The sequence below is a fragment of the Suncus etruscus genome, chromosome 4 (genome assembly GCF_024139225.1).
Source record: "Suncus etruscus isolate mSunEtr1 chromosome 4, mSunEtr1.pri.cur, whole genome shotgun sequence".
NCBI lineage: Eukaryota > Metazoa > Chordata > Mammalia > Eulipotyphla > Soricidae > Suncus > Suncus etruscus.
Genome location: NC_064851.1, coordinates 116,276,831 through 116,421,009, shown reverse-complemented (window position 1 = coordinate 116,421,009; position 144,179 = coordinate 116,276,831). Strand labels below are relative to the sequence as shown.

Here is a 144,179-nt window from a genome sequence, read left to right as displayed (position 1 = left end):
TTGTGTTCCTAGGGTATATTCCTAGGAGTGGTATAGTTGGATCATATAGGAGCTCGATTTCCAGTTTTGGGAGGAATCTCCATATTGCTTTCCATAAAGGTTGAACTACACGGCATTCCCACCAGCAGTGGATAAGAGTTGCTTTCTCTCCACATCCCCGCCAACACTGTTTATTCTCATTCTTTGTGATGTGTGCCATTCTCAGTGGTGTGAAGTGGTACCTCATAGTTGTTTTGATTTGTATCTCCCTGATGATTAGTGATGTGGAGCATTTTTACATGTGTCTTTTGGCCATTTGTATTTCTTCTTTGTCAAAGTGTCTGTCCATTTCTTCTCCTCATTTTTTTTGATGGGATTAGATTATTTTTTCTTGTAAATTTCTGTCAGTGCCTTGTATATTTTGGAGATTGGCCCCTTATCTGATGGGTATTGGGTAAATAGTTTCTCCCACTCAGTGGGTGGCTCTTGTATCCTGGGCGCTATTTCCTTTGAGGTGCAGAAGCTTCTCAGCTTAATATATTCCCATCTGTTAATCTCTGCTTTCACTTGCTTGGAGAGTGCAGTTTCCTCCTTGAAGATGCCTGTAGTCTCAATGTCCTGGAGTGTTTTGCCTATGTGTTGTTCTATATATCTTATGGTTTCAGGTCTGATATCGAGGTCTTTAATCCATTTGGATTTTACCTTCATACATGATGTTAGCTGGGAGTCTAAGTTCAATGTTTTGCAAGTGGCTACCCAGTTGTGCCAACACCACTTGTTGAAGAGGCTTTCTTTGTTCCATTTAGGATTTCTTGCTCCTTTATCAAAAATTAGGTGATTGTATGTCTGGGGAACATTCTCTGAGTATTCAAGCCTATTCCACTGATCTGAGGGCCTGTCCTTATTCCAATACCATGCTGTTTTTATAACTATTGCTTTGTAGTACAGTTTAAAGTTGGGGAAAGTAATTCCTCCCATATTCTTTTTCCCAATGATTGCTTTAGCTATTTGAGGGTGTTTACTGTTCCAAATAAATTTCAAAAATGCTTGATCCACTTCTTTGAAGAATGTCATGGGCATCTTTAGAGGGATCACATTAAATCTGTAAAATGCCTTGGGGAATATTGCCATTTTGATGATGTTAATCCTGCCAATCCATGAGCAGGGTATGTGTTTCCATTTCCGCGTGTCCTCTCTTATTTCTTGGAGCAGAGTTTTATAGTTTTCTTTGTATAGGTCCTTCACATTTTTAGTCAAGTTGATTCCAAGATACTTGAGTTTGTGTGGTACTATTGTGAATGGGGTTGTTTTCTTAATGTCCATTTCTTCCTTATTACTATTGGTGTATAGAAAGACCATTGATTTTTGTGTGTTACTTTTTTAGCCTGCTACCTTGCTATATGAGTCTATTGTTTCTAGAAGCTATTTGGTAGTCTTTAGGATTTTCTAAGTAGAGTATAATATCATCTGCAAACAGTGAGAGCTTGACTTCTTCCTTTCCTATCTGGATGTGAACTTTATTCATAAAAACTTTAGATCAGTTTTAAACAAGTAAAAAGTAACCTCAGCTACCTCTATACATGTAATAGCATGAGAGAACACATAAAGGTATTTCATATATTGTCACATATTTTTATTCCAATATATAATAGCATCTGACAATTGCAACACCAATAAAGTCATACACACTTATATAAACACACAGTTCATAGAGATGATGCAACAAATTGTGATTACTTTTGTTTTGTTTATGTGTTTTGTTTTGGAGTAGTCATTTTGCTTTGCACAAAACTTGCTCTTGGTTCTTCTCTCAAAGATCACACCTGGAAGGGACTGGGGGACTATATATAGGTCCAGCTTCCAGATGTCAGATACATTCAAGGAAATTGTCCCAATGTGAGTACTATTGCTTTGGCCTGAAGCTAAATGTCTCTAACTAAAGTTCAGGTTTCTTCAAATGATAGAGAAGAATTAAGCTAACATATGAATTTACTTCCCTACATTGGATTCATAACATGTAAATGTCTATGTCCTTATCTATATATAATTTGTTCTTGACTCAAGTTCCAATATGCTATCAAATTTTAATTTTTCAATTAATGTATACAGTATAAAACTAAGGGCTCCATTATCATAGATATTATTTTCACAGCAGATTATACCTTCCCTGAAATAGGTAATCTATATATCCTCAATTTATACAATAGCCAGCCCTAGATTTTTTTTATTCTGCCTTTCTCTTCAAACTACCTGAAATCACAATTTATATCCTGGCCAACCCTGCTGGCATCTATAAATATATTGACAGTCTTTATCCCATAGTGTGGACAAAGAGATGATAGGAAATAGAGTGATCGTAGAAACAACCAATTAAAATGCCTATTGAGAGAAATCTCCTGTCGTGGTGGAAGCAATTTTAATTGCATTGGGCCTCCCTCTGATGAAAGTTCTTGATGGAGGCCAACCTAGCTATTAATTTTCCAGGGTCTCCTCGGAAAGGCTCTTCAGCTACTCATAGCAGAGTGGGTCTTGCCACTGCAGTCCGCAAGCCTTCCTCTCTCCATGAGCACAGCAGTGAGCACAGCAATGCAATCCTGAGGCCAATGCGTGTGCCAGAGATAATGACTTTTGAAGTGGTGACATGCTTTATAATGCCTTTGAGTGGCTCATTTCCAACCTGTGTTAGTCAGAATAATTTTGACTATAAAGCAGAACACAAAAAGCACTACATGTTTTTTAAAGCAAGAGGCAAAATGGACAAAGACTGAAAGAGAATAAGAAAAAATGCTTAGTCCCTTCAGTAGGATGCGATGCGTTTGAAATTCTAACTCAGATATTCTAACTCACTCATCTCTTGTGAAAAAAAAAATCCCAAATCACACAGGTAAACTGTCAGTGCTGTCAAATATCAATGAACAATTCATCATCAATCATCAACATTTTATCTCTCTGAAAGACTCTGAAAGCTGTCCAAAATATCACTGAAAGACCCCAAGGCTACCACAAATTCTTAATGAGATCTTCGCGAGTCTTTTGAAATTTTGCTTTTAATGTTTAACGTCTTCGTTGTTTCACTCTCATCAAACTCCTTTTCAGATGCATGAGTCTCTACTTTAATAATCTGCTTTATTATTTCGGGGCACAGTGGAAATGAAGACAGCCTTTGTACTTGACTTATAAAATGTGTATTGCCATAGCAACCATACTGTAATTTTGAAAACAGGCACTGATGGAAGAAAGCGTAATATAATAAAAAATGATTTAAAAAATGGAAGCACCATCTATTACCATTACTTCTTTAGCATATACTCTGCTGCCTGTGGTTTTAATACCTTATTGACATTATCTAATAGTCTGTTAATCTGTGTACTTCCACTGATAGCAGACCTGGTCTGGTTCTGCTCATTGGCAATGCATTCACTGGGAGAAATTATTTTGTTTTTCTGAGACCTTAACAAAACTCAGAGGAAAGGAATTAAATTTTTAGTTTCTGTTTCAGACAATTCCCAAATATTAATAAGGGAAAGATGTGTGAAATGATAAAAACAAAAGAGCATAATTATTGATCAAACCGTTTCACAGAAACAGGAATGTCACTGTCTCTGTGAATGAAGTTGGCAGAACTCCCTTAAGCAATTCAGTGGCCTATAGGAATCCAGTAACAAATTAAGCTCAATAGGGGCTATGAGTGGAGAGAGAACAGGACCTCAGAACTGCCTGTTATTACATATTTCAAAGTAGATATAATCAGGATGTAAGTTCCCTTATTCAGTTAATAATGATGACACAATCTATTCCAATGACACAAAAACAAAAAAAGACAAAGGATCTCCATGCTCCACAGAGAGCTTTAAGTATAGTGGAAATAAAATTATGATACGATAAAATAAATCCTACCTAAATTAGGAGGGAAAGAAAGAAAAACTGAAGTATATAATAATGGTCTTTTATCTGTGTTGGTTCTTAAACAAATTAACTTCTGTCAGCATTAATATACAGCAAAGTAGAGCAATTTGTTTTATTTTGGCTATTGTTTTCTTATTTATGATAAAATATATGTGGAGAAGGCAATGGTTTGACTTTAGGCAGAATTATATGCTTTTAATTTACAGTTAGCTATTATCATAAAAAGCCAATTCATTTTTCAAAAAGCAGATAAACTTTTAGTGACTCATATGACAGCCTCTAGTTTCTTTTTTGGATAATGTAAAATGTCTAATCAAAGGTAAATATCTATCTAGACTTACTTGTGTTCCCTCTATTTTGCATTCAATTTCTCAAGATTTACTATCTACACACAGAACTTTATTGTCTACTTTTTATATTTAAATTGTATATATTTATATTCATTATTAATTTGAAAATACTAGAGTCCCTTTTTATAATACCATCAGATCTTATTAAAAACTCATTAAAGTCTATCAATACTACACTAATGTATGTTGATGATATAAAATATGAAGATGAAACAAGAGTTATAAAAAGGTATGTAATAAAAGTATGAGTGTGAATGTGACATGAGACAATCTGAATAAATTAAAACTCTTCTTGAGGCTAAAGTGATAGTATAAGCAGGTAGGATGCTTGCCTAGTACCTGAACCAGAATTGATTTCTGGTTGATTCCTATATCGTCTCCTGATCACACCAGAAGATATCCCTAAGGACAGAAGAAGAAGTAAGCCCTGAGTACCGCCAAGGAACAAAGTACCTCAAAACAATGTATGTATATATACATATAGATATTTCTGTAATTATTATTATTATTATTATTATTATTATTTGGTTTTTGGGTCACACCCGGCGCCGCTCAGGGGTTACTCCTGACTCTACACTCAGAAATCGCTCCTGGCTGGCTGAGGAGATCATATGGGATGCCGGGATTCGAACCACTGACCTTCTGCATGAGAAGCAAACACCTTACCTCCATGCTATCTCTCCAGTCCTGATTATTTTTATTTTTATGGTACATCTACATATTTAACAATGTCAGTATTGTCTTCTGTCTTAAGTGAGAAAAGATAGGTTTCATAAACAATGTTCATCATGCTCATTCTTGGCCCTGCTAGAACCTGCAAACATCACTCAGCTTCTCATTCTCAAATTCTGGCTCTATACAAGCCTTTTCTATGATTTTGGATCATTCTGATAATTGTTTAAGATTAAGTTAGAGATTATCCAGGTAGGATCTTAGTAGCAGTTCAGGAAAAAAAATAATATATGTTTGGTTCTATCTATGAGATGGAACAATTGAATATTAGACCTATTTCTTTTGTTTGTTTTTATATTTTTGGGCCACACTCAGTGATGCTCAGGGGTTACTCTTGGCTATGCACTCAGAAATTGTTCCTGGCTTGGGGAACCATATGGGACCCCAGGGCTTGAACCACATCCCTCCTAGGCTAGCACTCACCGCTCAACACCACACTTAGCCCCTATTAGACCTATTTTTGAGGACCCTTAGTTATTTTGTCTTTAATTTTTATTCAGTGAAATTAAAAGATCATAGAATGCAATTTCTCAGAGATAAGTGAGGTCCTGAATATAGCCTGCATTTATGTATGATAAGATGAAAATATCAATAATCATTTTGAAAATATAAGGATGTGTATGAAGATACGTAAGTGGTTTTCAAGTCCAGTTCTCTATTTTTCTAAAGTTCCATATTTGTGATGTATTTGATACTTAGTCTAAAATAATCAGTAGAATACTAACTTGGGATTTTTCATAATTAGCTTCCAAATCTTGTGAAGTCAAATCATTTCTCTTTATTAGTAAGTTACAAGTAAAATTGACTTGACTTCTGTTTGGCTTAGTTTGCTCCAATTAAATTAGAAGACAAAATTGAGACATGATCTTCTAAGATAAATTAATGAGTACAGAAAACAATCTATATGAGATTGGAACAATAACTTAGTGGGCCAGAGTGCATCTTTTCTAGTAGAAACTCTAAGCACTGCATGATTCTTAAGCATGTCCAGGAATGACCCCTGAATGCTAAGGATAGAAGTAGACTCTAAGTACTGATGGAATTGAACACAGACAAAAAATAAATTTTGAATGGCCATTAATACTCTGTTTCTGAGTTATCTTGTGGAATAAATTAAATATTCTGTTGTTTTATGTTGGAAAAATCTGATATTTAAAATATATATATATATAACTATATAAAATAAAAAGCCCCATATTTAGTTTCCAAGATCACAATGTCCCAAGTAAAATCCTACCACAAAGGCAAGTTTGACCCCAATTTCACCATGTATATCTTTTGGTGCCCCTGAATGACCTAAATGACCAATTATTTGAAATAAATAATATTTCACTATTAGTGGTTTGCTTATGGCAATCTAAAATTACTTATATTGTTATTTCTAACTAAAAATAGTACCTGCTATATTTGGGTTTATATGATCTCATTACTCTTAGACACATTGTTATTAAAAAGAATTCTGTTATTTATCCTAAGTTCTCTAGTTCAAGTAGTATGCATGACTAAAATATACTATCTCTTTTATGTGAGGCAATTAAAATTATTTTTTGCTCTAAATATAAAAAGATTATTCAATATTGATAAATATTTTACATATTTTAATGACTCAATTACTAGCCAGTTTTTATTAGCATTCTAGTTTTATTCCTTTTTTATTTCATGAGATGTATATGTAAGCATTCAAATAATGTTATATTATAATTTCTACCAATCTTAATTGCTTTATCATAGATAATGATCAGTTTAGTTGTCCTAAAAATATAACATTTAACTAAATAATATAAAATCAATAACAAAGACTAGAAACAGAAGCTGATTGATAAAACAATATTTTAGGTATCAGTTTTGTCTTAATGTGACCATGGAGCTCAAATCTGTTCAGAGGAACAGGGACATGCTTCCACTAGAGTCACATGACCTTGAGTTTAAGCTTTGGTACCACCATCACCACCACCAAAAATCTATAGGGACTTATAAGGTGTAATCTTTTGTGAAAATATATTAGAAACGTTTCCACCTGACTAAAAATTTTGAGGTCATTATTAAAAATAATTCTCCAAGCAAATGAATGTTTTATAGTTTGTCAAATGCTTTATCCCCAGTAAATGTTAAAAATATTTAAAGATTATTATTTCAATAAATAGATGTTACATTAATAACAATTGTTTTTTAATTACAAAGTAAATTTATGCCCCTAGGTAGTATATTTGTTAGGATGCAAAGATGACTCAGGAATCCTTCCTTAAAGTAGCTTTTAGGGGATAAAGAGATGGTAATGCAGATGCAGTGCTTTGCTTGCACTTTGTCAACTTGTGTTCAATTTCTGGTACGCCATTAGGATTGAGCCCTGAGAACTGATGGGTGCAGTCCAGGAACTATAATAGAAAAAAGTTAAAAATATAAGCTTTTCCAATGTGGAACAACTAAATTTGAAGAAATGTTAGTTATTCAGGAAAGGAGTAATTGTATGATGCTCTGATTGTGATGCTAGGAATTTGTGCAGAAGAGATATTTTGTTATCTATAAATTATGTTATTTATTGCTTTAGGAGATGATGATAAATTTTCTGTTTCTTAAACACTTGCATGAATTTCTGGTGAATTGGTTTCTATGTATATGCCTCTATGGGAACTTTGACTTTGCACATGAATAACTGTTCATACAGTGATTGCTTAGGTAATATGAAGTGAGTTGCAAAGTTGATTCCTTCGTTTGTAGAAAAGTTAATTCATTAATTTGTAGAAGTTTCAAAAAAATATTAGGTCCATTGTTTTTATAGATCCTTCTTTACTCATTCAATGGACAGAAAATTATACTTCAAAGAGAAACTAAAAATAAGCAAACTGGATACATCCATGAAACTTCTGTTTCAAACCATAAGGTACATGAAAAAGACTTGCAGGGGAGAAGAGATAATAGACTAGATTAGTGTTTTGGTGCTTGCCTTGCAATTAAGGTTAAATCTTCGACACCACACACAGTCCCCAATGCCCTGCCTGCCAGGAGTGATCTCTTAACACAACCCTAAATGTAAGCATTAAACTCTAGAGGGGCTCTTGATCCAAAACGAAGCTAATATAAACTACTCTGTATCCATATAGGTAATTTCTTGGTATTTGTGGTGATTGCTTCCCCATTCCCCAAACCCTCAATTGTTCTCAGGGTTCAATACCACTCACTCCTGGCAATACTGAGGCTCGAATGTTCAAATCTGCACATTCAATGATCCAACTCCATGATGCAGCGCTTGGCCCAGCAGTGTTGGCACCATCAGAATCACACCCGCACTTTATGTGGGCTTGCCTTGCTCACACCCTTATGCAAAAAACATGCACTCTGCTTCTTTGCGTTCTAAACTTGTGCTTAAACTGGAGTTTTATAGACCTATTTTTAATTTCTTCCCTTTATATAAAAATATGAGCATATTGAATATGTGCAGAATATATACAGTATACATTATGTTAAATATATAAAATGAGACTTTAAAGCAACACTTCAAAGCATTTCCAAAAACTTTGATGAAATCACTTTTCACTACATATGTTCAAGAATGAACATGGAAGATTCTATAATATATCTGAAAAGGAATTTTTCGGTATACACTGAATTAATAGTTTAACACAAACTCAACTTGGAACAGTCAAATTGCTTTCTTTTTAGCATTTAATCATAGGATTCTTTTTAATCACAAGAAATTTACCTTATTTCTTATGACTAAAATAAATGTGAACATAATTAAGACCAGGAAAGCAAATAAAAGAGTACATAGCTTAATAAAACATTGGGTGAAATGTGTCATTATTCATTGGAAATTTTTAAAAAGTAGCTGACATTAGCCATAGACTTATAGAAATATTAAATATTTCAGTCTGCATGAGTTAAAGCAAATACTTCAATATATTTTTGCATAGTTGTGAAAAATGATCAATAACTTCTGCAAGCTTACTGCATTGCAAAAGCCAAATGATTATATTGGAGGAGCGGTCTCTTAAGAAAAAACATTGAGAAATGATTGCTAACAGAACTTTGAAATAAAATTAATCTCTCTGTACCTGTTTTATTGTTCATACTGCCAAGATAAATTGTTTCTGGTATTTGTCACTATGGCCACAGAAAAATTACTGATAGTTTACTATAAATATCTTTCTTGGATCTATATTTTGTGACTGTGTTATCTCTAAGCACAAAGTTGCAGCCAAGCAATAATTGAACAATATCTTTGTGATGCCAAATAGGAATAGTTTATATATGATGGAACCCAGTACTGCCATGCCTTAAGTTCAATTTGCTGTATGTTCTGATACATACATGAAGATGGAAATTGTATTTTCAATGTCACCTGGACTTATTTTATTTTTATTTTACAATTTTAAATATTAAAGAATAGACACCTTAACATATATTAACAGCTAATAATTAACATAAGACACAATAAAAACCAAGCAAACAAATTTAATTATTAATTAAAACTTGCAGAAAAAATGTTGAAGAAAAGAAATACATGTTAATATAAAGCATTTCAAGTAAATAGAAGTAAGCTGATATGTGTTTCAAAAAATTATTTTCTTATAGTTGAAGGTCAGAGTGAATGTGAGTAAGAGGTTAAGATAAAGCTAAAAAAATGTGGAAGGTAACACAGTTTTGGGTTGTATATGTGAAGGGGGTGATGTGGGGCATCTCATTAATTCTAGGATATTTTTTATTTTACTGTGGCTGTGTGAATATTTAATTGGTAGAGGATACTTAAAAGAAAGTGATTTGGTAGGAACATTTGTGATGTTGCAGATAAAATTAAGAGTGCCAGGGATTACATGGATAGTACAAGTTCATAGTGTTTGTAAGATTCCACCTTGTATCCCTGTATGCACAACCTGGCAAAGCCCTGGCCCCTCACTTCCACCACTGCACTGAGAAAAAGACATCTTCATTTTGGTGGCTACATTTTCATTTTAAAATCACAGTTCATCTAAATAAATTAACATATAGTGACCTAAAAATGGCTGTAGTTTTGGGGACCCACAATACTGGTGAGTGCAGATGCCTTGTAAGATAATGACCATATCTGGTTGAAATAACACTCTTGAAGGATTCTGCATGAAATAAGGAAGAGTTGGTGAGTAGGTCTACAATAAGAAATTCCTTGATCATTTCTTCTTTTAATATATCACTGCAACTGAACTTGGAAATGTGCAAAGAAAAATTATGATGAAAACACAGGTACAGGTGGAGAAGATAAAGAAAATGATGTGTAGAAAATAAAAACAAATGTGTTTATCGATCATGAGTTGGTTTTCTTTGTCATCAGTTATTCTGCACTTGACAATACCATAATCCTTTCTCTTGATAACCTCTGTATGATTATTCTCTCCCTAATCGTCCAGGATAATCACCGCTCTGTTAAATTCCCTTGAATTCAACCCTATGAATCCTTTATTGTTGTTGTTGTTGTTTTGTATGTTTTTTTGTTTTTAGTCCAAAATCTGAAGTACTCAGCAGTTACTCCTGTTCTGCACTCAGGAATTTCTTCTGATAATATACAGGGGAGGGATCCTATGGGATTTCAGGGATCAAACCTTGATTGGCTCCATCTCACCAGCTGTAGGACTGTTGCACCAGTCCCATTATGATCATGATTACCCATGTTCATGATCTTTTGAATTTCAACTATCATTTAATTTTATCTTAAATAAATCATTGGATAAAATTATCTCTAAGTATGAAAGAAAGAGGGCTCATGGCCTTCATTGCTCTGATCCCATTATCTTTCCTCCCTCACTGACTAACATTTTCTGATAGTTTCTCCCCCACTTTCCTTTTTTCTATAGGTTTCACTGCCCCCTTTATTCATTCTGAGAAATGCCAATATATTTGTCATTGCTTATATTTAGTGATTGTCTTTTGGTGTTTCCTCTATACTGTCTCATCTCTGCAAAATTTTAGTTATTAAACTCTTCCATTAAACCTTCAAAAACAGGTTCATTTGTGTTCTGGAAAGTACAAATCATAAAATAGGTGGGTTGTCCTAAAATTTGGTCCCTCAGACAGAGATTTTTGGTTTGTGCTTCAAAAATATAGTTAAAAATATATTACTTTCTTGAAAGGAAGAAAGAAGTAAGGTCCTTATATTTCATTCCATAAACTGCCATCATAATTACTTAAGGCATACCTCTAGTTTTGTGGTAAGGCATGATCACTGATGAGAAATAATTTTTTTACTGTTACTACAAGAGTCTAACTCTAAAATAAAAATTATATCAAAGTCTTTGTAGTATCCTACATAGTCTACATCTCAATTCACTTTACTTTGACATGATAAGATAGCTAAAAATAGTTTTAATCAGCTAGCAATAATTCACTATTATAGGTGATATTGTGCATACTCCAATTTAAGTCTTCATTCTTTAACTGTTTCATTACCTTCTTTTTATGCATAATATAAAATACACAGACAAAAGCATGTGCCCTACTCAATGTACTATTGCTAAGCCCCAGCACTAGAATTATGGAATGCTAGCTTCTTTATTATTGCTGAGATTGCTAAATATTTAGGTAAACCAGTCTCCAAGGGGAGAGAATGACATAATTAGCATATTTTTTTCAACAGTTTAAAGTGATACTTCCAAGAATTAAGTGGCATTTCTTTGGAACTAGTAATTTGCATTTCAGATAACTTGATTACACTTCAGTTACATTGCATTGTTCTTTCCCCTGATTTACATCATCTGGGCAATGGTGTAATTAAGGTAAAGATTAACAGCCTAGACAATGGAGTCTTCTAATTCAAAAATCATACTTAACCCATTCAAGGAAATACAGGCTGACTATCAGAACAACTTCACAATGAAATAAATAGAAGCCTTTGAAATTCTTTAGAAGGGATAGTAACTGTGTTTGCTTTCTGTGGTGTTCATTTTTGAACTTCTACTACTCATAAATCTTATTAGTTACTCAGAAGAACCAAGCCACAGGCTACAGTGTTAGATCTGGTTTTGAGTTTAGGTATTTAATATAGATTAAATGTTAAATGTTATTTTTAACAACAATGAGTAACAGTAGGGTAGGGGGGGATAGTGTCCTAGGCTGTATCTTCTCTATATGAATAGAATTATTTTTTCCAAATAGTCTGAACTTTTATTGTGTTGAATACCATAAAATATACAGGAGTTATATTTTGAATCCTGAAATCTCTTTTGCTGCTGAACTGAAAGTTAGAAGATAATAAAGGTACCGATGATGTTTCGAATCTGCTAAATTCACGTAGATACTTACACTGCTCTGATGATCATATTCATGTACCACAAAGACCAACTTGACTACTGACAATGCCATAGTGTCCCATACTAGATGTCAGTTGCCTGGGTCACAGCCCAGTTTAGAACACTGGCCAGTGCTGTCTCACCATCTCCCATGATAGCAGGCCATCTTCAGGCTTAGGAAGTAGTAGAAATTCCATTCAAAATGTGACTGTCAAGTACATATTTAGAGAGAGTGGATTTTATATGAGCCAAATAAATTTAAACAGGGAAAAGGGAAAGAAGCCAGCCCTCTTTTCTCCCACCTGTCCTGCCCATCGATACTGTGGAAGTCTGTTTTTGTTCTTTAAAAGTCCTTGCACCCAAGGGAGAATATCCATGCACATTTTTCCCCTTTAGTTTTATAGGTTAGAGCACTCCAAGGGATGGCTCTAGTGAAGGGGTAGAAGGTACTTTAATCAGTTGCACTCTTCAGATGATTCAATTATTGAATTGGGTTTGGTAGGAATGAGGGAAGAGGCATACTCAGGAGTGTCCTGGGGGGGTTCAGTTTATGTAGGGATTGCCAGACAAGTATGTCAGTCCTTCTATCTACCTCCCCAAAACCTCTCTCTCTCTCTCTCTCTTTTGTTCTAACACAGAGAAATATAGATTTTAGAGAGGCCATGTGCTTTTAGTTTTCAGTATCTATTTTCTGTTTTTGAATGAGATCTAAATTTTTCTTTTGCTTTGTATCTTAACATATTTAGTCAACATTTTGTCCAATTTTTACAAATCTAATAATAAATAGCTTTCTATGTTACTAAACATGGAGTCAGTGGATCTTATGAACATAATCCTATAATAAAACAGGTAAATTTTACAGATGCACTTTTCTTTCTCATAGGAATATAGGTGTTGAGAAAAGTAATTGTAATATGAAAGAGAGAAAATATTAAAATGGCCTTCTCTAACTACTACTGTAAATGTTCAAATAGAGACCACCAATGAACAAAAAGCAAATATCTGAAACCCATTGTATCATTAATTCCAGGATGAGGTGATGCCATTGAAAATCTATCATCAGAGCAACTAGAGTCATAATATTTATGACAAAATCTTATATGACTAAATCAAAGAGAAACAATTTATATATCTAGAAGATCATTTCTTAGTGTGTGAAGTTTATATTTGTCAATAGACCCATGTAACATATTAAGTGAAACTAAGAATAAACCCTGATTTCAATTGCTCTACCTACCTTTTCTCCCACCTCACATCTCTGATATGTGTTCCAAAAAGACCCTCTAATTGTGCTAAATTGTTTTTGGTTAATTTTACTTTTTAGCTTTATTTAAGCACTGTTGTTATTAACTGTTGTTAATTGTTCATTATTGAGCTTCCATCATACAATGTACACCATCTTTCACCAGTGCACCCTCCCTGTCACCTATGTCTTCCATTCCCTTACTATCCCCATCCCAACTATTGCTGCCTTGCTCTAGGGCAGGTGAATTGCTTCTCTCTCTCTCAACCCCTTCTTCTCTCTCTCTCTCTCTCTCTCTCTCTCTCTCTCTCTCTCTCTCTCTCTCTCATTTCTTCCATCTTCCCTCTTTCTCTCTCTCACTCTTTCCTTTTTACTACGTGGTTTGCACTATTGCTAATGGAGATGTGCCTTGTCTGTTAGTTTCTCCACTTTCAGTGCTGAGTTTTTGTGCCAGACAATCAGTTTCAACTATCATTCTTCTTGTAGACCAATCTCTACTCTGAACTACACTACACTCACTGCTCTTTGTTGAGAGCTTTCTACCTTAGGCTGGAGCTCTTGACCTTTGTCTCATTGTCTCTGCTGAATTTTTACACAGAAGCAAGACCCACAAACAAGAGAGAACACCTGGAAAACAAACACACACACATTAGTCACCTCATCTAGCACTCTATTAAATAAAGAGGTGTAACGTTTTGCTATGGAATAACAATTTTAATTATATTGCATGTTTTAAAACCCCAGCTGAATATAATATAATTTTAGTAGCTCAATTTCTCCTGAGGCATCAGCATCATTTATCACTCCCGCTGCCATCTGGCATGTTTGAACCATCATGATCAGCAGTTTATGTGGAAATTAAAGCATTCAATTGGTCTCTCTTCAATAATGCTCGGAGGTCAGGGACAATATTGCTAGCAGCAGTGAAGATGCATTTTTATCGCACACTTGAGAGGCATCCGCTCGACATATTTTATAGCTTTCTAGGTTAAGACTAGCCAAGCTTTTCCTTATTTGCACTGACCCGACATGGGGGTCATTGCGTATTATAACTATCTAAGAATCATTCAGAGTCGTTCCCATTCTGTGATAGAGCTTATAAAGCCACATTCAGCTAAAAGCTTAGTTGAAGCAATTAAGCTTCTTTCTTCCTTTCATTCTTGCTCTCCTTTTCCTGCATTTGCATATATGGAAAAGCATAAGACATATAAAAATCCAGCTATAATATTTTACATTTTATATATTATATTTCTCTGTTATCTTCTAGTGCATTTATCTACAGTTTGCTTCTATTACTGTTAAATAATGCAGAAATAAGACCATGCCAACTATAGGATGACTTGGTGTATTAGTCCTCTCTGTGGTAATAATTATTATTTTTAGTATATAAATTATAAGATTTTTCCTTTTTGGGTTTTGAGACATACCTGGTGTCACTCATGTGCAAGTCAGATGCTTTTCTCACTGTGTTATCACTCTGACTCCAAATTTTTATTTTTATAAAACATAGTTACTAAGGCAGGAGCAGTGGAGCAGCGGCAGGACCTTTGTCTTTCACATGGTTGACCCAGGACAGACCTCGGTTCGATCCCCCGGCGTCCCATATGACCCCCAAGCCAGGACAATTTCTGACCGCATATCCAAGAGTAACCCCAAGCATCACCAGAGTGTGGCCCCAAAAAACAAACAAACAAAACATATTCACCATTGCTCAAGTATCATATTTAGTAAAATATGGTCCCACATTCCTGAGTACTGCTTGGGATATTAAAAAAAAAAAAAAACCGAAGACACAAGAAAAGAAAAAAATAAAGAAAAAGTGTCAGCAAATGCTTATCCTTACAATATTTTTGGTGAAATTTTCAAGTAAGTATGTGTTTGAGTTTTAAAATTAAAATTCTTAGATCATTCAAAGGAATATTTATTATTCCATGACTCTAGTTCTACAAAACATGGGTTTTTGTCATAATACAGTTATTCAGTTGCATTTTTTTCATACAGTTACATCATTTACAAGTAGAGACAATACTTTTTTTTTGGGGGGGGGGTTCTTTTTCTTTCCTCTCCTTGTCATTTTGAGCTGGATAAAGGCAATGTATCCAACAAAATAAAACAAGTTATGATAAATATATTTCTTTTATTTCCAGTCTAGGAATAATCCATTGAGTCTCCACCATTTATATAACAGACTCTCTTTACTAATGTTTAGAATAGGATTGAAGTTACCTTTCTAATTTACTGAGGGATGGGTTACCAAACTTCGTCAATTCATTATTTATGTTTATTAGGATCATTATTTTTCTGCATTTGATAGTTTTATTTTGGTTTTAAAATTAGTTTTATGCTATGTAATAAAGTCAGCTGCATTCTGATGTTATTTCTTAATACTTTATTTATTTCTTTAATTATCAGGAAATTCAAATCAAAATTATGAGCTATATGTTATAGACCTTAGAGAAAGAACAAATGTTAAACAAATGTTTCCCTTCAACACAACTAATCCTGTTTTGTTCACCAACTCTATCTATAATTCCTGAGCAATGCCAGAAATTTTCTGAGCTCAGAAATATCTTCTGAGAACCCCTCCCCAAAAATATTAACTGCACACTTTGAGATTGAATGAGTATATCAAGATAGTCATAAAAAATGTTGAAGTATAGAGAAAAATAATCATTAGAGTCTCTTGATAGAAATATAAACTGATCCTATGCCATGTTTTAAAATATAGATTTTTCAATATTGAAATATGTATTTACATTATTTAATTATATTTTAAATGTATTTAAAAATAAACTATATTTAAACATAATATAAAATTAAATCAGCGAATCTACTCTTAGGCACTTTCCATATATTTCCTAATTCTTTAAAATTTTAAAAATTATAATCTTGAATTACTTAAGTAGTTTTCTTAAGTCTTTTTTAAGGGGAGTGTAGGGAGCATACCTGGAAGTGCTCAGGACTATCTCCTGGCTCTGAATTTAGGGATCACTCATAATAAGATATGGGGGAACCATAGGAATGCCAGGGATTAATCTCAGATTGGCTACACATTTCACATTGTACTATGTCTCCATCAGTCTTATTTATTTTTATTGTGTATAAATTTTGATATCAAGGTAATACTGGTTTCATAAATTGAACTAAGAATTTTACTTTAATTTTGTGAAAGAAATTTTGCAAAACCAATGATAATTTTCTGAATATATTTGATGCAATTTATAAATTAAAACATGTACTAGAGATTTTTTTTTCACAAAGATTTTATTAATTCAGGGGCCGGAGTGGTGATGCGGAGTGACAAAGTGTCTGCCTTGCCTAGGACAGACGGTGATTCAATTTTCCCCATGTCCCATATGATTCCCTAAGCCAGGAACAATTTCTGAGCGCATAGCCAGGAGTAACTACTGAGTGTCACTGGGTGTAGCTCCAAAAGACAAACAAAAAATTTATTAATAATTACAGTAATGAATTTAGGAGTTTTTAATTGTTTTGCTCTTGAAATAGTTGTAGATAGTTTACAAATTAGATAAGTTAATTTAGTGGGTATTCTTTACAATAATTTTATATTAATTATTCTGCCAGTCTCTCTTTAAAGTTGATATTATAATCAATTTGATACTCCCTCTTTCATCAGAATCCAATTCTTGCTCTTCAGAGAACCAGATTTTAGTTTAATAGACTTTTCCAATATTATTTGCTTTGATTTTTTTGATTTTGGTTTGTTTTTGGGGGGTAACATCCAGTGATGCTCAGGAGTTACTCCTGGCTATTCACTCAGAAATTGGTCAGGCTTAGGGGAACAGATGGGACACCCGAGGACCTGATGGGACACCAGGGGATCAAACCAGTCTGTCCTAGACTAGCATTGGAAAGGCAGATGCCTTACTCTTTGCACCACTACTTTGGCCCTTTTTCATAATTTTTATTTCTATTACTTTTAATAATTTATTTTTGTTTTTGATAAGCCACATTTTTTATTTAATGGGTAGGAATCTTAAATTATTGACTTTTCATTGGCTACAGTAAGGACATTTATGACATAAATTTCCTTCTAATTCATATTCCTACTGATGTTGATAAAACATTAATATATCCATTTCATTTATATTGATATTAAATAACTTTCAGTTGAATATATATATACTTTGTTACCCTTTATACTTCTGTTGTGATTAATGATTACTTATACAGTTTAATAACAAAGGGTTTGAATATTTTTCCATTATCTTCTTAATAGTTTACTTTCAGCTTGAATGCTTTTTTGGCCATAGAATTTACTCTTTTGTTACCAGTAATTTTAAAGTAGTTGCAGTTTATTCCGTGATTGTTTGCATAATTTTTATTTTGATTAATCTTGGTAAACTTCCTTTGAAGTCTTAAAGAAAATATATATTAATTTGATGTTTAACGGAGTATTTCAGACATGCTCTTTAGAATCAAGTTAATCACATATTTCATTTTTCTACAGCATTTTTGTTGTTATTTGATTAAGCATGTTTAGCTATTTCACTGTCACAAAGTCTTTAAGGTTTTTTCTCCTTTCTAGTCAATTTATTCATGTGTTTCAAAAGCAGTATAGTGTGTTTTAAAGGAGTGTGTTTTAAAGTGTTTTAAACAATCTTTTTTTTTCTTTTTTCATTCCTTTTTGTTTTGTTTTGTTTGGGGGCCACTCCTGGTGATGCTCAGGGTTTACTCCTGGCTATACACTCAGAAATCACTTCTAGCCGGGGAACCATATGGGACACCAGGAGATAGATCCATCTTTAGTCAGCCGCTTGCAAGGCAAACTCCCTACCACTGAGCCAAGGCTCTGGCCCCAACAATTCATAATTTTATGTCTCATTTAGAACTTTATTTTCTCCAATATATATGCATAATGTCTCCTTGGTTTTCTAACTTACTTTGCCCTGGGTATGCATTAACTGATAGTACTCTTAATATTTGCATATTATATCTTTTAATTATCATTTACCAAACAAATCACAGTTTCTTATAACTGTTGAGTTAAATCATAGTTTCAAAGAATTATATCTATCTTTGTATTTTATTGTGCTTAGACAAAACAAATGCAATTATTCAGTTTATAATTTAAGTTTAATTTTTATTATTCTCTTCTGTTATTCTATTATTTATTTTATATTACTTAGTGATTGCATAAATATGTATGGTTTCTCTCTTTTATCTATATGGTATGAGATAAGACACTTTTTTGTTTTGTTTAGTTTTGGGCCCTCAGATAGTGAGGTTCAGGAGTTACTCTTGCCTCTGGACTCAGGAATTACTCCTGTCCATGCTCAAGGTTCTATATGGGATATCATGAATGAAATTCAGAGTCAGTCTCATGCAAAGTCTCATGCAAAAGAAATGCCCTAAGCGCTACTATTGCCCCTAAAGCCACTTTTTTAAAAATAAATATTTAATTATTTAAGCACTTGGTTATGAAAATGTCCCTAGGTTGGGTTTCAGTCATCAAATATATGCTACTCTTTAGGACTTCTCCCACACACATTCAATAAATGAGCAGTGTTTATTGCAGTATTATAAAATGTTTCCCATTTTGTTAATGTTTTTCTTTGAGATTTCAATATACATACATAGTTTGTGTCCATCTAGCACAAATTATTATTTTTTGTAGAATATAAATACTTTAATATCATAGAATTTCTCCTATGATCATCTAGCTTAGGAGAACCATTCCCACCTGATTAAAAGTCAAGTAGGAAGAAAAGATTTGGCTGTCTTGCATTTAAGAGAAGTTTATGAAATGGAGTTCAAACCTTTGCAAATGGAATAGACTTCCTATTGTAGCATATGTTGGGGTGAAGAAAATTCATGCTTTTTTATGTGGTTGCCTACAGAAAGAGAGATTAAAATGTATCTGTCCTGCTTGGGCACCAATTCATATAGCCTTTAAAAAATAAAAGATCTCAAACTAGCTTTGTTTTTGCTTTTTCCTTATGCCTCAGTCTTTTTTCCTTCTTTTCTTCCTTTCTTTTGATATGTCCATTGTCATTTATAACTATGTTAAATCCTTTCCTTTGATATATCCATTGTCATTTATAACTATGTTAAATCTCTAGAATTCAAGTCATTGAGCATATAAAACAAGCAACAATGAATTTACTATTAGATGGCTCCTGAGCATCAAGATACCTTGGCTGGTTATTTATTTTCTTCATTTTTCTTTCTTCAGTAAATTTCTTATCTATTTTCTTCCATTTCTTTGTTGAGATTAGTAAAAGGAATGAATATTTTATACTTCATTTTATCTAGAATTTATTATTTAGACTTTAAACTTAATTTATGAATCTTATATCAATATGGTAGGGAAATTAGTATAGCTATTTAAAGTTGGTACACAGATGACATTACATCAGATGAAGGAAATATTTGAATTAGGACATTGCTATTGCCCTTCTTGGATCAAACCTAAAGATGCTCATTTACTGTACATGTCTCTAAACAAGACTATGTTCTGTGAGACTCAGGGAAGCACATGTGGTACCTGAAGTGGATCTGGGATTTGCCACATACAAAATATGCATCTCACCACTTGTATTATCTCACTGACATCTTCAATTAAAAATTTGTAAAGCAAAATTTTGTATGACAAATTTATCAAAATGAAAAAATATATATTTTAAGTTAGGTAATGGTTTTCTTAAAAGTGATTCATGTCTGATGGAATTCATACATAAGAGAAAATATATCAGCAGATGGAAAGAAATTGGGAGTTTGGTACCCTGCACAATGCCAATAAAGAAACAAAGAGCAGCCCAACATAAATTAAACATAATCAACTTAGAAAGCTCTGGTCATCTTGTAAGGGAACAAACATACTGACACAAGTTCAATGGGATTTAATGCTAGGCACCATTTTTATGTGCCCCAGTATGACCAGGCATCTACTGGAGATTCCCAAAGCATTGATAGTGTCTCCCTATACTTGCCAGAACTGCAGAGTAGCCACAAGTATTTACTGTGTGATTGAAATTTCATCCTGATTGGTTGAGAATAAGTCATAGGCCGAGGTCTCCTCCTGGAATAATTGCATACCAAACAACAAAAACAAAACAAAACAAAAAAAAAATCAGGGAATTCCACTACAGTTTTCCTGAAGACTTTGTTCCCCTTCTCTCCATATTTAGAATCGTTTATGGCATTGAAAATCAAACAAAAACTAAAGTAGTTTATCTCTTTGTCAAAATATGTAACAGTGACATATTAACTAGATGAGTAGTGAATTCCCAATTTAGCTGCTATGTATGGTACATTAAAAGCTTGTTTAAATAAAACACAACCTTAAATGAAGTAAAAAAATATGCTATATAAAATAACCTTTTGAAGTACTTCTGTGATTATTATACGTTTGCCCTTTAAGGGCATGTTTAAAACATAATAAAAGGGAAGATTATAATAATTGCATCATACACTGCTTAAAAAGAAATGTATATCCACTTACAATTTACTAAAATTTTTCCAAAAACTACCTAAGTATAGAGCTCTTGTGTGGGACCCCAGTGAGCCTGATGCAAGGGTGAGTAAGGGTCTCTTCCAGCCCATAGTCCTTGAGGCCAGACTGGATGGGGGAAGACTGAGAGCCACAGACCACTCAAAGGGAAGTATTGTCAAACAAATGGGCTTTGTTTATTGAAGGTAGGTACAAGGCTTTTAAGGGTAAACTTTAGGCTGAAAATAGAATGTGGATAATACAGCTTAGGCATTACAGCAACAAGATGATATGTGAAGACAATAGTCACAAGGAACATAGCATTATGGATTTGGATTTGGATGATATGAAAAGAAAGAGGTTACAATTCCCATAGCACCATTAAATTAGTAAGTATGTAAAGATAGAGGTTGCAATGCTTATGGCACTAGTAGCCTAGACAGATTGTCCTGGATGACTTGCTTCTTAGCTCATCCTGCACTTATAACAGAGACTTTCTTTTTCTTTCTTTTTCTTTGACATCTTCAAAAATTAATTTATTTAAAGAAAATGTATCATATAGTTGACATATGATTATAATACATTTGTTTCAGAATGACAGAAAGTGAAGTTATTTAAAAATTAGAAAGAAAGTAGAACTAAAAAAGATAATAAAAATGAAATAGTAATATGGAAAAAAAGAAAGAAAAGTTCATTAGCAAGTATATTCGTGAAAGTTATTGTATCTCCAATAAAGCCATTTTTACAATCATAGCAGAGGGTTTAGTAAGCTCCTTTTTATGTAAGAGTTAAAAAAATACACTAAAAATGATGTGTGTGTGTGTGTGTGTGTGTGTGTGTGTGTGTGTGGCAGTTGCTGTTTGTATAGGCACAACAAATATGGGAGAAAAGGAAGGGAAAAATCTTTGGCCTATAAACAGGGAAAACTTACCCATGAACGGAGACTTTCTTTTTTTTATTTATTTTTTAATATCTTTATTTAAACATCTTGATTAGAAATATGATTGTATTTGGGATTCAGTCATGTAAAGAACACCCCCCTTCACCAATGCAACATTCCCACTACCAATGTCCCAAATCTCCCTCCTCCCCACCCCATCCCCACCTGTACTCTAGACAGGCTTTCCACTTCCCTCATTTATTTACATTGTTATGATAGTTGTCAGTGTAGTTGTTTCTCTAACAGCACTCACCACTCTTTGTGGTGAGCTTCATGTCCTGGGCTGGACCTTCCAGCCCTCCTCTCTTTGTCTCTAAAGATTATTGCAAAAATGTCTTTTATTTTTCTTAAAACCCATAGATGAGGGAGACTATTCTGAGTCTATCTCTCTCCCTCTTATTTATTTCACTCAGCATAATATATTCCATGTACATCATGTATAGGAAAATGTCATGACTTCATCTGTCCTGACAGCTGCATAATATTCCATTGTGTATTTGTACCACAGTTTCTAGCCATTCATCTGTTGAAGAGCATCTTGGTTGTTTCCAGAGTCTGGCTATTGTAAATAGCTGCAGTGAATATAGGTGTGAGAAAGGGATTTTGGTATTGTATTTTTGTGTTCCTAGGATATATCCCTAGGAGTGGTATAGCTGGATAGTATGGGAGCTTCCTTTCCAGGTTTTGGAATCTCCATATCGCTTTCCATAAAGGTTGAACTAGATGGCATTCCCACCAGCAGTGAAAGAGAGTTCCTTTCTCACCACATCCCCACCAGCACTGCTTGATTTCCTTCTTTGTGATATGTGCCAATCTCTGTGGCTTGAGATGGTACCTGATAGTTTTTTGATTTGCATCTCCCTGATGATTAGTGATGTGAAACATTTTTTCATGTGCCTTTTGGCCATTTGTATTTCTTCTTTTTCAAAGTGTCTGTTCATTTCTTCTCCCTAAGTTTTGATGGGATTAGACGTTTTTTCTTTTATATTCAAGGCTAGCTTGCAGAAATCCCCTTATTTCCCAGCTTCTCTCTCCACATCTAAGAATCTTCCATTGCTGACAAGGCATCAGTATATCACAATATTAGAACTTGTAATAAATTAATTATGCCTAAGAATATGCCCTGGCAGGTATGCCTCATTCTGCACTCACATTACTCCTTTATGGCAAATTGACTTCCTATTGGTTGGATCATTATGGATTAGCAGGTAATTCTGAGATTGGCAAACAAGCCTAATTTTAGCCAAGGATTAACATCCAACTTGATTTTACTAGAAATACCTACTTTAGCTATTTGAAGAATGAATTCACAAATGAAAATACAAAATAACAAGGTGTTTTAAATTAAGCAAATATCTACCTTGTATATGGATAACCATACCAATATAATATATTGTATGGGAAATATGTACTTTAACACATTGTGAATATACAAATATTAACTAGGAACATTAGAAGGATGAAAAACTAGAAAGATAGTTTATAGTGAGTAATGGAATCACTGTCTCACAAAGGCAAAGATTGATTAATGACAAAGTGAAGAAAAACATCATTTTCATATTTTATTTGTGAATTAGATTACATAGTTATATACATTATATACATTAGTTATAATTAATGGATATTTCACACACTTCCCATAGAAGTATAATATATATTGTATGAATATATATGTGTATATATACATATATATAAATATATATATATATATTGTATTTGAACATAAGTTAAAAAATTAATTCTGGAAATATAGATAAATAGATTTAAAGGATATTATGTGTACTGGCAATGTAACACTAATATTTCTGAAAAATATATTTATTACTGGTGAATATTACTTCACTTCACAAGATCTAGCATTGTATTTCTTGCTAATAATTTATTTTGACAATGTGTGACTATAATTAACATGCCACTGATATTGTAATTCTCTACAATGAGCAGTATTTATAGACTAACCATTACGTCATTGAGAACTATTATCAATCTACCCTTCAGTTACAAACTTACTTTTAATTGATATTATCATTTTCTTTAAACATATTTAGAGAATGTGTGAAAGTGAGTTTTGAAAACTAAAATTTAAAAGTAAGCTTGTATGAAATAATTCAGGGATGATAAAGAATAATTTAACTTTAGGCTTCTCTCTGTTAAGGCTTATGTAATTCTATCATACTATTGAACCCTGTATTATTTGAATCAGCTCACTAGGCTTGAATTTATACTTAAAATTTTGATAACCAGGATGAAGTTTCATAAAAAATAAGAATCTCTGTATTTATATCCTGAATGTAGTAAAAATCTAAACTAAAGAAGTAAAATATTCAAGGACTGAAGATTGAACCAGAAAATACCAATAGAAGTGAATTCACAACAGGGCAGCAAGAGGAATAAGAAGTGTAAGAAACAAAACAGGATTGAAGAGAAAAGAAAACAAAAGAGAAAAAAATTGTAACATCAGTCTTTCTGGTTATCTAATCATTGTTGTAGATTTTTTAGTATATGACTGAATTGACCTTGTTCAAAAGTTTGAAGTCATGATGTCCTTTTAATAAAAACTGATTTAGAACAAGAATCACTGGCTTCCTAAGAAGACCCTCATTTATTTCTTTTAATATGGGAAAATCAGATAAATCTATACCTAAAGTTAAATAGGCATATACATAGATACAACTGAAAACAAAATTACCACTTTAAAAAAAATCAATAGAGTGCATTTTCTTTTTCTAAGTAAGTGTTCATTTCCTCAAAACACTATAAAGAGGTAAGTAAAAACATCTATACAGTTGATAAAAGTTCTGAAAACTAATTCTGTAAAATAATAGTTATATTATTGTTGCTAAATTACAAATATTACTTGTTATTACCTTATTACACCATAGCAATGCTTTATAAACTTTAATTGTATGATAAAAATACTATTTATAATTATGAATAAGTTACTTTGTATTATTTGAATTCTGTTAGGCTTTAACATTTCAAGATTTTTAGAATATTTAAAAACTTTGTTATAGTTTTTTATAGCTGTTAACTGCATACAAATATTCAAAACTGGAATTCCTTGTTTTTTAAAGAGATTCCATGTTAGTCTTTTTATTTATTAGCTTCCCAAATGCCCTATATAGAAAGAGTTGGTTTTATGTTTAAAGCATATTTACATGCTTTATCTTTTCTGATTATTTTGTTTTGTTTTGTTTTGTTTGTTTTTGGGCCACACCCGGCTCCTGGCAGGCACGGGGGACCATATGGGACACCGGGATTCGAACCAACCACCTTTGGTCCTGGATCGGCTGCTTGCCCACTGTGCTATCTCTCCGGGCCCTTTTCTGATTATTTTTATATTTTACTGAATGAGTGGTGGCAATTTATATATTAAACAACTTTCATTCAAGATAAATCCACTAAAATTCGAAGAGGGAAAATATTAAATATTAGGTCTTATTCTCATCTATTGTTAACAAATTCTATTCCCAAACTATATAATTGAAATGGACTCTATCATAAGATACATGCATATCTTATGAAAGAGATGTTGAAAATATGGACATGATGGGGCCGGGAAGGTGGCGCTAGAGGTAAGGTGTCTACCTTGCAAGCGCTAGCGTAGGACCGAGGTTCGATCCCCCGGCGTCCCATATGGTCCCCCCAAGCCAGGGGCAATTTCTGAGCGCATAGCCAGGAGTAACCCCTGAGCTTCAAACGGGTGTGGCCCAAAAACCAAAAAAAAAAAAAAAAAAAAAAAAGAAAATATGGACATGCAAATATCCATCAGGACATAGATAATGTATATGTGAACCAGAGTAGTGCCATTACACAGATTGGGCTTGAACCTAGGACAACAGTTTTGCCCAGCACCAGGAATGATATAAGGGAAACTTCTCTCCTTGGCTCTAGGAGGGCATGTACTAGATAAAACAGGGCTCTTAAGTTGCATGACATAATCTAACATCTGCTTTGCTTAGATAAGTGTTAGAAATGCAGGTGTGTGCCTTGAATACATGAGCTGACCATGTATAAATTGTGTGCCTACCTGACTCTCACAGCTCCAAGTCGCTTTGACTTGCAGGCCTTCAGTTCTGAGTTTTAATAAACCTATAACTGTTCTACTCTCTCTGTGTCCTCTGTTCTGTGCTGTGACCAGCCACCGAACAGTACATAAACAAATGCTTACAGTCATATATTTATTTACATGCTATATAAACATGATTTTAGGAATCACTTTTTATGACCATTTGGAAGGAACAATTCTATATGATCCTATTAATGTGAAGCCATGGGTTGGGGATGTTCAGGTATTTCAATATTTTCAGGGATGAAAATACAGAGTAGTTTAATTGCTTCAGAATTAGTTTGAAACAAATGGAAAAGTTTATTCAAAAGCACAAGAGAAAGAAACTGTCCTACCAGGAAGGATTTAGCAAAACAGGAAATTTGAAAACAGAATTCTTGTGTGGTTTTTCGTTTGTTTTATCACTTTGATTGAGGTACTTGGATTTACAATACTGCTAATTATGCTTTTCAAATCTACCTAATTCCAATGCCACACACTTCACCAGAAAACTTCTTGTTCCAGGGTTCCTCTAAGCACTCATCACTTCTAGCAAACTCAGTTCCTAGGTTAAAATTGTGATGACTTGAACCATTTCTTAGGCTTTTAAAAAGGAAATTGAGATATTCATGTTTGCTATCATTGGGATTTCCATGTTTTTCTAAGGAGAAAAACAGTAACTAAGTATCAGTGGACCTTTCTTTGTTGCTTAGGAATGACATGTTTATATAGGTCCTTTTCAGTTGTAAAAATAAGATTAACATTCTGTATTCTGATTTAGAGTAGTGGTGCAGTTTTAAGACCATTGGGTTACTTATTTGGCCCTTTTTCTTAGTACAGCCTGTTGTCTAGCCAAGAAGCCTGAGATTTAGTTTATGGACATTATGTGCTGCGGAGTTCATAATTTTAGAACCATGGGGAATTGCAGCAGTGTTTTAAAGTATATATAGTTATGAAAAAGAGGCCACTCTGCAACTAGTTATTATGCCTTTTATTCTTTATTTTATTTTATTTTATTTTAATTTTTTGTCCAAACCTAGAAGTGCCCAGAGTTTACTCTACTGCATTTCCTTTCATCAATCACTCCTGGCAGGCTATGGCACCCATATGGGTGATGGGGAGTAAACCTGGATCTCTTTGTGTCTGGCAAACACACTATCCTTTATATTATATCGTCTCTTAGGCTCAATGTTTATTTCTACCACCACCATCTACTGTAGGTTGTCCGCTTCCAATTTACTTAAAAAAAAAAAAACATTGTTTCATTTTGTCTCAGAGTAATACTGGCTGTAATAACTCAAACAATGTAGGTATTATGTCAGTTAGGTTAAATTACTTAGATATTAAACTTGAAAATGTTAATTGGCTTATTACTAAGCCAAACTAATTTTTGATAAAAGCACTGATAAAGTGATGTGTTCTTTTAGATACAATGGAAATGAATTTGGAGTTGACATTCTGGCATAATAAATCAATATGTTGATATATTCTTGGATTTAAAATTCTTAGTTAAAAATATGTAAAAGTGGAGAGGCAGGCTGCACCCAAAAAATTCCACATGCCAGTTCTTCTGTTTCTCTTCAGCTGGTATGTTGGGGGCTCTGGGCAGATCAGCTAGCCATAGGCCCCCTGGGCTGACCACTTAGCCCAGGGAACTGAGATCCCCCCACGTGAGAGTGGTCTTCAGGGCCATGCCTGGTAAATTGGGACCTGGGGGGGTAGAGAAATTCCTCCCCTATGCATCCACAAAGTATAGAGGCAGGCTGAACCCAGAAGATTCCACATGCCAGTTCTTCTGTTTCTCTTCAGCTGGTATGTTGGGGGCTCTGGGCAAGACAGCTAGCCATAGGCCCCAGGGCTGACCACTTAGTCCAGGGGACAGAGAACCCCCATGCCAGAGTGGTCTTCAGGGCCAAGCCTGGTAAATCGGGCCCTGGGGGGAAGGGGAGGGAGAGAAATTCCTCCCCTATGCATCCACAAACTACAGAGGCCAGCTGTACCCAGAAGATTTCACATGTCATTTCTTCTGTTTTCATCTGGTATGTTGGGGGCTCTGGGAAGGATAGCTAGCCATAGGCCCCTTGGGCTGACCACTTAGTCCAGGGGATTGAGATTCCCCCATGCCAATGTGGTCGTCAGGGCCACGCCTGATAAATTGGGCCCTGGGGGAAGGGTTGGGGAGAGAAATTCCTCCCCTATGTATCCACAAACTACAGAGGCAGGCTGCACTCAGAAGATTTCACATGCCAGTTCTCTGTTTCTCTTCAGCTGGCATGTTGGGGGCTCTGGGCCAGACAATTAGTCATAGGCCCCCTGGGCTTATCACTTAGTCCAGGGAACTGAGATCCCTCAAGCCAGAGTGGTCTTCAGGGCCACTCCTGGTAAATTGGACCTGAGGGGAGGGTGGGGGAGAAAAATTCCTTCCCTATGCATTCACAAACTACAGAGGCAGGCTGCACTAGAAGATTTCACATGCCAGTTCTTCTGTTTCTCTTAGCTGATATGTTGGGGGCTCTGGGCAGGACAGCTAGCCATAGGCCCCCTGGGCTGACCACTTAGTCCAGGGGACTGAGATCCCCCCACACCAGAGTGGTCTTCAGGGCCATGCCTGGTAAATCGGGCCCTGGGGGGAGGGTGGGGTAGAGAAATTTTTTCCCTATGCATCCACAAACTACAGAGGCAAGCTGCACACAGAAGATTCCACATGTCAGTTCTTCTGTTTCTCTTCAGCTGGTTTGTTGGGGGCTCTGGTCAGGACAGCTAGCCATAGTCCTCCTGTGCTGTCCACTTAGTCCAGGGGACTGAGATCCCCCTAAGCCAGAGTGGTCTTCAGGGCCACACCTGGTAAATGAGGCCCTGGGGGGAGAATGGGGGAGATAAGTTCCTCCCCTATGTATACACAAACAACAGAGGCAGGGGCTGGGCTCAGAGACTCCACATGCCAGGACTTCAGGGTGTCTTTGACCGGTATGTTGGGGCCTCTGGGCAGGACAGCTTGTCATAGGACCCTGAGCTGACCACTTAGTCCAGGGGACTGAGATCCCCCACACCAGAGTGGTCTTCAGGGCCATGCCTGGTAAATTGGGCCCTGGCGGAAGGGTGTGGGAGAGAAATTCCTCCCTTATGCATCCACAAACTACAGAGACAGGCTGCACCCAGAAGATTCCACATGCCACTTCTTCTGTTTCTCTTCAGCTTGTATGTTGGGGGCTCTGGGCAGGATAGCTAGCCATAGGCCCACTGGCCTGATCACTTAGTCCAGGGGACTGAGATCCCCCCAAGCCAGAGTGGTCTTCAGGGCCAAGCCTGGTAAATTGGGCCCTGGGGGGAGGGGGAGGGAAAGAAATTCCTCCCTATGCATCCACAAACTACAGAGGCTGGCTGCACCCAGAAGATTTCACATGTCAGTTCTTCTATTTTCAGCTGGTATGTTGGGGGCTCTGGGCAGGACAGCTAGCCATAGGCCCCCTGGGCTGACCACTTAGTCCAGGGGACTGAGATCCCCCAATGCCAGAGTGGTCTTCAGGGCCACGCCTGGTAAATCGCACCCTGGGGAGAGTGTGTGTGTGTGGGGAGAAATTACTCCCCTATGCATACTGGACCCCATTCAGGAGTTCTTTTCTTCCTAGTATTCATTTTCAAATGCACCCACATGACATATATACTCCTCTTCAACACACAAAACTATTCTTAATTCTCGACTGTTTCTAGGAAAAAATGGAATTCCCTAGATTTTGAGGATAATATTCAAATAGGTCTCTAAAATCAGTGTATATGTAGACTATACAGTGGTCCTCTCTGACTGCCAAGCCTAAACCATAAACAATTCATCTATACAATGTTTATAGCCCCTCTGATATATTTCCCCTCCTCCACACCAGAGCCCCTTCTACCCCCTCATCTCCCAATCTGAATTCGTTTTCTTCCCCTTAATTAACCCTCTTTACTCACAGTTCTTTAATTTGTTAGGCACCATGACTGACCACTTGCCCCAACAGATTCTGCCCTTTCTCACACCCCTACAAAGCTCATTATTACTATTTAACTCTCTCACCGCCAACCATCAGTACCCCAAATTTACCCTTTTTTACTTCAGTACTACACAGTTCTAATCACAGACCAAAAGCGTGCATTGGATTTAACAACCCCCAACTGTTTCAAAAGACATAAAAATGGACACATAATGTCTTTTGAATATTTTATGTGTATTTTCTTTAACAGCTATAACTCTTTCTAAATATTCTTTTACCGTGATGATTCTACCCATTTTTTATCTTGTCTTCTCTTTGTGAGCTATTCAGTAAGGAATTTTGGTGGAAAAGTTCCTCAGTTTAATGCTTATGATTGAACCATGTCATGGGGATTGTTGGACTTGTTCTTATGTCCCCCATATGCGCCGATAATGCCACGTGGCATTGTTCCTTGTTTGCATAGACACATTAAAATGGGAAAATACTATACATACAAATAAGTTCTTATATAATAGAGATAGGAACACACATATCTCGTAGTGCAATGGGACCTTACACCCTGAACATTGATATAATGACCTGGCACAGGCCTCAGAAGAATGGGTATTCTCCATTTACCCCTGAACCAGGGAAGCTATCTGTGAAACATCCAAGGTTTTTTATAACAACACCTGGAAGTAATCCTCTACCAGGGAAGAAGCTACCATGGCTCTGACATTGATCTGCTCAAAATAGACTTCCCTTAGCACTAAGAAGACTTGACAACAACAATGACCTGCTTACAGGACAGGGTTCTCTGCATTGCCCTTTAATTGTGAGGTGAAATGAGAGGACGCTCTGCACCATCCTGATGGCAATATGGGTTATGCAAATTCCAGGATCTTTAATATGATACCATGATAACATGATACCAACAACAGAGACTGTGTAAAAAATAAAAGTTATTGGCACTACAGACAATGACCTGGATTGGACAAACTAGTCTGCCTGGAGCCTGCCTAGAGTTGGTCTTATGCCAGGAAACTTCAGGGGTAGGGTCTCCATGTATTTAGGCCAAGGCTTTTCCTTTATTTGTCCCTCATATTTTGGTAGGACTATGCAAACAATAATTGCACTCTAACACCGTTTTTACTGTGCTCCTTTGACTCTAATCCTTAAGAAAAACAACCCACTTAAACTTTTGAGGTTAACTTAAATGAATATGCATGTGCATGGAAATGTAAAAAAGTACTTTGCCTTCAATGTTTAAGGAGTTAAATAAGTTTTATGGCTTTAGATTGCTTTGTGTGCTGCTAAGAAATATTATGTATTACAATCTGGGGACTTGAGGGACAAAGTAATTGTACATGGGTTCTGTTTTATTTTTCTTAATGTTCTTTGGCTGAAAGTTCAAAGTTAAGATATCAGCAAGGGGACTTCTGAGAATTCGGTTTATGGGTGATTGTCCTTCCACTGTAACTTTACCATGTACTCTTTCTTTGCATCTTTGTTCTCATAATTAAAAATAAAAAATTGAAAAAAAAGTATGTAAAAGTGGAGATCCCATTAGGATCCCATTAGGAAAATAAGCAATAATTTAAAAAATTACAACTGGAATATAGCATTGTATTAGTTTTAGGTACAAAGTACAAAGATAGATATAGTCATAAACATGATTACAGACAGATACAATTTTTAGTAATGTGATCTATAAACGTTTACCTAAGTTTATTGTGATAATAATTTTACTATCATGACAAGTTTATTTTAGATAGTTTTATTCAACATCAATTATTTCAGTAGCTACCAAAATTTTTTTCTTGAAATGAAAACTAATAAAATCTGTTCTCTTAGTAAATACAGTAAAGTTACTGTATTTAGTATTTATAGTCCTTGTGATTTATTTTAACTTCCCAATATTTTGTTACCTTATATAGAAGTTCCTACTATTTTTATTTTTTATACCATTTATCAAAAAAAGAATCCCAGATTACTTATACAAGCACCATACAGATGGTATAGAGCTACCTGACTTCATTTCTCTTATAAATAATCTGAGAGTACTAATTTTGTTAGGGGGTCACATCTGGCAGTGCTCAGTTCTTACTAATAGTTATCTGCTTACAAGTTAATCCTAGCAGACATAGGGTTGGGAATTGAACCCAGGTCTGCTGCCTGCAAGACATGACGCTAAATCTGGTACTACCTTCTAGGGCCTCTGTTACAAGAACTTGTAAAGTGGTAAAACAATAATAAGTAAAGATGGTAAATGTAAAATGAAGGAGGGGGCCAGAGAGATAGCATGGATGTAGGGTGTTTGCCTTTCATGCATAAGGTCATTGGTTTGAATCCCGACATCTCATATGGTCCCCAAGCCTGCCAGGAGCGATTTCTGAGCATGGAGCCAGGAGTAACCTCTGAGAGCTGCTGGGTGTGACCCCAAAAAATGTAGAATGAAGGAAAATGACTTGTAAGAGTAGATTGTTAAAAACTAGAAGTGTTGATTCTTAAATAAAAAAAAAAGATGAAAGTGCTCTGACTGTTAAAAATGGAATAATATGCAGCCATCAGGAGAGATGAAGTTATGAAAATTTTCTATACTGAATAGACATTATGCTGAGTGATATAAATTAGAGGGAGAGAAATAGACACAGAATAATCTCACTCATTTATAGGTTTTAAGAAAGAAAAAAAACATTATTTTAATAATATCCAGTGACAATAGAGATGAGGGCTGGAAGGACTTGCCTATGATATGAAACTCACCACAAAGAATGGAGAGTACAGTTAGAAAAATAACTACACTAACAAATATCATGACAATGGTAATGAGTAAGCGAAGTAGAATGCCTGCCTAGAATATAGTCAGGAGTTGGGGGAGGAGAGAGATAATATGTTACACTGGTGAATTGGGGTGTTCTTTTTTATTACTAAAACCAACTACAAAGATGTTTGTAGTAATGGTGCTTAAATAAGGATATTAATTAAAAAAGAATTCTCTTCTATTTCTTTTTCAAAATTGTTTTCCTCCTTATTTTGAATTATTCAAAATATCTGCAGATATTCTTTTAAGATTAAAAGCATGATCCTTTGTTACTTAAAACTTGGGCAGGAGCAATAGCCAGCAGCAGTAGGGCATTTGCCCTACAAGCAGTATAGACCTCGGTTAGATTCCTGGAGTCCGATATCATCCCCCAAGTCAGGAGTGATTTCTGAGCGCATAGCCAGGAGTAACCCCTAAGTGTCACCATATGTGGCCCCAACCCCCCCCCTTCAAAAAAAAAAAAAAAGACTTTTCTCTGCATACTCTAATAGTGGTCTCAAATGCATGGAGTAGCCAGTATCTAAATACTACTTGATCTATGAGCCAATATAACCTTGCTGTCTGACTGGAGAAGCAAGTTTGAAAATAGTATGTAGTTCTGCTTGCCAGGAAAGATGCTTTTGTGTATTTTGTAACTGGAATCGGATGATTGACCATATGATTAGGAAATTTCAACATGCTTTGCATAAAATATAAGGTCTAAATTGCACTAGATTAGGATGAGTAGGTTTCCTTAGCCCCAAGCAATTTTCACTCTGTGGTTAACACTGCCAAAAGGGAGTCAGAATAAATCATTTGATAAATCCCAATAGTTGGGAAAAGCATGAAAAAAGAGAAACAAAAACTAACAACTATATAATTGAATATATGATTCTGTGTTTATATACATATAGATGTGTGTTTGACCAGTGTAATAGAAAAATTAGTTATTCAAAAGGTAGAAGTAATTCATCATTTTGACATGACTTTCAACTTAGACAAGTATTCTGTACAAACTACTCATTAATTAATTGTCCTCTGGAGAAACTGATAATGAAGAACAGAAAAAATAATAGAGCCTCCAAGAATATGATTTTAAGTGAAGTCACACTTCTGGTCCAATCCCACAGGAATCACTGGAACACATGTTGCAAAAGAGATTGTTTTATTGAATTCATGAAGTAGGAATTTTTCATACTATACCAGTTAGTCTTGGCAGTAGAGTAACATATATCTTTTCAAGCACTTCTCTTTATGTGGAGCTGCTATAATAAGGCCAAAATATATGTTTTGTTAACTCGTAAAATTTGAGAGCTTTCCTCAGAAAGGTATAGTATGAAGAAGAGTATCAAAAACATCATCTAGAGAGATGGTATCATAATACATAATGTAATATGAATTAAACTGTATTATAATTAAAGCCATTATAAAAGGAATTAGGGTTCAGATTTTAATGAAATTTAAATGCTTATGATGTTAATGATCATTAGGATATTTGGTTTCAACACCATCAGGTTTAGTGAAAACAAACTGAAGAAAGCTTTGAAAGATATGAAGATGAAATCTTCAATTATATGTTTACATAAGTGATATTTTAACTAAAATGACTATGTTAAGAGCTAGCACTAAAAGTAGTAATAAAGTAAGATTTTATTTTATGAAATATTATTTATTTATGAAATATGTGATCTCATAGTATACTATGTGTTTTCTCAAATTTAAAGTAATGTCTAAGAAAATAATACAATAATAGTGATCAAAGTGTATCTTCTATCAAAGAGACTCTTATTTTTATCTCACAAAATAAAAATAATCAAAGATTGTCTTATAAGATATATTATATAGATATATATAGTATATATGTATATATTGTATACACATATGCATATTTATATTATATACATATGTATATTGTATTATTATATTATGTTTACATGATTTATATACATATATATAATGTGTGTTCATGAAACCCTAACAAAGAAAAAGCAGTAGGGAGATTGGAGAGACAAGGTGCCCTTGCCAAGAAACAACTCCAAACACCACAGAACTCCAAACTCCAGTTGGGAAGAGATCTTTAATCTCTCATATGACACAGAAAGAAGAAAAGAGAGAATTCACCTATACTGAAAATTAAACAAAGCCTAGAAAAATCATAAGCTTATAAGAGCATTTTTAACTCCCCTATGAAGACCTCAAGCAAAATTTTCACTGATGCTCCTTGAAATGAGAAAGTTGTTAGAAGAGACCTTTAACAAGTTTAGAGAATTAGAAAAACTAAGCAGAAAATTTTGAGCTAAGTATGACAAGGACTGAAGTAAATAAATTACAATAGATGAAAGTTGATAGACAGTTCAGTGTCAGGACATACCCTCTAGGCACAGCTCAGGAAGCCACTACTAAATGTGAGTCCATCTACTGGCACACTGCTGGTGTGGCCCAGCTATTCCCTACATAGCAGGGACTGAATAGTACTGTATCCACAGACCCTTGTATTGAACCTACCATGCGATTGGCCAAGAATCATGCTGGACTTCATACTTATTGAGCACTATTTGGGGGCAAGGACCGCCCCCAGACTTTAGTACAATGACTAAAAAAAAAAAAGAAATTAGGAGATTATATCAATGATCTGATGCCAATATATATATATATATATATATATATATATATATATATATATATATATATATATATATATATATATATATAACCAAAGAATTAGGAAATATTAAAAAAGAAAAGCAATAAAAGAAGTGGGAACAGGATACAGGTTAATAACAGCCACACCACTGAGGTTTCAAAAGAAGAATTAAAATACACAGCGACAAAATAAAATTATTATTTCATTATAATATCCTATGATAACCAAAAACTTCCATTTTTAGAAATGGTCATAGATGAAAAAATCCAATATCTTCAAAGATTTCCAAGCAAATAGACTGATACAGACATTCATAAACACTCACTACAATTTAAATGGTAAAACCAAAGACAGGGATAAATACTAAAAGCAGCAAGAGAAAATGGTGAAGGTGGATGTTCTGTTCATGACTAAAACGCAACTATGAACTTGCTTGTAATCATGGTGCTTAAATAAAGATTTATATATTAAAAAATAAAAACAAAAGCGAACCTCATAAAATTCACATCAACTCTATTCAATTAATACCCTAGAGTACTTAATTTATTTCAATTTAAACTTTATTTTAACTGATAAAAGTATGTTTACTGAAACATGCACCCTTAAGTTAAGAATTTTAGGGTGCTTTTTTCTTTATTATATTGTATTTCTCATCAACATTTTGGATATATATCCCTTTGTATATATATATATATATATAAACTTTGGGTTTCAGTTTGATATAAATAAAATATTTGACAATAAAAGATTTACAACAAATAGAAAACACAAAGAAATGGATATTCAGTGTTTGTTTATTGATTGAAGAATTAATGTTGCTATAATGAAAGTTGTGCACAGTATCACACTGATCTAGTAGATTCCCTATCAAAATTCTGGTTAGATTCTTGTAAATAAAAATCTCATCAAAGATGGACGTTTAAAGTTCCTTGACTTGAAACAATATTATTAAAAATCTATGGTAACCAAACCAATGTTAAATTGAAATCAGACACATAACAATGGAATATAATTTAAACCCATCACTAAACTCTATATTAGATAAGAGACAAGAACATAAAATTAATATAAAAATATCCATTTCCACAAATGGCCAAGGGGATATTAGTTAGCCATATACAGAAAATTAAAATCCAGCCACTATCATATACTAGGTCCAAAGGTTTATTCAAAAGGAATTAAATAGTTGGGTGATAAACACAAATAATCAAAATAATGAAAAAAATCTATTCAGGGCACTTTATGATACTGGCTTCACTGTTGTCTTCAGTGATTTAATTTTGAGAAATACAAAAGTAGAAATAAATGGTTTGCTTCAAACTAACAGCTTCTTAACAGCAAAATCAGCTAACGGTAAAATTAACTTATCATACTAAGTTAATATTTCATGAAGTAGTTCATAAAATATTTTCTCACCATATAATTGATATGGGATTAATATGTATGTGATGACATATATTATGTATTTCACAAAACTTAACAATAAAATAAAAAATCCCAGTAAAATAAGTAGAATGGTATCAAAGAGATATCAATAAGAGCTAAAGTGCTTGCCCTGTAAGTGACTCACTCATCCTGATTTGAATCCAGGACTACTGATAGTATACAAGCACTTCCAGAAATAACACTAGAGAACAGAAGCAAAAATAATCCTGTACATAGGTCAATGAGAGTAAACTCTACCCACCCCACATAAAATGAGAAGTCCTGAACAAAAATTTCATCAAAGAAAAAAAATAAAGATTGCTGAGTAATAGAAATGTAAAACATATCACTGATTGTCAGAGAAAAAATAATCAAAATAATATTAGAGTATTATCTCAGTTACTAGTGGGACTATTATAAATTAAAAAGACTTGAAATTCTAGCTGAAGTGATAGTACAGTGGGTAGGGCATTTGCCTTGCATGCAGTCAACCTAGGTTCAATCCCCGCATCCTATATGATCCCCTGAGCCTAACAGGAGTGATTCTTGAGTGCAGAGCCAGGAGTACATATTCTGAGAACCACCAGGTGTGGCCCAAAAATCTATAAAGGAAAAATAAATAAAATTAAAAGACATGAAGCAAGTGCAGAAAGGGATATAAAGAAGAAGAACCCCTGTCTACACTTCTATTCACTGTTGGTGGGTCAACCTCCATGGAGAGAACATATTTATGAAAGTAATTTAGATAAAATGACTACATGACTCATTCATTTTAAGCCTAAATATATGTACCCCAAAACACTAATTATAAATTATATGTGTTGAGGCTGGGATCAACACATGGTGTGATAGTACAGCGGTAGAGTGTTTGCCTTGCCCAAGGCCTACCCGGGAAGAACCCAGGTCCCATATGGACTTGTCAGTAACAATTTCTAAGTACAGAGCAAGAAGTAGCACCACCTGGTGTGGCCTCAAAACAAAAACAACCAAAAATTTATATGTGCACAGCTTGTGATTGTAGTGCTATTTACTACAACCAAAAACTGGAACAGCCCAAATGCCCAATGTCAGAGGAGTTAACCCAGGATATATGATATATTTTTAATGAGATATTGTTTAGTTATAAGAGAAAACAAAACCTCTTTTCTTTGCTACAATATAGTTGGCATTTTAGGGAGTTATTCTAATCCAAATAAGAGAAAAAAAATGACAAGTTAGTTAATTCATATGTTACACAAATTAAGAATGCAATGGAAATGTTCAGTGTAAACAAACCGTATAGACTATTATAAGGATTTATTTGAACAATACAAGATTAATATGAAATATGAAAAGAATAAATTCTACTGAACTTTAGTAGCACAACTGAACAATATCCTATAATATTCTACTGGTTACTGCTGTGAAAAATAACACAGCAATATCCAGTTGTCTGGCAGAAGATATTTAGCTTAGCTGTTGGTTTTTATTCCCTTCTCTGCCCTTGTCATGGCCATAACAAGAGCTTTCACTTTCTTCTGCAGAGCTCACAGTGGTACAAACACTAAGTTGTGACGCTCTGCAGGTCACCCACTTTCTGATGTGCTTCTGTGGTTCCAAGATAATAGGAGGACACTCAATCTATGAGGCTGTGCAGGGGATTGAATTTATGTTTGCACATCAGACATTCAACCATTACACATCAGACCTTCGACGACACTCAGTCACATACCCACTGCCACTAATTTATTTGATTGTCTTCAGTGGTTTTTGAATAGTTTATGACTGATGGAAAGTTGCATATCTTGTTTCTTTTCCCTCAATGGACTTAGAAGGTACTGGAAAGCATTTTTTTAAAAGCAGAATTCTGGTACAAATTAGGATTCTGGGCATTTCCAACCCATCTTAACATCTCAATAGAGCATCTCTTTGAATAAATAGACAAGATTTAAGCATGGGTGGCAGGAAATTTATTGCTTCACTGAGACTGGTAGGTCGATATCTTGAGTCTTTATTTGGAAGTTATGTAATGTTATCCTCTCATTAACCGTCTTTATTCTCAAGGTTAAATTTGCCAGTGATTGCTGTGGGCTTCACTCATTTCAAAGCTTCTCTAATTTAGTAAAGATACCATGAAGTTTTTTTTTTTACCTAGTGTGTGCATGTACACACATAAATACACACACACTCAGAATCTAGCAAGAAGTTTCTTAATATAACTCTTTTTCCAAGTGGAATAACTAATCATAGAGATATGAGTACAGTTATTAGTCTTTATGTGTATTTCTCAGACATTGTGGTTGTTAGTCAACCAGAAGCTAATCCTGGTAAAGTGATCTTGGTAATGTAGTGGTAGATCAGTGCTGCATGAAAGGATGTCACTCCTGAGAGTGGAATACATAACCTGATTCTAGGTTCTGTTACTGGTCTACACTGTTGAGCCTGTGTTGATATGCGCTGACTGAAATGAAAGCAAAAGAAACTTACACAAACCATCTGCCCTTTGTATCACTCCAGAGCTAGAATTTTCGTGTGTGTGTGTGTGTGTGTGTGTGTGTGTGTGTGTGTGTGTGTGTGTTTGTGTTAGCAAATAAGTAAAATCTCCTCTAATGACCCAGTCTGGAATTGTGAAATTCCAGCCAGGAAAATATGTGACCACTCTGTGTGCAAATGAGAGTTCTCAGAGTTTCACAGTGCTCTCTGAACCCCAGAAGATTGAAGGTTTTAAAAGTCATGACTGCCAGACCATTAGGTATAATGATTACAATTTTGTTTTTACCAGTTTTGCAAAGCAGCAGCAAGGGCAGCCAAGTGGGTTATGAAAAAAGGAAGGATACTGCAAAAAAGAACACACACATGAAAGAAAGTGGTGGCTGGAATTTAGATATTGATACTGATTGATGAGTGAGCAGAACAACTGTACAGAACTTTACTAAAGTCTAGTTATATAGGTAATGCAATGATTTTCTATTTGCATGCACTTTATTATTTACAGATCATAAATGATCATTTGTTTTGAAGTATCCTATACCATTCCTGGCCATGAAACGAGAGTGTGAGTTGAAAACACATCTTGTACGATGTGGTACTTTCCAGAAACTTAATTAAGGACAATTCACTTTGGCTTCTTTATGGCAAAGTATTTCTCATCCTCTCATATAAAATTAACCAATCCTGTTCTTCCCACTTCCTCTTCTTTCCCTTTCCTCCTCTATAATCTCCTTCCTCTCTCCTTCCTTCTGCCCTTCCTCCCTCATTCCTCCCCAAACTTTATACTCTGTCCTATTATATCTTTAGCCCTTACTTCAATTTGAAATTGGCCTCAAGACAGACAGAACTTATAGATTGTTGTGAGTTCTTCACATTCAATAACCGTCCATATCTACAGCATGTATTTTACTAACACTATTAAAACCAATTTCTACTTCATACAGATATTTTTAAATATCAAAGTTTTTTCTTTAAAAAGTTGTCTAGTGAATGAATGATGGCAGTTTATTTTATATTATTTTAACATATTTGATTCTTTTTGCACCTGTATTTTGTCACTGATCTTGTTCTTTCCTATTACCACTTTCTGACTTACTCTTGTCCAGTCTTCCCAATAAATAAATACACTGTTTATTTTTTTAAAAAAGGAAGATAGGCTGTAAGATCTTTTTTATTATTTCTTTTTATTTTGGACCACACCCGGTGACTCACAGGGATTACACCTACTATGCACTCAGAAATCGCTCCTGACTTGGGGAACTATATGGAACATTGGGGAATTGAACTGTAGTTCGTCCTGGGTCAGCTGCATGCAAGGCAAATACCTTACCACTAAGCCATTGCTCCTGCCCCAAGGCTGTAAGATCTTAGTAAGGCTGTAAGATCTTCCTAATAAGTAGATTGAGGAAGACCATTGAGGTCTACATAAAATTATAATCAATTAGTAAGATATAGTAATAAGAGTTCCAGCAACACTGTAGGAGTAATATAAACAAATATAATGTATCTTAACAACATGTAATTAACATATTAAATTAGTCATTTTGTGATTTTTGGGATTATGGACCTCAAAAAAAATGCTCAGGGTCCATATTAGCAATCCTCAAACAACTAGCTGAACAGCTTAATGCTTAGGCCAAGGATGAAATGCTACTTTTGCCCGGTGATGTCAGTGACTGCTTCAGGGCCTTTGTGTCTACATCCAGTGGTGCTTCTGTGCGTATACATTATTATGAACCAAACCAGGGTCTCTACATATGCAAGATGTGTTGTTGCTGTTTTTGTTTTTTTCACTCCTTAACTTCACATGTTTTGGTGTTTTGGTTCTGCTGGGTGCAAAAACCTACAAGAAAAAGTCTTGCCTGGGATTAAAGCTTAGGTCAAAACCAAGGCACAGAGAAGTTGAGCCTGACACTCTCACCCCCAAATGCACCAGCAATATAAGATGGCACTATTTCTTTTTGCAAAGGCATACTAAAAAAGGGGGAAATTTTTACATATAGAAACAAGTTCTTATCTATTAGGGTTAAGAAATCACACATTTTACAATACAGGGTCACTTCCTACCTTGCACATATGTCATGTGGTCCCAACTTCGACTCCATGTGATTAGACAGTGACCATTCAACCCTGAACCCTCGATCTCAAATATAGAACCGGCACAGTTCTCCACAAAAGCTCCAGGAACCAAACTTCCTCTGGGACATTCTTAATACTGCTCTGACACCAATATGCCCAATTTTGGTATGACATCCTCATAATGAGGAAATGGCAACAACTTGGTCTAAGAGCAGGTTGTCTCATCTCAACAGCAAATAATATAATGAAATCAGAAGACATATCATCCTTTGATCAGTGCAGAAGCCAAGATTGCTAACTACAGAAGACTGACTGAGACCACCATGACTGGGCAGTACGCATCCTGGGATCAATAAAAAAGACCCTAGTCTAGGCTTTGGCCTATGATCTGTACAACAACCAAGTTCTCTTAATTCCAGAGGTCTGACTGAGACAATTTCAATTGAGCAGAACTCTGGAAACATAATGAAAGACTCTATCATAGGTTTTGCCTTAGGATCGTTGCAAAAACCAAGACCACCAACTACAGAAGACTGATTAAAACAACAGTGATGGAACAGAACTTCTGGAACTGTAAAGAAAGACTCCATTCTATGACATGTGCAACTACTAAGATCACTAGCTACAGAGGCCTGATTTTATCATCCACGATGGAGCAGAAAACTTCCAGACATCACAAAAGGACCTAGGAGAGAGTAAAAGAGCAGGTATGGAGCCTGTAGTTATACCCATGACAGTATACTTCAAGGTTGGAGAAAACCTGTGTCCCTGTATCTCTTAGGCCAGGGAAATTTTCTTCTAATCTCCCCAATTTTGTGCCTATGCAAGACAAAACAAAACAAAACAAAAAAACCCAATAGCACAAATTAAATTTAAAATTTTTTTTTGATATTGGGCCCGGAGAGATAGCACAGCGGCGTTTGCCTTGCAAGCAGCCAATCCAGGACCAAAGGTGGTTGGTTCGAATCCCGGTGTCCCATATGGTCCCCCATGCCTGCCAGGAGCTATTTCTGAGCAGACAGCCAGGAGTAACCCCTGAGCACAGCTGGGTGTGGCCCAAAAAACAAAAATAATTTTTTTTTGATATTGCTGTTGCTTTTTTTTTTCTTATTCTTTTCTTTGCCACCCCCCAACCCCCCGTGCTTTGATTCATCTTTATTTCAGGACCATATTTGATTGTCTTTATTGCTGTGGTGCTTTTCAAGTTTTTTGTTAGTTTTGGTTTGTTTTTTGGGGGGGGTTGATTTTTCTTGTATTATTTTTGTTTTCCTTTATTTTTCCTTTCTTTTCTTAAACTATTTATAGACTCTAGAAGGAGTCCTATTTTTTGCTTGTTTGAATTTTTGCCCCGCCTTTTTCTTTTTTTTTTCTTACCTTCAAACAGAACCCCATGACTTGAACCATCTTGTTCCACCTCACATATTGAGGGAGAAAAAATAGAGGGTATAAAGTTCAAATAGTCATATGAACATTGAGTAGAAATAAAAAATGATCAGATTTAAACACCAAATCTAAAGCCAACAACAACAGAATCGCTATCCATTCTACAACAAGCTATACACAGAAGGGACCACTTACGCTAGCAGCCTGGGGGTCAAAGGAGGGTTGATATGGGATGTATGCTGTGAACAGGGGTGGAGGGAGGACAACATTCGTATTGGGAAAACCCCTAATTCAATGTCACCATGTACCTAAAATACTACTGTGAATGATTTGTAAATCCACTTTGATCAAAATAAAAATTATTAATTAAAACAATAAATAAATAACATATAGGATATTTACAATAAGTCAGTTACAGTATAAAAATATAAATAAAATAAAATGGCCCAGTAAACTAAGGTTTTTATGAATTTTGTCATAGTTTATAATGGTAAAAATTAAATAATGGTCCATAATCTAATAAAAATGGAATATAAAAGTAAAGAATGGTACATTAGTTTAAACAAATGTGATATACTTGAAAGTAGAAACCAATGCTGCATTCATACTAGTGATTTTTAAGATGAATCCATTCTATAGAATATATATTGTTTTAGAATTGGAGCAGCAGCACAAGAGGTAGGGTGTTTGCCTTGCAAGCATTAACCTAGGACGGACCACAGTTTGATCCCCTTGCATCCCATAAGGGCCCCAAGCCAGGAGAGATGTCTGAGCACATAGCCAGGAGTAACCTCTGAGCATCACCTGGTATGTCCCAAAAAACAGAAGCAAAAAAAGAATATATATTGTTTTCTTGTATGTTTATTGATTCCATATTTCTCAAAATACAGTCCTAGAAAACATTTTTAAAGGGAAATGATGGTTAATATCATTTTCCATTGCAGTCAGAGCTATGGTAAAACCCTGCCAAAAATATGTTCAACAGCAGCCCCCAATAGAATATTAATGGCCATAAAGAATTTTAGTTTTCTTTATTATTTACCAAAATAATGAATTTTCACATTGAGCATACAGAGTAAAAAGTTTCTTAAGTAGTTTAGGAGCGAGCTATTGATTTTTCTTTGACAGAATATGAAAAAAATAATATTTCAGTCATTTATTATCATCTATATTAATGGTCTTGTCCTGTAGTTACCTTCAATTTTTTTAAAGCCCTACAGGTACAAGAATTTTACCTAATCTTACAGAAGAATTTTATTAAAAAGTATAAGGTTCTTCTTTCTTTGGGATACCTGGTTATACAGCAGAGACTCCATAGCCCACTGAAATATTATAAAACATAAGAATAGAAAATATGTACTTTGGTTTATTAAATTTATTTTATAATACATTTGAGTTAATACAGTTCATGGCATAGAATTAGATTAGTTGACCATCACAGACTTCATCAGATTATAGTGTAAGATATTGTAGAGCGAATAAGCAACAAGCCTATTTATACAATTCCTTGTCTTCAAGTGTAAAAGTCTTCAAGTCATTAAATCTGAATTGTCCCAGAATATGGGTAACTAGGGAAGATAAAAAACATAATAATTTTATTTTTTCTGTTTCAATATTTCACAAACATAAATATAAGCATAGACCAACCTGAAGATAATATTTATTAGGAAAGAAAATTCAGGTTTCAGAGTCACATACTTCTGTTTCTTCCCTATAGTGAAGTTCATGGCAATAAACAACTTGTATATTTTATGTGCTTAACTTCTGTAGACATATCAATGTACTTAGAAGTGGCATTTATTTTCCTTAATTGGTACATCATTTAGAATGCTAAAACTTGAATCAGGTGACTAGTTTCTTCATCAATGATCTGTAGTTATCATATTTATTCGAGTACAATGTGCAGAATTTTCTACCAAAAAAAAAAAAAGAAATCAAAGTTTGGGTGTGCATTATAAACGAGGGCTGGGGTGGGTGGCAGTGGCCACGGGTCCAATGAGGGTGCAGGCGAATTGTGAGTTTGCACTGTGCCTTTTCTGGACTGTAGCCGTGCACTATATGTGAGGGCAAAGAACAAAAATCCTCAAGAAACCTGGCCTAACTTTTGTGACATCCTCGGTTAAAGCATCATGGGAAGACATACCAAAAGAAATGATCATCAAGAGTTTTTTGAAGATAGGCATCAGCAATCAAATGGACGGCACAGAAGACAACCTGCTGTGGAATTCAGACTCAGAAGAAAGTGAAGAAACCGGAGAAACAGATGTCCCTGCCAACTGGGACACTGATGAAAAATTAACTCTAGAAGAATGGGAACAACTCTTTAATGTATCTAATGATGAATCTGACTTTGAAGCATTTTTAATAAATATTGTTACGAGTCATTTTATTTCAGTATTATGTTTAGACCAGTTTACATTGTCAATAAATGATTTTTATCATGGTCAAACGTGTTCAACAACGTTTTTTTTTTTCTTTTGTCATTACAATGCTTGGTGTGAAACAAAATTTTATACTGATTTTTAATAAAAAATTAGGGGTGCACATTATACATGGGTGCACATTATACTTGAATAAATGCAGTAAGTGGTAAATGTAGCTGGGATTTTTAAAAGCAGCTTTATTATTTATGTATTATCTACAACAGGCTAGAGAAAAAATTAGTATCCAACAATATAGATTAAAGCAAACTTTCATTGAATTCTTCTATTTTCTATTCTCTCTACTTACATATTTGTTGGCTTAGCATTCTATTTATCTTAAGTAATCAGTTATCCTTAAAAAGCATCTTGAATACTATGAATTCATTGCTCAAAAAAACGTGAATGCTATGCAAGCTTCCAGGCCAGAATTAAAGTAATTGTCATTTTTATATTCTGCATAATTCCATGCTCTTCTTTTCATTCCTCTCTAACCTTATTGCTCATGCTCACAACATTCTTATTGCAATTCCTCAAAGAAGATAGAAAAATAAGGGCTTTGATACCTGCCTTGAGTTAGAAGACGGTATTTATTAGGAAAGAAAATTCAGGTTTCAGAATCACATACTTCTGTTTCTTCCCTATAGTGAAGTTCATGGCAATAAACAACTTGTATACTTTATGTACTTACTTTTTGTAGACATATCAATATACCCAGAAGTGGCATTTATTTTCCTTAATTGGTACATCATTTAGAATGCTTTGCCTGTAACAACGTAATCTATAGTCTATAATTGCCTTTTACTCAAGCTATATCCTTAATGCAAAACTTTTTCTAATCCTTTTATTTAAAATATTTTAAAGAATCTCAAATTCCTTATTTGCCAATACCCAACCTAAATATAACCACAAAGTGGTGAGGGAAAAATTTGACAGAACTTGAAGAAGCTGAAAAAAATTGTAATTAAAATATAAGAAATACCAAGAGTCATAGCAGACTCTTGTTTTATTTGTTTGTCTGTTTGTTTTAATCATTTTTTTTAATTTTGGCCACAACAAGGGGCGTTCAGGGGCTACTTCTTGCTCTATGCACATAAATCTATCCCACCATGCTTGGGAGATCAGATGGGATAGCACTAATGCTCCACTTACTGAGCTCTGGAGCTCAAAGCAGACTCTTGAAACCATTGTGGTCTTATTCAGAGCACAGATTGCGGGCCCTGAATGTAGGCTGTTCACAAAAACATCAGCATTCAAAATCGAAGCCTTCTTCGATTCTTTTTCAGCACATTGCAAAAGTAATCTTTTCTTTTTAATTTTTATTGTGATCAAAATACATTACAAATTTTCACTGCATCATTTATGGTACATAGTGACAATGAATGAGGGGCATTCCCACCACCAGTGCTGTCCTCCCTCTGCCCCTGTTCCCAGTATGCATCCCATATCTCCCTCCTCTACCCCCCAGATTGCTAGTGCAACTGGCCTCCACTTTTCAGCTTGTTGTAGATTGAGCATCTATTCCACCATCATTGGAGGTAAAAAGGATAAGAAAAAAGGGAGAACAAAATTTTGTGACAACTACCAAAAAAAGAAAGAAGAGAGAGAAAAAAAAGAAAAAAAGTGGAAGAAAAATAAAAATAAATGGACCTGGCAAATAAAAATAAAAATAAATCTCTAAATAATAACCACAAGAGTGAAAAAGAAAGTGGAAGAAAAAAAGAGAAGGAAAATAAAGACAAAAGCTAACAAATCAAAACAAAACAAGAAAAAGTATGGGTACTGGAGTGGTAGGCTTTGGCATTCCCCCCACTTTTTTTTTTGCATAGTCACAGTAAGCATTGGGGAAGAAAGGGAATTCCCATGGCCTAAGAGATTCAGGGTTTCTCCATCCGTGATGCATACCATCATGGGATCAACCCCTGGCTCCATATATACTCATTACCCCATCCCAAAGGCTTTTTTGTGATGCCAGGAAAGTTTCCTCTCAGTTGTGTGTGAGAAAATCAAGCCACTGTAGCTAGCAATCTTGATATTTGTGCGGGTTATAGGTCAAGGTCTAGGATAGAGTCTCTAGGTTCTAGAAGTTCCTATCCATCGTTGTTGTGGTGTTCAGTCTTCTGTAACACTTGCTCCCTGTTTTTATTCAGTCCCTAAGCCGAATTCTAGGATATTATGGATCCAAAGGTTCTGCTCAGCCTCTATTGTCCAAGTTGGACCTCTGCAATAAGACATCTTGTTGTTGTTGTTGTTGTTGTTGTTTATGTGTCCTGGGCTACAGACTAGGGTAGGGTTTTCCTTATTAGTCCCAAGGTAGGTTCTGTTCAGTCATGGTTGTCAATGTCAGTTTTCTGTTGTTGGTGCTCTTATTTTTCACAGTTTAAAGGACAATATCTCTTTTGATTTCCATTTAGTGTTAGGTGATGTGATAGGACAGCCTGGTCTTAGGTCAAGTTTTCCTTTCCTCGTTGTCATATCAAAACTGGCAGAAGTTGGTGCCAGAGTAGTTTTATGTTTCCCAATGGAGCTTAGTTCCTGGTGGTGTTGCCCGGAGCTGTATCATTTCTATGTCTGGGATCTGGGGTTTTGGGTTGGACTAACATTGTCCAATCTCCTGGGGACTGATTGTATCCACATGACACTTGTTCAGGATGGGAAGCACTGTTCTGCTATAAAAAGTGTGTTCTTATCACTAGAAGATAAGCTCTTGCTTCTGTGTCTATGATTTCCCCCTTTTTTACTGTGCCCATACAAAAACATATGGTGTCATACTGTGTTGCTGGTGCTATTTTGGGTAAGGATGACAGGCTGCACACACACAGTCTCTGTCGTCTGGTTTTCTTCTGAGCTTTTATCCCAGTCAAGGCTTTTTGTACCAAGCAGCACCAAAAATGGTAAGGATAGAGAAAAAATGTATATATTAAAATAGAACAAATAAATAAACTGAGTTAAAAAGAAAAGGTATTTGAATAAAACAAGTGGTGGAGGAGGCTACTTGTATATTTAGGAATACACATCTTAAGATGTATTGTTATACAGGTATTGAGTTTCCATAGGCAATATAAGACTCCCAGTTAAGTCTTTTGATATATTCTTGTGGGGAGTAATAGCCAAGGTACTTTTCAATTCACAGGCCTTGGAATTGAGTTTGAGAGATGCTTTGCTGCATTACGAGACCATATAGTGTCTTTGAGCTGAGAGTTTTGCTGAGGCTGATTCCTGTATCATGCAACAGTCCACGATTTGGTGTGTGTGAGAGGGGTATGAGTCAGCAGGTGTGCTGGTTGTAGTTCTTTGTTGAAGCATGAGAACGGGGACCCAGAGGGTGTCTTTCACTGAGGAGCTGGTATGTTGGGGCAGGAGGTCAATCTTAGTGCCTACCGAGTTAGGAACTGAGGGTAAAGATGGTTAAATTAGGGGAAGATAATGGATCAGGATTGGGAGATGAGAGGATAGAAGAGACACAGGGGATAGAAGAGACAATTAATATATATATATATATATATATATATATATATATATATATATATATATATATATATATATATATATATAGTTTGTGATTTCGGCTTGGAGTCAGTATGAAAAATCACGTCCATAAAGACTGACTTTAAAAATGTATTTGAGTATTATCCTCCAAATCTTTGGTATTCCGTTTCCTTTCCTAGGAACCATTTAAAATAAAGAACATTTTTAGATAATGCTTAAAAAGTATGTTTGAGCCTGTATAGTTATGAAAATGAGTATTAGTAAGAAAAGACACTGCTTCAGGGGGTCCAGTATGAATACGAGAGGAGTTTCCCTCCTCTCCCCTCCCCCCAGAGCCCAGTTGCCAGACCTGGCCCTGAAGACCAGTTTGGCATGGGGGGATCTCGATCTCCTGGACTAAGTGGTCAGCCTAGGAGGCCATTGGCCAGCTGTCTGCCCAGATTCCCAACCATACCCGTAGGAGAGGAGCAGAAATCCTGGCATGTGGGATCGTCTAGGTCTAGCTGTAGCCTCCCTCTCCAGTATGAAAAAGCATGGGGGAGGAGTTTGCCTCCTCTCCATCCCCCCAGAGCTCAGATGTCAGACCTGGCCTTGAAAGCCAGCTTGGCATGGGGTACTCTCGGTCTCCAGGACTAACTGGTCAGTCCTGGAGGCCTTTGGCCAGCTGTCTGTCCAGATTCCCAGCAAGGCCAGTAGAAGAGGAGCAGTAACCCTTGCATGTGGGATCTTCTGGGTCCAGCTGCAGCCTTCCTCTCCAGTTTGAAAAAGCATGGGATTGGAGTTTCCCTCCTCTCCCCTCCCCACAGAGACCAGTTGCCAGACCTGGCCCTGAAAACCAGTTTGGCATGTGGGGGGTCTCGGTCTCCTGGAGTAAGTGGTCAGCCCAAGAGGCCATTGACCAGCTGTCTGCCCAGATTCCCAACTATACCCGTAGGAGAGGAGCAGGAGTCCTGGCATGTGGGTTCGTCTGGATCCAGATTCAGCCTCCCTCTCTAGTATGCAAAAGTAATCTTGATCTTGATCTTAATCTTGATCTTGACTTTGATGGAATGTGTTTTCCAATTTTTTTTGTCTAAATCGAAAAGATTATGTTAGTCATATTGATTGTGTATGTGTGTATGTGTGTGAGTGTACACTATATTAACATTTTCAGGCTGAAAACATCCCTAAATTTAATGGACAGATTCTAAGATCTTTGGATATAGTTTTCAGTAATAAAATTATTTAATAAAGATTTTCTGCAAAGCCTCTTTCAGGACACAGCTCTATATTTTAGAAAACACATACATAAAGACTACATGAGAAAATTCTTGAAAGTTTCTGTAATAATTATCTCAAATTTCATAGTCATATATGGTCTCCATCAGCAAATATATTAACTGGATCACTATTTCAATGTGAAAATGTGTTATGTTCTATTTAAAACTTCGTAAAAAATAAGTGTGGGATAATTATTAATAAAATTGTTTACAATATAATCTTGTAATAATTTTTAGAAATTTAATAATTTCTTGCTACCTTAATTTCAGCTGTTGTTGACATAAACTTTAATTGCTATAAGCACATTATCATATTTAATGTGTCATGCATAGGTAGCTAAAAAGATGGAAAAAGCAAAGGAATGTATGGAATTTATGTCTAGCTCCTTTTATGACAAATATGTCTCTATAGTCTGTATTATTTTGTGGTGTGAGCCTAATTAAATCATGTTTTAGCCAATGTGTAGACATTTAGTTTATATTTTGGCAAAATAAGCTTTATATATGCATCGTATTGCTCAGTGGACTCTCTATAATAATAATTTAATATAGGGAAATTGTTCCTTTATTCCCAATTTTAAAACTAAATTAGATTTAACATAAATCAAGCTAATACCATATTTTATTTAGTTTTTGTTAATTATAATATAAATGAAAATTCCTTCATTATGGATGAAAAGGAGGATATCAGAGTTATTTAGCTGAAGATTGAGCTAATACCTGCCTGTGTTTGGGCACAAAAGGGACACTATAAAGATCTGCACCTGCACTCCTGCCTGGTTTCTGCTACCCTGCATATGTATGTCAAAGAAGACCCCACCAAACATAAGCTCTCCAGGGCCCATAACAAAGGTAGGCTGTCTCCATCTACAAAAATGAAGCCAAAAGATCATGGCTGCTCACTCAACTTCACTCCACTGTCACAAACATCTTGCCCATGAACCCCATCACAACACATATTGATTCTAAAATTTTATAATAAAAATGAAGAAACTATTAACTGAGATGATAAAGTGATATTTTAAATTCATAATAATTTTATTATTTTATAATAGTTCTTTTTTATTTTCACAGATAAAGTTGTTAATGATTGAGTTCTAGCCATACAATGTACAACAACCTTCACCAGTTAGTGCAATAATTTTATTTTTATATTTAAACTGGTATTTATATTAAGAATATTGGCTGCGATCTTTAGATAAATCACTGATATATAATTTCATATAAATGTAAGAAAATACTAATTTTTAAATGAAATGTTTGAAAATGATAGAAATGGACTGGCTACCCAGAAAGGGGTAAGCAGCTGAACTCTTCTGGAAGTCAAATGTCAGCACCTATCTCTAACTGTCTCCTGTGCTGTGCTGCATTCTTGGCCTGATTTCATCCTGTGTGTGGCTTCATCAATGCATGGCTAGCCTTCCCTGGGGTGAGTTGATATGCCCAGAGATGGAAGCACCAGAGGAGCAAGGCCGCATGCCTCCACGCACATCATTTAGCCAATGAATACAACCACAACACATAGAAAAACCCACAATACAATTATGACAATGGTAAAAAAAACACAGGCCAATGCCAGACATAGAGAAAGAAGATGGCAAATCAGATGATGAGAACATGGCCAACCAATTAGTCAGTCTCTCAGATAAGGAGTTTAGAGTCAAAATATGGAAGATGTTCAAAGAACTCAAAGAAAGTATAGAAGAGAACACTAATAAAAATAAAGAGAATATGAATATAGAAATGAAAAAACTCCAAACTGAAACTTCAGGTCAAATAACAGGTCTGAGAAATTCAGTAGATGAATTGAAGAAAAACATGGATGAGCTTTCCCACAGGTTAACAGCAGCTGAAGATAGAATTAGTACACTGGACGATGAGATGAACAACAACTCCATACAGTAAAAGAGATTGAAAAAAGTCTTAAGGCAAATGATCAAACAATGGAAAAATTACTCAAAGAATGGGAACAGATGAAAATAGAAGTCTATGATAAGATCAACAGAAACAACTTAAGAATCATTGGAGTCCAAGAGACCCAGGAAGAAAATCTCCAGGAAGAATCAATGGTCAAGAACATCATTAAAGAGAAACTAGCAGAGCTAAAGAATACATGCGATCAAATCTTGCATGCCCGAAGAATACCAACTAAAAAACCCCAGAAAAAAACACCCTGAGACACATCCTAGTTACAATGATGCATTCCACAGATAGAGACAGAATTCTGAAAGCAGCAAGATCAAAAAGAGAAATTACATTCAAGGGGACATCCTTGAAATTTACTGCAGACCTGTCACCTGAAACACTCAAGGCCAGAAAGCAGTGGTGGGACATAGTGACAAAACTCAATGAAATAAATGCTTTGCCTAGAATACTGCACCCAGGAAAACTCACTTTCAGGTTTGAAGGAACAATACATGGTTTCACAGGCAAACAACAGCTCAGAAACTTCACAGACTCAAAACCAGTCTTAAAAAAAAATTGAAAGACCTATTTTAAGACAAGACTGATCAACAGACACAACAAACTTTGATATAAAGATGGCGCTAAATCCAAGGACAATTCTTTCATTCAATGTCAATGGACTAAATGCACTGGTTAAGAGATACAGAGTAGCTAAATGGATCAAAAAACTCAATCCAACCTTCTGCTGCCTACAAGAAATGCACCTGAATAGTCAGAACAAACATCAACTTAAAATAAAAGGCTGGAGGAAAATCATCCAAGCAAACAACACCCACAAAAAAGCTGGAGTGGCCATAATAATATCAGATGATGCAAACTTTATACTCAGGACAGTTGTAAGGGACAAAGATGGACATTTTGTATTAATCAAGGGATATGTACAGCAGGAAGAAATCACTCTCCTAAACATATATGCACCGAATGAGGGTCAAGCAAATTATTTAATACAATTGTTGATGAATCTGAAAAATAATATCAATAACAACACAATAATTGTGGGAGACCTCAACACGGCATTGTCAACACTTGATACGTCAACCAGACTGAAACCGAACAAGAATATACTAGACCTGAAAAGAGAAATGGAAGAGAGATGCCTAGTAGATAGACATATGACACTTCATCCCCAGAAACCTGAATACACATTCTTCTCTAATGTACATAGGACATTCTCCAGGATAGACTACATGCTAGCACATAAAACATACCTCCATAATATCAAGAGGATAGAGATTTTGCAGGCTACCTTCACTGACCACAAGGACCTGAAATTATATGTGAACTACAAAGGGACACAGAAGAAAAACTTTAATACATGGAAGTTAAACAGCCTAATACTGAATAACCAGTGGGTCCAAAATAAAATGAAAGAGGAAGTCAAAACCATCCTAGAAACAAATGACAATGGAGACACAAACTATCAGAACCTATGGGACACAGCAAAAGCGGTACTGAGAGGAAAATTTATAGCTTTGCAAGCACACATCAGCAAAGAAGAAGGGGCATACCTGAATAGCTTAATGACGCAGCTCATAGAATTAGAAAGTACTCAACAAAAGGACCCAAAAAAGGGAGACAGAAGGAAATAACAAAGTTGAGAGCAGAAATCAATGAAGTGGAAACCTGAAAAAAATCCGAAAGATCAACGAATGCAGAAGTTGGTTCTTTGAAAAATAAACAAGATTGATAGACCACTGGCAAAACTAACAAAGAAAGAGAGGGAAACTTGATAACTCTTATTAGGAATAAAAAAGGAGAGATCACTACTGATATGGTAGACATTGAAAGGATAATCAGAAACTACTTTGAGAAACAGTATGCCACTAAAAATGAGAACCTAGAAGAAATAGATAAATTCTTGGACTTTTATAATCTTCCACAGTTGAAAGAAGAGGATGTAGCATATCTAAACACCCCCATCACTATTGAGGAAATTAAGACAGTAATCAAATGTCTGCCCAAAAACAAAAGCCCAGGTCTAGATGGATTCACTAATGAATTCTTTCAAACCTTTCAAGAGGAACTACTACCAATCCTGGCAAGATTCTTACATGAAATTGAAAAAACAGGAACACTTCAAAATAGCTTTTATGAAGCCAATATCACCTTGATACCTAAACCAGACAGAGATGCTACTAAAAAAGAAAATTACAGACCAATATCGTTGATGAACACAGATGCAAATATCCTCAACAAAATCCTGGCAAATAGGATTCAATGCCTCATTAAGAAGATCATCCACTATGATCAAGTAGGTTTCATCCAAGGAATGCAAGGCTGGTTTAACATACATAATTCTATCAACATAATACACAACATCAAGAACAAGAAAAATATAAATCATATGATCATATCAATAGATGCAGAGAAAACATTTGATAAGGTCCAACACCCATTCTTGATCAAAACTCTCAGAAAAGTGGGGAATGGTAGGAACCTTTCTCAATATAGTTAAGGCCATCTACAACAAGCCTGAGGCAAATATTATCCTCAATGGAGAAAAATTAAAAGCCTTCCCTCTAAATTCTGGCACAAGACAAGGCTGTCATTCTCTCACCACTCCTATTCAACATAGCACTGGATGTCCTTGCTATAATGATTAGGCAAGAAAAAGATATCAAGGGAATCCAGATAGGAAAGGAGGAAGTCAAGCTCTCGCTGTTTGCAGATGACATGATACTCTACTTAGAAAACCCTAAAGACTCTATCAAAAAGCTTCTAGAAACAATAGACTCATATAGCAAGGTGGCAGGCTACAAAATTAACACACAAAAATCAATGTTCTTTTTATACAGCAAAAGTAATAGGGAAGAAATGGACATTAAGAAAACAATCCCATTCACAATAGTGCCACACAAACTCAAATATCTTGGAATCAACTTGACTAAAAATGTGAAGGAACTATACAAAGAAAAGTATTAAACTCTGCCCCCCAAAAATATGAGAGAATACACGGAAATGGAAACACATACCCTGCTCATGGTTTGGCAGGATTAACATTATCAAAATGGCAATACTCCCCAAAGCATTGTACAGATTTAATGTGATCCCTCTAAAGATACCCATGAAATTCTTCAAAAAAGTGGATCAGGCACTTTTGAAATTCATTTGGAATAATAAACACCCTAAAGTAATAAAGCAATCATTGGGAATAAAGAATATGGGAGGAATTATTCTTATCAGCTTTACTACAAAGCAATAGTTATTAAAATAGCAAGGTATTGGAATAAAGACAGGCCCTCAGATCAGTGGAATAGACTTGAGTACTCAGAGAATGTTTTCCAGACATACAATCACCTAATTTTTGATAAAGGAGCGAGAAATCCTAAATGGAGCAAAGAAAGCCCCTTAACAAGTGGTGTTGGTACAACTGGCTAGCCACTTGCAAAAAATTGAACTTAGACCCCCAGTTAACATTATGTACGAAGATAAAATCCAAATGGATTAAAGACCTCAATATCAGTCCCAAAACCATAAGATATATAGAACAACACGTAGGCAAAACACTCCAGGACATTGAGACTACAGGCATCTTCAAGGAGGAAACTGCACTCTCCAAGCAAGTGAAAGCAGAGATTAACAGATGGGAATATATTAAACTAAGAAGCTTCTGCACCTCAAAGAAATTAGCGCCCAGGATACAAAAGCATCCCATTGAGTGGGAGAAACTATTCATCCAATACCCATCAGATAAGGGGCTAATCTCCAAAGTATACAAGGCACTGACAGAACTTTACAAGAAAAAAATATCTAATCCCATCAAAAAATGGGAAGAAGAAATGGACAGACACTTTGACAAAGAAGAAATACAAATGGCCAAAAGACACATGAAAAAGTGCTCCACATCACTAATCATCAGGGAGATGCAAATCAAAACAACACTGAGGTACCACCTCAAACCACAGAGATTGGCACACATCACGAAGAATGAGAACAAGCAGTGTTGGCGGGGATGTGGAGAGAAAGGAACTCTTATCCACTGCTGGTGGGAATGCCATCTAGTTCAACCTTTATGGAAAGCAATATGGAGATGCCTCCAAAAACTGGAAATCAAGCTCTCATATGACCCAGCTATACCACTCCTAGGAATATACCCTAGGAACACAAAAATACAATACAAAAATCCTTTCCTTATACCTATATTCATTGCAGCACTATTTACCATAGCAAGACTCTGGAAACAGCCAAGATATCCTTCAACAGATGAATGGCTAAAGAAACTATGATACATATACACAATGGAATATTATGCAGATGTCAGTAGAGATAAAGTCATGAAATTTTCCTATACATGGATGTACATGGAATCTATCATGCTGAGTGAAATAAGTCAGCGAGAGAGAGAAAACACAGAATAGTCTCATTCGTCTATGAGTTTTAAGAAAAATGAAAGACATTCTTGCAATAATGATTTTCAGATACAAAAGAGAGTATGGCCTGAAGTTACAGCCTACCTCATGAAGTACATCACAAAGAGGAATGATTTTAGTTAGAGAAATAACTACATTGTGAACATCCTAACAATGAGAATATATGAGGGAAATAAAAAGCCTGTCTAGAGTATAGTTGGGGATAGAGTGGTGAGGAGGAATTTTTGGGACATTGGAGATGGGAATGTTGCACTGGTGGTGGGTGGTGTTCTTTACATTGCTGAAATTTAAATACAATCACGTATGTAATCAAGTTGTTTAGATAAAATATATATTAAAAAAAGAACTAAACAACAAATAAGGTATGTGTTATATGTGTGTGTGAACTTGTACAAATATTTTACCATGTTTATATCATTTAAATATTCTCAAAGTCTTTGAATCTTAAAAAAATACAACTTGTTTGGTACCAAGTAGATTATTCAGTTGGTATACAGTTTTATGGTCAAAATTAAGTGGGGGGCAGGAAATTTTAATTAATTATATTTAGTTTTGCAAAGAGGAAACCAATTGTCTGCATCTGAGTATATACCTCTACCAATTTAAAGTACACAGTATTAAAAAACAATAACTATGAGAATGTTTAGAGTGATTTTGGGGAGAAGAGTGGGGAAATTTGTGTTTAGAAATCATATGGGAAATTTTCTAAAATTGCTACCAATATTTTGGTTCTCCTGATAGGTAACTGGCACAAAAGTGAGTCATTAAAGAGACACCCATTTTTTCTGTAGTTAATTACATATTAATTTTTGTCATTTTCCAATTTTGTTTTCTATATTTAAGTACTTTACAATCGATAATACAAGGAACCAGTTCTCTTGAAGGATCATCGAGGAAGGAAGATGGGAACGTGCAATCATTTAAAAGAGACCTCTACAGTTTCTCATGCTTTATAGTTGTTGGTGCTGGTTGATGTTTCCATGCAGTCTGTTTTTCTTTCTATGACTTTTTACTTACAACATAGCACTTCATTCTACTTCAACACTACTTACTTTCCCCATCAAAGCCCTAATGCGAAATGAATGAGCTCCAATTGACTATCACTTGGCACAGATTTGAAGCGCTGAAATAAACTGGCAGAAACTTAGGAAGAAAATGAATCATAACGTGTCCCCATAGTATTCTTTATTACTCATTGATATTAACAATTTCTCAAGATAAATATAAAAATTCGTTGACTTAACTGTGCAATCGATATTATTACTTATCACTGGCAGAATATACTCTTATGAGTTTTTAAGTCAAAACTAAATATGATTGATAAAGCACTCAATTTTTTTCTCAGACTTGAGAATTCAGGTACCATTTTCTTTCAAATATTAAAATGCAGTAAATTAGAATTAAGTTTGTTACTCAAATATATATACATTTTAAGTGATTATAATAAAAATGTAACAAATTTTTCTGATGGAAATGGCAAAACTGGGTTAAATCCCTGGCGTTCCATATGGACCCCCAAGCCTACCAGGAGTAATCCCTGAATATTACTTGGTGTGACCCCAAAACAAAATCAAATAAAAAAGTACTAATAAATTTAAATTAAGTTAATTCCTTTGCAATAATTTTATCACTAACCTTTGCATTTGCAAATGTGTTATTAGAACAATATTTCTATGAGCCTTACATGGTTGAATATAAATTAATTCTGACCTACTTTTAATAAAATCTTCTACCTTTAAAGCATGTAAATTTCTTTCTAAACTATAAATTGAAACACAGTAAAATAAACGAATTTCTTCTGTTTACTTTTATATGGGCAATATAATTATGATAATTAAAAAAAGTTATTTCAAAACCTTCAAAATATTAAATCTTCAAGAGATATTTTAAATGCAAACTAAATATTACAGTACAAGTTATTACATGCACTCTTCCCTAGCAATAAAGTATGAATACCAGAAAAACCAGTGAAATCAGAATGGGACTTGAACAGCACCAGGGAAGCACTAAAATAGATTAATGCATTCAAACTAATGGTGACAAAATCCCCAGTGACCACCAAAGCAGTTGATGTACAGGAAAAGCATTTAAAATTTTATCCCTTGTTAGTCTGATCTAGCTATATTTAAAATGAAGTGCTGGTAAAGCAGCTTAATATGAAAAGGTTCATTTGTCTCCTTCTGAACCAGAAAGCTACAGCTGCCCAATTTTACCTCTTATCTGAAAGAAAGTGAGTAAGGAAAAATATCCGTGGTGGATCAGGCTCAAAGAATCTTAGAAACTTATCTGAAATATAGTTGTTTCAGACCAGCTCAGACAAGCATCGACTCATGCTTTGCCTCTCCCTTAAAGCCCTCCAGGAATTTAGATTTAAAATAATAGAACCACAGAACAATGTTAATAGATGATTCTATTTTGATATATGATTATTTCACAGCTTCTTTCTCTGGACGTTAATATCACTGAGAGTGTATGAATGAATTTCCTTTTGTCTGTGTCTAAAAGCATCTTAAATGAACCTCTAACTGCTAATGTGGGAGGCAGAAATGAATGTTCTAGCCATTTAGTCTGTGTCCAGCTTCTTGTACAGGATTAATATCTGCACTTACATTTCTTTTTGTAGTAGCATTATATATATAATATATATTATACATATAATATATATTATATATATAATATATATATTATATATAATATATATATATATACAATGTCTTTTTAAACTGCTGTAAGTTCAGGTGCTGGATAGATAGAACAGCAGGCTGCATATTTGCCTTGCATACACACTTGACCTGGATTTATTTTGTGGCTTAACATATGGTCCCCAAACCCAGTCAGGAGTAATCCCCGAGTACAGAGCCAGGAGTAGTGACTGAGCATCCCTGAGGAGTGATCTAAGGACAAAAAATAAAAAGTCAACCTACTTGAATTCCTTCTTCCCTAATTACTGTCTCCAAATAGATTTGCTTTGGCTCATAATTTCAATTACACTGATCAAAGCTTGAGATTTTGTTTCACTCTCACAAAAGAGAAATAGCATTGCATATTACCATTTTAGAGGGTGAAAAATAGATATAAGTATGTTAATCTCTTTCTTTTGTCTCTAAATGATAAAACATAGGAATAGAAAATAAGTTACCTGCCCATCTGTATTGTATAAAAGATTGAAAACAATATAAAATGAAAGTGTACATATATATTTGGGAAAAGGGATTTCTCCTTACTTAAGTAATTTATTCCATTTGTATGAATCATGAAATACATTAAAGTTTTCAATCCAGAGAAACAATCTATGTAGTCTCAGCATTAATTTTTTAACACTGGGGAAATACATTAAAATTATAATCAATATTTTACAGATATCTTAGAGATAGCTGGACAATGTTTTATGAAGATGAAAATAAATATATCACTATAACTATGAGATATAGAAGCAATTTACATAATAAAAATAATACTATGCTAGATTATAACATATATTAGAAGTTGTTAATGCCATTTTGTAAAACTTTTTAAAATATAGTCTTAAGTAGAAATGATTATGCATCTAAAGAAATTTTAAAATGTTAATGCATTATGTGTCTCTATATAGTTATTCTTGAAATAAGATGCCCCCAAATAGATATTCACTCTTTCACCTGTATTATTTTCTTGGAGGTTATAATGGTGGGGCACTCAGAGTATATTTCTTGCTCCTGGTGATGCTGGAAAACCAAATGTAGAGTCAGAGCTCAAACCTGGTTTGGCATGTGCAAGGAAACAGACATTTTCTGTAGAATATCTCTGGCTTTATTATGCAGATTCCTGCTGGTATCCAATCTAAATCCTCTCAGTTCCTGTTGATTAGGCAGTTTAATGTGATAAAACAGAATGCATTCTATCTGAGAAAAATGAATCACATAAGTAAGTTATTTAATATTATTGTGCTCTGCTTTAGACCAATAGTTACCAATATATTCTGTATCTTATAAGAGAGAATAAGAAAAGAAAAGAGGTTTCTGGGTAATTCAAGTAACTGACAGTGAAAAGAAGAAAAGTTAGAAACATTCTAAAACTTATAGATGCTCAGGTATGCATCATAATTAGGAGAGTTTAGGTGTTTATTTAATTATGTGGTATCTAAGAATTCATGGTGGTTACAGTTTTCCAGGTTTATCCTTGTGTTTGTTTAATGAGTTCTTATTCATTTTAGTTATTTCTTTATATGATACAACCTTTAATTTTTTTCTTACATGGTCACATGGCAAAAACTACCCTACAGTCTTGTATTTGCCTCTGATTTAGCATAGAATAAATTTGATGTACTTATTTTGTTCTTATAACATCAATTTGTCATAATCTTTTCCCCCCAATTTGTTATAATCTTATAGTCTGTATTTTACTTAACTCATTTTTCCTATACAGAAAAGATTATTCTAAACATTGTCTTAGTCATTCTACTTCTAGCTTTTGTGAGTTGTTGTTGCAAATACTACATAGTTAATTGAGTGCTAATATAAATACCATATTTTCCAGCATATAAGGTGACCCCCAAATTTTAGACTTCCTCTCTGACTCTGGCCAATCTGAGCAGGCTTTTTTCAGTGTAGATTCGAGTACAGAATATTGTATAATTTGCATGCATCAAAAGCCTGCTTCGATTGGCTGAGAGAGGCAGTCTGGAAAATTTATTTCATGACAATATTCAGACAATTTTCATTTAGCAGCATATTGAAACGTTTTTTTGGGATATACTCAGCGTATAAGATGACCCCTGATTTTTGGCTGGCATATTTTTTTGTTTCAAAAGTCATCTTATATGCCAGAAAATACAGTATACTCTATATTTTTATTACTAATCACTTATTAGTAGGTATATAGTTTATAGTTTTGGCTATTACATATAATTCTGCAATGAATACAGATGCACATTTATTTATGAATTAATATTTTGCTCTCTATAGGTATGTACCCAGTTGTCGATCCACACTGTTAGATGAAATAAATATTTTTTAATTTTTTAATATTTTACATAGATGTTTACCAATTTATATCATATATGATATGTATTATGTGTATCTATTTATCTAGATGGCTTATTTTGTCACCGTTTTGAAGGAAACTTTTTTCTTTTTTGCCTAAAAAAAAAAGACTCAGTGCCAGAGAGAGGACTCAATTACTTGTGACCAGCCCTGTATGCAGATGAATTTTTTTTTGACTTCCGGTTTTAGGGTTTTTTTTTTTAACAGTTTTTATAATAATTTTTAATTTGACCAAAGTGGTTTAAAAATAATTCACAGTAGTATTTCAGGTACATAGTGACATTGAATCAGGGGCATTCCCTCCACCAATGTTTTCTTCCCTCTACTTCTGTTTCTAGCCTGCATCCCATATCACCCTTCCTTTGCCTCCTGGGCTGCCAGTACAACTGGTCCCTTCTGTGTCAAGCCTATTGCAGATTGGGTATCATTTCTGTTGTAGTTGGCTTTAGATTTGGTATTCAAGTCTGGTTTTTGAGACCCACTGGGCCTAATCCTGATCACTGAGCCAGAAGTAGCCCTTGAGCAATGTCAATTAAAGCCCTGAATATTGTTTGAAGACTTCCATTCTAAGGACTCTTTTCATATTTTATTTATATATAATGTAGTGATTGGATCAACAGAGGACCTCACATATTTTTATATTTATATTAATGTATTAACTTTTTGATATTCTTTTGTTTTTGTTTTTATTTTTCTGGCCACACCCATTTGATGCTCAGGGGTTACTCCTGGCTAAGCGCTCAGAAATTGCCCCTGGCTTGGGGGGGACCATATGGGACACCGGGGGATTGAACCTCGGTCCTTTCCTTGGCTAGCGCTTGCAAGGCAAACACCTTACCTTTAGCGCCACCTTGCCAGCCCCATAATTATTTGATATTATTTATGGGGTAAATGTTAAATGCAATCTATGCCCAAATGCTAAAATTTAGTGTCAATCTTGTGACCAACCCAAAGAATGCCTGACTATTTATTGAAGTATTACCCCAGTTTATTTTTTTTAATTTTTTTTGGACCAAAGCCTAGGCTATTAAGGGTTTTAGCCTGGCTCTGTGTTCAAAGAGCACTCCTGGCAGTTCGCTGAGGGTCATATGTGGTGCTAAGAGTCAAAACTGGGTCAACAGTGTGTAAGCCAAATGCCTTACACAATATCTTATATATATATATATATATATATATATATATATATATATATATATATATCACAAGATCTTACCCTGATTCTTAATAAGCAATTTAAATCCTGAATTGAAATGTAAGTTGGATATCCATATCTATGTCATATTTTAATTTTTTCCTATACATTTCTTAATTTAATACAACTTGCTTAAAGATTTTAAATAATTACAATGAATTTTGGAAGGTATCAAAACTAAAAAATGCTATAATTTATAGCATTATAAATCCACTTAGGAAATTTGCAACATCAGTACTCTTTTAAAAATATTATCTTTATTTTTTTAATTTTTTACTTTTAATAATGAGAACAAAGATGCAAAGAAAGAGGACAAGGTAAAGGTACAGTGGAAGAACAATCACCCATAAACAGAATTCTCAGAAGAAGTCCCCTTGCTGATATCTTAACTTTGAACTTTCAGCCAAAGAACATAAAGATAAATAAAACAGACCCCATGTACAATTACTTTGTCCCTAAAGTCCCCAGATTGTAATACATTATAATATTTTTAGCAGCACACAAAGCAATCTAAAGTCATAAAACTTGTGTAACCCCTTAAACATTAAGAGGCATAGTATTTTTTTACATTTCCATGCAAATGCACATTAAGTTAACCTCAAAAGTTTAAGTGGTTTTTTTTTTTAAGGATTAGAGTCAAAGGAGAACAGTAAAAACGGTGTTAGAGTGGCAATTATTGTTTGCATAGGCCCACCAAAATATGAGGGACATGGAAAGGAAAAATCTTGGCCTAAATACAAGGAGACCCTACCCTTGAAGTTTCCTGGCATAAGACCAACTCTAGGCTCCAGGAAAGCTAGTTTGTCCAATCCAAGACATTATCTGTAGTGCCAACAAAGTTTTATTTTTCACACAGTCTCTGTTGTTGGTATCATGTTTCTGTATTAAAGATCCTAGAATCTGCATATCCTACATTGAAGTCAGGATGTGGAGCATCCTCTAGTTTCACCTTACAATTAAAGGGCAATGCAGAGAGCCCTGTCCTGTAATCAGGTCGTCGTTGTTGTTAAGTTAATCCATGCCAGTTTATTCAGTGACTGTATCAGATTGGTCATTATCAAAATTATTTAATTTTCAAGTGGTAATTGATTTTATCATGCATTACCTGATAGCAAGTGTAATATTATGTTACTATGATGAATACTTAAAATTAGAGACACAAGGAAATATTCACATTTCAAATCAAATCTAACTATCAATATATATCTACAATTATTTTCAATATATATTTTAAAACTGTTGATAGTTCTATATTTTAAGAGTGATTAAATTATGTCATCAAATAATATAGTTGCCTTTTGGATCAGTTATCACTCTATGTACTTTAGCTTTATTTCCAAAACTGAATTTAGAGAGGAAGATGGGCCAAAATAGTGTTGGATGATCAAATTATAACAAAGATGCAAAAATAAATGGGTCAGAAAATGAAATTAAAATAGACCCCCAACTCTAGTATTTGACATTTAAGTGTCTTTCTCAAGAATTCCTCATGAACAATTTATAGCCTTAACTACAAATTAAATGTCACAGATAATTTGTCATGTACCTTTAACATTTAATCTCAGGCTAGTGAATAAATTTTGTAATTCAGAATATTTGAAGTTAATATTCAAAGAGAAAATAAGAACTATTTGGTTTTATTTAATTTATGGGATAAAGACATTTTGATTACTCATTTTATTAATAATGTAAATCATGACTAAAAGAAATTAATATATGTTAATGCAAATTATTTTGGAAAAGCTACATGACTTAAGTTTGTCTACTGTACAGACTGAGGACTAGATATAATTCTCATGAACATATTTGAAGAAAAAAAAACTAAACTCTTTCAGACTTTGCTCAGTTTTAAGAAAAATCTTTTAAGCTTCAGTCTCTGACAGGAAAATAGGAGCTTAGAAACTGTCCCAATAAAAGTGGGGCATTGAGAAATTCCAACAGTTAGAAAGTAGAACAGTTGACAATAACCACTAACAAGCTTGTCTCTATCCCAACTAATTTTTTCAGTTTAGGAGTACTATGTCACCATATTTTTTTGTTACCATCAAGCACATGTTATGCTTGATGCATAATAAGTCTAATAAGTGCATTACTACTTTCTTGAAGGTTAAAAACATATATATTTAGTCTAGTTTTTTACCATTCTCCAGGAACCATAGGAGTGGACTTGGGAGGGAGGCTCTGTTAAAGAAGAGAAAAAAGGTACCTATAATGGCTACTTATACTAACTCATCTTTTCATACAAGACTATGTGGTCTACTCATGTTATATATCAGTGTGTTTTGAAAAGAAAGGAACAATCAGTATTCCCATAAAGAGTGCCCTTCACTACTCATTCAGCTTTAAATATAGTCTTTTATAAATATCTTTAGAGAGTTAAAAATCTTTAAACTCATCTTCCAATATTTAATACTCTATTATTTTATAGCATTCTCTTTCATAGTCTTGATTGCTTTTGGAAATGTTATGAGGTTAATCTTATATTTCACCTGAATAATAAACAAGTCACCTTTTGCTAACCAGAATACAGTATTATCCACCTTTTTTTGTGTGTGCTACATAATTCAGTACTTTTGTATTTACTTTGACTGAAAGACTCTTCATTCCAAAGCACTTTGTTTACAGTGAAAACTTGGCACATTGCAAGTTTCGCCAAACTTAGAAACACAGCAGAAAATAAGGGCCAAATTAATGGAGCCCACCAACCTTACAATTCTAGATCTATGGTTTATTGGCTGTGTGTCCTTGAAAGGTCATTTAAACCCTATAGTCTCAGGGGACTTTCCTGACTGTGTGTTAAAGGATCACTCCTGATGGGCCTCAGGGAACAGTATTCAGTGCTGGAATTCCAACCTGGGTCAGCTGCATGCAAGGCAAGCTTTATCACCTCTGCACTACTTCTCTGATCCCGGACTACAATAAAAAACATCATTATTTTTACTGTTATAATGACACCAAAAATATCATAGAATAGCTGGTCTATTTTATTTTATTTTTATTTATCATTTTTAATCTTATTTTTTGAAACATTTGTGATCTACAGAGTCCTTCATAGTTGAATTTAGGACATACAATGAGTCAGGGACCTTCCCACCACCATTGTCAACCTCCCTCCACCAATAGGCCCAGAGTGCATCTTATACCGTCACCCTTTGTCCCCAGCCTGCCAATAAAATAGGCCTCATTAAGTTTGATTGTTAAAGTTCAGGTCCCTGGATTCTATTATCATTGACTTTGGCTTGGATATTTATTTCTGTCCATATTTATTTCCCTATCAATGTATCCGAGACCACTTGGCTCCTTACCCTGCATTTCTTTATTTCTTTCTTCATAGTTTTATAGAAAACGTGGGGATATGTGGTGAAATAAAATAATCCATGTCCCAAGGTTAGAGAAAAAAGGTGGAAGTCCCAATTTATAAGATAAGAGCTTAAAAAAATCTAATAAAACAGGTGTGTGTGTGTGGCAGTATTTGTTGTTTTGTTTTGTTTGTTTGTTTTTCATAGACACAGCAAATTATTGGAAAAATAGAAAGGAAAAACCTTTGGCCTAAAGGCAGGGAGACCTTACCTATGAAGCATTCTCTATTAGACTTACTACAGGATCCAGGCAACTAAGTTGTCTAATCCCAAATGTCTCTGTGGTCCCAGTTAAAGTTCTTCACAATCACTCTTGTCCCAATTAGGCTGGTCTTTTTCATGATTAAATCCAAGGAAACCATGGAGGAAGAAGGTGCTGTATTTTCAGTTGCCAAGTTTCAAAATTTAGTTCTGCTTTGCCTCTCCAATAGCTATGCTGTCTTAGATCTTTACTTATTGGGTCAAGCCTAGTTCACATTTCATGCCTGCCTGTCTTCCATTTGTTTTCATCTTTTCTTTTTTTTTCACTTTGTATAGTGAAGGGTTGCCATATTTTTTATTATATAGTAAGAATGGATAATTTCTAAGAAGTTATCTGTGATCTGAGAATTATTATATTGCTGTTAAATTTCCTAAGCTACTTTTTAATTTTTGTTTGTTCACTTATGGGGCCACACCAAGTAGCACTCAGGGGTTACTCCTGGTTCTGCACTCAGAAATTACTCCTGGCAGGCATGGGACATATGGGACCAGAACCCCATTCAGCTACACACAAGGAAAATATTATACTATTTCTCTGCACCCCCTAAGCTACTTTTTAAATTTCACTTAGAATGTTTATGTTACTCTTTTACAAAGGTCTTCACATTCATAATCAGATATTTAGGAAAGTATGGTTTTCATTATTCACCAGGTGTTTGTTGATTCCAGTGCGTAGCAAAAAACTCGAGAATTAGTGCTTTATATATGCATATATGTATATGTGCATATAAAGTATGCATAATTTTTTGGCATTTTATATCGAGAAGATGTATATATGTATCATCATATATTGATACTAAAAAGCACAGTTTATATGTTCTCATTACTGACTTTATAGTCTTCTTGATTCTAAAGAATAATATCTTTAGTTTTTTTTGTCCTTCATTGTTGTTGTTTTGTGTGTGTGTGTGTGTCACACTGATAGGTGCTCATGGGTTACTCTTGGCTCTGCACTCAAAAATTGCTCCTGGCTCAGGGAACCATATGGGATGCTGGGAATAAAACACACATTCATCTTGGGTTAGCCATGTGGAAAGCAAACAATGCCTATTGTTGTGCTAGCATTCCTGCCCTAAGAATAAAGTCTTCTTCTTCTTCTTCTTCTTTTTTTTTTTTTTTTTTTTTTTTTTTTGCTTTTTTGGGGCACCACACCCTGTGACTCTCAGGGATTACTCCTGGCTATGCGCTCTGAAATTGCTCCTGGATTGGGGGATCATATGGAGCTGGGACCCCAGGGTATCATGTTCTCTGCCACTAAACTATAGCCCTAGATCATAGTTTTTTATTGCTATTTTTAAAGGAACCCTGACAGTGCTCTGCAGGTCAGGTCAGAGAGAGGAGCAAATGCCTGTTCTATTTAAGCATTCTGGAATGAAGAATTCTCTGATTCAAGTCAAGGACTGGACATGATTTTAACACCCACCAAAATCTTGACATTCATTAGTAAGAGAAAGATGAAAAATAACTATATGAAGAGATACTTCATAGCCAATGTCTCAGGAAAATCCAAAATTGGAAATAAAACAGCACTACACTATTAGGTTGGTTATAATTCTAACAATAACAATGTCAAATGCTCATGAAGTTGTAGGACAGCAGTAAATCTCTTTTTCTCCCTCTAATTCATTAATAATAGGATTATAAAAAGTAAAGCCTTTTTGACAGACAGCTTTGTATTTTTCACAAACTTCTTCTTACAAAATACCCAATAATTATACTGCTTATGTGTACAAAAATGTCTAGAAAACATATACAAACATAAACCTGTTCACAGATGATTTTAGTAGTTTTCTTCATTCTGCCACAATCTGGAAGTAACCAGCTGTCTCAGTAAGTAAGCAGATACGTTATGGTAAAACAAATAATAAAATATTATTTAGTTAAATGCAAATAACAATGAGATAATAAGTCATGTAAATATTTGAAGAAAAATGTATATTTCTAAGCAGAAGAAGTCACTCATTAAAGGGTATATATTCAATTGGCACAATTATATGGTGTAACTGAAATGGCAGAACTGAAGAGAGAAAATTTATTGCCATAAATTGTATGTGGAAAGTGAGCTAATATAAATAAACAGAATGCAGAAAATGGTTAGGGGAACAGTTACCGTTTATGATAGTATAGTGATAAGTATATTTTATTTTCCATTTGCTCAAAAACATACAACACAAAGTTCTGAATGTGAATCATAATAAAATCCATAGATTTAGAATGAATATGACTTATCATTGTAGGCTAATCAATTGTAAACATACCATTTTACTGGAGAACGTTGATAATATTGAGACTTTATGATACGTCAGAGGTGCAATGGAAATTTTTGTATCAACCTGTAAATATTTCTTTGAATTTAAAAGTTCCTGAAAGAATAACATCTAAAATAAAATATTCAATGCTTTCTCTCCAAAGTAACCAAAACAGAATGTTTCTTGAGAAAATAATAAATTTCAGTTCCTAGGAATTAAATTAGATTATCTACATTATCCAGATTCAGAATATTTCAATTATATATTTCAACAGTATTTGAGTATTAATATATGTTTCTTACTAGGAATATGAGCACCTTTTCACATAACAGCTATCTATAGCAAATTTTTGTGGATATATTATACAAAGGAGGAGGCCATGAAAATATCCTATTATCTTTTTTTTTTTTTTTTTTTTTTGATTTTTGGGTCACACCCGGCAGTGCTCAGGGGTTACTCCTGGCTGTCTGGTCAGAAATAGCTCCTGGCAGGCACGGGGGACCATATGGGACACCTGGATTCGAACCAACCACCTTTGGTCCTGGATCGGTTGCTTGCAAGGCAAACGCCGCTGTGCTATCCTCCGGGCCCGAAAATATCCTATTATCTTGCAAAGTCTTTACTGTGTTTTCCTCAATGTATTTTATAAAGATATCTGGATATTTGATTATTTTAAATTAACTTATCTGTATGCTATGAGATAGAATAATTAATTCTTTTATTTTTACTTGTTGAAAACCATTTTCTCTAGCATCATTTGTTGAATCTATTTTTCCTGTTCCATGTTACATTCCTATCACGTTTTAAGAAATTAATTGTCCATATACTTGAAGACTTATATCTAGATTCTCAGATAATTTGTATTGATCTTAAAATTTTTCTTTAAAAATTAATTTGAAGACTTCACAAAATACTAGAACTTTCATATGAACCAGTAATCCAACCAGGGACATCTATGACAAAATAAGGCAATAATAGGGAAAGATAATGGGAGAAATTACTGTTCATCTACGGGTATTTTTGTTACAACATTACATACAATAATCAATATCTAAAACAAACCAATTGCACATTTAAAGATGAGTTTTTTATATATAAATAAATTTTAGGGGCCAGAGAGATAGCACAGCATGGAGGGCATTTTCCTTCCACACAACCAACCTGGGTTCTATCCCCAGCATTCCATATAAGCCAGAGCCTGCCAGGAATAATTACTGAGCACAGAGCCAGAAGTAACTCCTGAGCACCACTCAGTTTGGCCGATAAACAAGAAAGAGAATGAAATAGGAAGGAAGGAAGGAAGGAAGGAAGGAAGGAAGGAAGGAAGGAAGGAAGGAAGGAAGGAAGGAAGGAAGGAAGGAAGGAAGGAAGGAAGGAAGGAAGGAAGGAAGGAAGGAAGGAAGGAAGGAAGGAAGGAAGGAAAAGAAAGGAAGGAAGGAAAAGGAAGGAAGGAAGGAAGGAAGGAAGGAAGGAAGGAAGGAAGGAAGGAAGGAAGGAAGGAAGGAAGGAAGGAAGGAAGGAAGGAAGGAAGGAAAAAAGGAAAGAAATAAGTAAAGAAAAATAAAGAAAAAGAAAATGTAATGAAAGAAAAGAAGAAAGAAAGATAAAAGAAGGAAAATGCAATTCCATATATACACACTTGCAAACAATGGAATACTATTTAGTTATGTAAAGAATAGAAATGTTCAGTTTTCTGTAAAATTAAATCAGCATGTCATGCTAAGTGAAAGGAGTCAAAGTGAAAAATAAATGCAGGGTGATTTTGCTGATTCATAGAGGAAAGAAGGAAGGAAAGAAGGAAACAATGGAAACAAATTCTAATCAATAGAAATGGTAACAGGAGAAAGTTGGAGTGATAGTACAAAGGGTAGGATATTTGCCTTGCACAAGCCAACATAGGTTTGATCCCCGACATCCTATGGTTCCCTGAGCCTGTCAGGAGTAATTTCTGAGCACAGCGTCAGGAGTATAACTCCTGAGTATGGCCAGTGTGCTCCCCTAAAAAAATAAACTGGAACAAGTGAGACTAAGGCAATGAAAAGAAAAATGGATCATGGGACAGTTGTAGAGAAATCTTGACATAATGATAGAAGTTTTGTAAAATGGATCTAAAATTGTAAAGCAATGACTTTAATACTATTATATACTTTGATAATTCAATGATATTTATTTTAAAATAAAAAGAAAAAATAAAGCTAAAGAAAAATATTTAGTGTTTTCCAGTGAAAGTGATGCAGGTTAAACATAAATTAAAAGGAAAAATTGAAAAATTAATTGCAATTTCTATATATACTTCTAAAATTAATTGTAGATTGAAATAAAGGAGAATGTAAATGAGTTTGGAATTTATAAAAGTAGAAATTAGAGCAGTGAGGTGATAGTTGAAAAATAAATAACCATCCTTTTTTAATTCTAGTCTTTCATTAAAAGATTCACATTATTAAAGTTGTTACCTTAAAATACAGGAATGTTCTATGATTCAAAGTGAATGTACTATATGCTTATATTAATCTATTTGTAGGTGCAGTCATATTTTTTAGGGGAGGGTTTGGTTTTTGTGCCACACCCGGTGACAATCGGGTTACTCCTGGTTATGCAGGCAGAAATTGCTCCTGAACTGCGGTCCATTCTAGGTCAGTTGCATGCAAGGCAAATGCCTTACTGCTGTGCCACCACTCCTGCCCCGAAGTCATATTTTTATTATAGGAACAATAAAAGTTTATCTGAACAGAACTTATTGACAGATATTATTCTATATCAAGAAAACATTGTGATAATTTACAAGTTCTCTTTCTGTTCAGAAGTTAGCCACTGGAGTCTGCATGGTGTTTAGAGATACACAATTCAAAAGTGCTGAGAGTTTCCACACCAGCCTCTGGAATTCTCTTTTCTAGTTTAGAGTTATCAGTGTAAAGGATACTTGCATATTTTCTGCCAACTGCTCTTCAAATGATAAGTGGTGCCTTTTAATTACAGTGTATATGGTAATTAATTTAAAATATGTAGGCAAATTCTTCATCTTGGAATCCCTATTCAGACAGGGCCTAGATGCCCTAGGCTTGCAGTATTTTATTCCAGCTTTCAAAATATCCTGAAAGCATAAGATAATAAAGGTCCTTGAAAATATTCCAAGTAAGTAGAAAATATAAACAGCCATTTGCAGAATGGTAAAATGGCAATGCATATATTTGCACTCTTGAGATGAAGTATTCAGTGCAAACATATAAAACATATAAAAATAGCACAGTAAATGAATAATACAGATTTTGAGTTATCTATTTAGCTATTTTCTAGCATACTTAATGTGAGAAACCATCATTATTGGTAGACTGTTTTATTGAGAAGAGAATTAACTATAATTTTCATTTTAAGGATAGACATTTTTTCTAAAGCATTATGCTTTTATTTATTCACACTGTAAATAATTACATCCTAATTTTACTTCTAATTTTCTTGTATTTTATTCCACATTTGACTCTCCTGCAATATTCTTGTCACAAAACTGAAAGAATAAAAGGCACGCCAGATTCCAGTACTTTGTGGTAACATGGTGATTTTCATTAAGGGACCTTGTAGTACAGGGTGGGAGAAGGACAGTTTGAATGCCCTCTTTTGTTAGGGACAAAGAGTAACAATGATATCAGTGACATTACCGTTGAACTGACTGATAGCAAACATAAAAGCTGAACAGAATTTATTTTTTGGGGGGCTAAGCCAGAGAAATAGTATAGAGGTTAATGAGCTTCTCCTGCATGACACTTCCTTCAGGTTAGTCAAACTCACATATGATCCCCTGGGCACTACCAGGAGTTTTCTCTCATCACTATTCTAAGAGTAAGCTCTGAACACATTGGATGTGGTCCCAAAAAATCTAAACGATGTTGTCTTTACATTTTAATTTCTAAGTTTTAATTGATGACACATCTTTTCTGTGTGCCTCTCCTACTTCCCTATGCAGTAGTGCACTGCTCAAGAAAACTTAAAAAATGTATTTAATGAGTAAATGTTTTTCAGATTTCAAAATAAGTTGTGACTTTAATATTAATATAATGTGAGAACTGTATCATCCTATTTAACAATCATCCTATTTAAAAGAAGACATATTTACACTGAAGAAATCCATATGTCCCAAGATCTCATCTCTGAAAATTAAAAAGAAAATTTAACTCTTTTACCTCACAATTAGGTATGCTTTTAGACGAAAGATAATTGCTAAATTTTCTATTTACTATGCCATGTAATGCATGCATGTTTGCAGTTGCTAACGGTGACATAGAAATGTTTAACACTTCTAATTCTGAAGAAGAGACTTGGCAATTAAAAAAATGAATATAGGAGCTAACTGAAACTGTGGCTTAAAGGTCTAAAGTCCTGCCTTATATTTTAGATCCCTATGTTCAATCTTAGCACTACATGCTTTCAAACAGCATGTTTGAAACAGGAGTGAAACCTTGAGCAAAAATAGTCCTAGGTAATTTCAGTGGACTAAAATAGGGGATAGGGGTAGGTATAAACTCTTTCTTCCATTGTATCAGAAATATTGCAAGCCATTATCTTTTTCTTTATTAGATTTGAGGCCACACCCAAATCAGTTTTTTTCTCCTGGCTCTTTATTGGAAAATTTTTGCTTGCAGGCTCAAGGGACTATATAGAGTGTAGTGGATCAAACCAGGGTCCAGTTGTACTCAAGGGGAAATAGGGTTGGCAATATGCAAGACAGCATTCTCCCTCCTGTACTTGGACTCCAGCCACAGGTAAGCTATTCTTAATTGACAATATATAATTATTCTGATTTTATGTGTTTTTTTCCTGAGTTTTAGATAGAGCATAAACCAAGCACAAAACATTAAAGTTTTTCCTCGATCTGAAAATCAAACAATGCAATTCAATTTTCAATTCAGTCATAAGTGTGGAGCCTAGAGCTGAAGGGATCCCATTTTGTCACATAGTGTTAAGGGTTCCACTTTGTGCTTCTAGACTGTTTCTATTTGCAAACTCTCAGAGATCTCTCACAGCTCTCCAGGCCGTTAGAAAACATAACATTGTCCGGGACACCTGAACATAGCAAATATATTGTTATGGCTACGATAGCAGGAATTGTGGAAAGTACCTAAAAGTCAGCCTGTTAGTTTAAAAAGCATTCACAACAATGCACAACAGTGCTTAGATGCCACTTGCAGTAACTACTGACTCTCCCTTTTCTCTGTTGTCTTCACCCTAACCTCTGCTGTTCTTTTAAGGGTTATAAAATAGTGATTAATTTTCCTAAAATTATGAAATTCAACTATATTGTTTATATTAACCCATATTTTTGGTTTGTTCAACATTTTTTTATCATATTTTATTCCATACATTTGGGACCTATGAGTCAGTCTAGTCCAGTTTTAAAAAGAGGAAATTGAAAAGGTTTACCCGGGGCCAGAGAGATAGCATGGAGGTAAGACTTTTGCCTTGGATGCAGAAGGTCAGTGGTTAGAATCCCGGCATCCCATATGGTCCCTTGAGTCTGCCAAGAGCGATTTCTGAGTGTAGAGCCAGGAGTAACTCCTGAGCGCTGCCGGGTGTGACCCAAAAATCAAAAATCAAAAACCAAAAAAAAAAAAAAAAAAAAAGAAAAGAAAAGAAAAAGAAAAGGTTTACCCTCCATTAATAACCACACCTACATAGTGCTTGTCCCATAGAGATTAAGAAATGAGTGATTGTTTATTTCAATGATTTTCTCTTATACAGGCCTCAGCTCAATGTTCTAGTCTGTGTAGAAATTGGCAACTGACAAACATAATTACATTTAGAGAAAGAGGAGAATCAAAGGAAATTAAAGAGAGAACCAAATATGTGATTTTTAAACATAGAATTATATTTAGAATAGTTTTAATAGACCGAAAAATTATACTCAAGGAAAAAATTGTGATGAATTTAAAATGTCTTTGTCTTCTGTCAAGGGATGGGAGAACTTTATTAAGGAAAAATGTTGCAGTGACTGAAATAAAGCAGGTTTGATAGTCATATATAGTGCTGTCAAGTGCATAGTTCATATCCTCTATTGGTAAATTTAATTTAATAGAAAAACATATCAATCCGTTTGTAATGTGGACAGTAAAATGTGTTTCATGGAAAATTCATATTGTCAGAAACCTCCGAGCTTCATGTAAGTTGATTTCTTATAAAGATCAACTAAACTGCTTAAGAACAAATGTGGTATATATTGTGTTAGAATTATATATAAATCAAATAGCAGAGAGCAAGAACAACGTGTAATGCAATAGATTTCTCTATCTGAGAAGTAATTTTCCTGATGAAATTGCTCTGCTTCATGTCTAGCAATAGATTTCACTCAGGTAATCTCCAGCAGGGGAATGCCAGAAATCTGCCTGTCCTCCTGAGAAGGGGCCTCATCTTATTAAACAGTGAGACTGTGACATGGTGGAGGATATTTCTCAATTAATTTTCTTTTCTGAGAAGATAGTCTACACATTCGGGAGCATCGTGTGCTCAGAGGTTTCACAGGAGTGCCACTGAAAATTGATTTATGACACTGGGAATCAGGATCAGAGGGCTCCCAAACAGCCTCCTGAAAGAATGATTTTTCCAGATGAAATAAAAGTGAGACAATTCAAAAACTTCTTCAGGAAACACTCTCGACAGCCTGCATGTCTCTGGGGGGTTCAGTTAGCTAAAACTCCAATCTGTTTCTTCAGGAAGCGATTGGAAAATTACTAAACATCTCAAGACGCCTACTTCAGTATTTGAAATAGAATGAATATTTTATAAAGACTTTTGAAGTTGCTTAATATTATTTAGACACTAGGTGATTATACTAAATTTTAGAAAGGAAATTTTTTCTCAGTAGTGCAATGAATGGAATGGTGAATTGTTCATTAAAAGAAATTGGAGAAGGGATGGATCAGAAGAAAGATACTGTCAGCTTTTCCAATTTTTAAGTTGTATCTATTATCTTTTCTTGGGATCCTTATATTGATTATACCATGCACTCAGACTATTTTATATATTGTACATGAGACTTATGGTCTGTAACTTTACTATACTGATTCATGTATTTATTTATTGGATTTTTTATTTTGTTGTTGTTCTTGCATACTCCTGGCTCTGTGCTCAAGAATTACTCCTGGCAGTGCTCAGGGAAACCATATGGGATACCAGGGAATGAACCTGGGTCAGCCTTATGCAAGGTAAATTCCTTCCCTACTGTACTGTTGCTCTGTTTCTGTCCTAGTTTATTAGTTCTAACATTTTAGTAGACTACTTAGGATTTTCTATTGTTATTATCTGCAAATAGTGACAGTTTTACAACTCCAGCTTGGATTATTTATATTTAATTTTCTTTCCTAATTGCTGTTGCCAGGGATTACAAATCTTTGATAATAACAGACATTCATATCTTATGCCTCATCTTATGTAGGAAAATTTGCATTTTTCACCATTAAGAATGATATACTTGGGCCAGCAAGGTGGCGCTAGAGGTAAGGTGTCTCCCTTGCAAGTGCTGGCCAAGGAAGACCGTGGTTTGATCCCCCCTGTGTCCCATATGGTCCCCCCAAGCCAGGGGCAATTTCTGAGCGCTTAGCCAGGAGTAACCCTGAGCATCAAATGGGTGTGGCCCAAAAAACAAAAAAAAAAAGAGAATGATATACTGAGTGTTTTACAGACAAAATATTTACTTTGTTGAGCTATGTTCAATATATTATAAAAATAACAAATGTTGAATTCTGTCAAAAGTTTTTTCTGAATCTGATAATGTGATTATATAGCTGTTAGTCTTTCTTGTTGATGTTGATGTAGTCCATTACATTAACTTATTTTTATATATTGAAGTTTTACATTTATATAATAAATCAAGTGTGCTCATAATGTCTGTTATATTATTATATTTTTGAATTTTAAATAATTTTATTAAATATTTGCATACAAGATTCATCAGGAATATTGGTTTGAATTTCTGTGTGTGTCTCTGCCTCTGGTATAATGGTTAGTTTTATAACGTGGGATTATATGAACTGACTTTTCTGCAATTATTTAGAAAATCTGGAGAAGAATAGATAATAAGTCAGTCATTATCACAAGGTTTAGTAGACCTTATAATAAAATCATCTGGTCCTTGAATTTTACTTGTGGAGAACATTTTTAATTCTTCTTCTTATTTATTATTAGCATAGCTTAGTAATGTGTCTACAACTGTATAATGTGTATGTATATATGTATATACCATATCTTTGTACCATAAGATGTACTTTTTCACCCCAAAATGATGGGGATGTGTCTGTGCTTCTTTTTGCTTTGCTGTTGTTGTTGTTGTTATTTTTGAGGGGGTTACACCTGGCAGAGCTCAGCAGTTACTCCTGCCTCTGCGCTCAGAAGTCACTCCTGGCAGGCTCAGGGGACTATAAAGGATGTCGGGATTTGACCGGGGTCTTTCTGTACTGGCCCCATGCAAGACAAACGCCTTACCTCTGTGCTATCGCTTGGGCCCCACGTGTCTGTGTTTCTTATGGAGCAAATGCTGCCCTGGAGCTGACGCCTGAATGCAGGGGAGGAGAGCATGTACTAACTACTTGATATCCGCAGTGGTGCTCCTCCTTTATTGCACAGACATACCACATAGTCCAAGTAAATTAGGTTAACACATTCTCACTGTCACATATAGAGCTCTCATTTAAGACTACTTTTCTTTTATTAATTAAAAAGTATTTTTAAAATGTGTGTTTTTATTTTCTGATGTAAAAAAAAAAAGAGTTAGGTAAAAGTGTTTAGCCAGCTGTGGACCAGAGTATTGTAAATATACTTCGGCCTTGCATGCTGGTTGTTCCCAGCTGCCGTCCCTAACCGCCCTCTCACATTGCACCATTTGCTTTAGAATATATTTTTCCTTGTTTTCCTCTTCTTATAGAGGTTAAAATACGGTACTAAGAATGTCACACAATCTCTGAATTGCCCAATACCTTTCACCACTAGTCTTTTATTAGATTTATTAGATCTAGTTCCAATTTCATTCTTCCCATTATTAGTTTTGCTTGATTCCATCTATTCCCTTGTTTTCTTTCTTTATACATTATAATAAAAGCTATAGTTTATTTTCAACTTCATCAGTTTTCTTCAAACGATAGCATAGCAAAATTAGATACAGCACAGTGAATAAATCCACAGACTCAATTTCCATCATTTCAATGACAAATTTTTTAATGAATGTGCTCTCATCACCTAAATAAATTAAATAGGTAGTTCATGATGAGTGCTTTGTTTTGTTTTTGACTTAAAACCAACTTTCATTGCAGTATGGCAAAAGGCAAGTGGAGTATGCCAATGTTTTTAGAAGCCTTTTTAAAATATACCCAAATGTAGATGTAGCAATTATCTAAGTAACAGATTGTAAATATTTACGCAAAATTAATGTGGCTTCTCAGTTTGAATTTCAGTTTACAAACAGCAGTATAAATCATCATGCATGTCAGCAAGAATAGGTACTCCTAAAGCTTGCTGTTGTTAGTGGTACCCTAACTCAGAAAAATCAAGAAGACAGCTGGGACTTTATCAATATACACCCTAGGTGTGAAGACTGAGAGTCATGTCACACCTTTAAAAATACGCAAATGGGCTTTTTCTGAAGTCAAAAGAAAAGAACATTTGAGGTTCTTGATATATAATCATATAATACACTTAAATAGTTAAATATCTTGAAAAATTAAATCTAAAAATATGAACACTCTGGTATAATAACCAGTCATGATATATTCTTAAAAGAAATTCTAGAAGTTGCTTTTCTTGATTGCAGGTTTGACAGGTACACGCTGTTAGAAATTTGCTTTTATGGTAAGAAGGTTGCACTTGTGCAGAGGGGTGTTCTTTTTTGATAAGTGAAATCCAATTACAAACATGTGTGTAATCATGGTGCTTAAACATATTTAAAAAAAAGAAAAAAATAGAAAAAATGAAATTTGCTTTACTTGGTTCTTTTGAATTACTGTCATTATTTTTACTCATTTTATTATTAAAAGAAATTGGGACCATATCTAGAGAACTCATGGTTCACGTGTGTCTCTGTGCTCAGAAATCACCACTTTTTGTGGGCTCAGGTGACTATATGTAGTGCTGAAGAAAAAATCCCAGACAGCTGAGTGCTAGGCAAGCATCATATGCATGACTATAACTCTGGTCTTTACTAGTAATATTTAAAAAATAGCTATTTTGTTCACAGGAACTGCCTGTAGCTGTAAAATTACAAATGTACATAACTTGATAAGCTACTTTATAACCATAGACTTAGTGGTACTAATATTGTCTCTGATGGACAAGATTTTTTTTTTTTTTTGGCAACTTGTGACTAGCAGGAGATCAAACACAATTTAGATATCTAAGGTTTTAGCACAGTGACCTGTTTTCCTTTGCATAAAATACAATATTTCTTACTATAAGCACATGTGATTTTTCTATTAAGTTAACAAAATTTAAATTTCTTAGAATAATCTATGCAATGTACTGGTATCAACTTTAAAACAAAGTTGTTTCTTTACACATTATTCATGGTAACATTGGTTAACATAAATTCTTAGCAGATGTAACTAAGAATAAGTAGCTTCAGAATCCAATATATATGTATATACTTGCATATATTCATTGTATGTACACACATACATATATATATATGTTCCTAATATATACTTTTATAGCTTAAATTTAACACTAATACTTATAGATTGAATTAATAGGGACTCTGAAATAATGTAGGCAAAATTTTATTAGAATCTAAAAACTGTAGGAACAATATGAAAATTGCATTTCTCTAGTGAGAAAATTTATAAAGACATTAATATTTTGTGTAAATAGTCACTACAAAGTTTGCACTAAAAAAAGGCATTCAACAATTAGTTGATCAGGAAAGTTTAACTGATTGTTGGGATTTTCTAAGTCTAAGAAATATGTCTATTTTTGGCAACTTTCTCTATTTAGTTCATTCTCTATATCTGGCCTGGTGCCCAAAATGGACATGAATAATAGGGTTAGATAGTATGTCAATGAAATATCTAAATTTCCTGCCCCTACTTCTTAAGATCAAAATGTTAATAGAAAATTTTATTATTTTAGTTTTAGTTATGGCCATCCAATTCTACTTGAGATCTTCTCTTTAAGTAGGTAATGCATTTTATGATATAAAAAGGTGTAAGTGGTATGCTTACACTAAAGATTTATGAGTGCCTAAGTGCCTAGCATCTTATATAGTGGGTCAAAACCCATGTACGTTCTCATCACTGAATATGCAGGTGATAATATTTTTTTAAGAATTGAAAGGATGAACTACACCTGATACTCTTCATAGATTGTTCTTGGTTCTGGGGTGACCATGACAGTATGTAAAAATCCATATATGGTGTCATGGATCAAGTAAGGTCAGACAAATGCAAGAAAATTTCACTTGAATGCATCTTGATATGAATTTTTGGGTGTGTGGGTCATACCCAGTTGTGCTCAGGGTTTATTCCTAGCTTTATTCTCAGGAATAGATGCAGTGCCAGAAATTGGATTCAGATAGACAATACACGAGGCAAGTAGCTCACTTGCTGTAGAAACAGATCAAACTCTTGTTTACTATTAGTAGCTGTTTGGTTTCTAGGTCAAGTTTATATATACAGGATCTCATGAAAAATGTCTCAGGTACATATATCTCACAAGTAGAAGAAGTTTAAGAAGCTTTGCACTAATGCAACTCTGTGCCCTATCACTGAGGAACAAAAAACTTGGAATAATAGAATAAAATGAGAAAGGTTTAATTTCATTAATAATTTTGTGTGTATGGAGAATTTATGACCTTCTATGTGTAGTATCATGCCATCTTCAAATAGTGATTTCACTCAAGTATTAGATAGAAAAGTACAAACAGATGAACTAAAAGAAATGAAAAGAGATATTTAGACTGCGAGCATAATTAACAGTAACCACAAGGAAGTGGAGAAGGAAGTGGGTCCATTAGAACAAGGGGAACAATTACATGGTGGAGAATAAAATGGGCTTTTTAGTGGTAAGTTTAATGTAGTTGATTTTCAATGATGTCTCATGAAATACATATAATTTTAGAAGGCAATATAACTTCAAAAGCAAAGACTCAATTGTAGTTTACTCTTGAGGAGACATCCAATAGGTTAACAATTGTCCTTCAGAAATTTCTTTAGATATTAATATATTGGATAACAGCTGATGATATAATCTAAGAAATTTCTGAAGATGGAAATTTATGTATTCCTCATTATAGTTACTAATATGATAATATATTTTAATTCATATCTTTGGTGTATGCATGATCATTCATAAGGCTTTCTCTTGGTTCTCTGTTCAATATCCACTCTTGATGGTGCTCAGTTAACCATAGACCATATGTAATGCCAGGAATCAAACCTGAGCTGGCAGTGTATAAATTAAATGCCTTACCTGCCATACAGTTTCCTTACCAGGTAACAAATTTTGTTTTCTATCTCTTCAACCAAATGTAGCATGAGAGGACCTACTCGCAGGAAAATAATGTTTTGTTTTCCCTAGAAGCACCATCATGGTTCCATTAAATCAGAAACTAAACCTCATCAATGAAATGTGTGTATGTTTTTTCTCCTGAAAAACTGGAAAGAAATGGCAACATTCCTTATTTATAGGTGTGAACAGGTCAACTTGGGTCAACTACCAAGTTGAAATGAAATTTTTTTTATTTTTTTTGGTTTTGGGGCCACACCCAGTGATGCTCAGGGGTTACTCCTGGCTATGCGCTCAGAAGTCGCTCCTGGCTTGGGGGACCATATGGGACACCAGGGGATCGAACCTCGGTCCATCCAAGGCTAGCGCAGGCAAGGCAGGCACCTTACCTCTAGCGCCATCGCCCGGCCCCTGAAATGAATTTTTAGCTACACAAAGGGGAATAGAAGATCGTGTCTGAAGCAGGTCTTTGAAGGAAACTCACAGTTATAGATGATATGTTATAAGCCCAGGTAGGTACAATAATTAAGAAGTTCATTTATCTGAAATGTTATTAATAAGATCAGACAAGAGTGGAGTTGAGGGGCTGAGAGGTGGCGCTAGAGGTAAGGTGTCTGCCTTGCAAGCGCTAGCCAAGGAAGGACCACGGTTCAATCCCCCGGCTTCCCATATGGTCCCCCCAAGCCAGGGGCAATTTCTGAGAGCTTAGCCAGGAGTAACTCCTGAGTATCAAACAGGTGTGGCCCCAAAAACAAACAAACAAACAAACAAACAAAAACAAAACAAAACAAAACAAAAAAGAATGGCGTTGAGGCAGTTGGTAATATCTGTATCTTCCCATCAGTTTTTCTGTCCCCAAATATAGTCTTAATAAATGATGCTCCATCCATGGTTTAGAAGTAAATATGACCTCACTACCAACAGCTAAAGAAAATATTTTATGATTAAACTGTAATAGAAACAGTAGTTTTCGTTTAAATTTTTATTTTTTGTTCAAAGAATAATTAGCATTCAGAAGAAAAACACAAAATCAGACTCCCTTCATGCTGTTCTACTTGTTTCTTTGTTTTGATTTTTCAACCTTATTTATTTTATTTATTGTTCATAAAATTGTATCTACAGTCTTAGTAACTATATTGTTTTATTCAGGTGTCTGTATTGATTTTTCCACTGGCTGCACAAGGATTGGTGAAGAAGAAAATAGGAGAAGAGAAAGTTTAGAATCTCTGTCACAACTATCCCCAGTTCTCTCTCTCTCTCTCTCTCTCTCTCTCTCTCTCTCTCTCTCTCTCTCTCTCTCTCTCTCTCTGTCGTCTTCCCCTCTCTCTCTTTCTCTTTCCTCTCTCTCTCTCACACACACACACAACTTTCTCTCTCTGATTGATCATGATTTTTTCAGAAGTGTGTGTGTGTGTGTGTGTGTGTGTGTGTGTGTGTGTTTTCATGGTAGTGGCTAGACATCTTCCAGGACTTGAATTTTGAATTAGACCTTGCATACTAATTTCCCTTCTTACCTCTTTACAACTAGAGGTGTTGTAAATCCCTCAAGTTTAGTCATCTTTCAGTCATCTTCTATTGTTTCCTTTAACACTGCCTTTGCCTCCTAATGATTCATTAGTATGGATGTCTCTATTTACACCTGAAAATCTGTCCTTCTTTTACTGCCAAGTCCTTGACTAATAGAGCAGTATGAGCCTTCTGGATTTCTGAGGGTGAAAAGGGCAACAGATGGTAACTGTGAAATATATATATATACATATATATAAATGGAAAATCAAAGGTGTAATATAATCCGATTCCAGATATTTCTTTATCAACAAAATTTTGTTTTAAGTATGTGTAATAAAGGTTACAAAATATAATATTACTAGTGATATTTGTCTATATATTCATGTTATATTAACATTAAATGGCAACCTAAAATTTGCATTAAATAATTCCACATTATGTCATGTTTTCTTCAAACCACTTTAGCTATTCATTTTGAACATTTTTTAAATATTGCATATTGGACTTAGAAATAATATTGAAATGAAAGTGTTAAAAAGTCTTCTTAGTGAAATTATTTTTGAGCATTGGTTTCCATAACAACTTCCTTTACCTCCCAAATAATGCAGATTAAATAAGAAATATCATATGCTTCATATAGATACCAAATCATAAGTTGATAATCAAAATACAATTTTTAAATCTCTTATAGGTAAACTTATGTTTTGAAGTACACATTTTAATTGCAGTTATTAACTAGAAATATCATTATTTTTTAAATCTTAATTAGGACACAATGTTTTACTAAGTTGTTTATAATAGTGTTGTTTCAGGCATTAAATATTCAAACTCTAATCCCCCAATAGTGTGACCTTCCCTTAGTAGTGTCCCCAATTTTCCCACCTACCACCTTAGCCAGACCCCTGAATTTGCAGAAATAAATCTACTTCATTTTTTTTGTGGTTTGAATATTAAGCATTATATTTTTAACAAACATATTCCAGAATAACTACTAATTTTACAATACAAAGACAAATGTAATAGTGTAATAATCAAAATTTACATAAGCAGGAGCCCATTTGAATGATTGCTCTCTCTCCAGGGTGTTACTAAAGTCAGTGTCTAAGGCTCTACTGGGCTGTGGTTGGTGCTAGTTGAGCTTTCTATGTTACTCTAGGATCACTGAGCTGGGTAGATTTTTATGTAACTTTCCCATCAGACTTCCTGCGATATTACTGTGTTAACGCTACTATGAACAATTGCTGTGTCATACTGTCTAGGATCTATAGATCTGAAATAAATATGGTGGCTTGACTGTTTGAAAGGTTAAGTTGTGGAGGTGGACTTTTGTTGTTGGATTGTGTTGTATGTGGTACCAGGCTATTACTGTTTATACAGAAAGGAGAATCTGCCTCCACCTATTCATTTTTCCTTTCAGAGCATACTAGAGGAGCTAGACCATTTCTCTCTCTCTCTCTCTCTCTCTCTCTCTCTCTCTCTCTCCCTATACACACACACACATATATATATATATATATATATATATATATATATATATATATACACTGATGATACTATGAGAACCCACTATTAATAATATCAGAAGTAAAAAGTCAATTATATGGGGCCTGAGTGATAGCACAGCAGTAGGGTGTTTGCCTTTCATAAGGCAGACACAGGTTCTATTCTCAGCTTCCCATATGGTCTCCTTCACTAGGACTGATTTCTGAGCGCATAGCCAGGAGTAACTCCTGAGCATCAAAGGTGTGTCCTAAAACAACAACAACAACAACAACAACAACAAAAAGGTCAATGAAATGTTAAAAAGTAGTCAAGGATACTTTCCCTACATTCAGGCCAGATGTTTTTATTCCTATTGATTTCTGCCATTTCTCACTGATGTGAGGTGATATCTCATTGTTATTTTGACTTGAATGAAGAAAAGCATGTTTTCATGCATTCATTTCATGCTTCTATTTTTTTAATTTTTTTTGTTTTGTTTTTGGGCCCACACTCGTTTGATGCTCAGGGGTTACTTCTGGCTAAGCGCTCAGAAATAGCCCCTGGCTTGGGGGACCATATGGGACACTGGGGAATCGAACCATGGTCTTTCCTTGGCTAGCGCTTACAAGACAGACCCCTTACCTCTAGCACCACCTCACCGGCTCCAATATTTTTTTTAATTTTTAATGGAAATGTCTCTCCATTTACTGTTGGTGTAATTTGAGAATTTTTTTGTTGTTAAATATCATATGTGTTTTTATATCTTGGATAGTAAACTATTACAGATACATAGTGAGCAAATATTTTTTCCAGTCTTTAGGGTGTCTTGTTACTCTAGTCATTATTCTATTTGCAGTGTAGAAGTGTCTTAATTTGATTAAAAAAAATACCATTTGGTTCCTATTGCTTCCATATACTTGCTCATGGAGTCATTGAAATACTTCAACTTTAATCACATGTTTTTTTATAAATATTGTTTTTCTGTCCAATATGAGAGACCACTTAGGTTTCTTTACTCATTTCAATACACTTTCAACATAAAACAGCTAAGATTTTCTTAATAGGTTTAAAATAAAACTTTGGGGAGCTGATGAGATAATACTTAGGATTGCATGCTTTTCCTGCACACTATGATAATGGTTTCATCCCTGGCACCTCACATATGCATGTCTTGGGCTAAAAGTAAATAATGGGATAAAGATAGGTCTGTAGTCTCCTAAATTTTAAGATAGCTCCCCCTTTTATCACAGAAACAAATTGAAAATGAATTTTAAAGTACTATTTGATGTATTAATGCACCTTTCATTATGTAAGCTATCAAAACCATTATTTAAGGAATCCTGTGTTTTTATTCTAAAAGTATATTATCTTCTTTTTGAGTATCCCAAGTTATTAAAATGATGCAAAATTATTAGTATGAGGAAGAGCTAAGTGTACTTCTTTCATTAATAACTAATGGTAATGAACTTCAGTGAAACTACAGAGCTCCTTTAATCTTTATACTTGTATAGTGCTAATGTAAATGTTAATTTAAATTCTATCTATGGAACCCACATCAATTTTATCAACAGTCGGCAGTACATATAATCAGAATAAATTCTAAAATCTCAGACACACAAAAACCATTTTTCTATTTCTGCTTCTGCAAAGGCAAGCACTTATTTTTACCCACTGAATAATTTTAAAGTAAACCAAGGAGTTTCCTCTGTAAAACTTATCTCCACTGTGCCTTTATGTGCTAGAATTAGAAGTTACAAAATAGAAAACGAGAACAAAGCTTATCGCTTGACAAATTTACTTCATTTGTGCTACTATGGACTTGCTCTCCCACTTTCCATAAGCCAACAATCTAGAAAGGCAAGACCAGTGGTAATAAGCAATTATGGGCCAAGTTATTCTCAATTCCCAAATTGAGCTGAGCTGAGGCAGAAAATTTAGTTTCTCTTCTGAGAACTCATGATTTCTATCAGCACTTCAGGGAGTAAAGAAAACTTTAAGCTTCTGTTTGAGACATTGGCAAACCTAAAATATTTGTAATGTTTTTTTTCCAAGATACAGGGAGGGTGGTAGAGACAGAAAGTTGGTGAGTTAGTTGTTTCCTAAACATCCTTTTAGTTATTGCCTTTTGGTTTGTAAATATAAATTGTTCATATCTTTTTATTCAATTTTCTTAATTTGTTATAGCATATAAAGTACAGGTTTCACTGACTTCATCAATAAATTCATACTTACAAACTCATTATTAATTTATAAACTTATTATTGACTTAATTTATAAATTTAAGACATTGACTATGATTATTTTTCAAATCTGTATTTTTTTAGAAAGAAGTGAATATATTGCTTTATGTACTTTAGTATTTATCAGTTTATTCCCTATGGGTTTTTTGTTTTGTTTTTTTGTTTTCTTTTGTTTTTGGGCCACACCCAATGATGCTCAGGGGTTACTCCTAGCTATGCACACTGAAATTGCTCCTGGCTTGGGGGATCATATGGGATGCCAGATTCCAACTACTGTCATCCTGGATAGGCAAGCGCCCTACCACTGTGCTATCACTCTGGACCCTACTCCCTGTTTTTGTCATGTAATCATAACAGTGTTTCAGACAAGGATTTGCTGCATAATATATGCATAGCACTGACAAATTCATATTTTTATAATCAAATTAGAGCATGCAATACAAGAATAATAACAAATAATGGATGACCCATTCTCTTTCTCAATATTCTGTCTTGCTTGAATCGCTAGAAAGATGGAGAACTGCTGTTCGGAGAATGACAAACTTTATGAACAGACACGGTGACATCACCTTATAGTGGTCAGAAATTCCTGAGATTATATCCCTATCCTTAAGCACCTTGTGATTCTACGTTATACAAGTCTATGTCTCTCCACTCACTCCTGCCTTCCTTTCCACTATTTCTTCTGTCCTGTCTTGTTACGCCTCTTTATTTTCTCCTTCCCTCCCTCTCTTCTCTGATCTCTCCCCTCAACCTCAGTTTATGTATGCCTGTCCCATAAGTTTCTATTTATATTTACTTCTTTCCAAGGATTATTTTATAAATAATTCAACAATTTACTAATAAATTTAAAGTCTCTTGATGTGAAATGCACAGGAATAAAGTCAAGTAAATAAATTAATTAGCCCTAAGTATAGTCTTTTTGGTTTTGTTTTGTTTTGGGGGGACACCAGGTGACGCTCAAGGGTTATTCCCAGCTATGCGTTCAGAAATCGCTCATGGCTTGGGGGACCATATGGGATAAAGGGGGATCGAACCTAGGTGCATCCTAGGTTAACACATGCTAGGCAAATGTCGGAGATAGAACCCAGGTCCTTCCTGGATCAGCCTTGCACAAAGCAAACTCTGTACTGCTGTGCTATCGCTCTGGTCCCTCTCTAATTATAGGCTTAAATAATTAACTCACTAAAATAGCAAAGTAGATTAGTCAATAATGGAATATCAGAGGCTGGAGCATTAATACTGTAGGTAAGATGCTTGCTGGACATGTGGCCAACTTAAATTTAATTTCCACATTGCATATGATCCCTGACCTGGGCAGGGATGATCCCTCAGCAACAAAAAATAATAATAGAAAGTTATCGAGTATAAGGCATTTCTTGCCATACTACCATCGATTGGAATTTTGAGTCATTTTAACATGAATGTGAGAGAATAAGATCATGATAAATATTACCAAATATAATTGCAGAAAATATTTCATTCCTGAAAGAAATAAGAGAATAATACATTTTTCCAACATCTAAACTTAGAGATGGAAAATCAAGACAAACATTTAATTCCCAAAAAATCACTTAGAAAACTGAAAAAGTAATATAGTCCCTAAATTGTTCAGGATCCCTGCCTGGATGTTATTCTGGAAAGATAATTTGTTTTGCAAATGAGGTGAGGGACTGAGGGTTTACCTTTCATTGTATCAAATAGAGTTTTCTTTTGAAATGACTTGATTTTCCTGCATTCACCAAAACTCTGACATTAGCAGGTCAGAAATATAAATGTTAGGATAGCTAGCTAAATGCTTTTACTATTTCCATGCACTTAAAACAGCTGTAAATATGATATTCTCTTATCACAACATTCTGCTCAATCACTGAAATGAAATATGTAAGAGAAAAGCTAAAAGAATAATCTGATTTTCTGAACTTCTTAATGTATATAAAATTATGTCTCTCTGTGTGACATGCCTGGGCTTGCCTTAGCTCTGAGATGGCACTTGGTCAAAGTTTCTTACCTGAGTAATACTAGCATTTTTCAACTTTGTGATTCCACAGGTTTAAGTACTTTCACACTATTTATTACATCAATTTACATGATCATTCTCTTTCATATTGTAGCTGGTCCATTGAACAAAAATATATAATGACTCAGCACAATGTAAGAAAGATCTTTCATACTTTTATTTTACCATGAGAGAAGTTGATCACTAGGATAATCAAATATTGAAATTCATAGATTTTCCTCAATATTCATATCCTATAAGTGGATTCATTATACCCCAAACATTTCTTTTTTATAGATAGCAATGCAGATTTATGATGATTTGATAGGTTATTTGGGGAAGGTCTTAAAACTCTAAAACATTATTCTACATAGATTTATGGTAATGACTTTTCTGGATCTAAAAATACAACCGACCAAATTGGAGCACAATCCTTTGGGTATTGGGAGAATGTGCAAACCATAATTTTACTCTTTTGGGTGATGTGTAAAACCAACTAAATATTTAATACTAGTTTTTAAATAAAATGCCTAATTTTTAGCATTTTTGGCTGCTGCTCAGTTCTCTGCATGCAAGTTATAACCAAACATATCAAGTCATTTTTTGTTTAATTGACATATATCAATAAAAATAAAACTTAGTATCATTAACATGAGTAGCAACATACTTTTTAAGTATTTTTAATTAAAATGATTTAATAATAAATTATGTTTAAAGTAGTAATTATTTAATTGGTGGATGCAATATGTGGCATTTGGAATATTATTAAGATTTCTTTCCTTAGCTATGTACTACCTAAATGAAAGCTATCTTTAAAAAATTTATGCACCATAATATTCAATATTATTAATAATGGAATTTCATGCATGCAGTATGCCAACATCATACCCTTAATCAAATGACCACATGCTGGGGCCCGGAGAGATAGCACAGCGGTGTTTGCCTTGCAAGCAGCCAATCCAGGACCAAAGGTGGTTGGTTCAAATCCCGGTGTCCCATATGGTCCCCCGTGCCTGCCAGGAGCTATTTTTGAGCAGACAGCCAGGAGTAACCCCTGAGCAACACTGGGTGTGGCCCAAAAACAAAGAAAAATAAACAAAAAAACAAATGATCACATGCCCTCCCTCTTCTCACCATGATAAAACTCAGTCTGTACACCAGCTCTCCAATTCTTTTATTTTTTTAAAATTCCTATAAATTAAATCCTAAAATATTCTTACTTCAGAAACTATAGTGGCACATGCCAACATGATAACTAAAATCTACTTCAGGACTAAATGCCTTGGAAGGCAGTTACAATTATAATCTGACAGTGGCATTGGGAAGAGACATTATTTTATAAAATTTCAATGGTTTAAAAATATTTTTGGTCATTGTTATTTCCACAAATTTGGCAACTAAATAAATTAAAAGGATATACAGAATGCACTACTGTTATCATGCTGACTGGTAATCTATTTTTAAAGTTTCATTTAATAATTTTTAATTAATTTACCAAGAAGGTAAATAGAATGCAAATTAAGATCTGTACAAATTTTAGTTTGATGGGAATAAAATGAAAATAGCAATATATAAAACATATTAATATTAATTAGGAATAAATATGAAAATTGACCATAACTTATATCAACTGTATAACAGATACCCAAGTACTTAAAATTCTTCAATTGTCATTTTAAGTAGAAGGTTTAGGTATCAAGAGTTGAGTTTGATTTCAAACTCTCACATTTCACTGTGCAGCTATTAGTTTGTGTTATTTGTATTTTCATGGTCTCATTTATTTTAAAACTTGCTTTGGACTGTCAGAATATTATTCCTTCAAATATATTTAGATAAAAAATAAACATCTAAAATTATTTCTAGATTTAGAAATCCTTTCTCAGTTTGGGATTAGACTTAGTTTATTTCAATTTACTTTTCTTCTTTTTTATTTTTCTATTTAAAAGATGCAAGGGCGTGGCTTGTGAACATTAGATTTCCAAATAGTTCTTATTTCTTCTTTCTGTTTGATTGGTTGATGGACTCCATCATTAACCAGTGCTTGGGGACTGTCCAGTGCTTTGGCTCAGTAGACCTCACATGAACCTGTGACATTTCTTGGGGGGGAGGGGTCCATATATTGTAATAGCAATTGAACCAGAGTAAGTTGAATGTAAAGTACTATTATCCCTTTATTATTTCTTCAGCCCCTAGAATTTCAAGTCTGCCCGTGCAACTATCATTTCTAGAAATGCTAAGAAATCACTGTGTATATCTTAGATACACACTAGAAAATGCAATTAAAGAGTTATATATGTCTTAGCCCTATTGCTTAAAATAAAAATGTAAGTTTCAAAACACTTTATATATACTTATGATATTCCAAGTTCTGTTGTGTTTTGACAATAATTATCTATGTAAATATTAGGTTTATCTTTATTAAAATGTCTCTCTGATGTTAGGGGAAAATTAAGTTATCATTAAAATGGTCAAAGACATGCACCTGCTAAGCATCATAGGACATGAAAATGGAAATATGTATTTTTCAAAGGAAAGAAATTTTTCAGTAGTAAGAGAATTTTGGCTATGAAACTGTTTACAACACTGAGAAGATAATTTTATTCTTTAGGTATGACAAAATGATAAGAGCGGTCCACTCAATACCCCATCTATGTATTTGTTTTTTTTTTCCTCAAAATTGTTTATTTGATCCATGCAAGGCAAAAGCCATACCTACTGAACGTGGCTAAACAGAGTTTGATCCTGGCATACCATATGGTCCTCTGAGCATCACCACAAATTATTCCTGAGTGCAGGGACAAGAGTACCTCCTGATCATTGCTAGGGGCCTTGAATTCCCCCCAAATTTTCTTATTTAAAAAATAAATCTACCATGCTAGGCAATGGTGAGAGCATGAGAGCTTCCATAATCACAATAGTTCAAGAGAGCAGATATCATTAAATGAACAATTATTTTTGTATTTATTTTCCTTTGCTTTTGGCTGCAACCAGCAGTGCTCAGAGCTCACTCCTGGGTCTGTAGTCTGAAATCACTTCTGGAGTGGCTCAGGGGACCTTGTATGATAATGGGGATCAAACCAGGTCAGCTGCATGTAAGACAAGCTCCCTGCTGGCAGTGTTATCTCTTGGTTCCCAAATTAACAATAATTATAGATCTCATTAAGAGGAAGAGAACAAAGAGACTGAAAAAAGCATAAAGGACAACTGACTTTAGTTAAAGTTATCAAAGGAGACCCTTACTTTGAAGAAAATGATTACAAGATTTCTAGTATTTTGAGATTCTAGAATTTCTAATACTTAGAATTGATGATCATAGTGATAAATATGAGAAAGACAGAACCATGTGTGAAGCTTTGGAATCTAGAGAATTAAAGTCAAAGAGGGATGTAGGTCATGGTTATGCCAATAAATGATAACATTAATTTATTTTGCAGAGCTGAAAAGGGGAATTATTATAATGGAAACTACATAGGTTTTTAAAAAAGGCTTCTCGTTAATGGAATTTTAAGAACATTCAGAGGCTTGTCTCACATGTGTTCAACCTGGGTTCAATCACTGGATCCCCAAAAGTCCCCCTAAGCCTCAGTAGGAGTGATCTCCGAACACAGAGCCAAAAATTACCTGAACATTGCCAGATATGGCCCAAAGACTTTAATAAAGAACATTCATTCACTAAATACTAGCTGCTTTTGATGAACAATTATATGTTGTAGGGATAGAAAAGAAAATTGTTAAAAGTGCTTGATATATTAAATGTAGATGTATTTAAGAAAATAGCTTAATGTATCTTTGGGGAGTGATGGTGCCCTCTTATGAGAGTAATAGGACTGACCCACCCCTTGAACATGCCCCCCTGTAACTGACAACTGCCCAATTAACTATTAAAAGATTGGTCCTGGTAGTTGGCGAAGGAGGGAGGCAGCCCAGGGTAGAGACCTGAGCAAAACCCACCAGCCCAATGGTGGCCAGAGGCACAAGTCCTCCTGTCCAGCCAGACCTGGGCCTGAGATAGCATAGGGAAGATGCTATTTGGTCTGCCTCTCTCTCACTCTCTCTCTAAATAAGAAAAATGTAAAGATGTATAGATAGTCTTACTATATCACTATTGAGATGTGATTGAATAGTTTCTATAATTTATATGTGTGAATGTACATACACATATATTTATACATATATGTATACATACAAATTCTAGGTTAATGTATACAATTAGTCCACAAAATCTAGGTTAAATTATAAAATAATGCCTGGCTGAATTAATTATACAGAAATCAAAGTGACAACAACAAAAGCCTAAGGTGCCTGCATAGATATGTGCACACACACACACACACACACACACACACACACACACACACACACACAGATTCATTCCATAGTATACACACATTCACAAACTTCAACATCTCCCAACTATACTTAGTTATCCTTGCTTCACAGCACATTTAACAAACTACATTCTCATCCTTATCTGGATTTGCAACTTCCAGTCCCATTTCAGGTAGTTCTGTCATTATCCTTATTTAATAACAAGCTGCAGCTCCTTAAGTACTGGCCCTCTGACAGCTGCTTTCACTAAAAATCTTTCTGTCTTTTTCACAGTCACATGCCATATATATTATAAGATTATCTATTAACATTTTACAATGCATGAAACTATGTCACTGCAGTAAGTGGGCTTTGATCAAACCTTAAGGTGTTATTGCTAATGTTTTGGAACAATGTGTCCAAACCTCATGATGTTACATATACACACAGGAAGTTTTATTGCACAATGTTGAATGCTATGAAGATTTTTTGAAATACATATGTCAAAGTTTAGGATGACTTCTTTATATGTGATTCTACAGTATTGTATAATTCAGGAGAGCTGGAGAGATAGTCCATACTGTGGGTATGGAATTTGCCTTCGATGTATCAGACTCAGGTGGAGTGTCCAAACCTAAAAAATTTTGAGAAAGGAAATTTTTGGAAATTCCATAATGTTAGTGTCATAGAGAGCAGAGGTGACCTCAATTCTCAGAAGTGTTAAATATTAAATATTATTTAGTAGGTGGTAAAATATTATGCTTTAAACAATAATAATAGCAATACCATACACATTACCTAAAAATAAAATAAATTAGAGAGGTGCCAATAGGCAGTCAGGGGGTTGAGAAGAAAGCTGAGAACATTGGTAGAGGAAAATGAACACTAATAAAGGTATTAATAAAGTAGCATTGTATGCCTGAAACTTAATCCCAAACAACTTTGCATTCATAATTTAGTTTGTACTTAGTAACCCTGTATTTTTAAATCTTGGTGTCTAAAAATGGGCTTAAAATTAAATATAAATATAGATTCAGATTGAGACTGAAAAATTGGAGTGAAAATATTTTCTAAAATTAATACTATTAAAGTGTAGCTCTATTAATTTCATTGATAGTACAGTTAATTTAAAGAAAACTATAATGTACTGAATAGGAAAATTTATTATTTTCACAAAATACTTTCTAAAGGATGATTGAATAAAATAGAAAATGATTCACATTTCAGGTGTACATCCCAGAAAGTGCTTCTCCATAGTCACTTTATGTTTTAATTTTTTGTGGTAGTTTCATTTATACTATTGTACCAACATAAGTATTACTGGTGTTCTCATTTACTTTAAACATGTCAAGGTATAAAGATTATGCAGCTGTAGTAACCATTACAATTCCAAGTATAAAATTATTTAATACCTGTTAGAAAATATCTCATACCTCAGACTTCTCCTACTGTTAAATACCAAAAGAAAAAACAAAGAAAAAATAGTATCTTGGCTAATTATAATCAGCATTGTGCTATTGACCTCTTTTTGAGCACATGCATTCTATGTGTTGAATTCCTTACTCTGCCATCATCCCTTTTCTTTTTTCTTTTTTATTTTTTAAATATAGTTTTTATTTTAATCATAGTGGTTTACATATTATTGACAATAATGTTTTAGGTACATTTTAACATAAAATCAGGGGAATTCCCATTACCGAATTGTCCACCCTCCACCCTCGTTCCCGTCCTACATCATCCCTTTTCTATTGCATCATACCCTCTAGGAAAGTTGGTTATTAGTTTCCAGAAATAATGGGAAAATATACAGTTATTTATATAGTCTGAAACATAAAAAGTTATTTAGATAGCAAACTTACTCTCCTACCCCTTTATTCAGTGTTGTTTCTCTGATTGTTCATCAAATACAGGATGGTTAAGGAGGTAAGTTTATGAGCACTTAGTTTACTTATGCTGACTCACAAAAGTAGAAGAAAAAGTCAATAACGTTCATGAAAATGAGCATCCAAGATAATAAAAATCAAAATAAGCTCTAAAACTTTTAATGCTGTGTTATATCTTTTGAAAAGATGGCGCTCTCTCTCTCCCTCCCTCCTTCTCTCTCTCTCTGTCTTTCTCTCTCTCTCTCTCTCTCTCTCTCTCTCTCTCTCTCTCTCTCTCTCTCTCTCTATATATATATATATATATATATATATATATATATATATATATATATATATATGAAGCAATATATCTATATTGCTTCCCAAATTAGACAGATATTTGTGTTGCAGAGTCAAGCCTGGATTCACTTGTCTTTTAGAATAGAGCCTTGTAATTATGGATGAGTCCACAAAGGTGATTTTCTAACTAGCACAATCAGATGCTATATCTTTCTTTTATGGCTGGACATATCTCCACTTGATAAGATTTCTGAATGCTTGGAAGAATTCTTTTGTGTAGCTGCAAGCATATACTTTATTTCCAATTCAAACTTTATATCTGTCATCTTTTGTATATTTTTGAGGGATTACTTGCATACATTTCTATCAATGAAGATACTACATGGAAGATTATTATATTTATAAAATGTTTCTAGCAAATAATAAAATGTCCAACTATATTCCTCATATAATCAACCATGCATTTTAAGTAAAGCTATAGAAAAGTTAGTTTTCATAATATGTATAATATGAAATAATCTTATTTAATCTTATAATTAATATTTTAATAAGTTGTATTGGTAAAATAGGAAAATAAACTCAATGTGGGTTTTTTGTCTTAGAAGTTGGTGCTAAAATTTTCTTTAAAAGTAATAAAGACTGGGGCCAGAGAAATAGCATGGAGGTAAGGCGTTTGCTTTTCATGCAGGAGGTCATCGGTTCAAATCCTGGTGTCCCATATGGTCCCCCGTGCCTGCCAGGAGCAATTTCTGAGTCTGGAGCCAGGAGTAACCCCTGAGCACTGCTGGGTGTGACCCAAAAACCACACCAAAAAAAAAAGTAATAAAGACAAAACCATTATGATCTTTATTCCAATACTAATGTTTAAGATAAGCTGAGATAATATATACACATATGATAATTCATGTATATCTTTATATACATAAATATATGCATATACATGAAAATAAATATATGCATAGATACAAAACTTTACCCAGATAAGTTTGATTTTAGGGATGGAACAATAACACAGTGGGTACGACATTTTCCTTGCACTTAGCTAACTTAGGTTTGATCCTAGAAACCCAATATGGTCACTCCAGCAGCACTAGGAGTGATCCCTGAGTGCAGAACACCAAGTAAACCTTAAATTCTGATGGATATGTTCCCCCCAACCTAAAAAACAAAAACTCTTAGTGATACAATTAAGTTTTATTTTCTAAATTATAGAAAGGAATTACAATGTTTGTATTAAAGTCAGCTTGATATACGAACAAACATTTAATATCAGGGGTGAGGGGATGCACTTAACTAAACTCAATGTACTCTTGGCTCTGTGCATCAAAATCACACCTGGTGGTGCTTGGGAGAGACCATATGTGGTACCAGAGATCAAAGCAGTCAGCTTCATGCAATGGATCCTTGTAATAACTCTCTACCCTCCAAATATGTTGAAGCTTATTAATAACCTATTGATACCAATATTGCACACATTAATGCATTCATTCCATTGTTTGGAATCTTTAATTCAATGGGATTTTTTGGGGAGGTGGCATGATTTTTTCAAGTTTTCCCACAACTTCAAAACATTCTAAAAGCTTATTGAATACATATATTTAAATCTATCCCATTACTATTATTTGTAAGCAACATATGATTTTTATTGAAAGAAATTTAGGGAAATATGAGAAGTTAGAAAGAGAAAGAGATTTAAAAAAAAAAAAGGAAAATAGGTGCTTAGGAATGAACAGAGCTTTCGAAAAACCGGAGAATGACTTGACTTTTGGGAGAAGGTTGATTACAATTCTGGAGTTCTCTGCATATAGAACTGTTAATCTGACTATTGTCACAGAGAAAGCCTTAATCTACTGATGGCTCTTTCATATTCTTAATAGGGCTTTTAAGAGTCTCCTATAGAGGCTCCAATTCTGAGGGAATCCACTCTTCAGTGGGTGGTACTTAAGTTTTTTCTTCTCCAAAGAGCTCAGGATTTGCATTTCAAAAGGTAGCTCAAGCTTCTGAACTACTTCAGGGTTAAGTAATGTCTTCTTAAGTTTTATTATTACCTGCTAAGGGCACTATCTGTTTTCACTGGAGTTCCAGGACCATACCTTGCTGAGAAAAATTTTAGAAAGGTGAAATAGTGAATCAAAATAGTTTGATTGAAAGGAATTTAAAGTTGTGAGGTCAAAGGCACAGATAGAAACAAAGAGCTTCAGTAGCAAACATGGTATTCTGCAGAGTGGAAAATGCAGAGGTAAGAAAGAGAAATACATATTCAAATGAGAACACAGGCTCCTAAACACACTCATAGATACTGAGAGAGAAAAAGGAAGGGTGGGAAGGAGAGAGGGAGGGAGAAGGGAGGAAGGGAGAAATATTGCTCATGAGGAAACCTGGTCTTGAAAAAAATGTCTAAGCCAATCTTAAGTTAAATTAAATTGAACTTTTTATGTGTCCAATACATTAGGGTCAATTTAAAATCTTTGCAAGTTCCATTTTTTATAAAATATAAGTCAATACATAGTTTTCAAAATATACAATTATCAAGAGTAAAGGGAGCCACATACATATTAGGTAAAATCTCTATATGTACTATTGAGAAAATGTATGTCCTTTGAGAAATACAGTGAGTTATCATAAATTATTTCACTTTCAACACATATGATATTATAATGATAGATTACCTGTTATATGTAGTAAGTCTCTTAGGAAAACATCAAATGTTTCCTTTAAATGAAACACATCTAACATTTAGTTCTGGGAACTGCCCTAGGATAAAAGATCACATCATTATGGGTTTCCAAAATCATTGGAGCAAGTTCACTAAATGTATTTTCCACTTTAAGAAAGCCAATAACATAAATAAGGTAGCCAGAGGACAAAATAAACTACCTCATAAAATCAGTGTCATAAGTTTGCTTACATAGAATACTTGAATTTATAAATAATATCCTTTCTTATTTTCCACATAGAATTAAATACCAAGAATTATATTGTATTCTGAGTTACTAAAATTTGGTATCTTTTGTAACTATAAAGTGCTTGAGTGACTATGAAGAGAGATATAGGAGTTACATGCAAAAAATTCATCTATAATAAATCTTAAGAATCATAATAAAATGCTTGTTATAAGTTCTAATTATAATATAAAATTTATACTAAAATAACTAACATGATCTGAGTTGAAAAATCATTTAAATTATCATAAACAATATAAAATATTTGAGTGTTAAATATAAGATATGTCAAAGATTGTTCAGATAATGCTACCAAATGTAGATATATATATCAGTTTGTAAAGTAAATAAAATATTTATTGATTAATTGAAATTAAAAATAGATATTTTATATAAATAGGTAAAAGAAAAGATTTAAAAACTATATTCATATTTGTAATGCAGATATACTAAATTCAGATTGTTCAACAAAATTACTTAGACTTATATACTTATGCAATAAAAGTAATGTGAAAAAGAGTGTATTCATTGCACTGCATTCTAGTCCAAAGGTGTCTGAGTTTTTTCTAAGCAAAATTTTCATGTGATATACTTATAAACATTATCATCTATTATGAAGAATAAAATATAATTGATACACACCGAAATTAACTATTTGGATTTGAAATGCTAAACAAAACAAATTCCTAACTAGTGGTAAAAAGAAATATTAAGATTCTAAGTGATCAGCACTCAAATGAGATACAATTTTCAGCGTCAGAGTCTCAGTTTTCAATTGTACAGTATTAAAAGTAATCAGTCATCTCAGGTTGTACTGACTTCCCAGTAAAATACAATTATCTGCTCTTTGTATTTTTTATATTAAATTTGGATCCTAGAACATTTACTAGAATTTCCGATTCAGTTTTTATATTTTCAAATAAGATACATAAGATGATGTAGAATGTGATGACTTTTGTAGGTCTTAACATAATAAAATTCCTGTTATTAAAAATGTAATTATCTACCTAATTAACTTACATCCTCTGTAATTACATCACTGCTTTGCTAATTATACAGCAGAAATATTTTCACCTGAAGGAAACTTATTAAACTCAATCTGACTATTAAATGTGTTTACAAAAATGTAAATATTCCAGGAAACATAAATTACTTAAGATTTATTTGAGATTGTCTAGAACTTATTTATTCTAAAACTATATGATATAAAATGAATGATAATAATTTTAAATGTCAATTTTTTTGTCCCCCAATTCACAATACAGACGAAGCAAAGGGTCTGGGTTGAGGTGTATATGGGGTCTATTTACTGTACCTCCTCTTTCTATATAGTCAGTGTAAAGAACACAGTCTGTGGTAAGAATTGGGAGGCTTTATCTTTTCTTTTATATATATATGTCCTTCTCCCCAACCCACACAGGCCTGTACTCTAGACAGGCTTTCTAAATGTCAATTTTTATATCATTTGAAAAATATATGTATTTGCAGAAATTGGTATTGAAAAAAATGTCAGAATATTTTATATTGTTTTATTTTATTCAATAATTAAAAGGAATAAAAGAATTTATAAGTGATATTTTATAAAACCTAAACTCCATGAAAAAGACTCATATATTATTGAATAACTTACATAATATTTAAGAAGAATCATTATATTGGACAATTGACACTACCTCATTAAAACTTCCTATATAGCTACAAAATTAAGAGACAGTGGTATTGATGAAAAAGTAGACAAATATTGTAAACATAGCAGAACCATCTAAATATAGCCAATTGATCTTGAACAAATAATCAGACAATTATGGAGCAATGATAACTCTTCAATATTGTATTGGAATAAGTGGTTATATATATACACAAAAAGTTCACATATAGACTCTATATTCTTCACAGAAACTAAAAGTAGAACAAAGACTAACATATAAAATATAAAATTAAAGAATACAATCAAGATAAAAAAGGAAATCCTAGTTGATCTTCCACATGAGATGACTTTCTAAGTAGAATACCAAAGATGTTATTCATAAATGACAATATAATTTTTGGAGAGAAAGTTAAGAAAAGGAGAGAATTGAAGAAATAGAGAAAATATCAGATAAAGGACAGCTGATAAAGACCCATTTATGCAAAATATGTCTTCTAACATACCATACAATTGGATCGTAAAATACACCAAAAATTAAACAGAGCCCTCTCATAAGATCTGTATATATTATAAATAAAGTCATTGAACCATTGCTCCCAACCTTGTGTTAATGGAAATGCTGATTAAAATAGGGGAAAATGGGCTCCCTGTGTGTGACACCAGGCGGGGAAAATCCGCGAAAGTACACCGGCCCAGTGGGGCTCAACTGTGAAAGACTGTGAGTGTGACCTGTCTATGTCTGTCTACTGTCCTCTTGCGTGAAACTCTTGCGAGTGGGGCAAAAAGAGGCTCCAGAGGAGCACGGCCGCTCCGCTTCGCTACGCGGCCGTGCACTCTTTCTAAGGAAAAAACTCCATTGCAACAAGAAGGAAAAATCACACTAAGAACGGCGCTATATCACAGAAGCAAACATTTCTCTCTGGACTGTTTTCTCTGTTGCATGCTCGGGCCTAAGATTTGCCCAGTGTGAGGCTTCATCCACGGAGGACTCCCCTCCCTTAGAGGCAAGTCAGCCCATCCAGAAAGGGAGGAGCCAGAGGAGTGTGCTGCCTACATCATATAGACAATGAATACCACCACAACACATAGAAAAACCCACAATACAAGTGTGACAATGGGGAAACAACGCAGGCCAGCATCAGACACAGAGAATGAAGATGACAATTCTGAGGACCAGATAATGACTGACCAACTAATCAACCTCTCAGATAAGGACTTTAGACTAGCAATATGGAAGATGCTCAACAGACTCCAAGAAACCATGGATCGAGTTGAACAGAACACTAATAAGAACCAAGAAAACTCCAAACTGAAATAACATGTCAACTAACAGGACTGAAAAAGTCAGTAAACGAAGTGAATGACAAAATGGATAAGCTCTGGGACAGGGTATCAGAAGCTGAGAATAGACTTGGTGCTGTGGAAGATGAGATACATAACAATTCCATACAGCAGGAGAGATTGGACAAAAAACTTAAAGCAAATGAGCAGACAATGGAAAAATTAGTCAAAGAATGGGAACAGACGAAAATAGAAGTCTATGATAAGATCAACAGAAACAACTTAAGAATCATTGGAGTCCCAGAGACCCAGGAAGAAAATTTCCAGGAAGAATCAATGGTCAAGAACATCATTAAAGAGAAACTTCTAGAGCTAAAGAATATATGTGATCAAATCCTGCATGCCCGAAGAGTACCAACCAAAAGAGACCCCAGAAAAACCACCCCAAGACACATCCTAGTCACAATGACAAATCCCACAGATAGAGAAAGAATTCTGAAAACAGCAAGATCAAAAGGGGAAATCACATTCAAGCAAGCTTCCCTGAGATTTACAGCAGACCTGTCACCAGAAACACTCAATGCCAGAAAGCAGTGGTGGGATATTGTGACAAGACTGAATGAAATGAATGCTTCACCCAGAATACTATACCCAGCAAAACTCACTTTCCGGTTTGATGGAAGAATACATGGTTTCACAGACAAAAAACAGCTCAGAAACTTCACAGACACAAAACCAGTCTTAAGAGAAAAACTGAAAGACCTAATCTAAGACAAGACTACCCAAAAGACACACCAAATTTTGAAATAAAGATGGCGTTAAATCCCAGGACAATTCTTTCTCTCAACGTCAATGGACTAAATGCACCAGTTAAGAGACACAGAGTGGCTAAATGGATCAAAAAACTCAATCCAACCTTCTACTGCCTACAAGAAACGCACCTGAATAGTCAGAACAAATATAGACTCAAAATAAAAGGCTGGAGAAAAATTATCCAAGCAAACAACACCCATAATAAAGCTGGAGTGGCCATACTAATATCAGATAATGCAAACTTTATACTCAGGAAGGTTGTAAGGGACAAAGACAGACATTTTATATTAATCAAGGGGTACGTAGAGCAGGAAGAATTCACTCTCCTAAACATATATGCACCAAATGAGGGGCCAGCAAAATATTTAATACAACTGTTGACAAATCTGAAAAATAATATCAACAACAACACAATAATTGTGGGGGACCTTAACACGGCTTTGTCAACACTGGACAGGTCAACCAGACTGAAACCCAACAAGAATATACTAGACCTGAGGAGAGAAATGGAAGAAAGAGGCCTAGTGGATATATATAAGACACTCCATCCCCAGAAACCTGGATACACATTCTTCTCCAATGTACATGGGACATTCTCCAGGATAGACTACATGATGGCACATAAAACATACCTCCATAAGATCAAGAGGATAGAAATTTTGCAGACTACCTTCACTGACCACAAGGCTCTGAAATTATTTGTGAACTCCAAAGGGACTCAGAAGAAACACTTTAACACCTGGAAGTTAAACAGCCTCATACTCAATAACCAGTGGGTCCGAGATGAAATCAAGGAGGAAATAAAAAGGTTCCTGGAAACAAATGACAATAAAGACACAAACTCTCAGAACTTATGGGACACAGCAAAAGCAGTACTGAGAGGAAAATTTATAGCTTTGCAAGCACACATCAGGAAGGAAGAAGGAGCTTACCTGAGTAGCTTAATGACACAGCTAATAGAACTAGAAAATGCTCAACAAAAGGACCCAAGAATAGGAAGACAGAAGGAAATAACAAAGCTGAGAGCAGAAATCAACAAAGTGGAAACTCAAAAAACAATCCGAAAGATCAACGAAAGCAGAAGTTGGTTCTTTGAAAAAATAAACAAGATTGATAGACCACTGGCAAACCTAACAAAGAAAGAGAGAGAGAGAAACTTGATAACTTGTATCAGGAATGAAAAAGGAGAGATCACTACTGATATGACAGAGATTCAAAGGGTAATCAGAAACTACTTTGAAAAACTCTACGCCACTAAAAATGAGAACCTGGAAGAAATGGATAAATTCTTGGACTCTTATAATCTTCCACGGTTGAAGGAAGAGGATGTAGCATATCTAAACACCCCCATCACCATTGATGAAATTAAAACAGTAATCAAATGTCTGCCGAAAAACAAAAGCCCAGGTCCAGATGGATTCACTAATGAATTCTATCAAACTTTCCAAGAGGAACTACTGCCAATCTTGGCAAGACTCTTTCATGAAATTGAACAAACAGAAACACTTCCAAATAGCTTTTATGAAGCCAACATCACATTGATACCTAAACCAGACAGAGACGCTACCAAAAAAGAAAATTACAGACCAATATCACTGATGAATGCAGATGCAAAGATCCTCAACAAAATCCTGGCAAATAGGATTCAATGCCTCGTTAAGAAGATCATCCACTATGATCAAGTAGGTTTCATCCCAGGAATGCAAGGCTGGTTTAACATCCGTAAATCTATCAACATAATACACAACATCAATAACAAGAAAAATAAAAACCACATGATCATATCAATAGATGCAGAGAAAGCATTTGATAAGGTCCAACACCCATTCTTGATCAAAACTCTCAGCAAGATGGGAATGGAGGGAACCTTTCTCAATATAGTGAAGGCCATCTACCACAAGCCAGTGGCAAATATTATCCTCAATGGAGAAAAACTGAAAGCCTTTTCTCTAAATTCTGGCACAAGACAAGGCTGTCCTCTCTCACCACTCCTATTCAACATAGCACTGGAAGTACTTGCTATAGCGATTAGGCAAGAAAAGGATATCAAGGGAATCCAGATAGGAAAGGAAGAAGTCAAGCTCTCACTGTTTGCAGATGACATGATACTCTACTTAGAAAACCCTAAAGACTCTATCAAAAAGCTTCTAGAAACAATAGACTCATATAGCAAGGTGGCAGGCTACAAAATTAACACACAAAAATCAATGGCCTTTCTATATACCAATAGTAATAAGGATGAAATGGACATTAAGAAAACAACCCAATTCACAATAGTGCCACACAAACTCAAGTATCTTGGAATCAACTTGACTAAATATGTGAAGGACCTATACAAAGAAAACTATAAAACTCTGCTCCAAGAAATAAGAGAGGACACACGGAAATGGAAACGCATACCCTGCTCATGGATTGGCAGGATTAACATCATCAAAATGTCAATACTCCCCAAGGCATTATACAGATTTAATGCCATCCCTCTAAAGATACCCATGACATTCTTCAAAGAAGTGGATCAGACACTTTTGAAATTCATTTGGAACAATAAACACCCTCGAATAGCTAAAGCAATCATTGGGAAAAAGAATATGAGAGGAATTACTTTCCCCAACTTTAAACTGTACTACAAAGCAACAGTTATCAAAACAGCATGGTATTGGAATAAGGATAGGTCCTCAGATCAGTGGAATAGGCTTGAATACTCAGAAAATGTTCCCCAGAGATACAACCACCTAATTTTTGATAAAGGAGCAGGAAATCCTAAATGGAGCAGGGAAAGCCTCTTCAACAAGTGGTGTTGGCACAATTGGATAGCCACTTGCAAAAAATTAAACTTAGACCCCCAGCTAACATCATGTACAAAGGTAAAATCCAAATGGATTCAAGACCTCAATATCAGCCCCAAAACCATAAGATATATAGAACAGCACATAGGCAAAACACTCCAGGACATTACAGGCATCTTCAAGGAGGAAACTGCACTCTCCAAGCAAGTGAAAGCAGAGATTAACAGATGGGAATATATTAGGCTGAGAAGCTTCTGCATCTCAAAGGAAATAGTGCCCAGGATACAAGAGCCACCCACTGAGTGGGAGAAACTATTCACCCAATACCCATCAGATAAGGGGCTAATCTCCAAAATATACAAGGCACTGACAGAACTTTAAAAGAAAAAAACATCTAACCCCATCAAAAAATGGGGAGAAGAAATGAACAGACACTTTGACAAAGAAGAAATACACATGGTCAAAAGACACATGAAAAAATGTTCCACATCACTAATCATCAGGGAGATGCAAATCAAAACAACGATGAGATACCACCTCACACCCCAGAGAATGGCACACATCACAAAGAATGAGAATAAACAGTGTTGGCGGGGATGTGGAGAGAAAGGAACTCTTATCCACTGCTGGTGGGAATGCTGTCTAGGTCAACCTTTATGGAAAGCGATATGGAGATTCCTCCAAAAACTGGAAATCGAGCTCCCATATGATCCAGCTATACCACTCCTAGGAATATACCCTAGGAACACAAAAATACAATACAAAAATCCCTTCCTTACACCTATATTCATTGCAGCACTATTTACCATAGCAAGACTCTGGAAACAACCAAGATGCCCTTCAACAGACGAATGGCTAAAGAAACTGTGGTACATATACACAATGGAATATTATGCAGCTGTCAGGAGAGATGAAGTCATGAAATTTTCCTATACATGGATGTACATGGAATCTATTATGCTGAGTGAAATAAGTCAGAGAGAGAGAGAAAAACGCAGAATGGTCTCACTCATCTATGGGTTTTAAGAAAAATGAAAGACACCCTTGTAATAATAATTTTCAGACACAAAAGAGAAAAGAGCTGGAAGTTCCAGCTCACCTCAGGAAGCTCACCACAAAGAGTGATGAGTTTAGTTAGGGAAATAACTACATTTTGACCTGTCCTAATAATGAGAATGTATGAGGAAAATGGAGAGCCTGTCTAGAGTACAGGCGGGGGTCGGGTGGGGCGAAGGGAGACTTGGGACATTGGTGATAGGAATGTTGCACTGGTGATGGGTGGTGTTCTTTACATGACTGAAACCCAAACACAATCATGTATGTAATTAAGGTGTTTAAATAAATTAAAAAAAATAAAACACAAAAAAAATAGGGGAAAATAATTATACATCTATCAGACAACCAAAATCAAGAACAATGACAACACAAATTCACTGCAATGGTTATTTAGTACCTAGGACTCTGTCATTGCTGAAGGGAGTATTAAATGAGAAGTTACTTGGGAAGACCATTAACTACACTCCTATAAAACTAAACATTCACTGAAGTCATCACTTTCACAATTAAATGTACTATCATAACTAAACATATTCTATCATAAATAAACAAATCCCTTATCTAAACATACACCGAAAGTCATAACATTCTTAGAAAGTCACAACTTACCTTGACATTCACTCAAGAGTTGGAGATGTATATTTATACAGAAATATACACAAGGACCGGCTCAAGTCATGAAGCTCACCACAAAGAATGGTGAGTGCAGTTAGAGAAATAACTATGCTAAGAACTATGATAATAATATCAGTGAGTGAGGGATGTAGAAAGCTCAAAAGATTCAGTACTAAGGTATCAGACATAGGGTATCACTATGGTGTGAAATGCTAATAGTGAAGGAGGTTATATCTGTGTGAGGGCAGATGAGAAGGCAGATGATATATGCAATATCTGTTTCCATACTTTTTTCAGAGATTGTGTGTTTAGTTTAATCCAAGCAGCGTCAAGGTTCCCTTCTGACTCTCTTCAGAGATCATGCAGGACTATGCATACTACTGGGATTTGAACCAGGATCACGACAAGTAAAGCACCAATCACCATAAGCCAGGCTCTCTCTCCAGTCTTTGTTTTTGTGTTTTTATCTTTATTTTTTTGTACATAATTGATATAAATATAAATTATAAAGGAAGAAAGAATTACCCCTAGAGTTCTCATTGTCTTTGTCATCTTATCAGTGTTCATTTCCTACCTGCCATTGATTAGCTAACTAATACACTAGAGAGACAAAATAAGATTAAAGCTGCATTAAAAGTTACAGTTATTTTAATGGAGTTTTAAGTTAGTATTTTTTGATTGTTTGGGGGCCACACACTGTGATGCTCAGGGGTTACTCCTGGCTATTTTCTCAGAAATCCCTCCTGGCTTGGGGGACCATATCAGACGCTGGGGGATCAAACCAAGGTCCTTCCTAGGTCAGCTACTTGCAAGGCAAATGCCCTACCTACCTCTGCGCCTCAGCTCCGGCCAGTAAGGTAGTAAATTTTGAATTCAAAAATAATCAAAACACGGGACTGGAGTGCTAGCACAGCGGTAGGGAGTTTGCCTTGCACGCTGCCAACTCAGGATGGACCCGAGTTTGATCGTCGGCATCCCATACAGTCCTTGAACCTGCCAGGAATGATTTCTGAGCACAGAGAGAATAGTAATCTCTGTGCACTGCCTGGTGTGGCCCAAAAACCAAAACCAAAACAAACAAACAAAAAAACCCACAAATCTACATTTAATGCCATTGCTCTGTGATTTTAATCATAGGTCTATTGGAAAATAGAAAAATAGTAATATTAGTAAATAAATAATAAAATTGGTAATATTAAAATACTGCCTTTTAAAATGCCTACTTCAAAGTATTTCTTCAGAATATTTTAATTTAAAATTAGCATGAAAATCAATATTTAGAATTTTCTGGGCTTTTTTAATTTGTTTTATTTGGGGGATTGGTTTTGGGTCAAGGCACTGCTCAGGGGTTACTGCTGGCTCTGCATTCAGGAATTACTCTTGGTGATGCTTGGGGGCCTATGGTAGCTAATAGAGATTGAAACCAGATCTGTGTCATGCAAGGCAAACATCCTAAGAGCTGTACTATTGCTCTGGCTTCTAACATTTAAGCCTTCTTAAAGCTTCCTTTTTATTCCTTTATTATCCAACCTTGAATATTTGCAATGGAAAAGAAAAACGTTGATGAATTTTCTTTAACTGTGACCATGCTACTTAAATTAACGTCACTCATATAATACTTTAGAAATAAATGTAATATTTTTGTTCTAATAATGATGAAATCTCCAGTCTGTTGATTATCAGATACATCTAGTATCTCAAGGGAAAGTTAGGTCATCAGAATTCCTAGGATGAAAGAATTTAAGCAAATAACTTTACAATTCAGTAAATGTCTTTCTGAATTTTTTCTTTTTTTCCCTTCTGTGCATCCTTTTATGCATTCCTAGAAGCTGATAAAAAGAGAGTTATTTTCTCCTTTTTGTTGTTAGTATTTTGTTGGTTTGTTAGTTCCTTAAAATCCCCATCTGTCCTTTGTGATAAAGGAATCTGTAGATTAATTTAGGTCCTTCTTACAGCCTGGTGAAATTATTAGTCTGCTCCTCACCTTCAAAAAAGGAAATATTTTATTAGAAACTAAAAAATATCAGAAAAGTGTTTGAAGTTGTTGCTGAACTCCTCCTAGCAGTGCTCAGGGTCACAGACACCCCAGGTGGTTCTGAGGCTACCAGAGCAACTGTCAGAAGTGTTGGTCAGTCTGTGAAGTGCAAGGAAGACATATCCTCTACTTCCTTGAGTTAAAACATTGTGCAAAAATCATTTAAAGAAGGTGCAAAAAATTAAGAAGATAGAAGAGGAAATGGGAGAAAAGGAACTTAAGGGAAAGATAAGAGCATGGAGAAATTTATACTCATATATATATATATATATATATATATATATATATATATATATATATATATATATATATATATATATACATCATTTGGTTCCAGTTATAAAAAACTGTAATTACCACTCTATCAATGAGTGAAAAATTGAACAAACCAATAAATTCAGCAATTTTATATTATCAAGAAAAGTGAGGTCACAGAGCAATCATGAGTTCTCCCAATGGAAAAGACCTACAAACTAAACTAGAAAATCACAACTTATATGAGCAATTGGAACCTTGAGACCTTGGAACAAATATCAAGATAAGAAAACCTGAACTATAGCTGATAAATTGAAGGGCTCAGTGTGGATAAGTCTGAAATACAAAATTTGAGCAATTTTTTGGCTCCATACTAGTTAGTATTTAGGGAGTTAATCAGATTCAGACTCCACGTGACAAGAAAATTGGACTTGTAAGGTCTGGAATTTAATATAAGATGATTAATTTACAATAGATCTCATAGGTAAGGTGTTAATAATGAAAGAAAAATGAATAAAGTGAACAGAGAAACAAAAGTGCAAAAAACAGCCAAAATAAAATACTGGACTTCTAAAGCATTGTAACAGAATTGAATGACTTTAATGGTGTTTTTTTGTACACTTCACATAACTAAGCAAAGAATTTCTTAGCTTTGTAATATCTTAATAGTCCTCTTCAAAACTGAAAGTCAAACTAAAAAAAAAGAATATGGAAAATAAACCGAGACTATTCAAGAATTGTAGCACAACTACAAAACATATTATGTGATTAAAGTATCAGGAGGACAAAAGAAATGAATATATGAATATTTTTGTTTTTTTAAAGACCTTTTAAGGCCTTTGAGATATAGCAGTTAAGTCCCTTGCTTTGAATAATGGTGACCTGTGTTCATTTCCATGTGGTCCCTTGAGAATTGTTGAGAATGATCCCTAGCAGAGAGCTAGCAGTAAGTCCTGAGCACAGCCATGTATGACCCTACACCAAAATAAGTAAATAATTACTTCGTTTTTAAAAAACAGATATATATTAAATTTACATTTGCAAAATTTCCCATATTCTTCCTGTTCCCAACCATCTTAGTCTCCAAATTATCAGTCATTGGCCAGAATAGTATAGTAAAACCAAGTGTCACCTTGATTTGACACATCATTGAAGTCCAGTATCCAGTATCTAGTTAGTTCAGTTAATTCAGTCTTGGAGTTATCTAAAAAGCACCTGTCATTTATTATGCTACTCACTGTCCTAACATTTCTTGCCTTCTCATCTTTTCCTATGCTAATCCTAGCAACCACTTTTCTCTGTACTAACTTCATAGTTTTGAACAAAGTGCCCTTATAAATATACACACATATATGCATATATTTATATTTGTATATATACATATGAAGAGCTAGGGATTAAACCCATAAACTCACATATGCAGTAAAAGCACTGTATTACTGAGCCACAATCTCCAGCCCATTTTATACATTTATTCCAACTGACCTATGTAACAGTTTGCTATGAGTTAAGTAAAACTTAGCTCATCATTATGAAATACTTTATTTGATATTTCTCTTGAAATTTTAGCCCCTGAATTTTATGTAATGTTAATGATAGAGTTTCATGCATACACTGTTCCAGTTCACACCCTCTACCACAGTGGACTGCCCTTTCAATGATCCCCTCATCCTTCCCCCACATGGTAAGCTGGTTTTATAGACCAGTTTTCAGGCTCTGTTAACTCTGACCATTTGTTATTATCTTACTAAATTTCTTCATATCCCATTTTGAGGGAAACCATTTTGTGTATGTCCCTCTCCTGAATGAGTTCACTCAGCCTGTTATTGAAAGAATTACAGTAATGTGTTTTGAACTTATCTCAGCTCTCAAGGTTGGAAGGGCCATTTTAAACCTTTTGAACATTTTGGTTCATAAGTATTTTGATATCTGTTCTGTGCAATGAAACCATATTATTCAGATATTTTTGGTGCTGAAAAAATGTAACACATTTGCATTTACACACTACTTTATAAACAGGAAAACCAACGTCAATACTTGCTAACGAATTGTTCAATATTACAATTATGAGAGTAGCACAAGGATCAAGGGTATATGCTTTAGATATGTAGAACATGGTTCTATTCTCAGCATTACTTGAACTACTAGCACAAACAGGGAAGGCCTGGGAGGCCTATCCATATCACTAGGGTGGACCTGGAGATTCTTAACATGCTAGGACACTGCAACACTGAGTGAATTCTCCGGCTTTAGAGTTGAATTTCTGGCCCAATTGGCAGTGATCTAGCCCCTGACCTAAGGCCCCTTGAAATCAGCTAGGGAGCTCATCATTGTCCCCAAAATGAATTATTGAATATATATTTAAATACTTCCAAGATAGCGAAGTTATTTACTTCTTTTTATCAAGATAAATTCATAAACTTTCTCATAAATAGTTACAATTATAAAGCTAGCAGTTGCACATTAACACATTATACTTCATTTAATTGTTAAAAATCACTTGAAAATTTGGGGATTTTTAAAGGTAACTTGACTCTGTTGTGAAATTGTTGAAGTAAATAGATTCAATAAAAGCAGTTACCAGTTTTTAAATTGAATCAGTGTGAAAGGTAAATTAAAAATAAATAATAGGAGCCAGAGCAATATAACAGCAGACTGATTTATCTTCCACATGGCCAACACAAGTACTATCCCTGGCACTCTTTATGGTCCCCCAAAACTACCAGGAGTGTTTCCCAAGCTCAGAGGTAAGAGTACCCCCTGGTACCACCAGCTGTAACTTTAAAAAAAAAGCACAAAAGGGTGGGTTATGGTAAGGAAAGAAAGACATTGGTGGGAAAGGTGCACTGGTGAAGGTTGGTGTACATTCTATGACTGAAACCCAACAATGAACAATTTTGTATTCATGGTGCTTAAATGAAACAATTAATTAAAACAAGATAATGATCATACTGTTTTGTGGGTGATGGAATCATAACAGTTTAAAAAAGATAAGAATAGCGGGGCCGGGAAGGTGGCGTTAGAGGTAAGGTGTCTGCCTTGCAAGCGCTAGCGTAGGAAGGACCGCGGTTCAATCCCCCGGCGTCCCATATGGTCCCCCAAGCCAGGGGCGATTTCTGAGTGCATAGCCAGGAATAACCCCTGAGCGTCAAACGGGTGTGGCCCAAAAACCAAAAAAAAAAAAAAAAGAAAAGAATATCATAGAAATTTCAGAAGAGTAGAGAAAAGGGAAATGTATAAAGTCTTTGTGAATGACTAACATGTCTCCTTGTTTTATAAGAGTACAATTAAAATGGCCCTAGATTTAGTTATTTTCATGGTTGGTTTAAAGAAAAATTATAATGAATACTAAATATAGTATCTATATTCCTTGAATAAAAATGTTCTAAAATGTTATTTTATAAAATTTCAGCAGCATTCACCCAAAAATAGAAAAAAAATTTTAAATGATCACTCGTGGAGCCAGAGCAATGGCGCAGTGGTAGGGCATTGCCTTGCACGCAGCTGACTCAGGACAGACAGCTGTTAGATCCTCCAGCATCCCATATGATCCCCCAAGCCATGAGTGATTTCTGAGTGCATAGACAGGAGTAATCCCTGAACATCACTAGGTTTGGCCAAAAAATAAAAAATAATAATTATCACTTGTATTTTTGCTAATTTTCACTTTATATGTATATGTATATAAACACAAATATGTATTTGTTTGTCTTTTTAAAGAAGAAAAATGTTAAAGGAATTGTTAGAAGAAAAATGCTACCAAGATTCTGTATTTTTCTTCTTTAGTAATTTCAGTGACATATGTCAATATTTAGTAAAACATATAGGGTTATGAAACCTGGCAGCTATGTGTTTGAACCATTGCATTGTCTATGCAAATAATCAACACTATAGGCTAATGTAACTCCTAAGAAGAGGCCCAACTCAGGAAAAGCTCATAGAAATACTGGCCTCACAGCTAATCTCACTGGGCTTTATGGAGGGCCCTTATGAATCATGTGAACCTCTATGAACCATATGAACTCATGAGCCCAGGACAAAAGTAGATCAGTTTTGTGAATCACTCAGACACATGACTGTATAATGTATGGGTGTTTTCTATTGTTGTTGTTGGTTGTTTTTTTTTTGAGCCACACCTGGCAGTGCTCAGTACTCCTGGTCCAATGCTCTGAAATTACTCCTGGCAGGACCAGGGGACGAAAAGGGATGTTTGAGATCAAATTTGGTCCATTGTATGCAAGGCAATGCCCTACTTGTGCTATTGCCCTGACCCCATTCCCCACAATATTAATTCTGGTTTTCTAGTAGTAGTACATAAAACATTATGTAAATTATTTCTGCTGCCAAGCAGCAGGCGTTGGGGAGGTTGGGAGATAATCAGGTAAGTTGGAGGGGATTTTACATTTGTGGTAAAAATTTGAATGATATAAATAACTGTTTGATGAACTCTTGTAAACCACAAGAAATTTAATGAAAAAAGAAAATAATTGAGAAAGATGCAGTTTAATGGATATCAAAGAAAACTCAGTGTTTCACCAAGAATGTTTTATATTACATTGATTTGCAGCCAATTTTATAGTCGATCTCCATGCAAAAATGCACTTCAAATCTTTAGGTAGTTAAGACAATGCTAATAAAAGGCAAATAATACCAAATCATAAATGGGTTATAACTGCAAACTGATTTCACTGTGGAGTTACTGGAAAATCTTATTTATATTTCTCTAGCGATGTGTATGTTCACCTTTTCAATGAAACATTCCAAATATCTGATCAAACTACACCTGAATTGTGTGCTTAAATCCAAAGCGAGACATGGCCTAGTGCAAAGGGCAAGGTGGTTACGTAGCATAGTGCTGTCTTTGTCTTCATTCAACTGGTCACAAAAGTACTACCAGGGGTGATTCTTGAGCACAGACTAGGAATTGTGTGCATTGAGAACACTGAGTGTTGCCCAAAACCTACCCAACAAAAAAGTGAGACATTGTATGTATATAGAAGTTTAATGTAAATATTAAAATTGTTTATGACATTGGCTTTATTTTCTTGCCTTACAAGTAATCATTCCTTGGCTCAATACCCCCATACTTTATCATTCTTGTGTTTTTTTTCTAAATAAGTCAGTTGCTTTTTATTAATAGTATACTTGTTAATTCATTGAGATACATATTTCTATCAATGATTTATTTTAATTTTGATTTATTATTTTTAATCATTTAAAAGTAATATTAATGACATACTAAACTTTTATTTCTCTTATACTTTAAGTTATTTTATAATTTCCTGGCTATAAAGATCATTGTTTTCTAGAACTTATAATTTTACTTTTACTTTTTATATTTATGAATCTCTTTATTTCATTATATAGTAAATTATGTAAAAATGTATTTATATTTAACCATTAATGGATGTCCAGTTTTCCCTAGCACAATGTTTTAGAAGTTCATTTCTCACAATAGTTACGATAGTGTTTTTAAATAAATAAATTAATTTATTTATTTTAATTATATCTTATATATTCATTAACAAACACCTCACTGTATTATAGTTGTCAGACTAATAATTTATACATATCCTAAATCGTATTTTCTTTTTGAATCAACTCTTTTCATATACTTTTCTCTTTCTTTCTCTCTCTTGTTTTTTCTCTCTCTCTGTCTCTTTGTTCACGAGTATATAGCTATAAACACAGAACTGTATGCTTGTTGGTGCTTTTATTGATTCAGTACACATCCAAGTTAACTCTCAGTGTATTGTCATTTTTATATTATTGAAACTTTATGGAACAAAAAATGATATGGCTTTTCTTTCTCTCCAAAATTACTTTTGTCTCTTGAATGTTTAGAAGTTTCTTAATATAAATTTTAGCAATATCAAAACATGCATATATAATTGCTTTTGCAAGCTACATAATACCCATTATATTTCATAAAGTTTAATTTTCTCCATATGTGGAGAATTTAAATGTGACTATAAAAATCTTCCTTAATATATTGTCTTTTTCAGTATTTTTGTGTATTATTGTACAAATCATAACATTTGTGCAGTTTTTCATGCACGTTTCAAAGTTATACACAAATACTTGCTTTACTGAATTCCATTGAATAACACATTGAGACTTGACCCTTTTTCTGTCTCTCTGGTTCCTGGTGGTTTGTCATAAAACAAATGCAGAGTTTGACCATCTGATTTACTACATCCTCAACTGGGGTTATTTTGTATTAAGTAGCCTGAAGAGATGTGGCAATAATTGTCTTTATTGGGGCAGAATCTGCTTACTTGATATTTGCTAAGAGGATGAGGAAATGTTGAGTTGAAGACACTATGTGCAGCAACATTTGTTCAGACATCTGCATATACATCAGCTGCCTCATCTCCACACAAACTTAGTCTGAAATATTGCTTGTAGCAGAGAACATCTATGTTGCTAAATTTAATAGGAATTATTAATGAATATAATTTTAGTTATTAAATTGATATATACAAAATTAATCACATGCTGAATGGTCTTTTTTAGTGTTTTTGCAATGAACAGATATTGGAATAATATCAGCATGTTATATTAACTACCATTAAACAATTAAATAATAGATTATTATAAGCCACTTCCTAGTATTGAAAATCATAAAATAAATTGCATTTAATATTATGCATTATTTTAAAATGTATTATTGTATTATGCTTGATAGTATTGTGTTTATCATTACAACATAGATAATCATGAGTGAAATTGGTCTTTTGTTTTATTTTTAGCCCAATATTTTTTATACTTTAATATCCCTGAAGACAGGAAAATCATTACTGAAGATGTGCAAAAAATTTTCATATAGTTTCAGATTATAGCGACTGAAAATAAATATGATATAGGGAGTAAATTGTGGTTAAAAAGAAAATGAGAGCTCTCTTAAAACACATAAACATAATTTGTTACAGCTAAATATTCTTTATCCTGTGATTAAAAATCATTTATAAGAAAACATGCCAAGCATCTCTGTCAACAATAAAGGGAATTACTTCATTATTATTTTTTATTATTGCTGTTATTGTTATCTATATTTGGTTTGAGGGTCATACCTGGCTATTCTCAAAAAAATCATTCCTAGTTCTGTGCTCAGGAATCATTGTTGGTCATGCTTGGGGTACCATATGTGGTGCCAGAGATTGATCAGGGGTTGATGACATAAAAGGTAGGCACCTTTTCTCTGGCCCTTGAACTTATATTTTAAGATAACAATGATAACTGGGATTGTATTAGTTAAACATATTGTGAAATATAATAAAGTAGTTGTCTCTGTAAGATGAAAAAATAAATCCTTGCGGAAGAAAATTTATACTATAATGACAAAAACCCTAGAACTTTTTTCAGAGCTCCAAAGTATTTTTGAGAATCCTTTCATGCTGGCCTGTGAGCTCTGAGTTTTGTTTTTCTATAATACCTTTCCTTCTTTCTTACTCCTTTTAACTTAGCTCCACATTCATATAGCATAATGTCATTGTCAAATACTACCATCTGACACAATTTCAAGTTTCCAGCTCTGAATCTTCTACTTTGCTTCTTTTAAACACAATTTTCAAATTGCTCCAATCTCTTTGCTTCTATGGTCAAATTAATCCTGCCAACCTTGCCTTATTTCAGATCCTCTGCATGCCCTCATTTTCCTAACCCCTTTCCATTTGTTCTAACAGTCTATTTTTGTCTTTTCTTTGCATGCACAGTGATCACCTTTATTTTTCTCACCCCTGTTACATATTAAGTGATAAACACCACACCCAGAGTAGCTACTCTCTCACCTGAATTGCTTAATGTAGTTGAAGAAAAAGAACAGAATGAAACTTGTGGTCTCATTTTAACTTCATGATTACTTAACTTAATTGGACTTTTAATGTGCATTACCATCCAACTTCATTTTCTTCATTTTTTTCTTCCCCTTTTTCAATTGACTTTTTCATGCCTTGCCTGTACTCGACTACCTAGCATCTCCTCTCCCTTCACACGCTCAAATGATGACCTACATTACTGTCTTATTGGGAAAAGGAAGTGTGAGATAACTTTCAAACAATCTCAGCAGCACTTAGATTCATGCCTTCAACTATGTATACATCCACATTATCTTTCCGCATGGGCTTCTGTGTACAGTGACAGTTTGTCTATCTAATGGTGGTTGTCCCTCTCCTATTAAGTTCCAGCTTATTTTTATCCTCAATTCTGTTTTTTCAGTAGTTAATTATGCTTTTACTGCTATCTATTAAAGTCTTCCTCTTTTCTTGGTATTGTTGAAAGTTGTTTGGAACCATGTTCAGCAGTTTTTAGAGCTTCCTCTTGGTTCTATGCTCAGGGATCACTCTTGGCTGCTCAAGATCATACAAATCCCGGTCAGTCCTGTGCAGAACATGCTATTTCCTGCTGTACTATATCTCCAGAACCACCTTCTTGATTGTTCTATTTCTATAATAATTTAGTATAATATGCCATTTAATTTTTGTAATTCTATTCTTCATATTGCCCTATAGATTGTCTCTTTTCACTTTATTACTTAAAACCAAATAATTAAAATAATTGTATGTACATTATCTCAAGTTTTTTTTTCATTATCTTGCTAGTGTATTTAAAAACGTTTTATTAACCTCTCTTTTAATTTCAGATATAAGTTAATAATGTAAGTAGATTTGCTGAATCTATCTTACTTGGTCTATCTAAAACTTTGGATACTACTAGTCATTTCATTCCTCTAGAAATGTCCTCTCTTTTTGACTTGTCTTTTGGTTTCCTTCTGCATTCTGGATTCATTTTCCCACATTGGCAAGCATATCTTACTGCGGTCATTAACGTTAGAATGTACTTTTCAGGCTCATTTCTTAAACTCTCCTCTGTCTAACGCATCTCCTCTCCCTACCTCATTCAAATGATCTCATTCAAGTGCATTGCTTAGTCTGTTCAGAATATAAGCACAACACTACTTCCATTTCTTCCACCTGAGGAAAAGTCACTTTTGCCACCCACATAGATCCATATGCAGGGCAATTAAACTCACTTGTCCAACTAACATGAATTCCCAACTTTGATGAGATACTTATAAAATTCTACTGTATTCTCTGTATATAAGTATCACAAATCTCCATTTCTCATCCAAAGTATAGTGTCCCTCCTTGAATTGATGTGTAGTGTTACTCTAGATAATATTTTACTTATAACATTTACTTATAACATTTGTTACTTTTATGCAAATTTGTATTATTAAAAATTACTGAAGTTGTAAATACTTTGCGAACATTCTTCAATTCACAGATTTTTTAATTTAACTGACAAATATAACCTTAAATCTTAAATGAACAGACTATTTTTGGTTTTTTGGCCAGATAGAAGTGCTAGAATCGAACCTGGGTAATTGTATTCAGGGCAAACACCCTACCCACTGTAATATCACTTTATCCTCATCCCTATACATTTCTATACCCTTAATTATATACAGAGAATTTTTTTGGCTTTAGGTCACACCTGGCTAATTACTTTTAATGCTGATTGCAGGAACATATGGTATGCCCAGAATGAAAAGCAAGTTAGCTGCATGCAAGGCAATCAGGCTACCTACTGTACTATCTATCTAGCTCCCAGAAAATTTCTTTATATACATAAGTAGATTTAAGACAGTGGTGGAAAAAGTCAGGATATATATTTCATTCTGTAACACAATTCATCACTATATGCGGGCCAATAATAATAAACTATTCTGACAACTTTGAATTACAATGTCATGATCTGATTGTGTTACTGTTAACATATAACGTGAGGTTGTACATCTAAATGTATAACCTGGAAAAATAGTTCAGTGGCATTTGTCTTGCAAAAGGCCAACCTGGATTCAATTTGCACCCCATGTGATCCTCCAACCTCTTCTAGGAGTGATTCTTGTGTAAAGAGCCAAGACTAAGCCCTGAACACAGTTGGGAATGGTCCATCATTATCTTCATTATACTTAGTCAAATCTGGGTAACTCTGGTTAACTGTAGAATGTTGATTTCTTTTGCATTATAGTGAATTACCATATCTTGGACAGAGATACTCTAATCATTTCTCAATTTTTAATATGTAGTAATTTTGTGCTATCTTATGATTCTCCATATAGTTATTGAAATACTACTGAGTGAGACTGACTTCATCAAAGAATATTGCTGCTTCTTTCAGAGGGAAAACTTAGAGCTCCATGTCTTTTTCAGAGGGAAAGGGGTATTAAAACTGACCTTTGGGATATGCACAGTGGCATTTAAATGGTTATAGTAATATAATAATGAACTATAATCTCAGATGTATTATGGAACCATGACCTTTTTCTTTAGTAGAAGTGTCATAGTTTCTGAAAGGAAAAGTAATAGCTGTCTTAAGCTTATAAGTGACAATCCAATATGATGCCAATTGCTAGCTCATTTTCTTTTCACACAGGAGCACAATTTTCAGCTGTCTTTATTGATCTAATAGAAAAATTATCTGTAAGTATATCAAATAGCTATCAGACATTCCATGTACTTTTTAAAAAATGAACTGAATTGACACTAACAATTGTGTAAAATATCTAGAACATTGTCTTAGACATGAGTGATTTGCCTTCTACTAAATATATTTATTAAATCATAATTTTGAGGCACAATAATAAAAAAAATAACAGAAAGAGTATGAAGGGGAATGAGATCAGATTAAAAAACTGAATAATGTTATTATAGGTAAGAATTTTTCTACATCTCGAGTTTCTAATTATATAAGTGATCATGTAGCATCCAGGCTTTTTTCTGCATTCTAAATCCCTATACCATCAAATGAATGCCTTTAGATTTATAGTTCTTATATATCTTGGTAAATTTCTCTCCCTTACTAAGTTGTGATTTATTGTAATAAAAACATATTTGTATATGATTACACTATCAAAGCAGCATCCTTTGTTACTAAATTTAACATAATTAAATCAAAAATTTTCTTTTAAATTGCTTTATTTTTTTCTCCCAATAGTATCTTAAAGCTTGGAGAATTTGAAGAAGTGTTAATTATTGGACTCTTGAAAACATCAACAAAGAGTTTTTTGGTCAGGAAGGTTTCGATAAACTAGTTTCTGTAAAATTAAGAAGCTTTTATATACTTCCCTTATTCTATTCTGAAAACCTAAAAATATTGATCTGTCCTCCTAAGCTGTTACCTTACAAGGTACCAAGATAGTTTTGGCACATGTAGTCATCACATCAAAGTGTTATAACAGTTGGAAACAGGACTCACATTTAGCATAGTTGATGGCAGAATCAAAATACCAGACAGAAAAATAATGATGAAATACTTTAGAATTATGAGTGAATCAATCGTTGGCCTTAGAGAACAAACTTTACCTCTTCTTTTTTTGTTTTGTTTTGTTTTTTTGATTTTGGGCCACACTCGGTGACCCTTAGGTGTTACTCCTGGCTATGGGCTCAGAAATCGTTCCTGGCTTGGGGAATCATATGGGAAGCTGGGGATTGAACCGAGCCATCCTGGGTCAGCCGCTTGCAAGACAAGCACCCTACCCCTGCGCTATTGCTCCATATTCGAAACGTTACCTTTTTTAAGCATCATTTTCTGTTAAAGAAAATAGTTAGATTACATAATCACTATATTCTATTCTAGTATTAAAAACTGATAAAAAATATTCTAGGATTAATAAAGTCTGCAGTTCATTGTCTCTAGAATCTTAGCCATAAGCATGAAGGACAATGAAGCAAATAATGTAACTACTGGACCCAGGAATCACCAGACCATGCTATCTCAGTCTCTCCATTTCTGTAGAGAACCAAATAATAAAAAGATCATAATGGAGGTTAGCACTGACTCCAAGGATATGACAGTCTTTGAATTTTCTGCCATATTCCTACTAACAAGTCATACTTCAATGTCAAACTCCCTAGTATTTAAATTCTAATTTAAATTATGCAGATAATTCAAATATCTTAAGAAATATGTGTTATTTCACTGCTCCTACTATTCATCTGAATGACTATTTAGTATTAAAAAGAATCATTCTTTTTCATGAATAATCCAATTTTCACCAGGATTGTATTACAAGAAGAATTTTAATACTGCATCTGGGATTAAAAATATCCTGTAATTTGTTGTAATAACCACAAAAGATATAGTTCAGGGAAATAAACTATACCTCTGTTTTAAATTCCCATTATTGTTTTCTATATATGTAACTTCTATGAAGTTTTAGAGTTATGCTCCTTAACAGACAAATTAGAATAGATGAAAAATGTATGAATTTTAATACAAAATACTTTATAATATTAATCACCTCAGGGCTTTATAGCACTGAAATATGTACAACTAACTTAGTTGTACTTACAGAATTATATACAATGAATTTATCTAATTTAAATATACATATTTAATACACATGCTAACTAATACTTAGTAAGGTCAATTATAAAATTAAAGTAGCTTTTATATATCTGGATTTTGTTGATAATGTTCTGCTTTCTAATGTTCAATTAATTGATAAATAGTATTTTCTTCCCAAAAGTCACTACATATTTATAAGCCCTGTAAAAGTTGGAGGTTTTACTATTAGCAAATTTTAATGAATATTATGAATTTTTTTTATTGTGAGGACATTAGAACATTATTATAAATAAAAGTCTTATATTAGAGCATGTTGTAGAAAAATCATCAATTTTTGTTTTTATATTTTTGATTGCTTAATTTATTTTACTTTTACAATTTTTAATTTTAACACCATGATTTACCAAATTATTCATAATCCAACCATTTCAGGCATTAAGTGTTCTCCCTACTGTCTCTATGACCTTCCCTTTATCAGTGTCCCCCATTCCCACCTACATCCCTACCTTGTCTCTGGTAGGCACTGCATATTGTTTGTTACAATACAAAAATAAATAGAGTTCTTAAAACTTAGGTTTATAGAAGAAACAGGAAGGACAATAACAAATGTCTCAAGAAAACAGGAACTTAGAAATTGTCTTCAGTAAGAATCTTATCATGGGAGATGAGGGCTGTAAAGGAGAGTTGAGGGGCAGTGAGACATGTGTGAAGGGAAGCAGACAACTGAGTATAGGGTGTGAGGCTGGAATACTTCATGTATAAAATACTGATATCTTATAAATCATAGTCCCAAAATCTATAATAAAAATATAAAATAATGACTCTGAGAATAGTACTGTGGGTAAAGCACTTGCCTTGCAAATGACCAAGCTGGTTCTAATTGCCAGAATTCCATATGGTCCTCAAGCCCACCAGGAATGTTCTCTGAGCACAGAGCCAAGGGTATGCCCTTAGCATTACAAGGTAGGGCCAAAAAAACTAAACTAAAAACAAACAAACTAACAAATAAATAAAAGGTTATAAAAAGATAAAAGAATTGTTTTAAAATATAAATACAAAGAAAGGCTAACCAAGACTAATTATTATACTGTAAAATACAAATACATATAAGTACATATCAAGAAAATCTTACTGAAGCATTTTAGAACTGAACAAAAATTTTTCACTACTCAAAATTCTGGAACAATAGCACAATGAGTAGGGCATTTGTCTTGCACATGACCTACTTGATTTGAGCCCTGGCATCATATATGGTCCCCTTAGCCTGCCAGCAGTGATTTCTGAGTGCAGAGCCAGGAGTAACCCCTAAGCACCGCCAGGTGTAGTTCCAAAACAAAAAAACAAACAAACAAACAAACAAAAAACAACCCAGAATTCTAGACTTGCAATGTGGTGGCTTTCCCATGAATGTATTTCACAAACATAGGTGTACTTTTTAAAATCGACTTTCAGATTTCTAGCTGCTAAGTTTACCTTTTGCATCCTTTTAATTTTTCTACAGTGAGTCTCCTCTGAGAATAGAGAGATCACATCTGTTCCTACAGATACAGTTTTTGCTTGAGTCTCAATATAAAAAAAATGCCTCTTCAGATCTTTTCACACACTTGTTAAAGTTCCTACTGACAATCCAGCCCTTTAATTTTCCTTTGCCTTATTCCATAGAAATGAAATAATATCATTTTCATCTTCATATCTGATTTCCTCCAATATGTTGCACCTGAAGTGATGTTTTTAAATCTTAAATTTTCAATTCAAATATCAATTTCAAATTCAATTCTAAATTCAAATTTTAAATAATAAGATGGATGATGCATTGCAGACTTGAATTTTGGTATTCCAAAACTGCAAATGTGGTTGTAGCTGCTAAGAGGCGCCTGATATATTACAAAAGCCCTACCACATCCCACTTTCCAGGGGCATGTTCTATTTACATATCACCTAGAGCACAGGAGGTAATAATTTTGGCTAATGGTGAATATTCTTAATTCTAAAAATGATAAGAGATCCATTACTTACATCCAGCTTTGGGGTAGAATGGGCTAAGAAGGTGTGATTTAATATCTGCCTTGAAGTGACTTTTTGCTCTTTCAGGTTCCATGTTTATTATTTTTCAAGCACATCCATGGCACCATGTTTTTGAGATTGCTCTTCCTGCATCTATTTTCTCAATTGAAACATTAATGGAATTTCCTCATAATTCAGGTGTTCATGATTTTTATTCTCAATCTTAGTTTTAAATGTAATTTTGGATTTTGAAGAGTTGACATCTTTATAGATATTATACTAAGGAGCTTGAAAAAGCTGCCAAGAAGGTGTCATTTTCACTGCACACAATTCTAATTTAACATTAAGATGCTTTCTTTAGGGCAAGGTAGCATATTCTTTGAGATTAATACTCATGCCAGCTAATGTTGATGAATATATGTATTATGCATGCAAAGGCATGTTTTAATATCTAATAATAGCTTGTTAGATATTTTATCAATCTGTTGAGGGAATTTCTTTAAGATCTGGAAAAATGTTCAAGTTCAGTTGTTTGATGGCTAAGGCTGGTGAGGCAAACAAAACCAACTGGCCCCTGGAACTTGCCCTTGAATGATGCTAACTTTTAAAAAAAAGTGTTTTAGAAATTTTCAAACAAAATTATTTTAAGGTAGACACAATATATGGACTAAAATTAAAGCCACTCTTTTACTCTTTCACATGCCTTGAGGGAATGCTACAATATCCAAGGGAAATTCATGTTCTCAAGTCTACCTTGGGTGAGAGTTTGCCATGACAACACATAAGGCACCAAGCATCAAATTGTTCTTTCTTAACTAAGAAATCTTCAGATGAATTTTTTTGTCTCATTTAAAGACCCTAACTAGGTCTCTGCCTTGCAGAGGGTCTAATTTTTTGTTCAAACTGCATTAGCACCATAAATCCAGAGCAAACAGTCTGCCAACTGGCTCCAGAAACATAGTTGGAGGGTCTCCAAATAACTATTGTCTGCAGAGCTCAATCCCAAACTGTAGGGGGAAGCTACAAAAGCCATACAGTTTATAAAAAAAACTTAGTAAATTATTATTACTGTACACTTGGTCTCTAGAACTTTTTTCTATAATTGCTAAAGGTTTTTAAATTCTGATCAATAGCTTCACTTTTTTCCACCAATACTATTGGCTGAATTGTACTTGCCCAAAATTCATTTGTTGAAGCCTTACAACTAATGGGGATTTATTTGAAGATGCTGAAATGTAGAGAATAGTGTCAAATAAAATTTACAAATGCGATCCTCTCAGATAGCCTTAAAAGAAGAATAATCTACAGAGATAGATCCCTAGGATAGTGGATCGTGGAAGGTCATAGTGCAAAGGCAGCATTTCTAGCTTTCAAGACTGTGATAAGTTCCTTTCTATTGTTTAATCCATGACTTTATGGCATTTTGTTGTTGCAGCTCTAGCTTGAATTCATTCAGCTGCCTAAATTCATTCAACTCTATATTTAAGGTTGAGAAATCTTATAAGGTTCAAATTCATCCAACAAATAGATATAAAACCTTTCTTTAAGATTCATTAAAAAGAGTACTAGTCAAAATTTTTATACATGAATTCTGTGGAAGGGAGGGATTCTTTGTTTCCAAATTAGAATTTCTGTAGTATGATTATAAATTCCAAAACAGAATAATGATTTTAAAATGGCCTAAATAGTAAATATCTGAAATGGAAAAATAAGAATGGACAAGGATATTAGGCTTTTGAATGCGTTAGTTGGCAGCTGTAAAGTTATTGCTGGCAATAAGAGACATTTTTCTTTAGCTCAGGAAGAAGAAAATTGCAAATGCCATTGCTGTCAAGGGTCCATCCTTGTGTCAATATAATATACTCTTTCCATAGGAAAGCAATCCCTGAACTAATTGAGACAATTTAGAAGATGAATTTCTTACAGTATATGGATACAATTACAGCCACAGAAATAAAGATTTGATGTATTGCCATTATTTTGACCTGATGTGTGTCCTCCAGTAATTATGTCTTAGAGAAAATAAACTGCTATGAAAACAGAGCTAGAGATGGAATTTTTAGGCATAGTCATAAAGTAGATGTATAGATAGGTAGATAAAGAGTTTTAGAGCTAAATATGTATAGTTAATTAGATGCACACATAAGATGATAAACATATAATTATTCTGAAATAAGTATAAATGGCTTCCTCTTGTGTGGCAGGCAGGTTTAAAGTAATTTTTAGAAAAACCTCATATGTGTGCTATACAAACAATTTAAATGAGAATGCAATTAAATTAGTACCCCAGGGGATTTTCATGTAAAAAGTTAAACTAAAAACTTTCAGTATGAATTAATAACCATATTTATGATTTTTCTTAATGTCCTAAGTTAATTGAATAATTTCAGAATAGTTGGATAAGGTACGTGAATTTATTAAGATTTTATTTTACTTTTCAAAGTACAAACCCATTTTTGTAGCTTATATTGATATGGCAATCCTTTTCCAAGCTGTACATATCTAGTTGTTACCTTTGCCATTTTATTGTGAAGCAAGCATTTGAAATTGCCATTTCTGGCTTAAATTAACCGTGTGTGTGTGTGTGTGTGTGTGTGTGTGTGTGTGTGTGTGTGTGTGTGTGTGTGTGTAGGCTGTTTTTGAACACCTGGTAGTACTCTAGTTTTAATATTCCTCTGCATCATTCAGGGGTCATTTCTGGAAGGCTTACGGGACTAAAGGGATGCCAGGGATCAAACAGATTATTTGTTTGCAAGAGAAATAAATACCTTATCCATAATACTACTATTGCTCCAATGCTAAAATATTAGCCACATTCTATCTAATGTCCCTGATCAACCAAAAGGGCCTTCAGACAATAGTATCTGTATAATATCAAAGTTAAACATGAGAGAACTTCAGAGATAGTATGGGAATTAAAGCATTTGCTTTGCATGTGGCCAGCCTTGGATCAATCCCTTGGCACCCCTTCAAATTCCTCAAACGTAGTCAAGAATGACCACAGAGCACAGAGAAAGGAGTAAGCCCTGAACCTTAAGCACATCTAGGCTTGGCTGCAAAATGTCAACAACAAAAATTCTAATTTTGAGAAAATTAAACATGTGGTAATACATATTTTCTTGGAACATTGGTGATGGGAATGCTGCACTGGTGAAGGATTTTTTTTTTTTTGAAATATATAAAGTGCTAAACGAACAACAAAGAGGATTATAAATGTGCAATTTGTATAACATAATAAATGACATAGAATGGGTGATCTTCAGAACAATAAAGAAATTATGCAAAAAAGATACATACTTTCTACTCAAATTTAGCATTTCATTTTTAAACCATTGAGGCATGATGTTATTTAATATAGAAAAAGTTATATATTTAGAAGATAATAAATAGAATTAGTAGAAATCTCCTAAGGCAACAACACATGGAAGATGAGAAAGGAAGGTATATCATTAAGCTCTTTTTTCCTTTTTAGAGTACAAATAAATATTTATTTAAATAGCTAAGTAAAGGGGCTAGAAAGATAGTACAACTGTTAGTACTATTAGTTGTGGTCCTACCTTGCTCTCAATTAACCTGAGTTCAATCCTCCACATCTCATATGGTCTTGACCCCTGAAGACAGAACAGGAGTGCTACTGGATGTGGCCCAAGCCACCCCCCAAAATTTGTCATGGAATGTATAGAAATTTATAATTTTTATAATTGAGTTAATAATCTAAAGTGGAAATATGTAGATATAGGTAGTGAGGTTAGATTTTACAAATAAGGTTTTCAAACAAAAATATTTTTTACTTCTAACTTGGATATATATTACTTTAATGTTAACTCTATTGCAGTCACATTAGAAATATACATTAAAATAAAAGTAATTGTTTTACACCTATCAGTTCCTCATTATATTTTGAAGAAAATTAATGTAATTAAAAGAAACTCAAATTAGTTATTCTCTAAGCCTATAGTCTATTAAATTTGATATCTAGGATAAAAGAACTATCTGAATCAAAGTCTCTAAGGTGATTATTGTAGTTAAACTATTGATGTTTAATCCTTAAAAATAATCTTTGTTAGATTTTATATATAAAATGAAGTGTTTAAAAAAAAAAAAAAAACAAGCTCCGGGCTGGAGCGGTGGCTCAGAGAGGTAAAGCGTCTGCCTTGCCGGCACTAGACAAGGAAGGACATCAGTTCAATCTTCATCTTCTGTCCCGCCTTCCCTGCACCCCCCCCCCCCCGCATCCCATATGGTCCCCCATGCCAGGAGCGATATTTGAGCGCATAGCCAGGAGAAACCCCTGAGAGACACCAGATGTGGCCCCATAAAACAAAACAAAACAAAACAAAACAAAACAAAAAAGAAGCTCCACAAAAATTTTAAGTCTCACAGAAATGTCAATACTTACTTATATTGTCATACTTTATAAGTATTGAAAGAACTACACTGATTTCTTCTACCCAGGATGAAACAGTGCTTCTGAAATTTTTTTCCATAGATTATTCTCTTTTTTGTTTGTTTTTATTTTGGGCCACACCTGGTGATGCTCAGGGGTTACTCCTGGCTATGCTCTCAGAAAAATCGCTCCTGACTTGAGGGACCATATGGGACACAGGGGATCACAGTCAGTACTGGATTGCAGTGTGCGAGGTAAACACCCTACCGTTGTCTATCTCTCCTCCCCCAAAGATTATTCTTAATTATTTAATGAATTTATTTTAATTTTACACAAATCATACTGTTTACATTTAGTTTTAGAAATGTTTTCAAATGCACAATTTATGTAGTCGTGGATAAAAGTCATTGAAAATGTTGGTCCAGAATTGATATTTATAAAGTCTCTACCACTGTTTTTAACTACTGACCCAAGTACTGTATCTTGACTTTAGGTGCTTGAAAACCACTGGTCTATACTTATGTTGTTACATGGCTGATAGAAAAATTTCAAATTCAGTCAAGCACTGAGTAATCTCTCAAGATGTTCTCAAGTACTTTTCCGAATAGAATCAATTTGAGCAAATGCAATATTTGATTTAGCTTTTTAGGTAATACTCTATTATAATTTAAAAATCATGTTGATAGGAGTTTATTTTAGTCAGTCTAATTCAGTGCTCTGTGTTGCAAAATTAGCAGCAATTCAATGAGGAACAATAGTAAAATATCATTTAGATTCGCAATTAATTTAACTCTGATTTGCAACTCTTTCCTTATCTCTTATAAGAAAAATATTAACATGTCTTTGAAAAACAAAAATATGAACTTTATTTGCAGCAGAAACTACTTACTTTACTATTTTTCCTAACAAATACTCATTCAACTTGAAAGAGTAAAAATGAACCTAGTATCTGAAAATTACTACTTAGTTTATTGCACTTTTATGTGTGTGTATTTTTTTCCTGACTGAGAACATAGTTTAATTGCTCTATAAAGTTTAGAGGGTTTACAAAGTTGCCATAAAATTAAATGAGATAAAAATGTATGCTAAGTAAAGTGTCATTTTATTGTACTATTTTTTTCTGTTTGCTTTATTTTTTCAGAGGTGAAATAAAAGGGTCAGAACCATTCAAGTTTTACAGCAACCAAAATTTAAAGTTGACACAATGTTTTTCTGAAAGTTTTTAAAATTTCCTATACTCAGTAAAATGTGAGTCTAAAGTAAGAACATAATACAATAGGAAACTGGGATGTTGCAGGAGAAACTGGATTCAATTCCTGTCTTTGTGGTATATTGTACGCCATTTTTTTAGTTGTGGTTCTCAACACTAATTGTAAAACAGTATGGAATTTGTCAAAATTTCCAACCATTGTTTCAGAGGAGCAAGCATATTCTGGATAGATTTAAAGAAAATTATTTCACATTTTGTAAATCTTGTAGCTGTACGTATTTGTGCCAATGAGAGACATAATATGAGTTCATTCATTTTAGACAAGATTGTTCATGACCTATGAACACACCTAATTACTTAACTAATCATACTTGCAGTTGTTTAATAAAAGTATAAATATTATGTTATTTGAGTGTAGTGATTTATAGATCATTATATTTAACTCTATATAACCATGTCAGAATTCTTCCATATCATTTCTGAATTTCCTGTTCATGAGAAAAGCTCAATTTCACTATCATAAAACATTAAGAACAAAAGGAAACTTATGCATTTATCTATGATGCATTACTTTGCACAGAAGATTAATAAAACAAAGCAGCTTTTTACACCCTTTCCCTTCTTCCTTCTTTCACCAAACATTGATCTATGTAGTCTCTCATTTCCCTCTTACTTCACAGCATGCCTCAATGGAAAATGAGCCAGTCCTTGAAAATATAATCGGGGATGACCTAAACAAATATTATTGATCTTATTCTATGATGAACTATTATGATGAGGGCTTATCCTAAGTATGGTTCATGTTATTATAGTTGTCTCTTGGCAAGCCTCCAGAAACGAATATATTTTTAACTGTAGTACAATCATTTTAGTTTCTTCAAGCCTTAATTTCTTTTTTTATTTCCTTTTCTTTTTCAATTTTAGTATCTTTATTTAAGTACCTTGATTATAGACATGATTGTATTTGGTTTTCAGTCACATAAAGAAAACCATTCTTCACCAGTGCAACAGTCCCATCACCAATGCCCCCAAAATGGATTTCTTAACTGAATAAATGATATATTTCAGAAAGAGATTCTTGGTTTTCTTCTTTGCTGTATTTTTTATTTCTAGCTATGTTCTGATATAGATGTTGACCTTCAATTGTGTCTATTGGGAGAGAGGACAAATGAGAAAAACTGACCTAGTTTGTCTATCATACTAGAAATACCTGGAAATGACTTTTCTCAGAGCTTTAATATGTAGTTGCCTACTGCTGGTTTTTTTGTACTTGTATGATAGCCCATGTTCTTGCTGCTAATGCTAACATGGGTTTGATGATGTATGGAAGTAAAGCAAGGGGGCTGTGAAAGTAGCCAATAAAATACTCAGGACATGACTTGTTTGGCTTGTATATGTAGAAAGAAAGGAAGAGAGGCCATTGAATATAGCTGTCTTTCAGGCACTTATTTATTCACATATGTTTTTAAATACACTATATATTTTAAATAGAAGACACATATTCATGATGTATTACCTACATTGATGGGCATATAAATAGGAAGGAGAGAAGAATTTGTCAAATCTATTATCTCTAACCCAATTCACTACCAGCTGATTTAGTAATTTGACTTCCTTGACTCGTTTCAGATCATATGCAATCAGACTGATGTGTGCAATCACAATTTTGATATTTCTTCTCTTCAAGTGGATAATGAGAATATAAATAGAAAATCACTAATGAAAAATTATCTAATCAAAAACTTGAAAGGCTTTATTTTGCTTCAACTTTGTGATATTTTTGACTTTGTATTTAATATAAGGACGTCAGTTAAAGATATTTAAGGCATTTATAAATCTATTAATTGACAATTATTTTGTGATAGTGATAATTAGCATGGTATTTCTTTTTCCATAGTAAGTGTTTAGTTAATAATATCTAAGCTGGAAATACCAGAGAATGTTATGCAATTATTTAAAGTGAAGTTTAAAAATAAAATTAATATTTAAATTAAAAAGCAGTAAGTATGGGAGAAAAATTGCAATCCTATAGTTTTATAAAGAAAAAACAAGCTGTGTATTTATACTATATTTTTATATATGTAATATAATCTTAGGCTTCACTATCATTTCAAAATTTTTACTAAAAGCAAAACTGTTTTATAAACATCTTTATCACTATCAGTGACAAACTATGTTTAAAATTATTTCTGGGGGTCAGAGTGGTATTATAGTCTTGCAAACACTTGACCTGGTTAAATCCCCATCATCCCATTTAGACTTAGAGCACTGACAGGAGTAATTCCTAGTGTGAAATCAGGGGAAACCTTTAAGCCATGCTGGGCCCCAAAATTAAAATAAATATAGAAATAAATAAAAATATTTCTGTATTAAAATCAAGGATTTCGGAATTGTAGCACAGCAGATCACAAGCTTGCCATACATGAAGAAATCTAGGTTTTATTCTTGGCACCACATTGGTCTTCAAAGAATGGCTAGGAGTAATCCTTGATCACAGAGCCAGGAGTAAGCCTGGAGCACAGTTAGGTGTGGTCGCAAAACAACAACATAAATATGACATAGTTCCTAGTGAAATAAGTCAGAAATAAGTAAGGTAGTTAGAATTGTCATTCTCACATTTATAACCAAAATAGCAATCAAATAAGAGATTATAGCTTTACCTCAACCCCCTGAATAAAAAAAAAAAACATGTGAATGATCTGCCATTCTGGATATTAGAGAAACTAATAAATGAGCATCACAATTTATGAGATTAGAAACAGAAGTGGAAGAGAACCACCTGAGCTAGTGCCAAAATAGGTAAACTCATTTAGAAGTAATGGAGAATTGGTGTAGGTGAATTTAGCAGTTAAAATCCTAGAGAGAAGTAAATTAGGAGATATCTTAAACTCTGAGATAATTTCCAGAAGGCTTCTATTTTTTAAAGAAAATATAGATTAAAAACTTTCCTACTACTACAAGAAAGAGAAAATATAAAATATTCATTTAATTGGTGGGTTGCCGCTATAACATCATAAACCTAAAAAACAACAATGTTAGTATAATTTTAAGACACACTACCTCATTACAAAAGGAAACAAAGATTTTCAAAATGGAGAAAGATAGTAATTTTGAAATAGACCTAAAACATTCACTTCTCAGTATCAAAAACTTGATTTTAAGGTAAACTGTATTCTAAGTTTATAAATGACTCTTTATGTACCAGATTTGAATAGATATGGAGGAACATACATGATCTATTTCCCTCATATTTTTCTATATTACTTAGCGTAGAAGGCATAACTGAGTATACTACGTGAATGTCAAAGCACCAAGATTGTTGATGTGATGAATCCCAGTTCCCTAAGCCAGTGAGATACCCATTCCCCAATTCGGAATTATCACATGCAAGCATACTCATGCCCTGCACTTCAGTCTTATGGAGAGCATTCCATCGTGTCCATAACAAAGATCTAACTCACTTACCAAAGGCACTCCATAAAATAATACAGGAGAGATGTACATTTGAAAAATGTGAAGAAACAGGGAGATGAAACACTAATATAGGGAATGGAGGGCATTGGTGGCGAAAATGTTGCACTGGTGAAGGGGGGTATACTTTTCAATGACTAAAACCCAACTACAAACATATTTGTAGCCACGGTGCTTAAAGATAATATTAATAATATATTAAAAAAGAAAGTATGAGGGAGATATATATATATAGAGAGAGATATATATAAGAGAGAAAAAGAGAATGTTAAACTAATTTGAATCTCTTGAAGAGCCCAAGTACTTTACTTTGAGTTCAAAGACAAGGGGAAATGTTTCTCTCCCCATTCCATAAACAATAGGCAGAAAAAATTTTCTGGCTCAAGAAAGGGTCATCTTAATTGCTATTCTATTGAGGTTTTCACATGGTTGAATAAGCCCTTCCTGTCCTAGGGAAAATCTGCTGATAAATTCGTTAATCTCCTCTGAAAATACTTTTACAGAAACACCTTTCTATATCTAACAGATATCTGGGCACTTCAGATGTCAGTACAAATAATACATAAATAGTTCATACATTAATTATTCATACCAAATGTGATATGTAAATATATAAAACCAAAGAAACCATGGGAGAAAGTGTAAGTGACCTAAGATTTGGTGCTGTTCATTAGATACAATTAAAAAATTATTATCTGTGAAATAAAATTGCCATGTGGACTTAAATTCTATTAAGAAGTGCCTTATGAAGCCATAAAAAGGTACATATGTAAGAAAATGTTTGCCCTAAAACATATCTGATAATGAAGGTATAGCCAATATCTCTGTAAAAAAATAACTCTGAAATTTTCAGAGTAACAAAATTTTGGTGACCCTCATCCCACAGAAACTATAATTAAAGATGAGTGGGTAAAAAAAACTATGGTACATCTACACAATAAAATACTACAGAATATTAGGAAAAATGAAGTAATGAAATTTACATATATGTGGATGGACATGGATAGTTTTATGAGTGAAATGAATAAGAGGGAAACAGACATAGAATGATCATATATATGGTATTTATGGTATATGATATATGTATATATCACATTAGAATGGTAATGATACCCAAGAACAATTGAGAAAATATGAGCAGGAGGACTGGTTTATGGTCAGATGCTTGCCAAAATAAACATATAGTACAGCAGGCAGGTGTTTGCCTTGCATGAGGTCAACATTTTTGATTCCTGCCTAGGTCCTCGTTTGGACCCACTATGCCTGCCAGGAGTCAGCTCTAAGCTCAGAGACAGGAGTAAACTCTGAGCATCATTGGGTGTGGTCCTCCAAAATGCATACAAATGCTCTTAGGCGAAAAAAAAAGCAGTTTTTCACTTTTCTGCACAGTGTTTGTATCTGTGTCTGTGTGTGCATACTGCTACTTTTAAGAAGAGAAAGGTTAGCACTCAAAGTTGAATATGTTTGGTAATAGCTGATAACTGCATTTTGGGGTGCACAGATTTAGGTAGAAGCCTATATAACATGTCTTAGAAAAAGATCAAAGAGATTTTACTTTTACTTCTAACTGAAGAGTAAGTAAACTATCAGAGAGATAGACCACGAAACATTGTTTATTTTTTATGCATACTAGAACATAAGATACATATATCTAACAGTCAAGTCCTGAGGTTCTCTGAGCAGCTCTGGGGAGGAAGAATGGCTCTGGAGGTCAGCATGCTGACTTAACTTCAGGGACCAAAAGCAGCCTGATGGAGAAAGGAGGAGGAGGACACCATACGACAGAATGGTCAGAAGAGTCCTGAGACTGGAAAATGGTGGGTGGCTTACAAGATGAAAGTAGGTAAAAATTACATTACCAAATTTGTGTTCCCATTTCTATTAAATAAGAACTTGTTTGCATATGTATTATTTTTCCATTTTAATGTGCCTATACAAAAGAGAAGCAATGCCACAAGATATTGTTGGTGCATCTGGGGGCGGACGAATAAAGCCCAACATTCCCCGTAACTTGGTTCAAACATGAAATCTATACAGATACTCTTCTACCAGTATTGCTTATAAAACATCTCAAAGGGGGGAAATCAAACAATCAAATAACAAATCCAGTGAGCAAAATTGTCACTATATGAGGATGTTCGAAAAGAGTTATAGATGTTAAGGGAATACATCTGAAATATATAAAGGAGATATACGTGTCCTTTTATGTTTTAGAAATAGCCAAGAGGGAGTGGGGTGTTTCCGAGACACCACTTTGGTCTGTGATTTGGACAAGCGAACAGAACATGGAGCCATGTCCTCCCCTTGTTGCCTGCTGAAGCTTCCGACTCCCCGAGAGGCATTTGCTTTCTAATTGTTGGAAGTTGAAAGTTCACCAGTACCCACCCCCAGCCCCTTGCAGGAACAAGAAAGCCTGGGGTCTCTTTTAAATTGCACCTCACGGGAACTCACTTGCTGGGACTCTGAGCAGGTGTCCAGGAATAATCCTGGGAATGGGGAGGAAAGAGAGAGAAATCTGTGGGGGGCAGCTGAGGCTGCATCTTCACCTTATCTTGGCCAAAAAGCTTGCCTTTTACCTTGAACATTGGCATAATGATTTGGCTTAGGCCTCAGAAGAATGGGCATCTCCCCCACACACCTGAACAATGGATACTATCTATGGAAACAACCACAACTGTCTGTGACATTACCAGGATCCAAACCTATACCAGGAAAGACCTACCACTGCTTTGGCATTGACTTACTCCAAAGAGTGCTCCCAACACCCAGATGACTCAGCAACAGTCTGCATGCAGGGCAGATCGCTTCACATTTAATGGTATGCTGAAACTAGAGGATGCTCCACATCAGCCTGACATCGATGAAAGAAATGCACAGAATCCAGAGTCTTTAAATATAAAATCTGATATCAACAATAGCTAAAGTGTGAAAAAGTTTCACCGGGACCTTGAGAATAATTCGAGTTGGACGGACTGGTATGCCTGGAACCCAGAGTCGGTCTTATGCCAATTAACTTCTGGGGTGAAGCCTTTTTTGTAATCAGGCCAAGGATTCTTTTCCATTTTTCCCATTTTTCTGGACCAATGCAAACAATGGCTATTGCCACTATCACACCTTTACTATATTTTTTACTCTTATCCTTTAAGGAAAAAAAAATACAACTAACTGAATTTAAAAACAAATAACTGTAGTAGAATGCCTGTTACGAATACAGGCAGGGGATGGGAAGGGGGGAGGGGGTAATTGTTCACTGGTGCAGGGGGGTGTTCTGGTTATGACTGTAACCCAACTATGATCATGTTACTTAAATAAAAAATATATTAAAAAAAAAGAAAGTAGGTAAAAATATTCTCTTTGAACCTTTTAAACAAGATGTATATTTGGTTGTTTTTTGTTGTTGTTGTTGTTAGTTTTTGTTTTGGGGCCATACCCTGTGACACTCAGGCGTTACTCCTGGCTATGCGCTTAGAAATTGCTCCTGGCTTGGGGAACCAAATGGGAAGGCAGAAATCCAGCCTTGATCTGTCCTGGGTCAGCCACATGCAAGGCAAACGCCCTACTGCTGCGCTATTGCGCTGGCCCAAACAAGATGTTTTTATTCTTGCTGCATTCTTAGAATGTTGATGGTTTGATCTAGTTCATAGAAGACATTTTCTCTGCTATAACTCTCCCTGAATAATTTTTACAAGATTTCATCTGCGTCAGCTTTTCATAAGTACAACATAAAGATCACAGATGTAATATAAGATTCACAGATCAGGAGAAAGGATAATAAGTACTCTGGATCCATTAGAAAATTCGTTTGATTTCACAGAGTGTGAATTTTAGGTCTGGACACAATGCATTTTGATTTTAGTCCAATCTTTTGTTAGAAAAATATATAATGTGCAGAAATTAATGTTTTTCCAGTATTCTCTATAGATTTGGGAATTCTGGTACCTACTTGAAATTTACAAATTACTTGAAAATGCTCTAGTAAAGTAATTATAATTCATGATTTACAACTATATTTATTTTTTATATATATTTTATTTAAACACCTTGATTACATACATGATTGTGTTTGGGTTTCAGTCATGTAAAGAACACTACCCATCACCAGTGCAACATTCCCATCACCAATGTCCCAAATCTCCCTCCTCCCCACCCGACCCCCACCTGTACTCTAGACAGGCTTTCCATTTCCCTCATACATTCTCATTATTAGGACAGTTCAAAATGTAGTTATTTCTCTAACTAAACTCATCACTCTTGTGGTGAGGTTCCTGAGGTGAGCTGTAATTTCCAGCTCTTTTCTCTTTTGTGTCTGAAAATTATTATTGCAAAAATGTCTTTCATTTTTCTTAAAACCCATAGATGAGTGAGACCATTCTGCTTTTTTCTCTCTCTCTCTCTGACTTATTTCACTCAGCATAATAGATTAATAACTATATTTATAATATACACTTCAATATTTTGTTTTTATTGCAACTTGCAGAGAATAGGATTTTTATCATTTTATTTTCCAAATTTCAAGAATTATTTAAAAGGTGGTTCAGTATTTAACCTTACAAATCTTAAGCACTTTAACAAGGGATGAAATTATCTAAAAGATTTGTATAGATTAGCACTTAAATTTTGTCAGTGGCCCCAAGCCAAATGCCTAATGAATCTCCTTGCAACTAAATCATATATCAATTTAGAATGCATTTAATGAGACAATACACAGAGGGAATATTTCTAAAATACCCTAGTCACTAAGTTCTTGGAACATTTTTTTTATTTTTAACAATAAACTTATATTGAGACTTTAATCCTAATATAAAGTTCATCTGTTTGGTTTACCTAGTTAAAGTAATGTACCAAGATATGCTATAAAATTAATTGAATTAAGGGACTGGAGAAACAATGCAGAGAGCATGGTTTTTGCCTTGCACTCAGCTGACCCTGATTAAATTCATGGTACACCATGTAATGCCAGCCCTGCCTCAAATAAGTAAAAAACACTTATACTTATATACCTTCCCCTCATAAAAAACCAAACCAAACCCAAAACTCTTTAATTTCAAATATTGTGATAGCTCCCTTATAAATATATTACCTTTTCACTGGAATATTTCAAAATGTTAGAAACTTAGTAATTTACGTTACAATGAAAGTTTTTCATGTAGTGTCGAATGAAATTTTAAACTTTATATATGAGGTTTTGGGAGGAATGTAGTTTGAGCCACACCTGGTAGTGCATCATCCTAGGCATATGAAGAAATGGGGATGAAAATAAGTAAAATATCTTGAACAGTGGAGCTGGGAGGCAAACATAATAGGTAAGTTCCACAGCACAAGGGAGAGCATACTATTTCCTCAAAAATTATAGGTTTGAGTGTTTTCTCCATTTTCTGAAAATTCATTATAAGCACTATTTATCATGATCTAGTTTGCATGTTAAAATTACATCTCGTTTTGCTGAGTGAAAGTGGTTAGTGAGCAGATATAAATGTGAAAGCAAGAAAACTAGATAAAAGGTAATTGCAGTTTTCCAAGTAAAAAGAAAAGATGGTTATGTAAGACAGGAGAAGAAAAGGTAGGAATAAATAAAATGAAACAGAATTTATATAATTACTCAGAAAACACAAGAAATGTCTCAAGTAATTTTTTACACTTTAAAATATATGTTGAGTTTATTTTATCCAATTGTCTTCATAACAAATATAAAAATACTGCTTTTCCACATGAAAATTTAAATTGTTTCATTTCTACATTATCTCCTTTTAAGCATCAATAAAACTATTTTTCTACCTTGTTATAACTTTCATGAAAATAAAAATGCATGTCAGATACAATTGTAGAATGTAGAGTAATAAATTTTATAATAGTTGCATTAGTTAATGGACAAATAAAATTTTTTCATCTATGAACAGTCAAGAGGACATTATCAATGAAATATCTAAATTAAAGAAATTATAACAAAGTATGATGAATTCTAAAGTTTTCCTTGTAAAATCTTCATGCTAATTTATTCTTTAACTTTACATGTTGTTCTCTAAGTCCATATGAAGAACAGTACTTTATCATGTCTGTTTCCCCAAACATATTTGTGTGCAAAGGGTTTATATAAGCTGACAATACGTGTTGTGACTTAAATTACTACAAAATTATCAGTCTATTTTTGAGACTAAAATGCTTTTCTTTTATTGGAAGGAAGACATTAGAAACAAAGTGCTAAAGTGATTTTGTACAGGTCACAACCCAAGTTAATTGGATATTTGGTAATAGAACTACAGCAACTGATCCTTGAAATACATCACCACAAGATTACATTCTCTTTTAAGATAATGCAAACAATTCTTCAAGTGGCATATATTATTAGCTATTTCACAATTTTGGCTTTATTTTTAATTGCTATTGAGATGTGGTTTACATACAATGCACTGTACCCAGTTTAATTCTGCAGACTAATAGGTTCCTAAAAATGTGATCACCATAATTAACACTGAAATATTCCATTTAGTTTTATAGACTAATATGATTCTAGAAATGTTATCCGCATAACTAATAAAATATCACTCCCCCAAAGCTCCCTATTACTTCTTTGTACCCAATTTTTAACCAGCAATTGCCATAAGTCAACTATAATGTAATATAGAAGTACTAAATATTTTATGTTCATTTTTGTCTGAATTTTTATATTGTTATTCATCCATGTTGTGTAAATCAAGTGTCACACTAGTGTTGTGGACTACTTTTATAACAGACAAGACATTTTTAAATAGTTAATGACAATTTTAATGTCACATAATAAAATTTTGAAGAACAATCTTTTACAAGCCCCAAGAGATGCTTGTAAATTTATTTTTTTTTAATTTTTTTTTGGGGGAGGACACATCTGATGTTGCTCAGTGGTTATTTCTGGCTCTGTGCTCAAAAGTCACTCCTGGCAGGCTTGGGAATGGGATTCTGGGGATAGGACACGGGTCCATTCCTGGTTTGGCCAAGTGCATGACAAATTCTCTACCTCTATGCTATCACTCTGGCTCTTTTTTTGTCTTTTTTTTTTTTTTTTTTTTTGTGATTTTTGGGTAACACCCGGCAGTGTTCAGGGGTTATTCCTGGCTCCAGGCTCAGAAATTGCTCATGGCAGGCACGGGAGGACCATATGGGACGCCGGGATTCGAACCGATGACCTCCTGCATGAAAGGCAAACGTCTTACCTCCATGCTATCTCTCCGGCCCCTCCTTTTTGTCTTGAATAAATACCTAGTAATGAATTAGATTCAGGACTTAAATGCTTGAATAATATTGAATTTGGTGAGAAACATCAAATAGTTATAATGATATACTCTTGTAAAATGTGTATAAGCATTTAAGTCACTGCATCTCTGCCAATACTTATATGGTCAACTTTTTTTTTTCTTTTGTGTTTAATTTTATGCCACGCACACTTGTGTTCAGGGGTAACACCTGGCTTAGCTTTCGCTCCATTGGAATTTAGTAGACTATATGGTATGGATGATTGGAACCAGGCCTTCTCCTTGCATATCAAAAGCTTCAGTCTTTTGAGCTATTTTCCTGGATCTCTCAGAATTAGTTATTGGAATTAGTAGATGGTCACATTGCATTTTGTTTTCATTTCCTTGATGATATAAATACTTCTATATGCATATATGTATTATGTATGTACTTTAAAATGTCTATTCATATATGTTCATATTTTAACTATGTAGTGTATTTTTCTCTTATAATTGAATTGGACAAATCTTTGTATACTTACCTTCAATACATTTCCTTTGTTATATATGTAAATTATGCATATTTTCTTATCTCAGGTTTGCTAGCTAATATTTGTGCAATATGATATTTTTTGTCCTTTTTTTTGGTTTTTGGGGAAGACTGGTTAGTGCTCAGGGGTTACTCCTGGCTTTGTGTTCAGAAATCACTCCTGGCAGGATCTAGGGGATCATAGGAATGCAGGAGATCAAACCTGGGTCTGTCCTGGGTTGGCCCTATGGAAGGCAAACACATACCCACTCCAGTCCCTGCAATATTATATTTTAAAGATAAGTTTATAATTGTGATAAAGTCCAGTGAATAAAATTTTATTTTGGTTGATTCTGTATTATCATTTACTAATCCTATTTAAATATCATGAAAATATAAATTCAAATATGATGTATTTTGTTTGATTTCACTTAGAAATTAAAATAACTTTTATATACATGTCTGTGTTCTATATTATGGCAATTATATATATTTTATTTATCTTAGGTATTTCAGGCTACAGAATTGTACAGTGATAAAGGTGTTTGCCTTGCAATTGGTTAATTCTGTTTAAGTCCCTGATAACATATATTGTCCCTGAACACTTCAGGAGCATAGAGACACAGAGTCAAGAGTAAATCTTGAACTCTTCCAACTATGGTCCAAACTACCCACACCAAAAGAAAAGAATCTTATGTTTTATATAATACAGTAATATTATTTATGATATTATCTTTCAGCATTTATTTTTAAGCATATAAATGTACTTGGCTTTGTGTGTTCCTATTATATAATACGTTCTTGTTAAATTATTTTTTTTCCTCCTACTGGCCTTTGTTCAAGCCCAGTAGAATTTTAAATTTCATGTAATTGTAGTTATACATATAACTATGAATTTAAATAACTTACATATGTTATTAATTTATATGCATTGTTTTTTGCATTATTATATTATCAAGGTCCTCCTAGACACTGTACAATAAATTAAAAAAGCATGCAGGGGCCAGAGCCATAGCACAATGGTAGGGTATTTGCTTTGTAGGCATCTGACCCAGGATGTACCTGGGTTCGATCCCAGGCATCCCATATGGTACCCCAAGCCAGGAGTGATTTCTGAGCTCAGAGCCAGGAGTAACCTCTGAGCATCACCTGATGTGGCCCAAAAACAAAAACAGAAAAGAACACGTGCTTTCTTGCGTTTTTCTTGATCTTATAAAATCCATGTTGTTTTAAGATACTAAATTGATATTTTACTTACTAATAAGTGCTATGGTATTATTTTATGTATTTCCAAATAGTTATTAGATATTAGATACATGATTATTTGCGTTATTTCTTTATAAATTAACTTAGTTCCTTATAATTATAAAATAATCTCTTAGGACCTAATTATGTATTTGTCTAAAAGTCATTTAATTATATTTTACTTATTAGTACTTCCAAGTACCAAATTATTTTCATTTAATTTATTAATATTTTAATTCATATTATGCTTCCAATGTAATTAGTATTAGGCATTTCATTTTATAAAATATTTTGTTTTAATTAATTTATTAATGCTTATGTAAGGATCAAGTGTGCCAGTAAAATCTTATCATTGTTCTCTTTTATTTTCACATGTTTTCTTAGGATTTAGTTTTACTGTGATGATATTTCATATAAATTAAACAAAAAACAAATTAGTGATTGATTCTAAAGTATGTTGAACTCCACATTTAATCATCACAAAGTTATCAAAGCAAAGTAATATTTATTTTAAAAAGATATTTGGCGAATACATGACATTATTTTTTATAATGTTAGTTACTTTGTTTATTATTAAATGCAATATATTGTAATTAAAATGACAATAAATTACTATAACACAAGGCAAACATCCAATATTCTATAAACCTAATTTGTCCAAATAATTGGCAGCTAGGTCATTCTAGGGAGTTAATTTGTGTAAATATCACTCTCCTTTTGGGAAATAGAAGCATATGGGTAGTTCTCACATTTAAACAACACTAAGATGAAAGGAATGATGTCTTTAATTCATTTTGAGTACTATTCAAAGGCAGAACATTAGTACGTGAATAAATTTTTTTTTGTTTTGTTTTGTTTTTTTGGTTTGTCACACCCTGCGGTGCTCAGGGGTTACTCCTGTCTGCTCAGAAATAGCTCCTGGCAGGCACGGGGGACCATATGGGACACCGAGATTCGAACCGACCACCTTTGGTCCTGGATCAGCTGCTTGCAAGGCAAACGCCACTGTGCTATATCTTCGGGCCCACGTGAATAAATTTTTATGAAAGTATTGGTATTGTGTGTTACGTGGTTCACACCAAAAGTATACTAAGAATTCACTATCATTAATCTATGGTTTTTAAGAAACATTTGATTCTACATTAAAATAAAAGAATAATTTACTGATTTATTTCCCAAAAAATCATAGAATAAAAGTAATTGTGTAATAAGAAAAAGTTCAAAGTAATTTTTAGAAAAATGTCTGAAAGCTCCTGCCACCAAGAGCTAACTGTGCTAGTAAAAATTGATTTGGTGTAAGTTTTTATATGCAAAGAACTAGCAATTGTAAAGCATCTAAAGTATTCAGTCATTTGTCAACAACTAATGGAATATCTCTATATTATCACCACACAATAAACTCAAACTCAAGCAAATATTGTGTTTCTACACAAATAGAGTGTCTATATAAATCCATAGCAAACAATTGATTCAGGATCATTTCCTTTCTTCCCAATATCAGTGTTTTGAAATGAGTCTTAATCAATCATCACTATATTTTAATCATTTCTATTAACAAGATTCATCATTTTCTTTAGTCTGTCTTACATATTACATGTTATCTAAATATTTATATACAACTGTTTCTAATGACTTTCTCTTCAAACTTCTGCAAATAACTTGCCCTCACTGAACACTAAGTCATCTTGTTTGCATTATAAATGGATTCTTCCAATAAATTCATACCTACATCTTTCCTAGAATTCTATAATAAATGATACTATAATTCACACATTACTTTAAATAAATGCTCAAACCATTCTCAATTTCTTGGTCTCTATCCTAAAATATCATATTATTAAATCTTTATTAATTATATGTATGAAATACATTATCTCTAAACTCCTATCCTATCTTTGTGCCTTCATGCAAAATATAACATATTGGACCAAAATTACTTCAAACTGTGCTTCTCTTTATTTTTCCATAACTTTATCTTTCACTCACATCATCTTTATCCATATTGTGTCCAGAGAACTGTGATGTTATTTTTTCCCCTAGTTAAAATGACTTTGCATTCTACCTAGGGAAAAATAGTTTCCAAATTATGTAGTGTGTGGTTTTCTTCTTACAACTTGGGCTCTGACATCTCTATCCTTGTAGAGTTGGTTCAGTAGTGTTGGCCTATTGGGTTTTGCTTTTTGCTTGTTATCTAGATTTTTAATGTCATGATTGTTCTGCTCAATGACTGGGCACATGAGCTTTATCATGTTTGTCCTTCTCAAAATGTGTCAACTAAATGCCATCCTACTTAAAGTTACTTGTTCCTCTCCACAATCATTCACTTTTTGACCTCTATCATCTATTAAACTGTCTTGTGTTTATGCATGAGTGTATACTATTTATTCATTTTCTTCACTAAAGAACTCCAAAAATACATAAAGACATGGTGCTGCTGAGATAGTACTGTGGGGAAGGTGCTTGACTTGCATGTGGCCACCATGGATTTGCTCCCAGTAAAACATCTAGTTCACCACCAAGACCAGGAGTCAATTCTGAGCTCAGGACCTGGAGTAAGCCCTGAGAACAGTTGAGTGTGACCCCAGCAAAAACAAGACATAAAGTTAGACTCTTTTACTACTTGAGCTAATACATAATGAGGCTTATATCAAGAGAAATTTAATGAATATTTTAATGAATAAAATAAGTTAGTAATATATTTTCTGAATGCAATAACATTTTATTGTTTCATATTTCATAAAGATGCATAGTAAGAGAAATCACTGTACTTAGTGATAGGTGTGAAAAGCCGAGGTACTTAGAGATCCTGAAAAAAGTGGGAAAATCTCATATAAAAATACTATTGGGAAATACTTCCAGGTACTTTTTATACTTGTTCTAACAAAAAAGGATTAAAAAGGAAATACTACCTTATTTTTAGTTCCATGTAAGACAATATGTAAATTCTCTAGGATTGACTTAATGTGACATGAGTCATTTAGGTAACTGTTCTTCAGTGACGAACACACCAATTTAAAAATAATAAAGATTAATCTTTATTTGATAAAAGACTAATCACAATTTTTTGACTTTGTTGACCACACACAGCAGAATCTAGGGGGTACTTTTATTTAATTATAAATCTTTTTTAAGCACAATTATTACAAGCATGTTTGTATTTGGGTTTCAGTCATAAACACAATATTCCTCATCACCAGTTTAGCATTCCCACCACTAATGACCCCCTCTCCCCATCCTACCTGAATTCTTTTTTTTTTTTTTTTCGTGGCTTTTGGGTCACACCCGGCAGTGCTCAGGGGCTACTCCTGGCTCCATGCTCAGAAATTGCTCTTGGCAGGCACGGGGGACCATATAGGATGCCGGGATTCGAACCAATGACTTTCTGCATGAAAGGCAAACGCCTTACCTCCATGCTATCTCTTCGGCCCCTGCCTGAATTCTTGACAAGCATTCTCCTTTCATTCTTTAACATTGTCATGCTAGTTGTTAGTGTAGTTATTTCTCTAACAGCATTCACCACTCTTTGTGGTGAGCTTCAAATTGTGAGCCAGTCCTTCCAGCCCTTCCAGTTCTTAACTCTATTGTCTCTGGACCTTATTAGAGTAGTGTCTTTTAATTTTTCTTAAAACCCATAGATGAGTGAGACTATTCTGTGTCTATCTCTCTCCATCTGACTTATTTCACTCATAATAAATTCCATGTACATCCACATATAGGAAAATTTCATGACTTCATCTCTCCTGATGGCTGCATAATATTCCATTGTGTATATGTACCACAGTTTTTTTTAGCCATTCATCTGTTGAAGGGAATCTTGGTTGTTTCCAGAGTCTGGCTATTGTAAATAGTTCTGCAATGAATATTGGTGTGAGGAAAGGATTTTTGTTTTGCATTTTTGTGTTCTTAGGGTATATCCCTAGGATTCACCCA

The 144,179-nt window shown here is 34.2% G+C and overlaps 1 non-coding gene across 1 annotated transcript; it reads right to left on the bottom strand.

Moving 5' to 3' along the window:
• Positions 1-98,598: 98,598 nt before the first annotated feature.
• On the bottom strand, positions 98,599-98,731 carry LOC126007863 (small nucleolar RNA SNORA51). Its single transcript, XR_007495340.1, has one exon. It is a non-coding gene; the product is annotated as a small nucleolar RNA SNORA51 (small nucleolar RNA).
• Positions 98,732-144,179: the final 45,448 nt, after the last annotated feature.